Raw genomic sequence first — 144,179 nt, 5'->3', positions numbered from 1 at the left:
TGAAAAGGTGGAGGGACCCCTTTTTTTATGTTTATAACACCAAAAGAATGAGGACGCAATTTAACATCTCCCCTGGTAAGAATACTCTTTTCAAGGTGCGCCCTTATTTACCCTTCCTTCACTAATTTGTTCCTCATCTTATTAGCGGAACGTGGTATGCCGTCTCTTGATAACGAAGCCCTTGAGAGAGCACAACTCATCCTCCACTTGCCCTCTCAAAGGAAGAATATAACAAACTTGGTGACCACTTCTGCTTTAATCGAGGCCGGGTTCCTTTCTCCCATGATAGGTACCAAAGTGGGTCCGACCACCTTCAGGAATGGAAGACCTCTTAAGAATAAAGGAAGCAGGGTTCTCAAGGCAGAACCTGAGGAATACACGTCTGACGCAGCCTCCCCGAGGGGAGGATGTGGGCGCGCCCGGACGACGCAAAATGAAGGCGCGCCCCTTTTTCAATATGCGCATTATACATTATTTGCATGTGTGTACATCCCTTTTTATAGCCATCTCTGGTGTACCCAAGATAACACATTCTTTACTATGTGCAGGTATGGCCGAAGTTCCTTCATTCTTCTCAAGGAAGAAGCCAAATCTGGGGGAGGACGCGTCTCTCTCGCCCGGCTTTCCAAAGCGGGGCGCGTCTAACCGTGTTTTCCAGAAACCACCCTCCAAACTGGATACCGTTTCCACGGGGACACCGCGCTCTAAAAAGCCTCGAGTCAGCAAGAAACACAACCCTGCTCAACCTTCAAGCCTGGCTTCAAGGGTCCTAGGCGACATCGGCGACACCGTCCTATCTGATAACGAGGTGCAGGCGTGGCGCGCCAAGTTAGACTCCGAGAAAGATGATTGGATTCTTAAGGCAAGCTGTGAGATGCTGATCCACAATATGGATCGTGATGACGCTAAAGCTGCCCAGGAGGCGCGCCTTTCTAACCTTGAGAAGGAGAACTCCCAGCTCAAAAGGGAGGCTAAGCAGCATGACAAAGCTCTCAAGAAGGCCGAGGATGGCAAGTTAGCCGTCGAGAAGGAACTCAACATTGAAAAGGCGCGTTTTGAGAAAGAGGTGGCTGATCTCAAACTGGAGAATTCCTCTTTGGCTGATGACAACAAACAACTCTTGGAGGATAAGGAGAAGGCGGTCGAGACATCGTTCACAGAGGGACTATTCAGCTATGTTGCTACCTTCCTCTCCGGGGAACCAAACTACAATTGGCTTCCGAACTTTGGGAAGGCTGCGGCTGATTTCATGGCTGAATTTCCTTCTAAGAATCCAGAGTTGATGGCCGCCAAGAAGGCAGAGTTAGCTGAGACGCTGGCCAAAGAGGCCACAGCCGAGGGGGCGCGCCCAGGGGGCGGCACTCAAGCTGGGGACATGTCCAAGGACGCGCCCTGAGTCGCTTAACTTTAATCTTTTGACGGTGCAGGCCCGTTCTAAGCCTTGCAAGTTGTATTATAAACTAATTTTCTGGATTCGTGACTGCATGTTCTTTTGATTGCATGCTCAACTTTAATCTTTTGGCGGCGCGCCCATGCTCTTTCGCATTTCTTAATTTATGGGGAGGGCGCGCCCTTATGAATATTATGCTTTATATTTAGTATCACCGTCCCTTCTCGCATTGCTTACATGTAGCTTTCATGATGCCATCAGTTAATGTTATTATTTATCGGAGGGCGCGCCTTCAGAGGGTCATGCCTATCTCCCATTATATCTAGGGCGCGCCTTTTCATAACATGCAGAACGAAGCTGTGTTTTAGCTCTTTTAAGTCAAGGGACGTGTCCTGGGAAGACGCGTTCTTCCCTTATCTTGTCTTCAATTCTCCTTACTGGACAGGAGACCGCGTCTCCCGAGCCATGTCTGGAGAGGGCGCGTCCTTCCCTTATCTTGTCTTCAATCCTCCTTACTGGACAAGAGACCGCACCTCCCGGGCCATGTCTGGGGAGGGCGCGTCCTCCCCTCCACATGATATACAAAAACGGCTACAACACCTCGGAAGAGTCGTCGTATCCCCCGGAGGGGTCGTCATATCCCCCCGGAGGGGTAGGTCTTCCTATCCCCGGAGGGACGGTCTTCGTCTCCCTCAGAAGGGTTGTCTCAGCGAATGTACACTCTCCCATAAGAAGAGCCTTCTTACAACACATCAGACAGGTCCTTCTTTAACATGAGGTCGCGCCCCCGGGGAGGCGAGGACACCCCGTCAAAGGCACGCCCTTGGTCTTCATCTCATTGTCAACTTCTTACAAGGGACGCGCCCCTCGGTCACCTCCGAAGAGGGCGTGCCCTCCTCCACATATTACAGGACGTGGGTGGACGGAGGTCGGTCGCGTCTCTCCATCAACACTCTCAAGTAAGGCGTCCCTCCTTGTGACTCGGAGGACGCGTCCTTTTCAAGCAACACCAAGGGTCGGTCGCGTCCTCCCTTTATAAGCAGGAGGACGCCTCCTCTTCAAGCAACACCAAGGGTCGATCGCGTCCTCCCTTTATAAGCAGGAGGACGCCTCCTCTTCAAGCAACACCAAGGGTCGATCGCATCCTCCCCTTATAAGCAGGAGGACGCGTCCTCTTCATGGGACACGTGTGACCTGGAGGACACATCCCTCCTTCCGACACGGAGGACGCGTCCTCTTCATTAAGATACGCAACATCGGCGGATCAGTCGCGTCACGGAGGGCTGCGCCCTTCCGTTCAGACTAGTCTCTTCAGGGGTCGGTCGCGTCCTCACTTTATAAGCAGGAGGACGCGTCCTTCCTTTATATAGGACTCTTAGCCCAATTCATGTCTTACTTAGTTAAACTAAGTACATACTTGGCCCAACAAGGACCTAGCCAAATTTGGCTATAACAAGTACTCCCCAAATTTTCTTGATATTGGAGATATCAGGGAAATTTTTACTCCATACCACACATCCTCTTCCGAGAGCGCGTCCGCGCATAGAGGCGTGACGTAAGCCACTTCTATTCCTCGACATTCCAAGATGCAGGCTGTGCACAAGCCTTGCATGTATATAATGTCGGTGTCTTTGATCATTTAGCAAAGTTGCTAAGCATGAGGCTGTCGCGTCTTCTTGATGTGTTCATAAATAATAAGCAATCTTTATGTAGACAAAAGAAAACAGGGGGCACGGCCTATCTGTCGTTGACAGTGGCGCAGCTTCGCTTATTCCTTCCAAAGGACACATTCAACCATAACATTCGCGCCAATGAACTTCAACAAAAGAAGGGCGCGCCTTCGCTGTGCGAAGGTTTGTGGCTTTTTTTTTTTTTTTTTTTTTTTTTTTTTTTAGCCTTAGTGTGTCCATGGTACCTGGGAATAGTAAATATAAGGCGCGACTTACAGAGTGGCGCTGCCTTGTTATAACATGACCCCTTTTAATTCTTTTTGTTAAAGAATTGCCTAAGCAGAGGGCGCGGCTGATGGCGCTGCCTTGCAATATTTCTTTTCTTTCAAGGACTGTATAAGCAGAGGGCGCAGCCTTACTTGTAATGTGGGCTCTTTTGATCTTTTCCAAGGATTAAGTAGAGGGCGCGACCTTTGGCGCGGCCTTTGGCGCAGCTTTACTTTTTCACGCGTGAATCACTTGCTTAAGAAAATCAAGAGGACCACTCCCCAGTCCATACATCTTCCCATATGGGGCATCACGAATCTTATCGTGGTTTACATAACTCCGGTGCATCGCACAGGTCCCAGAGCTCATAGCTCAATGGGGAATGAATAGTATAAAATGTTATCCAGAGCATATCATGGATATGTAAGATCCAGAGCGTATCATGGATGCGCAAGTATAATGTCCAGAGCGTATCATAGATGCGCAAATATAGTATCCGGAGCGTATCATGGATATGTAAATAATCATAGCATCCAGAGTAGATCGTGGATGACATCCAGAGCGTATCATGGATGGTTAAAATTCATAGTACCCAGAGCTGGTCATGGATAATTTGGTAACCTTTGAAAGGGCTTAAGTGTACCTTGATCAAAGACCTTGCAGGTATCATGCTACGTTCCTGTAGAACGGAGGGCGCGCCCTCATCAAGATGGACAGCTCCTTTAGCATGTTGGACTTGACCTGCACTTTATCATGTATACGACTTAATACTGATGGTCAGTGTTACCTCACGACGCGCCCTGTTAGGGGAAGACGCGTCCTCCCAAATTATCAACCCTGGAAACATGACTTTGGAACTCGGGGTGCGTCCAACTAGGAGGAGGCGCGTCTTTGAAGCATCTCCCTTCTCAACCTTATTATCCTGAGGGCGCGCCCTCATGCGCTTCCTCAAGTGATGAGTACTTCCGAGAGGGCGCGCCCCAGGGAGGGACGTGATCTCTTTAAGACTAGTGAGCTCCTTCCTGAGTATATTTGTCTTCACAAAATATCATATGAAGCAATTAATGCATCAGACATACCAGAGGGCGCGCCCTGTCAGAGGGAGGCGCGCAATTCGTTCTCTGATAGAATACTGGTTGGATATGGCGTACCCCTTTAGGAGGGCGCGCCTTGTTGGAGGAAAGTGCGACTACTCCTCACGGAGAAGAGGTGTACTCCTCTTAAAGGTAACACCATATTACCTGTGAATTTACACATGTGGTAGTCTTAGGGAACCAAATACTGGGGGAGTTTAGTATTTACCTGAGGGCGCGCCCGGTCAGGGGAAGGCGCGCATCCTTACGACTTTTCGAGCTAGGTTCCATCTCAATAGCTCGCCCTTCGTAACTTTCCCGTTCATATCATCACATGTGGTCAGGCCTTCAACATGCGCCTCTCGCGAACCTCAAATTACTTGCTCTGGGGAGGGCGCGCCCCTTCAGAAAACCGTTGAGGCTTCCAGGGAGGCGATCTCCTTCTCGTAAAGACTCAAACCACAACAGACTTGTTAGCAATAACATGCGAAAGCATTGTGAGAATCTTACCCGGAGGTGCGCCTTCTTCGGAGGTGTTAGGGAATTCGTTCCTCACGGTGGTAGTCGAGCACCACATCACTTGGAGGCGTACCCTGTCAGGGGGAGGTGTACCCTGTCCAGGGGAGGTGTACTCTATCCGGGGGAGGTGTACCCTGTCCAGGGGAGGTGTACTCTATCCGGGGGAGGTGTACTCTATCCGGGGGAGGTGTCAGGTCTCCGAAAATCACATCCTTCGCTGACTCCCCGGTCCAGAAAACCCTGATCACAAATTAGGTTACCTCCTAGAATTTCGTTGATGATTGTCCTCCTTCAAACTCCCGATGGAGATATCGTCCTTTTTCTGAAAAAGTAGATGAAGGTCTCCTCCTCTTTTGTGCTCTAGCCATCGCCCTGCCGGAAAACGCTCCTCCTCTACGTGCGAATCTCCGTCGTGTGACATCTCTTCCTCCTAAGATGAAGATCTTGAATAGCCCCTCCTTCTAGCGCCAATTTGTTGATAGAGGAATTTGGTAATCAACAAAGATGAGGTTCACGGCCGGAATCAAGATCCGTGACGGTGGTTTTGGTGGTCGGAGAGTGGTGGTTGTTTGTTTTAGGGGTGGCTGAGATTAGGGTTTTGAGTTGGTCTCACGTGCTCTCAACTCATGATCCCCCAATGTGCCTACGTACCCCTATTTATAGGGGATCAAGCCATACGTAGTTCTATTGGACCAAGAGTCCTAGTTTGATCAGGACTAGGCCTCTTGGCGATAAGGTCGGAGATAGGCCGAAGGCCCATCTTGGAGAATCCTACTCCTGTTAGAATTAGTCTTGAGTATGACTACCCCAGACTCCTAATCCAAATAGATCACGGATTCAACGATATCTCCACTACGAGAGATAGCATCTACCACGACTCTTATGGAGAAGTTATCTGGGAGAGCCATGGCTAACCCCTCGAGGTGCAGGGACATGTCCTCACCTCTCGGTGAGGTCTTCATCTTCAAACAAGGTAGACAAGGAGCCAAATTACACGATCGTCTCAATCCCCCGATGAGGGCTAACTCACCAGAATACAGGATCCAGACATATGATCGGCCTTCATATTACCCCGGAGGGCCTTCAAGAATCATGATCACCTCAAGCCCCCACACAAGGGTTAACTAGGCAGATTACAGGATTGAGGATTATAGATCATGCCCGGATGAGCCCGGGAACTGTCAGATGAGCCTGACAACTACCAAATGAGCTTGGTAACTACCAAATGAGCTTGGTAACTAGTCTTCATATCCCCGAAAGGGTCGTCACGGAGACTCACTCATCCTCCCTCACACATCATTTATTCACATCGGTAGCTTTGCCAAGTCAGAGGACGCGCCCTAACAGAGAGGACACGCCCTCCCTCTCCTTGATCTTTCTCACCTTCATGCCAGCGTCTTGGGACAGGGGGCCGCGTCTCCCGGAATATCCCCGGGAAAGACGCGCCCTGCCCTTTATCTTCTCATCCAAAAACCAACACAACACTCACTTCTCTTGCAATCCAACAAGCCTTTTGTATCTTCCTTGAATTTTGTATCTGTCTCTAGTTTAGTTGCTGGTATTACAAGTCATATATTTAGCATGCAGATGCACTCCAGCAAACTCACTTAGACTGCTATACCTTGGCATATTTAGTTGGTTTGTTTTGCAGGTTGTGTATATTATGGATATGTTCCAACAACAATTCTTATCTTTGAGAGAGCTAGTAATTTGTTTTCAGATAAAAATTTGTTAACCGGAAACAGTATCAACCAGAAACTCTAATTAATGTGTCTTGGTACAAATCAAGTATCTGACTATGTCTTGCATATATAATGCATTTTAAAATCCTCTTTCTAAGTAAATATGTTTGGAGATGCTATGCTATTTAAGATTAGATAAACTTTTTAATTTCATTATAATTTTCTAGGCGCGAAGTGAGGTCAAGGAACGTGTCCTCTGTGCAGGGAATTTGGAAGCCAACTTCTGGATGATGGAATCCATATTCTTCCTCAGGTTGAATTGGTAAGTCTTGAAGGCAGGTTCATTCAGGTATGCTAACCAACCCTTTGGAATTGTTGGAGTATGATAAGTATTTATCAAGAAATATGACCAGTTAAGAATTTGTTTGAGATTAGTAGTACTAGGCAAACGAAAACCCGTGATGCTCAATATTGAGTTCAGGGAGACTGGAGAAACATAAGGACTGGTAAAGTTGTATGAATAAGGCTTTAGACAATTGAATTTGTGATGATCTGAACCACTGCTTAGCTATGTGCTTATATAAATAAAATGTATCAAATTATGAGAATAAGCGATATCGATATTATCAAATTATGAGCTCCCTACAAAGTTTGTATGAAAAGATCTCTGTTCTACAATGTACACTCAGAAGCTCATCAAATGAGATCGGAGGTGGTATCCTATCTAAAAGTATATATATAAAAAATTCTATTATAAGTTGTTCAGGTGTGACGTGAGATTGATGAATGTGTCCACTGAGCAAGGAATTGTAAGACCTCCTTCCGGATGATTGAATCCAAATTCTTCCTCGGCTTGACTTAACAAACCTTGAAAGGCAGGTTCATTGAGGATTGAAATGGGTACCACAAATCGGCTTCTTTGCCTCTCCCCAATATAAACTGCCAAGCACCCCTTTGGAATTGTTGACGTAAGATCAGGATTTAATAAGAACGACGACCTGTTAAGGATCTGTTTAAGATTAGCAATACGAGGCATACGGATACCCATGATGCTATAGATCTTTCAGATAAGAGTCCAGAGAAACTGAGAAAACACTAGGAACTGTATATTTTTTTGTAGTTCAGGCTTTGGACAAGTGAGTTTGTGATGAATTTTAGTAACGCGTAGTTAAGTGTTTATATAGAGCAAGTTGTATAAACATCTCATCATATTGCACATTGAGTGGTGAGGAGGCATTAGACACTAACACATGATTTTGTCTTTCAGTAGCTACATGTATTTATGACTTATAACATGATATATAAGTGTGGTGGGAAACATCAAGTCCAACTATGCCTGCATAAGAAATCTCGACCCAATGTTAGATCATGACCTGGTATATGATTGCTGAAGAACCGACGATTTCCTACAGTTGTCATACGTGTGAACAAAAAAATCAAACTAAAGGAAAGACATATGTGGGCTGCAGATATAACAACTCCATAGCTAAAGACTCCTACAAAGATCTCTCTGGCAGGCAGGATATGGATTTTATGTTATTAGTTTGTCTTTAATAGTGTGCATATGTGCCACTCAATCTGCATTCTAAGTGGTATATATAAATTCTGAAGAACATATGCTGCCCTACATTCTAAGTGTTACATACTAAGTTTATTTGGGAGGCAGGATATAAATTCTACGTTTTTAAATTGTCGTAAATAGTTTTGGCGCGGGTGACAAACTAAGTGTTCATTGACATTGTCTTTATCACCTACAAGATAGTATACCTCCCTTATTCCAGATATGATATTTTCACATAATGCAGCTACAACTTCACAAAGTTGCAGCCATTATTCTGATAGTTTGTTTCTTAGGGGAATTTTACCCTTTTATTTAGGATTTATAAATATGACAAGTTAAATCAGCTGGAGTTTTCTAGTACATGATCACATCAATTCAGCAAAAGAAGCAGCTGGGATTATGTATTAATAACACCATCACATGAGCACCTAACTTAAAACTATTGACCACAAGAACTAATAACATGACATTTGAGGTTTCTAGCTTTTAGATTCATGTGGTTCATCTCACTACATATTTATATGTGTAGATTCTCATATCATAAAGCATAAATACAGATAAGAAAAAATCAGGTTGAGATTGGTTCAAAACAAATAGTAGGACATGATGTCTCTCACAGACATTTAAGTCCTAACATTAGTCTTAAACATGTGTGGCCATTGAAAGAGAATAGCATGTGCTAATGCCTAATGCATCTGTGCCACTCAATCTACATTTTGATCAACCGCCAATACATTCTATCAGTTCTATATAAACACCATCAGAAACTTAACCAAAGTCATTATAAATTTGAGTGTAATCTAGTGTCAAAGTCATTTGATTAATCTGCAGAAGTCCTTGTATTTCATATCCCCAAAGTTTACCCTTGAAACTTCATTTCTTTTGTCATGGGTATCCGCGTGCCTCGTATTACTAATCTCAAGCAAATCCTCACCCGTCAATTTTCCTTGACAAATCTTGATCGTGGTACAAATGTCCCCAAGGGATGCATGACAGTTTATGTTGGGGAGAACCAAAGAAGAAGATGTGTAGTTCCGATCTCTTACTTAAATGAGCCTACGTTCCAAGACCTGTTAAGTCAAGCTGAGGAAGAATTTGGGTTTAGTCATCCAGAAGGTGGCCTCACAATTCCATGCAAGGAAGACACCTTCATTGATCTGTTGAACAGATTATGAGAGTTTATATATGTAGGCAGATACATATATTTATGTTGTTAGATAGTTGTATACCAATTTTGTGAACTAGTCGAGGAATTGTAAACATGTAAATCTTTTAGGCAGGGGATTGGCTGATACTTTGTAATTCAGGACATCAATATCTACATGGAGTTATTCTTGAAACTAGTCTTTCATGGAGGTGTTTTGTATGACTGGTTCTAATCTCATTTATATACATAAACTGAGATGAATGGTCAATACATTTAAAAAAATTGAGTATCAACTTATGCTCATCCTAATTATTCCTACATAACTTATATGAAAAACCTCTGTTCTAAAAATACACAAATTGTTTTCAATTATAAATTGTCAGGCGCGAAGTGAGATCAATGAATGTGTCCACTGAGCAAGGACTCGTAAGACCTCCTTCCGGATGATTGAATCCAAATTCTTCCTCGGCTTGACTTAATAAACCTTGAAAGGCAGGCTCATTCAGGATTGAAATGGGTACCACAAATCGGCTTCTTTGCCTCTCCGGCTCTCCCCAATATAAACTGCCAAGCACCCCTTTGGAATTGCTGACGCAAGATCAGGATTTAATAAGTACGATGACCTGTGAATTAAGGATTTGTTTGAGTTTAGCTAGGAAGCATGAGTGCGGGTGCGGGAGTGCGGGTGCGCGGTACGTGGATACGGGAATTCGTCAAATTCCAAAATATGGGGATACGGGTGCGGTGGATACGGCAAATATTAAAATATTAAATAATAATATATATATAAATAATTCATAAGATGCATTTAAGTAGAACAAAATAGTGGAATAACTAAATTAATCGTTCTTAAGTCTTGACAATTAAAATACATAAATAACTATTGCAATTTAGGTGAATCAATCGAGCATAATCATGGCTTCCATGATTTTGACCAACTAATTTTAAGTTTTTTTTTTTGAAAAAAAAGTTGTAAAAAATTACGATTTGTGCCACTCTCGCACCCCCATCCCCGCACCCCGCGTATCCCCATCACTGCCTCCACCGATACGCCACGTGGCGTATCCCGTGCGTATCCCGCTGCACCCCCGAGTATCCCCTACGCAGTTCTTCACCCAGATGAAGTATCCCTGCTTTCTACGAATTTAGTAATACGAGGCATACGGATACCCATGATGCTCTAGATCTTTCAGATGAGAGTTCAGGGAAACTGAGAAAACACTAGGACTTTGTATATAATTATGGATAATGCTTTTGGACAAGTGAGTTTGTGATGAATTTTTCCAAGGCCTGATTATATGTTTATACAGAGCAATAAGAAAGTTATAGAGATCAAATTAAAAGAGGAATTGTACCCTTACTGTGGATTCATAGATATGACAGCTTATATCAGCTCGTGTTTTCTACTACATAAATACACCAAGCAATTTTGAAGAAAAACTATCAGATGAGCACCAAACTAAAAACACGAAATTTCCTGCGTTGCCTGTCTAACTTAGGAGAATATAGCTGTACACTTCTAAATTAAGTTGACATAAATGCAGAGTGTAATGGAAGAATCGTGTTGTTATTAAATTACTATACAATTGACATCTTTAAGGCTCAAATCATACTTCACAATTGTGACATATGATTATACAAAGACTTTCTAGTTTTTACTGGTCTAGAAGTGTTCCTAGCTCATTTGTCAAGTTGGTTTTTAAGACTATGGTCATATCTAGAAGTTAGAGGTTTTAGGCAATTCTGGGGTGCAAATCGAAGCGCTTTTAATAATCAATTTGACGGAATATGATCAAAGGGGTGCAAATCGAAGCGCTTTTTAAACTTTAGGGGTTATATTGCTAAAAAAAATCGTTTGAGAGTGAGTATGAGGTCGGTTAAATTATTTTTAAAAATAAAAATTTATATTATAAATAAAGCTAAAATATATGATTTATTAAATACTTTAAGATTAATTAATCACCACCATTTCACCAAAAATAGATATTATTACATTTAAAAGTTAAATAATATAATTATAACTTTTACTATATATATAATATATATAATATAAATATAAATTAATATCATATAATGTTTGGGCTATTTGATCTATTCGGTCCGGACCGAAATATTTTTTTAAGAACCGGACCAAGCCGAATTTTATTTCGATTCATTCGAAACCGAACCGAATTTGCATGATTCGGTTTGGTTTTTCAATGTAGTTTCCGTATTTTGGTCACCCCTAACCGAGACTGGTCATAAGTCTTCATTCCTCGCTCATCCTCTTAAGGAGTGAGGAGATCCAAGAATATATGTAGTAGCCTTTAGGAGAGGTAAATTCTTGGTTTAAGGGCTTACATTTTTGTGCCTTCGGTCTAAGAGTTTATACAAAAATTACTGTATTCAACAGAATTGTAGATTACGAGTCGATAAATATGTATTCAATTTTAAGCTGAAAAATGTCTGTCTGTGTAATAATAAGTCAGAAGTCGGTTTAAAGTCAGAAATAAGACACAAGCTGACTTAAACCCAGAAGTTAGTTTGAGGTATTTTTTTTTCAGTAGTGACTTAAATTTTTTTGAATTTTTTTCATAAAAATTATCTCTAAGTCATAAGTCACCCATAAATCAATTTTATTTTTGTTTATATATTTTTATTAACTTTTAAATCATTAATAAGTCAAAATTACCCAAACAGACATTTTAAACTCTCAGCTTATCACATAAGTCATGTTAAGTCACAAGTCACGTAAAATCATAAATCATATATAAGCTCAGCAAAATGGGCTCTTGTGCAAGGGCTTCTCTTCATTTATCCACTTGTCCTTGTGCCTCGCTTTATTCTTTTCTAGTGTGAATCCATAATTTCCTAGCTTTATGTATAAGAGCCCGTTTGCCGGAGTTTATGACTTATTACTTAACGTGACTTATGACTTAAGATGACTTATGAGATAAGCTGGAGCTTAAAATATCTGTTTGAGTAATTTTGACTTATTAAGGACTTATTCGTTATTAAAAATATAATAATAGATATAAAAGTGATTTATAGGTAATTTATGACTTATGAGTACTTTTTTAACAAAAAAAGTTTAAAAAATCAACTCACCGAAAAAGTACCTCAAACTAACTTGTGGACATATTACACAGACCGACGTTTTTCAGCTAAAGGTTGGAAACAACTTTAAGTCCCGACTTTAAACCGGGACAAACATGCTCTAAAACATACTTCTCCAGCCAGGGTCATCTTGAAGTGAGGAAGCAAGGCCCTCCCAACGAGCCCACTATGGAATGCCGTCAACAAGGCCTAGGTTAGCAAGCCCAATGGTAGCGACCCCTAGAGGCCACATCATTCTAGCAGCCTGGCTCCTTGGGAAGGCTAGATAATTTCTTTTATTAGCAAGCCCTTCTATGCTATGTAGGGCGGTCTAACATAACTGTGAACCGAAGCGACTTGTGATATCCACTGAATGAGCCCATCCCGATGGTCCTTCAATTGTGGGTCTTCCCGGGCCCATGAGAAGTTTGGGCATAACATCTCTTTATAACAAAAATCTATCCTACATTCTTAGTTTGATACAATCATCCCTTCATCTCCTTGTTATCTCCGCTTGAAACTCTACCTTACCTTCCGCGTCAGCCTCTCCTTCCTAATTTACCTTTCACACCCGCTTCTCTTCTTTAACTTATCATCTTTTTCGTGTAAAAATTATATCACCACCATCCACATCAATCATTGTTATGATATTTTTCGATATATCATGTGTATGATGATTTGTGTCCAATTCATGCATAATCGGTAAGCCATTGTCATATATTTACGTCTTATTTTGGATTTATTACTGTTTGTACATATTTGGATTTAATTGAATGTTGGATTTAATTGATTTTTGATCGAGTTCCGATCTTTGAGATCTGATCTAAGATATAAAGTTTTCGATAAAGTGTAAATTGATCATGATGAATGTAATTACATGAAAGCCCAATGTGACACACTTTAATCATCTTTAATCTTTTAATATAATTCTTTTCTTAGAATCATATATGGTATCTTTGTATTTTAAAATTAGTTCTTAAAATTTTATATTGCAAAAATAATGTGATGTTCATCTTATTTCAGTATTTGTGGGAAGAATTATCCGAAATAATGAAGAAAATGCTCCGGTGCGCCTTGAAATCCGCGTCCTTGAGACATGTACGGTAATATCTTTTATGGTAGCTAATGTTTTGTACTAGTTATTCATTTCAAATTTAGTAAATTAACTTGTTACAAATTTTATCATAAAATTTAAATCAATGAATTTATATCGGAAATAATTATGTTTTTAATTGGTAAAGAAATATACTCCCTCCGTCCCATTGAGTAGTATACATACGAAGAGTGGCACGGAGGTTAAGAAAAAGTGAAATTCAGTGAAGAAAAGTAAGAAAATTGGGTGAAGTGGTGGGACCGAGTAATATTTAATGTGTAAAATTAGTGTAGTGTGAGTAAGGTGGTGGGACCTACTAATATTTAAGGTACAAAGTGGGTGTAGTTAAGTTCTTATATTATAAAACTTACTATTTTTGGTATGTATACAATTGATGGGACGTCCCAAAATAGAAACTGTATACAGGTCAACAGGGCAGAGGGAGTATATTTTATTTAAGCATTAATGTTTTATCAATTTTTTTTATTTCACCGATTCATTTTTAAGCCACATGTTTTCATTAAAATATATTATAATATAACTACAAATAAACATTACACTGGCAGACCCTAACTAACACATCAGTAAAAAAATGATGTGTAAGTTAGGTTTAAACATCGGTTATCGACTGATGTCTAGTATAAACATCACCGACATCAATATCGGTCGAAAAAAGGAAAGACGTCGGCCAAAATCTGATGTCTGTTAGCTTTTTTCTTGTAGCGTGTCCATCCTGCTAAAATTTGGACCAGGCGCCTCAGACGGATGAGGCTGAAGAAAACCCTCTCCAATATTAAGATCACCATAAAGTTCATCATACTCATCATCATCGCCAATCAATTCATCATGGCGTTGCATGATTTGTGGAAAGGGGCCAAATGAAAAGAGACACGGAAGGCTTTAACCAAAGTGATCTCTAAGTGTAACCAGCATGAGCGTATATGTAAGTTACCTAGAATATAAGAATGCTTTACTAGAATTGTATATATGTCATTTCCATGAACTTCTTCAACAACTTTAATATGTTAAACATTTCTGTTAATTGCAGCTCATACTCGTTGCCTAAAATTGAGAAGCCTAATGCCCAATGGAGTTTGGTTCTGCGATTAAACTTGTGTACAAGTAATTTAATATGTTAAACATTTCTCGAGGAATGGATGGACCGTAGGAACTGTTATGGGCAGCTGCTTGAGGATCAGTTGCTGCTTTGGTTAGTTTTAGGACCATAGCACGAAGTTTGCATGATGGGTCGCCATGGACAAAGGAGGTGTTTTGAAGCTATGGATTAGTGTCAAAACTACTAACATTAACTGTTTATATCTTTGCTCTTAATGTTCATAAAGATATGCAGATAATTTTTTCTCTGTATTATGACAATTCAGTGACCAATGAATTTATCTCTTCAAACACCTTGATATTCCACTTTTTTTTGTTCACAGTTAAGTATGTATCCGCGAGCTCAATTGAAAACACAATCCAAACTTGACTCGTTATGAACACGCTATATATCACGACTCACTCAATTTTATGCTCAAAATGACTTGACAATGTGCGGCTTTGTTATCCACATTTTCAAACACAAATATGGTATAACGAATAAATTGTGGTGCCATATGTTTGGTGAAAATTTATAATAAATGGATTCGAGTCAAGTAAGGAGACAGAACAGAAGTCTGGAATTACTAAAGGAGGGATAGGCAAAGCAGTGAAAAGATTGCAAGAGACAAGATCAAAAAGTTGATAGGGATGCCTGGAAATTATATGTTTCAAGAGAGGCACGAAATATTATTTGGGGACTAATAACATTGAATTAATAATACAATTCACTAGCAGTAAAGAACTTTCTTTTCAGGCATAAACATGATCTGCGGAGATTGATAATATTCTTAGTTTAGCTCATCTGCAGGAGGGATATTTCTATTGTTAGGAATTATCCTAGATCGGCAGTGAAGAGGCATAAAGCTAGAATATAAGCAGCGAGAACAACTCCGAATAAAATGATGCCTGTTTAGATGGTCCCAAAAACAAAGCTGTGCCGGCTCGGCCCAAAATAGATAATATTGTCACTATTGTCGTGTTAGGCTCGCCTAGCAAGCCCGACAAGTAGTATCAAAGGCAGAGTCAGAGTTAGGAAGTTAGGCTCGCCTAGCAAGCCCAACACCTACACCTGATGGAGCTATACAGCTTATGTCAGTAGTATCATAGCCGGAGTTAGGCTCGCCTAGCAAGTCCTAAAAGGACAAAAGCCTAACGACATACACAAAACTAAATAAGATGAAGAGTCAAAGAATGAGAGCTAGTTACATTTATATTAAAAGAAACATGGTAAAGAGCAGGAAAAGAAGTAGCACAACCACTAAGAGTATCTCCTATTGATCCACTGGTCCTGAATACTACTTTGAAATGTTAAACTCCTACTAAACATGTCATGAAGGTTTTCTATTGTTTTTGCAGAAACATAGAGATGATTCAGTACTGATATAAGCTTTTGCTTGTTCTCGAAATCATCTAAACCCTCCACCTCTTCTTCTCCGCACAAGTCCTTCCCATTCACAATCACCATAGGGAACCTTACCCTGTCATTACTCATTACCGACCAGCTCTTCTAGCTCTCTCATATACTCTGATTCTGTTGAACAATTTCTCTCCTCAAATATAACATTCCCACTCATCAGAAGTTTCTTAACCAACCCATTTGCACCTAGGCCATTATTAACACTAATTGTGTAAAGAATCACCTTGTAGTTGGATGGCTTAGGTCTCAACATTGACGATGAAGAACTGCCTTGTGAACCTGGACCTTCTAGTGTAGGAAGGCGGCATTCTGGGAACTTGGCAGCCAATTTCTCTCGAAACAATTTTACAATGTTTTGGATAAAGGTGCTCTGCAGCCTGAAAGTGATAAAAGAAACATATTATCATTCAAACTCAGGTGCATATTTGCGCTCCAAACCAAGAATTACAGTGAAGAAAAGGAAGAAAAATTACCCTTTTACATGCTGTCCAAGAATATTACCAACTTCTGCAAGAGCTTCTTTCCACTTTTCTACCTTGTCATTGTGCCTAGCCCTATGCTTTTCAAGCGCAAGGCCATAATTTCCGAGCTGGTGTTTAATATCTCGAATTTCGACCTCATAAAAAATTGGTATAATAAAGTACCTCGAGTTCTTTTTGCGTTCAAGGATAAGAACAAGTTCATCAAGACACCAAGTAGAATAGGCATAATTTTGGGATAATATAATTATGGCGCTCATAGAGTTTCTGATCCCTTCTTTGATTGTTGAATCTACTTCATCTCCAACACGTATGGCAGTTCTGTCCATGAAAGTTGTAAATCCTTCGGCTTTCAGTGCCTCGTACAAGAAGCATGTGAACTTGTTACGGGTTTCCCCTCTGAAACTCAAGAAGACCTGACAAAACGAGGCATTCTGAGCTACGGTGAATTAGCTGGTCAAAAATTAAATTAGTATGAGGGATAGAAACCTGCAACTAATCAAAACATTGTCAGTTAATCTATACTTTAGACATTATTGAGAAGATGTATTTCTAACACAAGATTGGCAGATTAATATAAAATGATAGGAACTTGGAAGTGAAATTAGGTACCTTCCAAGTAGTTGCTTAGCAAAAGATAAAGTTAGTTACCTTCCAAAGAAGTTGACGAGGGAAGTCAACTATATAGGCCTCGCACAAAGTCACAATACAAATCAATACAATTCTTTGGAATGATGTTGAATTTTGCGCACAATTACCAACTACAAGTGCTTATTTTTCAACGAAACAGAGGAAGAGGCAAGTAGCAAGAGCAGATGTTTTTCTTTATGTAAAATATAACAGTGTTCATATTTATGCAGGGACTGAGATCAGATGCATGCATTATGCATCCATGTTGGCCAAGTTGGCTCTCTAGTTCTAACGCGTTTCACAAAATTTGAAGATAATGTTCCATGGAATTTTTGGGCAAGCTGGACAGAACAGAACAAACTGCACTTCACCTTGCATCACTTCAGGGACACACTCAAGTGGTTGAGGTCCTCATTGGAGCAGCCAGACGTAATAATCCAGTCAGTGATTTTCACAATTTTATTAGGCAAGCTAATGTTCAAGAAAGAAACACCACATTACATCTAGCAGTTCTAAGTGGTTATGTGGCAATAGTGAAGCTCTTAGTAGAGGCCGATCCAAATGTTAGTCATGTTCCAAACAGTGAAGGCAAAACTCCAATTTTCATAGCTGTGGAAAATGGGTACAAAGATATAATAAAGGAGATTCGTACAAATTGTACAGCTATGTCTTTACCCATCTATTATTTATAGGTACAAATAAAAGTTGTCCTTGAAAATATGGAGGCCGATCAGTCTTATGAAAATTCTTTTGTTAAAAGCATGGAGAACAATGTTTTTGGAAGTCTTTTCAAGAAAAACCCAAACATAATGCTTAAAAGCATAAAGAAGAATATTTTTGGAATGCTTTTTAAGAAAAAGCAGAATGGTTCTGAAGGTTCTGTACTCCCGATCAGAAGTAATAGTTTAAGGCTCCCAATTAAAAGTGAAAGTTTAGTGCTCCCAAGCAGACGACAGAGAAAAGATGTTCTGTTCAATGAATGTAAAATCTCGCTGAATGATGCAAAGGAGAAACAGAAGAAAAAAGAACTACAAATATCGGCTGTTCTTTTAAAAAAAGGCAGCCTTTAATGCGTTTATGGTATTAGACAGGTGAATTCTGATCAAAGGTTGCCAGGCCCCAGAAAGGTTCAAAGCACACCAATGTTGTTCATGCTGAATTTTATGATTAAATGTAAAAAAAAAGTATATCAACAATAAAAAAAAAATCATATTTTCTTACTTCAAATACTTCATTCGAACTTTATAAGTGTGATGCACTCAAGAAAAGTTATTCAGTGTTTTACAAAACTAGTTGACACTTTCCATCATCATTCAGGTGAACTGCATTGTCTTCGACAAGACTGGGACTCTCACAATGGGCAAGCCACATGTAGTTGACACGAAACTTCTAGGAAATATGGTACTTACTGAATTTTACGAGTTGGTTGCTGCAGCTGAGGTAAATTCTTGGTTTAAGGGCTTACATTTTTGTGCCTTCAGTCTAAGAGTTTATACAAAAATTACTGTATTCAACAGAATTGTAGATTATGAGTCGATAAATCAAACTGCATTAGGTAATGTGATATGGATGTCATCTGTTAAAAAAACTTGTATCATAATTCATAAGTACTTCTTTGATGAACTTGTATCAGGTAAATACAGAGCATCCTTTGGCCAAGCAGCCAAGGCGATTGTAGAGTATGCTAAGAAATTCAGAGAGGATGTGGAAAATCCCGTCTAGCCCGAGGCTCGAGACTTGAATCTATTACTGGACATGGTTTGAAAGCTGTTGTTCATAATAAAGAGATAAATGTGGAAACAAGAGCCTGATGTTGGATCTCACCATTAGTATTCCAATTGATGCAGAGGAAATGCTTGCAGAAGCTGAAGGAATGGCTCAAAATGGGATTCTTGTGTCAATAGATGGGCAGTTGACTAGAGTTATTGTCATATCTGATCCATTAAAGCCCAGTGCTCACGAAGTCATATCGATTATCAAATCAATGAATGTCAAGAGTATTACTTTAACCCTGATGAACACTGGCAAGCTTTAGAGGTTGTACAGGGTTACATTTGGGTAGAAAGAAAGTCTTTTGGTTACCTTTTCTTTCAACTTACACTTCTGTTGAGCGATGTGATCTTGTTGATAAATGACAGGTATGAACATCTAACACGGGAGTGCGAAAAGGGAATTCGGAGCTACCTGCACCCAATGATGTTTGTAGCTTTGTATAAACTTCCTGCACTCTTTACATCTTGACACCCCATATGTTGGTTATTTGTTTAAGGAACAAAGTCCATCTTAAGGAAGTTGGTGGTCGTGCTAAATTAATTGAGTATCAAATTATAGGCTCCCTACAAAGTTTGTATGGGAAGATGATCTCTGTTCTACAATGTACACTCAGAAGCTCATCAAATGAGATCGGAGGTGGTATTATGCTATAGATCTTTCAGATAAGAGTTCAGAGAAACTGAGAAATTAAACACCAGGACCTGTTTAATTTTTTTGTAGTTCAGGCTTTAGACAAGAGAGTTTGTGATGAGTTTTGGTAACGCTTAGTTAAGTTCTTATATAGAGCAAGAAAAAAGTTGTATAAAACATCTCTTTATATTGCAGATTGGGTAGTGAGTAGGCATTAGACACTAACACAAGATTTTGTCTTTCAGTAGCTACCTGTATTTATGACTTATAACATGATGTATAAGTGTGGTGGGAAACATCATGTCCGACTATGCCTGCTTAACAAGTTCGAACCAATGTCAGATCTTGATGACCTGGTATACAATTGATGAAGAACAGACGATTTCCTACGGTTGTCATATGTGTGAACTAAAAAAATCAAACTAAAAGAAAGACATATGTGGGCTGCAGATATAACTACTCCATAACTAAAGATTCCACCAAAGATCTATAGGGCAGGCAGGATATGGATTTTATGTTATTAGTTTGTCCACAAGAACTAATAACATGACATTTGAAGTTTCCAGCTTTTAGATGCATGTGGTTCGTCTCACTGCATATTATATGTATGAACTCTCATATCATAAAGCATAAATATCAGGTTGAGATTTGTTCAAAACAAATTGTAGGACATGATGTCTCTTAACAGACATATAATTCCTAACATTAGTCTTAAACATATGTGGCCAGTGAAAGAGAATAGCATGTGCTGATGCCTAATGCATCTGTGCCACTCAATCTGCATTTTGATCAACGGCCAATACATTCAATCAGTTCTATATAAACACCATTGGAAACTTAACCAAAGTCATTATAAACTTGAGTGTAATCTAGTGTCAAAACCATTTGATCAATCTGCAGAAGTCCTTGTATTTTCATATCCCCAAAGTTTACCCGGAAAATTTCATTTTTTTTGTCAAATTCATGGGTATCCATGTTCCTCGTATCACTAGTCTCAAGCAAATGCTTAACCGCCAATTCTCCTCAACAAATCTTGATCGTAGTACAAATGTCCCTAAGGGATGCATGGCAGTTTATGTTGGGGAGAACCAAAGAAGAAGATTTGTAGTTCCGATCTCTTACTTAAATGAGCCTACGTTCCAAGACCTGTTAAGTCAAGCTGAGGAAGAATTTGGGTTTAGTCATCCAGAAGGAGGCCTCACGATTCCATGCAAAGAAGACACCTTCATTGATCTGTTGAATAGAATATGAGAGTTTATATATGTAGGCAGATACATATTTTTATGTTGTTAGATAGTTGTATACCAATTTTGTGAACTAGTCCAGGTAATATAAACATGTAAATCTTTAGGCAGGGAATTGGCTGATACTTTGTAATTCAAGACAACAATATCTACATGGATTTATTCTTGAAACTAGTCTTTCATGGAGATGTTTTGTATAACTGGTTCTAATCTCATATATATACACTAGCTCAGAGTACTTGTAATAACACTAGAGATAATACACATTGTTAGAAGCAAATGTTATAGTAATATAAAAAATGGCTGTGTTGATATATGTAGGGATGTATTTGGGGGGAAAGTATCGTAACTTCACAAGGAACTTAGTGATTTGATTTAGGAATAATAACAGGTTCAATATAAAAAGCATCTTTGAGAATAACTGATGGTCAATACATTCAAAAAACTGAGTATCAACTTATGCTTTTCCTACATAACTTATATGAAAAACCTCTGTTCTACAATTGACACTCAGATGCTCATCGTATGAGATCACAGTTGCTCTAACATCTAAAAATACACAAATTGTTTTCCATTTTAAATTTCTCAGGCGCGAAGTGAGATCAATGAATGTGTCCACTGAGCAAGGAATTGTAAGACCTCCTTCCGGATGATTAAATCCAAATTCTTCCTCGGCTTGACTTAACAAATATTGAAAGGCAGGCTCATTCAGGTATGAAATGGGTACTACAAATCGGCTTCTTTGCCTCTCCACAATATAAACTGCCAAGCACCCCTTTGGAATCGTTGAGGTAAGATTAGGATTTAAAAAGTACATCAAACTAACTTCTGGCTTTGAGTCAGTTTCTGGCTTAATTCTGACTTTAAGTCGGCTTCTAACTTATTACACAAACATACATTTTTCAGCTTAAAATTAGAAACAGTTTAAAGTCCCAGCTTGAAGCCTGGACAAACAGGCTCTTAGACTGCTATACCTTGGCATATTTAGTTGGTTTTTTTTGTAGGTTTTGTATATTACGGATATGTTCCAAGAACAATTCTTATCTTTGAGAGAGTTAGTAATTTGTTTTCAGATAAAAATTTGTTAGATAGAAACAGTATCAACAGAAACCGTAATCAATGTGTCTTGGTGCAAATCGAGTATCTGACTATTATATCTCGCTTATATAATGCAATTTAAAAATCTCTATGCTACTGTACACATTTTTAAGCTAAGTAAATATGTTTGGAGATGCTATGCTATTTAACGATTAAATAAACTGTTTTTCAATATAATTTTGTAGGCGCCAAGTGAGGTCAAGGAACGTGTCCTCTGTGCAGGGAATTTTGAGGCCACCTTCCGGATGATGGAATCCATATTCTTCCTCGGGTTAACTTGATAAGTCTTGAAAGGCAGGGTTCATTCAGGTATGCTAACCAACCCTTTTGGAATTGTTAGAGTATAATCAGGATTTATCAAGATTAGTAATACTAGGTAAAGTTGTATGTTGTATGAATAAGGCTTTAGACAATTAAAATTGTGATGATTTCAACCACTGCTTATCTATGTGCTTATATAAATAAAAAGTATCCAGTTATGAGAATAAGAGAAATCAATATGATCAAAATCAATTGAGTGTCAAATTATGGGCTCCCTACAAAGTTTGTATGAAGAGATCTCTGTTCTACAATGTACACTCAGAAGCTCATCAAATGAGATCGGAGGTGGTATACTATCTAAAAGTATATAAAAAAAACACTATTAGAAATTGTTCAGGCATGACGTGAGATTAATGAATGTGTCCACTGAGCAAGGAATTGTAAGACCACCTTCAGGATGATTGAATCCAAATTCTTCCTCGGCTTGACTTAACAAACCTTGAAAGGCAGGCTCATTCAGGATTGAAATGGGTACCACAAATCGGCTTCTTTGCCTCTCGCCAATATAAACTGCCAAGCACCCCTTTGGAATTGTTGACGCGAGATCAGGATTCAATAAGAATGACGACCTGTTAAGGATCTGCTTAAGATTAGTAATACGAGGCATACGGATACCCATGATGCTATAGATCTTTCAGATAAGAGTTCAGAGAAACTGAGAAAACACTAGGACCTGTATATATTTTTGTAGTTCAGGCTTTAGACTTAGACAAGTGAGTTTGTGATGAATTTTAGTAACGCTTAGTTAAGTGTTTATATAGAGCAAGAAGAAAGTTGTATAAAAGATCTCATCATATTGCACATTGAGTGGTGAGGCATTAGACACTAAACACATGATCTTGTCTTTCAGTAGCTACATGTATTTATGACTTATAACATGGTATATAAGTGTGGTGGGAAACATCAATTCCGACTATGCCTGCTTAAGAAATCTCGACCCAATGTCAGATCTTGACCTGGTATACGATTGCTGAAGAATAGACGGTTTCCTACAATTGTCATATGTGTGAACAAAAAAAATCAAACTAAAAGGAAGACATATGTGGGTTGCAGACATAACTACTCCATAGCTAAAGACTCCACCAAAGATCTATCTAGCAGGCAGGATATAGATTTTATGTTATGAGTTTGTCTTTAATAGTGTGCATCTGTGCCACTCAATCTGCATTCTAAGTGGTATATATAAATTCTGAAGAACATATGCTGCCCTACATTCTAAGTGTTTCATACTAAGTTTATTTGGGAGGCATGCAGGATATAATTTCTACGTTTTTAAATTGTCGTAAATTGTTTTGGTGGGGATGACATACTAAGTGTTCATTGGCGTTGTTTTTATCACCTACAGATAGTATACCTTCCTTATTCCAGATATGATATTTTCACATAATGCAGCTACAACTTGACAGAATCGCAACCATTTAATCTGATAGTTTGTTTCTTAGAGGAAATTTACCCTTTTATTCAGGATAATTAAATATGACAAGTTAAATCAGCTGGCGTTTTCTAGTACAAGGTACATCAATTCAGCAAAAGAAGCAGCTGGGATTATGTAATAAAAACACCATCACATGAGCACCTAACTTAAAACTATTGACCACAAGAACTAATAACATGACATTTGAAGTTTCCAGCTTTTAGATGCATGTGGTTCATCTTCACTACATATTATATGCATCTCCACCATAATCATAAAGCATAAATACAGATAAGAAAATTTCAGGTTGAGATTTGTTCAAAACAAATAGTAGGACATGATGTCTTTCACAGACATTTAAGTCCTAACATTAGTCTTAAACATGTGTGGCCATTGAAAGAGAATAGCATGTGCAGATGCCACTCAATCTGCATTTTGATCAACCACCAATACATTCTATCAGTTCTATATAAACACCATTGGAGACTTAAATAAATTTATTATAAAATTGAGTGTAATCTTGTGTCAAAATCATTTGATCAATCTGCAGAAGTCCTTGTATTTTCATATCCCCAAAGTTTACCCTGAAAGCTTCTTTTTTTGTCAGATTCATGGGTATCCGCGTGCCTCGTATCACTAATCTCAAGCAAATTCTCAACCGACAATTTTCCTCAACAAATCTTGATCGTAATACAAATATCCCCAAGGGATGCATGGCAGTTTATGTTGGGGAGAACCAAAGAAGAAGATTTGTAGTTCCAATCTCTTACTTAAATGAGCCTACATTTCAAGACCTGTTATGTCAAGCTGAGGAAGAATTTGGGTTTACTCATCCAGAAGGGGGCCTCACAATTCCATGCAAAGAAGACACCTTCATTGATCTGTTGAACAGATTATGAGAGTTTATATATGTAGGCAGATACATATATTTATGTTGTTAGATAGTTGTAGACCAATTTTGTGAACTAGTCCAGGAAATGTAAACATGTAAATCTTTTAGGCAGGGAATTGGCTGATACTTTGTAATTCAAGACATCAATATCTACATGGAATTATTCTTGAAACTAGTCTTTCATGGAGGTGTTTTGTATGACTGGTTCTAATCTCATTTATATACATACACTGAGATAAATGGTCAATACATTTAAAAAAATTGAGTATCAACTTATGCTTTTCCTACATAACTTATATGATGAGATCAAAGTTGCTCTAACATCTAAAAATACACAAATTGTTTTCAATTATAAACTGTCAGGCGCGAAGTGAGATCAATGAATGTGTCCACTGAGCAAGGAATCATAAGACCTCCTTCCGGATGATTGAATCCAAATTCTTTCTCGGCTTGACTTAACAAACCTTGAAAGGCAGGCTCATTCAGGATTGAAATGGGTACCACAAATCGGCTTCTTTGCTTCTCCCCAATATAAACTGCCAAGCACCCCTTTGGAATTGTTGAGGTAAGATCAGGATTTGATAAGTACGATGACCTGTGAATTAAGGATTTGTTTGAGTTTAGTAATACGAGGCATACGGATACCCATGATGCTCTAGATCTTTCAGTACCCATGATGCTCTAGATCTTTCAGATGTACTCCCTCCGTTTCAAATTAGATGTCTACTTTAAAAAAAATCACACAGTTTAAGAAAAGTGTATGTTCACAAATTAATTGTATTAAATGATCAAAATATGTGGAGTGAGATTGATCTGGGAAATATAAATAAGAGATATGTGAAGTAGAAATGACTTTGGAAATATGATTTTGCATTGAAAGTTGAAGTGGACAAGTAATTTAAAACAAAAAATTTTCTTAAAAGTGGACATGTAAATTGAAACGGAGGGAGTAGTACTTAGGTAAATTATGAGATACTATAACCTGTTCCTGGTCTGTCGCCTCGGCTGACTCTTCAAATCTTGGAAACTTGCTTCTTTGGGTTGGCTCAGGATCATGCATACCCTTTCTCTTTAATGTTTGACTTGGGTTGGCACTGAAAGAAAGATTGGCCCCCAGCATTTTGCATCCCAGTCAACATTCCCGTCAATGGACCCTTCACTGTCTACAGCTGATTTGATTCTCTTCTTGTCTTCTTCAGTGGCTGTCCTGAAGGAAATATCGCTCGAAATTTGTTCTGCTCCCAGTTCATCAGCCACTAGTTTTGTTTCTGCCAGAAACTTCGAATAATCTGCATAACAATCATTTCTAAATGTTATAAAAGGACAAGTAGATTAATTTTAACAATTTCGTTGCAGCATGCACCAAATTGTAAAGACAGTATGCAATTCATCAATAAATATAATGCATTTTACTCTTTGTATGCTAATTAAATTGCCAAAAATCTAGGAGGCGTTACAGAGAAAACGGAGGGCAAAGTTGTGAGCACATGATATCTCTCAACTGCAATTGACTACAAGTTTATAGCAAATGACAGGGTTATATACAATAATTGAGGTCTGGCGTGGCTTGGGTTCTCGCATTTCTAAATCTGAGAAATAGCAAATACTTCCATTTCTTGAATTTTTTACATATATTTGTCCGCAATCAGTTGCCTGGTCACAATTTAAAAATGCGTATTGGGGCCAAAGGATGGCACTTTATCTTTTGAATTTGCTTCGTTGTAGAAACTATAAAGAACCATAATCATACTCACAAGAATAATCTCATCAGACCTGACAACAGATTTACAAGCAATTACTTAAAATCACGTAATCAAGTATAAACTATTACAACTAATAATGTACCTGGATGACAAAGGAGTAACATATGCATGCCCCCAAGCACATCCAGTTTCTGTTTAACTTCAAAAGCATGCTGAATATAGAAGACATGTGATGGAAAGGACTCCTTAGCAAGGCCGGATACTGGGGGAACTTCGCTCGCTTCAGTTTCGGAGTCGGAAGCATCCTCATAATTCAAAGCTATAAGAGCAAGTGAGGATATATCCTTTGGTGGTCTACTACTACAGGAAGCTTCCATCGTCCCTGCATTTAGTCAAGTAAGATTATATTGATTGCTAAAGTGAAGTAAAGCACACCATCACACTACAAAATGTGGGTGTCTTTATACTGCCAATCGGATTACCTTCGTGATATGTATTTAACCTACTTTTCAGAAAGCTTAACCCATAAATACACTGCACGAGAAACAACTATACTATGGCATGCAAAAAATATAGTATGGGAGTCTTAGCATGTCTGTGATTGAGAAAGGGAGCAAATCTGTTTTCGTAAGCATTTACAAGTTTAGACATACAATAAAGCTACAGAAATGTTTACTACGGGTTTGACTAGAAATTTATACAGAGAAAAGCTCTAAACTAGTATGTATTCATTACCTAAACAAGACTCCAGCACAGCATTCTTGGCATATCCAGGGGAGCAAAACCACCTATTACTAGAAGCAATGTCAGAAGCAACACCACTACCTCCAATATTGCCACAATCAGCCGAAATCAGACTATGCACATCCACTTCACCAGGTTTTATGATTGCAGATTTGCAGCACAGGCAAACATAAAACCCCACAAGCTAAACATGGAAAAAGTCCTGCATATGGCAACCGCTCACATTAAACAGGTCCATTTTCTTGAGTGTAAATGTTCAAGTTAGGAGATATAGTATCAATATAAAAATATTACAGACAAAATCCAATGTAAACAGATGTCTAACCATGACTGAATCCTGAGTGGTAAGCCCTTGGAAAAGTGACTAAGAATTCTCCTGGATTTTGTACCAACCTGGTTTCACAAGGGAATAAAGGAGGGGGAAGAAATATGTAAATACATTGCCAGAAAACTGGGAAGCACGGACACGGCAATAAAGCTGCCGTATGCGTGTCGGACACGGCTGACACGGGGACACGGCACCGACACGGCTGAGTACGTATCCGATACGCCATGTGGCGTGTCGGAACACAAATGCAGCCGACATGCAACCAAAACCTCTGCCCAACTTTAAAAAAGGCCCAGTAATGTTTATAACCTAATACCAATTGTCTTTTATATGTATACAGATTCTATATGTATATAAATGTTTAATATGTATATAAATGTTTAGCTATCTCCCTCTGTTTTTCATCTCTCAGTCTGATATATATACAGAAAAGCCTATATATACATACATTTTATATATATATTTGCTAAAGATCACTTGATTATATAAATATACGAGTGGGACAATGAGTTCAAGTGCGAAGTTGTTTAATATTCAACATATATAAATTATATATTTTATATTACTTTTTTTTTGTCGTGTCCCGTATCCAGGACTCTTCGCTAATTGGCGAATCCCCGTATCCCGTGTCCTGTGTCCCGTGTCGCCGTACCCGAGTCGGTGCTTCCTAGCCAGAAAATAATACAGTCAGATAAATACAATTGATGCTCTGTGAAAAGGTCCTAATGATCAAGTCTACATGTGAACAGTGGGAAAAGGAACAAATCAGGCCTTTTGTTATAAACTTTTAACAGAAAAAGATAAGTGTCAACCATAGATATGAAACACTTACCTGCAACATGGTATGCCTGCATTTACAATTACTTCCGGAGACAGTACGGTAGTCTTTTGACCAAGAGTAGCATAACTCACTGCAGTTGTTCACACTAAAACTAGTGAGTAATGAACAAAAATATGCAGAACAATTCAATGGTTTTTATACTATGACATTCTGACACAATATGCAGAATTTATTAAGTACTTCCCCTCATAAAATGCATAAAGCTTCAACCCCACAGAACTAAACATTAAATTAGACATACAAATAAGAAAAATGGTTTGTTAAGCATGGCAATGACAATTTCGGCACCCAATAAAATCATATCAGTTGCAAACAGCACATGTTAAAAGCATACTATGACAAACATAAATTGAGACAAATGGAGCATAATTTCAATAATAACCAAACTCACAGAGAGGATTCATCTCTCCATTATATCCGTGATCACAGATCACATCCTCAAACGCGGCTGCTGCATTCTGAGGCACTCCATACCAGGTCTTCCTCTCACCAGTGTGCATATAGTTGAGGCTATGCAGGTCATGATCTTTCACATGCCATGCGAACCAGCTAAATAACATTCCTATATACACCATATTGGGGATGTAATACTGGGTATATCATCCTTCACAAATCTCAGCAGACACCTTCTGGACCTCGCTGCACCCCTCAAATTCCAATCCGTATCTCCCACATTCAAAATCATCACTCAATCCATCTCCTCAAGGGTCGGACGAAATTGGATCCTGAAATTCTTCAAGGGTCGGACGAAACTCAGGGGCTAAAGGGAGGGTTTTAAGCCATTGCAAAACCTCTGTTTTGTTACAAGATATGTGTAGCTTTCAGAAAGGCCAGATGGAGGGGCTTTGAGGAAGAGATACGAGAGAGACAGAGTAAAAAGAAAGAGAGAAGCTGTGCTGGTATATTGTATGTTTGGGTACTTGGTACCGGTAATACATAGAGTGGGTGCTCCTCTTTTTCGATTCAAATTTTTTTCTTTTCTATTTTCCTCGCAGAAAAGAAAGAGAATCGGAATGTGTGAATTTGTTTTAACCAAAACTTTACAAATAAAAACGGTTATTTAATGAATTTTGGATTTAAGTAGGATGAGAATGAAGATATTTTTTATTGTGTTTGTTGTTCAGCCACCTACTTGTGATTTTATCATTAATTTTCAATATCATATGTATGAATTATCGTCTTTTGTTCTTAAATTGGATCTCATCTTGTTGAATTTGGTTCACACTCTTATCTCAAATGCTTACAGCTGTGTACTCTGTTTTTTTAATATTATCACTTTAGTGGAGTGAAAGAGCTTCCAAGTTCATTTAAAAAAAAATTAAAATGGTATTCTTTGTCATGTGTCCTTTTGGTTTGTTGATTTTCGGTCTTCATGTGATGAATGAAATGTACATCTAATTTCTTTGTGTTTATTTGTGAAATTTTCAAGTTTTTATTGAAGTAATGTCGTAAAGTAAATGAAATATTGTTGATATGGAGGAAATAATTGAGATATTGGATTTTCATTGTAATGAGATTGTATAGTATCATATTTTATATATATATTCATAGTATGCAGGTCGTAGAGTGTCAAATTTTGTATATAATGTATGAATTACATAGTATCATATTTAACATATACAAACTGTACAGTATGATTTTATATATTTAATACAGAATGACAAGTTCAGATTTTACGTCAAATCAGCTATAATTTGTTAATATTTGTCAATACCTTGACTCCACGTTAATTACAATGATAAAGGAGCAAAATGAATATTATTATAGATTGATAATATATATATATATGATATCATCTCCAATGAAAAGTTGCAGAGTATATGATCTTGAAGTTTTCTCAAAACTGCATAATATATGACAGAAAATCAGATAGTGTTTAAGAAAAGAATGTGTGTATAGTAATATATGACAGAAAATCAGATAGTGTTTGTAAGACTTCAAAAATAAAATTTATCATAAAAGAATATTGGATGAATAATTGTAAATAGATGAAACAAATACTTCTACATAATTTACTTTAGGGACTTTAGGGTGTTAATATTGTTATATGCAAACAAAAGGAATTGAAAAAGATATATATGCATGAAAAGATTGATATAATAGATTTCCCTTGTAATAAAATTGCAACTTTCGTATTTATTGACGTCAAATTTTACATATACATATTAGGTTACAATCAATCAATTTGTAGTGCTTCAGATTTCAAATATGATACAGTTGCAAAGTGTCAGATTCAACATAATACAAATCATTGAATATGATTGGAAAAAATGATTTGTAGAGCGTGTTTGAAGAAAAATGTGCATGTTAATATTGAAGAGTATTAAATAATACATATTATTTTTTGGTGATGTGAGAAGCATAATTTATCATCTAACTAAAATCGAAGAATATTGAATAAATGTATGTATATAGATGAAATTTTTCATAATTTGATTTGGTAATAATTTCTTGACAAGTAGAAGGAATCTTTTGACATGTGTGGAGAAAAGATTTGAGATAACATACTTCCGGTACAATGAGATTAATTACATAATATCGAGTTGTGTTTTATACATAATGTGGATTACATACTATCAAATATTACATATACATGTGTTCGAACCAGTTTTCTGTCTGATTGGGTGATCGGATCGACCTGTAAAGAGAAGAATGTGATGAATGTTCCTCTCGATTCACTTCCGATGTGAGAATAAGCAACTAGGTTCAAAGTGAGTGAGATGGTAACTGCAAGTGCTCTGTGCTCTACCAGCTCTTTTATTCCCATCATTCCCGTCTCCTTTGGTCATGGCCGAGGGGATCACCGAGGGGATCAGAGGTGGGGAAACTCAGAACAAGGGGTGTGAGCGTTGAAGTCCAATGTCCGGTTCTACCTTAGGAAGACGTGGTCTTCGTGTGTTCAAAGAACAGGCTTTCATCCAGATGGGCTCAGTCTGATTGTGTTTGAGCCACTGTAGTCAGTATTTGGATCTGTCTACACGAACCTCCAACTGTAGAAAGCTCTCGTTTTTCTTTAATCCCCTCCATTCTCCCCAAACATTTCAGACCCCACTTTAATTTAGTTAAAAAAGCTCTCTCCAGAACAGACTGCTGCGTGGAGTTTGCTTTGGTAATAAAGCGGATTTTTAATGTGTGTATTTATCGTATTTTATGTATATATAAAGTACCAAGACAGGATAGGTAATAAATTTAATTTTTCCAAAAAAAATGTTTTGTTCTTAATTTTGTACTTTTACACGATATACATAAACATTTTCCTCCTGCAGTTCCTTGCATAATGTACAGTGATTGTGTACTTAAAACCTGCTTAACCATCTATCAAAATCCATGGCATATAAACAAGATAACAAAAATTGATATACAGAAGATATGAGCATTATAATTGCATAAATTTTTATCATGCAGTTTGGTTCATCTAAATGTAAGACAACATTATGTGCATTCGTTTTTGGCTGAAAATTCTATTCTGAAATTGAAAAGGCTTAATGAAGCTGCCTGAATCGACGGCAATGCATGTGAAGAAATTTCCAAGGACATGTTAAACTAGAAACGAGCTCGTCTTTTCACCGAGTAGCCTTCTTTGGAGGGTGTTTTGCAGTTCTTGACCTGAGTATAGTCCTCGGTCCACCTTCCGACTTTTCAGTGCCATGGTCCTAAGTCTGTTCAAGCAGATCGGAGTCTCCTCCTGGACTGCCTTTACCTTGTGCTTATTCTTGTAAGTCCTTTTGTATACAATGATACGTTGATCTTTCGGTGCCTTCACAGATTCTTCAACTACAGGAGACTTGCCCCTTGATGTAGGCTCAATATCAGCAAGTCCCTTCCTCTTCAACGTGGCTTTGTGTAAGTCTAAATGTAAAGACAACCCTATCTGTTACATAGGGATGATAACTCAACAATAGAACAGGACAAGTAAATAACACTACGCCTGCACCGAAATCGGAAGATACGAAGACAAAGGTTGAAGAAGCCATCTACAGTCTTGAAAGAATAAGTTCACTGGAAGAAGTTCATCAATATGTTCATGCCTCAGTGAAGAATAAAGATTGAAGTATTCAAGATTGTGGAAGCAATGAAGATGTTGTCCAAGTACTCGAAAGATTTCAGTGCAACCCCTGAAGCAAGATATTTCAGGATATCTTGGTTGGTTATTTATAATCAACAAATTGAAGCAATACTCAAGTCTGGTGTGACTGATTAAGTACGTTGTCAAGAAAAGAAGACGGAGAATCAATTCTGTATTAGTCGTTCGTGAACCAGACCAGTGCACAGGACGTCAGTACGTGTGAATTGGATTCGAAGGATTCAATCAAGAATAACTTAATCAAGTCAAGGCAAAGCGACCTCCAAATTAACTAGTAAACACTTATATGTATATATGTGTAACATATATGTATATATATATAAGTGTGCTAGATTGTTCTAAGTTAGAACAAGGAAGAAATGGAGCAAGCTAGAGAGGAACAAGGAAGAAATGGAGCAAGCTAGAAAAGAACAAGGAAGGAATGGAACAAGGAAGGAATTAATTATTAATTCTTCCTTGCGCCAAGATTGGAACAAGGAAGGAATTAATATTAATTCTTCCTTGCGCCAAGATTGGAACAAGGAAGGAATTAATATTAATTCTTCCTTGCGCCAAGAGTGGAACAAGGAAAGAATTATTTATTATAATTCTTCCTTGCTCCAAAGTCATCCGCCAGCCATTCCTCCTTGCGCCAAAATGGAACAAGGAAGGATTTAGTATTTAAATCTTCCTTGCGCCAAATCCTCAATCAGCCAATTCTTCCTTGCGCCAATTGGAACAAGGAAAGAATTGCTTTCCTTGCGCCAGTTGGAACAAGGAACGAATCAATTTCTTCCTTGCGCTAATTTATTTAATAAACAATTCGTTTGAATTGTTTTGAATGGAACGAGGAAGGAAATTGTTTCCAATTTCTTCCTTGCGCCATTTAAATCATTTAAACAATTCTTCTGAATTGTTTTGGCGCAAGAACGAGGAAGGATGGAACGAGGAAGCTTTAATTTGATTGGTTGAAAGCTTCCTTGCGCCAAGCGCAAGCACCAGCTGAGTTTGTCCCCCAAAGTCTATAAATAGAGGCTTTGTGTTTCATTTTGAACACACAACTACAACTACCCACATTACACACTTTGTAAAGGGCACACACTACACACATACGAGAGCTTAGATAAAAGATCTGTTTTGATAGGCGTTTGTGTGTAGAGTGTATTGTAGTCTCTGCAGCCAACCTTCGGGTTTGGATTTATAGCACCTTCGAGGTATTTATCAATATACAGATATACCTTGGAAAATATTGTGTGTTGGTTTAATATTTTCATATCCTCAGGAACCGACCCAATAAATATCCGGAACACGAAACCCATTACAGAACTGCAATTTGTTTATCCGCAAGATTCGAAAGAATTTTAAATTGTAGTGAGTATCGTATTCAACCCCCCCTTCTACGATACTTTGGACCTAACAATTGGTATCAGAGCCAGGTTGATTGATATACAAATCAGGATCCTTATCGTACGGAAAATCAAGAACCTAGCTTTTGATATTTGATTAGGGGAAATGTTCTTCCGGTTTGTGTTGCTGAATTTGTCTGTAGGCCTAAGCAAGGATTATCTCTCGGATACTGAACTTTGGACTGGGACTTATAAATTTATACTTTAAATTTTAATAAGTTTATTTTATAAATTTGACTTAATTTATTTTAAACTTGTTAATTGAGTTTATTATGAATTAAATAAATTTATTTTATAAACTTAATTAAATTTACTTTATAAACTTTACTAAATTCATTTAATAAATTTGCTTAAATTTATTTTAGACTTGTAAAGTTGACTCTTAGACTTTATTAAGTTTATCATAAATTTTATAAATTTATTATTTAAATTTTATAGTTTGTGATTTAAATTTAAGTTAAAATATAAAATATAAATTTAAGAGGATTTAACTGATTATGGATATAAGTTCAAGTTCAAGGGTTCAATTTAGTTTGTTCTGGAAGCTATGATTTAATTGGAGACGAGACACTTGAATATTTTCAAAAATTAAATTTATCTAATAAATTTTAATATATTTACCAAATGAATTTGAAATAAATTTATTCTAAACTTATTCAGTTTATTATGAATTTATTTGAATTTATTTTTTAAATATAATTAAATTTACTTTATAGATTTAACTAAGTTTATTTTATACTTTATTTTCTTTTATTTTTTAAAAACTTATTTTTAAATTTATCTTCTTTATAATTTAAACTTAGTTTAAATAACCAAGTGTCCCGTAACCTTTTTAATTATTCTACTCCAAGACAAATCAGATTGACATTTAGTTGAGACAGATCAGGCTGACAGATTACAAGACAAACATCGGGCTTTCAAATACCAGATTCTCAGAACCGGTAATGGAAGTACATTGATGACCCAATCCAATTGATTTCTCAAAGGATTATTAGAAGCAGTTTTCTATGTTCGACAAAGATAATTGTGATTCGAAGAAGATTCTATTGAAGACTAATTTGGTACTACTGACAGTGGATTTTGAAGAAGGTAGTTCAGGCCTTGATCTGAGTAATTACTCCTACTTGATTATCAGATCACCAGATCAGGATGGGAACTTGCTTTATGTGTTGAATGCATCTTTCCAGGGCTCGGAATGTCAACTTTGAACGGCCCCACTGGTAGTAGGAAAAGAGAAGTTTTTACGGACGAATCTTCAAGGGATTTCAATCTAACTCAGTGATTCATGGATATACAATTACACAGTGAATTGTATCAATGCTAAATCCATCCAGAATCAACTGAATCAAAGACAGAGAACTGTGGAGGTTTAAGGATATATTTATCGAGTTACTACCGCACCAAATCAGTTTCGTGCATTTATGTCAGAACCTTAGGATTGAACAGAAGAGTTTGTAACTACTGAATTTGAGGAAGCTCAAGTCGACGAAAGTTAACACTTTTGAAGAATGTGAGGACAGAACTTCAAGGATTAGCATAACACTGTCTGGGAGGTTTAGTCATGTCAGATTCAGATGGAATCTATTGGTTTTAAGTGGAGACTCTTCAGGGTTCAATTCAACAGGCTGTTTAAAAACTGAGTTGGTCAGCGCACACAATATTTCTGGTATCTTTAGCAAAAGAAGGTTGCTATACATATTGAAGCCTCGACAAACAAGGATGATAGGGCTTGTCTGAAATTCAAGTGGATGTTTTGAAAGAAGCATCACAACAAGTTCTTATGCTACATAAGGAAAGGTGTGAGATGGATCAATTACTAATGAGAAGGATGATTATGGTTATCTGGCTATCCTAGCATTCTCTGAAGATGACTCAACTCGCACATCTCAGGTACGAATTCTTTCTAACTTTGCAATACTTATTTCATTATATTTAAAGCATGTTATAAATCTCTGAGTAGAATTGTTTAACACACAAGCACAAGCATGATAGCAACACAATAGATAATGTTGAACTAGTATGCTAGATCACTGTTCTGGTAACTAGGATTGATGATAATCTTGTGCATGTGTCTTTAGCAGATTCTTAACATGTGTATGAATATTTAGTATTTGATTATTTGCAATGATGAGATTAGAAGCTTTCCTTTGGAACACGACTCTTAGTTTTAGGGGTTATGATCCTAGCATATATAACTTTGTTAAAACATTTACTTTCAGATTCCCTAGTACAATTAGATTTGCTTATCTAATCTGAATTGTTTGTTAAGGATTTTATTTTGTTCTATGATGGAATGTCTACCTTGTGTCAGTAGAACTTTTAAAACTTCATGTTAGATCTAAAACTGACTTAGGTAATAGAGATAGTATAATGCCATATAACAATAGAGTGGGATTAGTATGAATTGATAATGTGATTATTAATTTGTCTATGATCATTATGCTTTTAGGGGATTATTGAATATCTGTAATTCTGCTTTCTACCTGTTACACTTATGTTAATTGGTTTAAGTAGAGAGTACTGAATCTTCTGAATTGCATAACTGCCTGTCTTGCTATTGTCTTATCTTTGATTGTTTGCCATGTGTATTCAACATCATGTCTGCTTATTTTCATGTCATGAATGCATGTCTTTGTACTTGCATTGATTTTAGAAAAGCATGTTTGAGAATCACATTAGGGCAATGTCTAGATAAGAATTAGCATGTTAAGGTTGCTTCTGTTGTTACCATTGTTAAAGAAAAATCTCTAATCCATCCGGACCCAGTTATGATTGGGGACCATAGAACTCTTTCCATTTGTGATTGCAGGTTACATATGATCCATATGATTTTTGGCGCACTCTGTTTGCTGAGTAGCTGAAATCATATGATTCACAAAAAGTACCCTGTTAGCAAATGTGATTGTGTGAGCAGTTCCGTCAATAATCTTTGAAAGATGACAACAAAGATTCTCTTACGGGACATGCCTGTTTTCCTGGAATGTCATCATGGAAGAATATCTTTCTTGGAAGAGTCAAAGCACACAAATTCCTAGTATCAAACGGTTCTCTGACAAAGGACATTATGTCAGTTCATGGAATAGTGTTTTATCTTAAATCAAGAAGGATGTGAATATTGCTCGTAGCTAATATGGAACTTCAACTGAAGATGGAGTGAGCTGTTTTGATAGTGAAGCCTCATCAGATGAGTATTAGCTATGGCACTTGAAGCTCTCAAACTTGTATGTCAAAACAAGGAGCTCTTTTTATTAGTAAGAAGAGATTTGGTGAGAGGACTGCCTCATCTGGAATTCATTATGGATGAAGATTATGAGGTATGTCAATAGGGAAGTCAAAGGAGCATCGCACAGAAGCAAAGATATGATCAACATTACTGAGCCTCTTCAGATGATACGTATGGATTTCTACAGATCAGCTAATGTCATGTCTGCAAACAAAGCCAGATATCTTTTTGCGATGATCGTTGACTGCTCTAGACTCTTTTGTGTTGTTCATATGTGTTCGAAGGACAAGACGTCACAAATAGAGGTTGATCAAGATGAACCCTGATCATTGATAAATCCAAAAAGACACCATTCTTGTTAGTGGCCAATCAGAAGCAAACACTATCTCTTGGTATGTGTTTGGAGGAAAATGCTTCATCTCGAAATTAGTGTGAGCATCTTTGCAAGTCTTGCATTTGAATCTCAAAGAATACTTTCCTCGGCTACTCTATGGAGTCTACAGTCTACAGGGTGATTGTGATTAATCAACAGAAGGTGATTGTAAGTCTGGACAGGACATTGAACGACACTTTGCTCCAAGCTGTTAAAGGTGATATTATTGGTATAATGATGATTCAGATCCAAGCAGAATCTCTTTGCGAGGATAAGGATTATTAAAGAAATCTCAGCAACAGCTTAGGGGGAGCATTTGGTGGATCCACTAGTCAAACTCAACACCACATTGAAGATGAATAGGACATATGAAGAACGTATCTGCTTAGACAAAGGGTTTGGACTTTGGAGTCAATATCATTCCCGGGTTCTAGTTCTTAAATGTTCTGAATGGTGAAGTGAAGACTGGGAGAGCTATTGTGAAAGGATGTTGTTTCTTTGGGTTTCAATCTGAAGTGAAACTTGAGGAAGATTCAGAAGCTCTTAAAGGGATCCAGATTGAGTGATTGCACAGCAAGATGATCTCAATCAATTTAAAAAGCAGATTGTGCGGATTCTAATACCTGACCTAATGACAATTTAGTACTTAGTACTTGTCGGGTATTTAGATTCCAACTGGATGTTTTTGGCTCTGTTACGAGGAACAAGCCAAATTTGGTTGCTTAGAGTTATTTCAAAGGAGAAGGTTATGAAGATGATGGAAACAGAATCTTCAAGTTCAGGTCTCTACATTTTAGGGGACTTAACGACCTTCAAAATTGAACTAAAGCGCCATTGACGAGACTCGGGTTCAGGATATTACAAGGAGCTAGAAGATGAAGCTTCATGCAACATTTCATGGACTTTGCAGTTGCAGATCCAATGGAATTTGTATTCTCTTTCTTCACCAGCTCTCTATGAGTTGCTATCCAACACCTGATGATCGTCACGGACATGGTATGACTTCTGACTAGCATATTATTTTAATATCTGTTTGCTAGAGTCATATTTGGTATCCAAATTATTACCTCTCATGATATAAGGCACACACAATACAACTATCTGTGCTGTGATACCATGATTATATTATATGTGGACTAACGTCACTTGTGCAAGATAATTGCTAAGTGAATGCAGATTAGTGATATGATGAGTTTGTTGGAAAGTTGCAATTCTTTATGGTCTACTAGTTAGCCTAAAGAATGATGGCAATAAAAGGAATTCAAGGATCTTTTGAATATGCGCATTTCGGAAGATTCTAGACCTGCCAAGACTTATGCCAACAACCACTGGACTTGATCAGTACAAGAAAGGTACATCAACTGAAATGTCAAGTCTCAGAGGCATTCAACTCATCACTTTACTCAACTGCAAGTGGATCACATACTATATTTTCCATAAGGTATTACTTCTTTCATGAGCATGTCTATCATATTTCTTAAATGAATTCATGAGTATTAAATTGTCTATACATTGGACTTCTGAATTTATTTAAAATCCAGTACCTCGTGCTTTTTGCTATTCTATGTGATTGCCATGTTTATTGCTTTGCATGCTTAGATGGTGATTATATGTTTTAGCATGAGTGTTTGTTATTTCAATTATTTAAAGTGTGTTGCATGACAATTAAGTGACTTATTTGTTCATGATTTAAATGATTAGGATGACATGAAGCATGACTTAATTATGTTTTTTTTTTCTTGATCTATACCTCTTCAACAATTGGTATCTAGTAGAGAACTTTGTCATAATGTGGTCGTGATATATCTTTATTTGTGAACATACTTAGGATTATTTTCTAGGTTGAATTCACTTTTATAGGTATAAAATCTGAAGCATGACTTATTTGTTTCTAGACTTGTGACTTGTATCAGTAATTGGTATGTGGTTAGAATCTAGTTAGAATTTAGTCATGATATACTAGTATTCGTGGAGTTACTTAGATTCTCTCTAGGCTGAATCCATTTATATTAGTGTATATATGTGAAGCATAGCTATTTGTGTTAGATATTTGATGATTTATTAATTGGTATTTTATTTCATGTCTAACTGCACATAGGTGTGATACTTTTAGTGTTAGTGATATTTTGCATGCTTATATGTAGATCACTAATATTAATTGTTAATATTTTCTGCGAGGAGTTGTGTGAGTTTACTTGTACTTAATGCTTACATGTATAGGACTTGTGAACTTTTCTTCAACTTTCCCTCGGGCTTGCGAATATCTTTGTATGATTGTCATGATTTTAGTTGTTATATGCTGATCTGATAATTATATGATATCGCGTAAGTAATTATTATTTTATCTTAGTTAAATTGTGATCCATGACAATTATATGCTTATTTGTTTCATGATTGACTTTGATAGAATAATAGAAGCATGATTAATTCACGTTTTGAAATATTTAATTGGTATCTCTTTTTGATGCTTTATTGATGTTTTATTTGTGAATTGATTGTGATGTATTGGCACTGGTGAAATATTGTTGCATATTTCTTAAAACCACTAGTGCTAATATATTTTAGGTGTTTAATATTCTGAGTACAAGGGAGACAACAAAATATTTATTCTGTCTCATATTTATGTTCTGGAGTGGTGAGTTTCTGTAAAGAAATTTCCTTATCAATTGATTTCAAAAATTGGTATCCACTACTCTATTTTATAAATATTTCTTAGAATATTTTGCATCTATACATGTAGCGTCATAAGACGAGATATTGATTATCTTGTATTTGTGTACTTGGTGATCTTTGTCACTTGCAGCGTCTGTTTTGACGATGTGCTAGTATGAGGCCTTTTCACTAATTAGTGTGGCGAGTGCTTTATACACTGTAGTGCATAAATTTTCTTGTTTCCTTTTTAAATTGTAGTGAGAAACAGGAGTCTGTGTCTTTTTCAAAGACAAGTTCATTTAAACCTTTTATGCATAGATTCTGACTCTTGTACTCAAACCAGTTTTTAATGGAAAAACTTTGATTCTTTCATCGGTTGTGATTGTCATTCTTTATGAAAATCATTTTTACAATCACAACTGATTCATTTTTCCTCAAAAGATTAAATGCAATTGCTTTCATTCAAAATCATATATCTTCAAAAATGCATTTATATCTCCTTCTGTTCTTCGGAACTTAATCAGCCTCTTGGCTTTCCTAGATAGTCATAAGGTTGAAAACCAACAATCTTTATCCCCGACTATAAAACCAAATTCAGAACACATCCCAACTTTCCCCATGGAGTAATAAGGAACTTTTCAAACAAAAAGTCAATGAGGGAGAAACTGTACTTGTTGCAGCAAATAAGGATGTGAGGGATAGTGTACCCACAGCTCTACCTCTCAAGGAGAAAATGTGTTTTCAAAACTGAGGTAACTGTTGCTCATCTGTATTCTCTCAAAAGAATATAGAGCTGAAAAGGCAATAAAACAGTCTCTGGAATCATTCTCTCAACAGGGTGAGTCCATTGAAATTCGCTTGTCAGCCAGAGCATCTTGTATTGAGTCAAGCACATCATCAGTAATCACTCTGATGAAGAGCCTAAACAGAAAATCTTATGGACACAATACAAGAGAGTGCACAGTAAGGTTAAAGGTTTTGTTCCAGAAGCAACTTCTTCATTTACCATTTTACGGTAGATAAGATGGTTGATGCCTTTACAGGTGTAAGGAGGAAACGAGGATCTCTATTGCCAAATCTTCAGGATTCTCGTCTCCCTCCCCAGATAAGAATAGATCTGGATCCAATCGGAATGGATTTCCTATTTATAGGAGATCGGCAACTCTCTGACTATGAGTCAATTTATTGATGAGTCAGTTGAGGATCGAGGATTTACGAAACCTCATTGCACCGCCAGTGACCTCTCTTGAAGGGGCTATGGTGATTTTCTCATGCAGGTACAGAAGACCATACTTTGAGTGCTGAGAAAAACACTGTGAGCCAAACACTGAGAGTTAAACACTTGGTGAGATTCTGAGAAGAACCAGTGAGATATTAGAATGAGAAATATGTGAGCATCAGTGAGTGCAAACACATAGGATTTTGAGAAGAGTGAAACACTTGTGACGTACATATAATAATAATTGGTATTGAAAGCTCACAAGTTGTTGAAAGAATTGACGGAAGCAACTACGGTTCATTCCATTTCATGGTGTGAACTTATGGTTGATGATTCTCTTGAATCAAGTGTCTTCACAGACATTGAGGGGGACTTAGGCCTTTGCCATAATTAAGCCTTTGTCTAACCTCCCAGAGCAAACAACTCTGGATCCTTAATTGGATAAGCCACTTAGTGGTTGGCAACTTGTGGACCATGATTCGGATTTATCTGATGAGTCTGCAGGGACTGGGAATTACGAACTCCCATTGCACCACCGGTGACCCCCTTTAAGGGTGGCTAAGGTGATTTTCTTGCAGGTACTCAGCATTTTGGAAGCTCAGTATTTGTGTGGAGGGATACACTTACAGAACTCGTGAGTGACACCCTTACCCAAAAACCGAGAGAAATTTGAGTGTCGAGTGATACACCTGCAGAACGTTTAGTGAGATAACCACTGAATACCAAATTCATACCTAAACGCAAAGTGGATACTTTCACTGGAATGTTCGACTGACTGCCGTTGGAGCCATGTTAAAGATGTTATCGAAACCTTATCAGGGATCTAATAATTGGTATTGCAACCTAAAAATATCGGGAAGCTTTATCATTTGGTAACAACAAAGGGACACGGTTGTCAGATTTTACTCATTACTTTTCCGTTTGGAACCTATTCTTTCAGCATAGGGACCAACCCAACCAAAGTAAACCCTTCTTCTGAACTCTTTCTTCGACCCCAGCTTTAGCGTTGTTTAGTTCTCTATGGGGAGATTATCTTTTGGTACAGGAAGTATTGTACACGTTCCTTGACCTATTTGATACCACATATCCTCGGAGGATTCCACAACTAAGGGGGAGAATATATTTAGGGGAGAATATATGAAAGGGGGAAGAAAAAGTAAGTTAGCTTTCTTCTGCTGTCTACAACTAAGGGGGAGTAAACTACTCTTTAGCTGTGTAATACGGAGGAGGAGATTCATCTTTCAACTAAGGAGGAGGATTCATCTTTCATCTAAGGGGAGATTGCTACTTATCACCAAGGGGTACCTGATCAAGGTAATGGGAGGAGAAGTAATAAAAACTCATGTACACCTCACCACTGTATTGCATTCTTATTCAGGAGGTACGTGGTATGATTCCTAGGAAGTAGTGGTATTGGTTCACCACTATCTTTGTCAGAGGGAGAAGCATAAGCAAAGACTTGTTTCTTTACTTTTGAGGAATCATGGTGATACATTTATTCTTCAGAAAGTGGTACACAGGAACTTATTCATCACCACTGAAGAGCCAGAGAAATAAAGGTGATATGCACATCTGTTATTTCTATTCATGAAATCTGGAAATGTATTATATGATCCAGAAACTTTGTAGCATTATTTACTAGTCCAGGACTTTACTTTTTCTAGTGTTAGTTGAGTTATCCTCCAGAGGATTTGCTTGTTATGATTAACAAACAAATAGGGGGAGATTGTAAGTCTAAATGTAAAGACAACCCTATCTGTTACATAGGGATGATAACTCAACAATAGAACAGGACAAGTAAATAACACTACGCCTGCACCGAAATCGGAAGATACGAAGACAAAGGTTGAAGAAGCCATCTACAGTCTTGAAAGAATAAGTTCACTGGAAGAAGTTCATCAATATGTTCATGCCTCAGTGAAGAATAAAGATTGAAGTATTCAAGATTGTGGAAGCAATGAAGATGTTGTCCAAGTACTCGAAAGATTTCAGTGCAACCCCTGAAGCAAGATATTTCAGGATATCTTGGTTGGTTATTTATAATCAACAAATTGAAGCAATACTCAAGTCTGGTGTGACTGATTAAGTACGTTGTCAAGAAAAGAAGACGGAGAATCAATTCTGTATTAGTCGTTCGTGAACCAGACCAGTGCACAGGACGTCAGTACGTGTGAATTGGATTCGAAGGATTCAATCAAGAATAACTTAATCAAGTCAAGGCAAAGCGACCTCCAAATTAACTAGTAAACACTTATATGTATATATGTGTAACATATATGTATATATATATATAAGTGTGCTAGATTGTTCTAAGTTAGAACAAGGAAGAAATGGAGCAAGCTAGAGAGGAACAAGGAAGAAATGGAGCAAGCTAGAAAAGAACAAGGAAGGAATGGAACAAGGAAGGAATTAATTATTAATTCTTCCTTGCGCCAAGATTGGAACAAGGAAGGAATTAATATTAATTCTTCCTTGCGCCAAGAGTGGAACAAGGAAAGAATTATTTATTATAATTCTTCCTTGCTCCAAAGTCATCCGCCAGCCATTCCTCCTTGCGCCAAAATGGAACAAGGAAGGATTTAGTATTTAAATCTTCCTTGCGCCAAATCCTCAATCAGCCAATTCTTCCTTGCGCCAATTGGAACAAGGAAAGAATTGCTTTCCTTGCGCCAGTTGGAACAAGGAACGAATCAATTTCTTCCTTGCGCTAATTTATTTAATAAACAATTCGTTTGAATTGTTTTGAATGGAACGAGGAAGGAAATTGTTTCCAATTTCTTCCTTGCGCCATTTAAATCATTTAAACAATTCTTCTGAATTGTTTTGGCGCAAGAACGAGGAAGGATGGAACGAGGAAGCTTTAATTTGATTGGTTGAAAGCTTCCTTGCGCCAAGCGCAAGCACCAGCTGAGTTTGTCCCCCAAAGTCTATAAATAGAGGCTTTGTGTTTCATTTTGAACACACAACTACAACTACCCACATTACACACTTTGTAAAGGGCACACACTACACACATACGAGAGCTTAGATAAAAGATCTGTTTTGATAGGCGTTTGTGTGTAGAGTGTATTGTAGTCTCTGCAGCCAACCTTCGGGTTTGGATTTATAGCACCTTCGAGGTATTTATCAATATACAGATATACCTTGGAAAATATTGTGTGTTGGTTTAATATTTTCATATCCTCAGGAACCGACCCAATAAATATCCGGAACACGAAACCCATTACAGAACTGCAATTTGTTTATCCGCAAGATTCGAAAGAATTTTAAATTGTAGTGAGTATCGTATTCAACCCCCCCTTCTACGATACTTTGCACCTAACACTTTGGTTCTCTCAGAGGATAAACAAATTGTGTGACTTCTTGATGATTTTCTAGGCGTTACATCAGCTGAAGTATATTGACTTAGGTTGGCACTGCAAGAAAGATTTGCCCCCAGCTTTGCAGCCCAATCAGCGTTCCCAGGAAAGGACCCTTCACTATCTAGAGCTGACTTGATTCTCTACTTATCTTGTTCCGTGGCTTTCCTGAAGAATATTTCACTCCAAATATGATCTTCCCCCAGTTCATCAGCCACTAATTTTGTTTCAGCCAAAAACTTGGGATAATCTGCAAAATATGCATCGCTAAATATTATAATCTGCAAAATATGCATCGCTACATACATACATACATATAAAATAAAAAAACTTTTAGCGTCGGCATTTTGTAAAATATAACCGACACTAAAAGGTATAACTTTTATTTTAAAGCGGACTGTAGGCAAAGGCATTCTACAAACCCAATGCCATAAGTCAACCCTTTAGCGTCGTTGTTTTGCAACCTGCTGGTATAGGCCAATCCTTTAGCGTCGGTTAACAAGTCTTTTGCCTCGCAGTTTAGCCGTGATATAGTAGACTTTAAGCATCAGCTTTTTAATCGAAGCAAGAAGAACATACCTATAAAAATTTCACCTTCAAACTGCAAGGGCGGATCTTGATCGTTCTTGGAGCATTTTCTTCATTGTTTACGGTATCGAAGAACCACATACTCTCCATTTGAATAAAAAAATTCATCTGTAAAATAAAGATAATACCAATGAAATCAATGTTCTATATCTATTTTTGATTTTGGTTCAATTTTAAATATAATTTAAAATTTTGAAGATGATGAAATTTAAGAATTTATGTATAATCACTGCAAATTATATCAATATGAAATAGATATCCATGGTGTATGTGTGTATATAAGAATGCTTAAAAAACTTATTCAGGCCATCACTTACCAATTTAATATGTGGTTGAAAATTACGTATAGATCATTCATATCACGCAAACAATTTAAAAACTTGTGAAAATAAGACATATATGGAATGGGACCATAAAAATAAGAGAGATGATGGTATGAAATGAAGGTGAAGAATATAAGATTGGTTTTTTTTATAGAGTGGTATGGAAGGATGTAGAATTATCTAGAAATTTCCCGAGTATGTGAGTGTTGGATATAAAGAAATATATATATGACACACAATTGTTACAAAATAAAAGGCTGGCAATTAGAATGACCTCGAGTGTTTCCTAAATAAAAATTAAAATATGTTTTATTTCACTCAAACGCATTATGTTTCTCTTTAATGCACACTTAGCGAAGGCAAAGGAAACCGAATTACGAAAAAAGAATATGATAAAATTAAATTTAGTTTTGCATACATTCTAAAAAAGACCCTAAAGTCACATGTTCTCATCCACCAAAAAATCAGTAGAACATGACCTTGAACAAGGAATTAAGATAATAAATGTAAAATTATAAGATGCAATTGAAGAAACTGAGAATATAGACTTACATAAAACCGAGAAAAGAAGATGTGTTATGAAACCCCAAAATCCAATTCATCTATTCAAAACCCTAAAATCCAATCAAACCTATCGGGTTAAAAATTCAGCCGGGTCAAAGCTAGGTCCCAAAGTTGTGATTTTTCAATTCAGGTCTAAATTGGGACTCCAATAAAGGATAGTTCTTGAAACTACCAATTGAATTGAGCTATAAACAGGACGGACCCGAAGTAATGTAAGATTGTGAGGGAGGTTGGGTGGAAGAGAGAGGGTTATAGAGAGAGGGTGAAAGGGATATGCATGGTTATAGAGAGAGATGATGTCGGGATAGAATAGTCGCGAGAGAAATGAGAAAATAGAAAATGCAGAAATTAACTTATTATTTCGTTATGTATGTGGGATGTTTTGTGTAGGGGAGCCGGTACTTTATTTTTTAACAAAGCTGTAATAAGGTATAGATTATTTTAATAATTAATGTCGAAAAATATGATTTAACACGGCTATTATAATTATACAAAAAGCTAGGAAATTACTCACACTAAAAAAGAATAAAGCGAGGCACAAGGACAAGGTGGAGAAGTGAAGAGAATCCCTTGTAGAAGAACCTGTTCGGCTGAGCTTATGATTTATAATTTTACGTGACTTATGAATTAACGTGACTTATGTGATAAGCTGGGAGTTTAAAATGTCTGTTTGGGTAATTTTGACTTATTAATAATGATTTAAAAGTTAATAAAAATATATAAACAAAAATAAAATTGATTTATGGGTAACTTATGACTTAGAGAAATTTTTATACAAAACAATTTAACAAAATTTAAGTCACTACAGAAAAAAGTACCTCAAACTAACTTCTGGGTTTAGGCCAGCTTGTGGCTTATTTCTGACTTTAAGCAGACTTCTGACTTATTATTACACAGACGGACATTGTTCAGCTTAAAGTTGAATACAATTTTTAGTCCCAGTTTAAAGCGAGGACAAACAGGCTCGAAGTTTGTAGAGGGGTAAATTCTCCTATTTTTCTCAATTATTCAACATTTCATGCTTTTCTCAATTAGTTTCTTTCTATAATTAGTTCAGAAATGCTATACTTGTCAACATGTGTCAAGACATATTATTCGATTTATGATTGTTGGATGATAATGTGTTTGGTTTTTCGGTAGGCAACAGAGCACTTTTATGACTTATTACTTAACATGACTTATGACTTAACATGACTTATGAGAAAAGCATGGGAGCTTCAAATATCTGTTTGAGTAATTTTGACTTATTAAGGACATATTCGTTATCAAAAATAAATAATAGAAATAAAAGTGATTTATAGGTCCCGGCTTTAAACCGGGACAAACATGCTTTAAAGCATACTTCTCCGGCCAGGGTCATCTTGAAGTGAGGAAGCGAGGCCATCCCAACGAGCCCAAGTATGGAAAGCCCTCAACAAGGCCTAGGTTAGCAAGCCCAATGGCTAGCAACCCCTAGAGGCCACATCATTTCTAGCAGCCACCTCGCTAGGAAGGCTAGATAATTTCTCTTATTAGCAAGCCCTTTTATGCTATGTAGGGCGGTCCAACTTAACTGTGGACCGAAGTGACTTGTGATATCCACTAAATGAACCCATCTTGATGGTCCTTCAATTGTGGGTCTGCCCGGGCCCATGAGAATTTTGGGCATAACATCTCATTAGAATAAAAACCTATCCTACATTCTTAGTTTGATACAATCAGCCCTTACCTCTCCTTGTTATCTCCGCTTGAAATTCTACCTTACCTTTCCATTCCTCTCCTTGTTATCTCCGCTTGAAACTCTACCTTACCTTCCACATCAGCCTATCCTTCCTAATTTACCTTTTGCACCCGCTTCTCTTCTTTAACTTATTATCTTTTTAGTGTAAAAATTATATCACCACCATCCACAATAATCTATCATTGTTATGATATTTTTCGATATATCATATGTACAATGATTTGTGTCCATTTCATGCATAATCGGTAAGCCATTGTCATATATTTACGCCTTATTTTGGATTTATTATTGTTTGTACATATTTGGATTTAATTGAATGTTGGATTTAATTGATTTTTGATCGAGTTCCGATCATTGAGTTCTGATCTAAGATATGAAGTTTTCGATAAAGTATAAATTGATCATGATGAATGTAATTACATGAAAGCCCAGTGTGACACACTTTAATTATCTTTAATATGTTAATATAATTTGTTTCTTAGAATCATATATTTTATGTATCTTTGTATTTTTAAATTAGTTCATAAAATTTTATATTGCAAAAATAATGTGATGTTCATCTTATTTCAGTATTTGTGGGAAGAATTATCCGAAATAATGAAGAAAATGCTCCAGTGCGACTTGAAATCCACATCCTTGAGACATGTACGGTAATATGTTTTACGGTAGCTAATGTTTTGTACTATTTATTCATTTCAAATTTAGTAAATTATCTTTTTACAAATTTTATCATAAAAATTTAAATTAATAAATTTATATCGGCAATAATTATGTTATTAATTGGTAAAGAAATATATATATTTTTATTTAAGCATCAATGTTTTGTCAATTTTTTATTTCACCGTTTCACTTTTAAACTACATGTTTTCATCAAAATGTATTGTAATAAACTACAAATAAATATTACACTGACAGACCCTCACTTTGTAATACTGTCTTGTTTCACATAAAAGTGATCTGCGAATATCTTTTACATAGTCAACCAGGATGTGATTTTTTTTACAAAATTAGAAATGGTTAAAGAAGTTATGCATTACATAGTCAACCAGGATGTGATTTTTTTTACAAAACTAGAAATGGTTAAAGAAGTTATGCACCTAATTTAATGTAAGGGTTACGAAGTTCAGGTAAACATTTAACTGATTTATGTGTACACTTGTCTTATAATCCGAATATTAGAAGACTGAAAAATTGCAGCACTCTTTTTGTAATCAGGCCTGGTCCATTTTTCTTAATGATGTTGATCATGAGTTCAGAATGCGTTGGCCTTTGTAATCAGGCCTGGTGCATTTTTCTTAATGATGTTGATCATGAGTTCAGAATGCGTTGGCCAAGAAAAAGTAATATCAAAGTCAACGGTACGTAACGCTCAACCATGTATATGTATAAAGATAACACTAATTAGATCATTTAACTTCATTTGAACGTATAAGTGGATCACCTACAAATTTTTGGTCTCGTTTGCACCCCTCATTTCGAATTAAGTTACACTTTGATAAATCTCATTTTTGCACTCATTTCAAATTAAGTTAGATCTTGGTATATAACTGCGAAATTAGATCAAACAAACAATTTTATTTAAATAAAATTTAATTAGAATGTTTATTTAAATTTTTTGTTATATGGAGATATAGACATCAGTACAAGGTGATGTTTAAAACAAAATACAAATCACTTTCTTGTGTAAAACCTGATGTTTAAGCCTTTGATTAGTTAGTGTAATTACATGTTCTATGCCTTAAATTGCAAGTAATATTAGTATTAACTTAGTTATAAGTAATATATTTTGTAAGAAATGGTGGCATAGACATCTGAATATCAGTAAAAAATGAAGTGTAAGTTAGGTTTAAACATCGGTTACCGACTGATGTCTAGTATAGACATCACCGACATCAACATCGGTCGAAAAAAAGAAAGACGTTGGCTGGAATCTGATGTCTATTAGCTTTTTTCTTGTAGCGTGTCCATCCTGCTAACATTTGGACCAGGCGCCTCAGGGCCGAGGCTGAAGGAAACCCTCTTCAATATTAAGATCACCATAGAGTTCATCGTACTCATCTTCATTGTCAATCAATTCATCCTGGCGCTGCATGATTTGTGGAAGGGGCCAAATGAAAAGAGACATGGAACACTTTAACCAAAGTGATCTGTCAGTGTAACCAGCATGAGCGTATATGTAAGTTACCTAGAATATAAGAATGCTGTACTAGAACTGTATATATGTCATTGCCATGAACTTCTTCAACAACTTTAATATGTTAAACATTTCTGTTAATTGCAGCTCATACTCGTTGCCTAAAATTGAGAAGCCTAATGCCCAATGGAGTTTGGTTCTGCGATTAAACTTGTGTACAGGTAATTTAATATGTTAAACATTTCTCCAGGAATGAATGGACCGTAGGAACTGTTATGGGTAGCTGCTCGAGGATCTGTTGCTGCTTTGGTTAGTTTTAGGACCATAGCACGAAGTTTGCATGATGGGTCGGCATGGACAAAGGAGGTGTTATGAAGCTGTGGATTAGTGTCAAAACTACTAACATTAACTGTTTATATCTTTGCTCTTAATGTACATAAAGATATGTAGATAGTTTTTTTCTCTGTATTATGACAATTCAGTGACCAATGAATTTATCTCTTCAAACATCTTGATATTCCACTCTTTTTGTTCACAGTTAAGTATGTATCTGCGAGCTCAATTGAAAACACAATCCAAACCTGACTCGTTATGAACATGCTATCACGACTCACTCCATTTTATGCTCAAAATGACTTGACAATGTGCGGCTTTGTTACCCGCATTTTCAAACACAAATATGGTATAACGAATAAATTGTGGTGCCATATGTTTGGTGAATATTTATAATAAATGGATTCGAGCCTAGTAAGGAGACAAAACAGAAGTCTGAATTACTAAAGGAGGGATAGGCAGAGCAGTGAAAAGATTGCAAGAGACAAGATCAAAAGGTTGATAGGGATGCCTGGAAATTATATGTTTCAAGAGAGGCACGAAATATTATTTGGGGACTAATAACATTGAATTAATAATACAATTCACTAGCAGAACAGAATTTATAAGTTCTTTCTTTTCAGGCATAAACATGATCTGCGGAGATTGATAATATTCTTAGTTTAGCCCATCTGCAGGAGGGGATATTCTTATTGTTAGGAATTGTCTCGCATCGGCAGTAAAAAGGGCAGAAAGCGAGAATATAAGCAGCCTAAAACAGATACTATTGTCACTATTGTCGTGTTAGGGTCGCCTAGCAAGCCCTTCAGGTAGTATCAAAGGCAGAGCCAGAGTTAGGAAGTTAGGCTCGCCTAGCAAGCCCAACACCTACACCTGATGGAGCTATACAGCTTATGTCAGTAGTATCATAGCCGGAGTTAGGCTCGCCTAGCAAGTCCTAAAAGGACAGAAGCCAAACGACATACACAAAACTAAATAAGATGAAGAGTCAAAGAATGAGAGCTAGTTACATTTATATTAAAAGAAACATGGTAAAGAAACAGGAAAAGAAGTAGCACAACCACTAAGAGTATCTCCGATTGATCCACTGGTCCTGAATACTACTTTGAAATGTTAAACTCCTACTAAACACGTCATGAAGGTTTTCTATTGTTTTTGCAGAAACATAGAGATGATTCAGTACTGATATAAGCTTTTGCTTGTTCTCGAAATCATCTAAACCCTCCACCTCTTCTTCTCCGCACAAGTCCTTCCCATTCACAATCACCATAGGGAACCTTACCCTGTCATTACCGACCAGCTCTTCTAGCTCTCTCATATACTCTGATTCTGTTGAACAATTCCTCTCCTCAAATACAACATTCCCACTCATCAGAAGTTTCTTTACCAACCCATTTGCACCTAGGCCATTATTAACACTAATTGTGTAAAGAATCACCTTGTCGTTGGATGGCTTAGGTCTCAACATTGACGATGAAGAACTGCCTTGTGAACTTGGACCTTCTAGTGTAGGAAGGCGGCATTCTGGGAACTTGGCAGCCAATTTCTCTCGAAACAATTTTACAATGTTTTGGATAAAGGTGCTCTGCAGCCTGAAAGTGATAAAAGAAACATATTATCATCCAAACTCAGGTGCATATTTTGCGCTCTAAACCAAGAATTACAGTGAAGAATAGGAAGAAAAATTACCCTTCTACATGCTGTCCAAGAATATTACCAACTTCTGCAAGAGCTTCTTTCCACTTGTCTACCTTGTCATTGTGCCTAGCCCTATGCTTTTCAAGCGCAAGGCCATAATTTCCAAGCTGGTGTTTAATATCTCGAATTTTGACCTCATAAAAAATTGGTATAATAAAGTACCTCGAGTTCTTTTTGCGTTCAAGGATAAGAACAAGTTCATCAAGACACCAAGTAGAATAGGCATAATTTTGGGAGAATATAATTATGGCGCTCATAGAGTTTCTGATCCCTTCTTTGATTGTTGAATCTACTTCATCTCCAACACGTATGGCAGTTCTGTCCATGAAAGCTGTAAATCCTTCGGCTTTCAGTGCCTCGTACAAGAAGCATGTGAACTTGTTGCGGGTTTCCCCTCTGAAACTCAAGAAGACATGACAAAACGAGGCATTCTGATCCATGGTGAATTAGCTTGTCATGAATTAAATTAGTATGAGGGATAGAAACCTGCAACTAATCAAAACATTGTTAGTTAATCTATACTTTAGACATTATTGAGAAGATGTATTTCTAACACAAAATTAGCAGATTAATACAAAATGATAGGAACTTGGAAGTGAAATTAGGTACCTTCCAAGTAGTTGCTTAGTAAAAGAAAAAGTTAGTTACCTTCCAAAGAAGTTGACGAGGGAAGTCAACTGTATAGGCCTCGCACAAAGTCACAATACAAATCAATACAATTCTATGGAATGATGTTGAATTTTGCGCACAATTACCAACTACAAGTGCTTATTTTTCAACGAAATAGAGGAAAAGGCAAGTAGCAAGAGCAGATGTTTTTCTTTATGTAAAATATAACAGTGTTCATATTTATGCAGGGCCTGATATCAGATGCATGCATTATGCATCCATGTTGGCCAAGTTGGCTCTCTAGTTCTAACGCGTTTCACAAAATTTGAAGATAATGTTCAATGGAATAATGGTGACAGCTGAGCATTGACTAATGCAAGAGCCAACAAGGGGTATTGGGGCTCTTTAGCCCCATCCTGAAATGAGCGGATAATACTATTAGATCCATATAGATCTAATTTTTTTGCATCCTTCCAAAATTAAACAAGCAAAGTTTTTAGCAGAACACTTTGACGATGACGAAGCTAACATTGGTGCTAGCTAACATCAAATTATTGAAGGGATATTGAAGGGATATATAATATATTTTAAGTTTTATGATTCTGCATAGTACAGTAGTTGTGAGGTATATGATTTCTCTCACTCGACTATACATAAAATATCATAGTTTAAATTCCGAATTTCCTTTTACATATTTTTCCAACTTTTGCAAATATTTTGGATTTCGAGATACAACTGTAGCTTTCTTACTATCAATATACAGAGTTTTAGATCTCCATTACTGTTCTATACAATTCGGTTCAAGCTTTTCATCGTCTTAAACACACTTGTGACAGACTGGGACTCTCACAATGGGCAAGCGACATGCAGTTGACACAAAGCTTCTAAGAAATATGGTACTTACAGAATTTTACGAGTTGATCGCTGCAGCAGAGGTAAATTCTTGGTTTAAGGGCTTACATTTTTGTGCCTTCGGTCTAAGAGTTTATACAAAAATTACTGTATTCAACAGAATTGTAGATTATGAGTCGATAAATCAAACTGCATTAGGTAATGTGATATGGATGTCATCTGTTAAACAACTTGTATCATAATTAACTGCTTTGATGAACTTGTATCAGGTAAATAGTGAGCATCCTTTGGCCAAGGCGATTGTAGAGTATGCTAAGAAATTTAGAGAGGATGTGGAAAATCCTGTCTAGCCCGAGGCTCGAGACTTGAATCTGTTACTGGACATGGTTTGAAAGCTGTTGTTCATAATAAAGAGATAAATGTGGAACAAGAGCCTGACGTTGGATCACACCATTAGTTATCAAATTGATGCAGAGGAAATGCTTGCAGAAGCTGAAGGAATGGCTCAAAGTGGGATTCTTGTGTCAATATAAACTGCCAAGCACCCCTTTGGAATTGTTGACGTAAGATCAGGATTTAATAAGAACGACGACCTGTTAAGGATCTGCTTAAGATTAGTAATACGAGGCATACGGATACCCATGATGCTATAGATCTTTCAGATAAGAGTTCAGAGAAACTGAGAAAACACTAGGACCTGTATATTTTTTTGTAGTTCAGGCTTTAGACTTAGACAAGTGAGTTTGTGATGATTTTTAGTAACGCTTAGTTAAGTGTTTATATAGAGCAAGAAGAAAGTTGTATAAAAGATCTCGTCATATTGCACATTGAGTGGTGAGTAGGCATTAGACAACACATGATTTTGTCTTTCAGTAGCTACTTGTATTTATGACTTATAACATGATGTATACGTGTGGTGGGAAACATCTTAACTGACTATGCCTGCTTAACAAGTCTCGATCCAATGTCAGATTTTGACCTGGTATAAGATTGATGAAGAACAGACGATTTCCTACAGTGTCGTATGTGTGAACAAAAAAAATCAAACTAAAAGAAAGACATATGTGGGCTGCAGATGTAACTACTCCATAGCTAAAGACTCCTACAATGATCTATCTGGCAGGCAGGATATGGATTTTATGTTATTAGTTTGTCTTTAATAGTGTGAATCTGTGCCACTCAATCTGCATTCTAAGTGGTATATATAAATTCTGAAGAACATATGCTGCCCTACATTCTAAGTATTACATACTAAGTTCATTTGGGAGGCCGGAAATAAAATTCTACGTTTTTAAATTGTCGTAAATAGTTGGCTTAATGACCTTTTAGCCCTCGAAGTTTGGATGGATGTTCCGATGCGGCCTCGATGTTTAAAGTCATTTGATTCAAACCTTAAAGTTTCACTATTTTCAAGTTGACATTCAGATAGTATACCTACAACTTGACAGAGTTGCAACCATTTAATCTGATAGTTTGTTTCTTAGAGGAAATTTACCCTTTTATTTAGGATTCATAAATCTGACAATTTAAATCAGCTGGAGTTTTCTAGTACAAGGTACATCAATTCAGCACAAGAAGCAGCTGGGATTATGTATTAAAAACACCATCACATGAGCACCTAACTTAAAACTATTGACCACAAGAACTAATAACATGACATTTGAAGTTTCCAGCTTTTAGATCCGAGATGGTATACTATCTAAAAGTATATAGAAAATCCTATTATAAATTGTCAGGCGCGAAGTGAGATCAATGAATATGTCCACTGAGCAAGGAATCGTAAGACCTCCTTCTGGATGATTGAATCCAAATTCTTCCTCGGCTTGACTCAACAAACCTTGAAAGGCAGGCTCATTCAGGATTGAAATGGGTACCACAAATCGGCTTCTTTGCCTCTCCCCAATATAAACTGCCAAGCACCCCTTTGGAATTGTTGAGGTGAGATCAGCATTTAATAAGTACAATGACCTGTGAATTAAGGATTTGTTTGAGTTTAGTAATATGAGGCATACGTATACCCATGATGCTCTAGAGCTTTCAGATTAGAGTTCAGGGAAACTGAGAAAACACTAGGAAGCTGATACACTCTCCGAATATTATGAAGAAACTATCCTTCACCTGGAATCAGAGAAGGGAAATACAGAACGTGTGAGATTCATTTTGAGGGAATTTGCACAGAGAAATCTTCTGGCAAAGCTTAACAAGTATAAACAGACAGCACTTCACTTGGCTATATATGAAGGAGAAACTGAATTGGCCGAGGTCCTCATTGATGCAGCTCGCCATTTGCCTCCTCCAAATGCTGATGATGATAATTCAATTACTTCTTTTCAAGCTTTTCTCAGGCAAGCTGATAAAGATTTGGACACCACTTTACATGCAGCAGTCAAGTATGGTCACCTGGATATTGTTAAGCTATTAGTAGAGGCGGATCCAAGTGATACACATATTCAAAATGGTGAGGGTAGAACACCAATGTACATAGCTGTGGAAAAAGGGCTCGGCGATATAGCAGAGATTATCTCTGCAACATGCTCTGCTCCATCTTTGCTCGGACCTGATTGTAGTACTGTTGTGCGTATTAAAGATCTTGACCAAGATATGCTCTTTAAACACTCTTTTCTATAAACATAATATACTATCTATAGCTATATTTACTTCTTTTTGTTATCTAAGCTAAATCCAATTTAACACATCACTCTTTCCGTCATAAAATTATGATATCGGAAATGGAGTCCAGCTTTTTCTCTCTAGTCTGATTTGGATTTTATGAAGTGGAGGTGGAAGCCTGATGGGTGCGAGCTTCCGGGTTTTAATCCGTATCAGTTTCTTGAGCTTGTGAGAGATAAGTCTTTGGCGTTTGTTGGTGATTCTATTGGGAGGAATCAGATGCAATCCATGATCTGCATGTTGTCTCGGGTACGTTTTCGTTATACAAACACATTTTAGCGTCAGAAACAAGTCATAAAGCATTTTTTTGTTAAACAAACACGTTTTAACGTCCGAACACATCACAAAGCGTTTTTTGTTAAACAAACATATTTTAGCGTCAGAACACAGACTTTTTGTGGATAAAGTGCAGTGTTTATATGCGTGCGTATACATTTCTTTTGTTATATATGTTTGAATTATTGTTTGATTGAGATGCATTGTGTGGAATTGTTTGTTGTGTTGCGTTATTTCTCAGTACGAGTCGAATGTGTATTAGTTTTGATTGTTTCACATTGCTATTAGTATGAATGAATCAAAAGGATGTATGTGGCTTTTTAAAAGTTTATTATCCTTGTCCTTGAATTTTGTGGATCGGAGAATTGGAATTAGTTGCAAATCAATGCATATGATGTTCGGATGTTGGCATATTTTGAATAATATGAAAATTGCATATTATTTATTTATTTTTGAAAGATCAAGTTATTAATGATCATGAAATTTTTTACAATTTTCATAACATTGGGTTTTTTGGAAAGACTAAAAATTAGCATTATTTCTTTTATGCTAATAATGATATTTAAGGTAAGAAATTATATTGATTTATGTGTCTTAAATGTGTATTTACTGCTCGTTAAATGTGTTGAAAGTTGGTCAACTATTCTTGAGTGATTTATGTTGTAATCAGTTAGTTTCTTAATTTAGAAATTGATTCATTTTATTAAGTTTCCAAGATTCAAATTTTGAATACTTTTAATAAATGTTGGTTAATAGTATAAATGTCATATAATTTTCTTTATTGTTCATAAATGATTTTTAATATACGCGGTCAAGTCTTATGACTTGTTTCATGACTTTTATTAGTTTGGGGGGCCATAATTGATGGCATGATTGTGCCCTTGAGAGGTATATTGGGGTCATATTTGATGACTAGTGTATATTAGTATATTATTTTATTATTTTATTTATAATTATTTAGAATATTATTCATTGTATTAAATTGCACTTATCGCTTGTTAGCTCTATCTAAATTATTGTGTATATATAAATCTAAATATCAAATACGTTATATATATATTTGTGTGTGTGTGTGTGTGTGTGTGTGTGTGTGTGTGTGTGTGTGTGTGTGTATAGGCAATTGATCAAATACAAACCAATCTTAAATTAAAAACTAAAAACCACTATTGAAGCTCTTGTAATTACTAAATGCACCTAGCTAAAACATATCATATGTCTGCCCCACCCACTTGTAATTAGTAAAACTCAGAATAGAACTACTCCCACCCACCTACATCTCTCCCCGACCAACTTTCACAGCTCCCCCATCTTCCGTGATCGGAGCTTCTCCACCCAACACCCCCAGCCCAAATTTCCCGACCCGGCTGGTATGGTACATTCCCGACGTTCTCGCCAAGAAATAAAGGAAGAAGACGAGCTTGTTTTATGCTGCACATATACACACATTTACACACAATACATCATCTCATTAGATCTACCCTTCATCTCCCCCGTCATCACATCATCGTTTGTTCCCCGCCATCACTATCTCCGTCCATTCTCCATCATCACTACCTCCGACTTTTCCCTTCCCCTCCCCCAATCTTTTTTCGACGACCTCTCTCTTAATCTCTTGGATGACTAGAGCTCAGCCGTGGACTTTAGTGTTGTTAAAGCTTGATATAGTTGTTGATATAGTTATAAAAATCGATGATTTCTGCTATACAAATTAGTGATATTCGGTTTATAAATTAGTGATATTTGCTTTACAAATTAGTGATATTCGCTTTAGAAAATAGTGATTTGTGTTGCTGAAATTAGTGATTTCTATTTCTTCTCCATGACTATATCTCAAATTGTCTGCCACGTTAATTCTTAGACATAAAAATTACAGATCGAGGAAGATGAAGATTGGAGAGGGTGAGTTTGTGTTAATTGATTATTGTTTTGTATGTATATGTTGTTTATAGTTTTGTATGTATATACGGTGTATATCAGTTTTGTATAGAAGCGGCACGTTAGTTGAGCATCTGTAGCTAGGAAAGTGGGCTGGGCTGGTTAGAAAAGTGGGCCGGGTCATAGGTTTTTAGTTTTCAGATTTAGGTGGTTTGTAGTTGAATAGGACTGTATATATATATATATATATATATATATATATATATATATATATATATATATATTACTAGTGAGCTTATATTTATTACTTATGAAATATTTATTTTAATATATTTATAATTTAATGTCTGTTTTGCAATTTAGAGGTTAAATATTAATAATATATATTTATCTTATAATTTTTTTATTAAAACGAGAATGATTAATTTATTCTTGACAAAATATAAATTTTTTAATGTTGTTCTCATAAGAAAAGCTTAGTATGATTTATGAATATTTTTGTACTTTGTGTCTAACCAAAGTTCTCGTTTTGGTTAGACTTTTAATTATTTTTTTATAATTATCTCATATTATTATAAGTTAAAATTTATTTTGTTAAATAAGATGTTATGTTTTTTGTCAAGATTTATTTCTATAATTGGAGTTATTTTTTCCCTGTATATATTTTTTCTTCTTAATTAATTATTATTCTTATGTTTCTCTTTGCTTGTTTTGATTTTCAGGATCATGAAAGGAGACTTTATGGGTTTTCTTATTCAGACTTTAAAGTTTTATTATCTAAACGTCCGGAGATACTTACGTATCTTTCGGTTAGATGATAAACTTTGTTGGATGAAAGAAATCCTTGTTGCAGATATTGTATTTATGATACAACTCATCTACGAGTATGTAGATCCTGAAAAAAAAAGCTAGCTAAATCCAATTTTGTATTTGTTAAAATCTTCTTCACTTTTTTATTTTTATAGCTAAGAGCCCTGGTGGAAGCCTCTATAAAATTATGGATAAAGATGCTCTGTATGCGGCTATAAAATTATGGATAAAGATGCTCTGTATGCGGCTGCTGCCATTGCTAGAGATGTTGATGCCATAGCTGCATTAGAAATGCATGCTAATATCAAAAGGTTATTTTTGTTTTTGATATATAAAAATCAATTAATATGGTCTTTCAAAATATTAAAACATCCTTTTAATAAATTCGAAATTGAAAATGATACAACATAGACGATATCAAAAAGGTTTATTTTTTGATATTTTAAATCCAAAAATTACAAGAAAGTTTCTTACAAAAATATGTGAAATTGGAGAAGATAAATACAAATTTTCAATATAGTCTATCCTATCAAGTAATAAAAATACTAAAAAATTTGAACTAAGAAAAGTAGATTTGATATTGTAATAGTGTCTTTCATCAATAAATATTTTTCATATTGTATCTTTACTATGTACAACTTTTTTCTATTAAATTCAAAACTGAAAAAAGTAAATTTGATTTTTCAATATGATCTTTTTAACCCATAGAAAACTCTTTTACGGCATATTGGCAACCGGAAAAGGTAATTTTTATTTTTGATATTTTAAATTCTGAAGTTCAAGAAAATTAAAAATATAGATGTCAACTATTGAAGAGAAGCCTCCTGAACTGTCCTGACTTCTCCTTTATCTAATGGTATTCATTAAAACTAAGGTGGGGTTTGGCCGGTTTTAAAAGTCTGGATTCGGATTTATAATTTAGAAGCACTTATTCGTAACGTTTGTGTTAAAAGTCAATAAGTACTAGCTTTTGTTTCATAACTTTGACTTCTTTCCCAAACAACTTAATCATTTATAAGTCCTAACTTGCGTTTAACTTCCACTTCACTTTTTACTTTAAGAAAGAAACACTTATTTTAGAGTCAACCAAACGGCCCTTACCCCTAGTGTGAGTAATGGGGTTATAATAGTTCTTAGAGCATCTTTAATGGGGTTGACCTCGTTGGCTAAATTGAACCTAAAAGACATTATATAAAATTTGTTGAACCTGTAACATACTGTACTTTAATAGTATTAGTTATATTGGTTGGTTATTTCGAGGGGGATAGGAATCCTGGTCTTCACATCAGGGAATGAGCAAGTTTCTTCAAGTCCAAAATGCTACTATTTTGGCAAACTCAAAGAAATTTAACACGTGTCCACTCTCTACTTCTATCTCTTCCGTTTTTCCTGTTTTCGTGGTTCCAATCTCCTTCGTGGCCAGAATTTTGATCTGTATAAGGTACATATAAATAATAGAATCAGTTCTCGTATTTATTTGCCATTGATGACCATGTTTTTCGTCGTCGGAATCATCTGCCGTCACCGCCACCAAGATCTACTTCCAGTCTATCACCGCTCTACCGCTTGAACGAGTTAGGTCACTGATTTTTCAGTTGCCGTACTTTATTCTGATTTAGGGGTTTTCTATACTTCTTCTCGAACGACCATGATACACACGTCCTCTGATTGTACTGCTGTGACTCATTTACGTGTCAAGATTTCAACATTCAAAAAAAAGGTTTACCCTCCCCGATTCTTAACTTATATGTTTATGTGATTATTGTTTTTAGTATATTCAATATATTGTATTTTTTTAAAAGTGTTGATGTAAATACTCGGATTTTTTTGATTAGTTTTGTTTTTATGCTCGATAACCAATTATCGTAGGTGTTATTTTGTTGATTTATTTATAAGATGAGAAAGTTGGTAAGGTGTAGTCAAACTTATTTTGTATATTTTGTTCATAATATGTTCTGAGTCACAAGTTTTACTTGAAATCGTGTTTCTGAGTTTGTAGGGGTTAGAGATTGTTCATCGTTATTGCTAGTGACAATGACGAGATTAGGATGGTTCAATGTCGGTTAGGACGGTTCAATGTCAGTGATGATGAGATGTCGCTATCAATTAGTGTGATTTTGAATAGGAATATTCTTTAAAAAATTTCTTGCATGATTAAAGCTTTTCCTGTTTTATTGGTAAGTTTCCTGCCAACTTTATTTTATTGAATTGGCTTTAATAGTAGTCATGATGATTTAAATTTTATTTATTTTCAAATGGTAAGTTGACTCGCTTGATGGATGCTCATTTTGAATTTTATTTTGTTTCACGAGTAATTGCTTATATATGCTCTAACTGCTTTAATCATGTTTAATGCTGATTAATGACTTTTATTGTACCATTCATGGGTGTCCATGATTGATGACGTATATTTTTGGCCTAGTATACGACAATTTGGGGCCATTCTGTTGGCTTGATTATTATATTTAATCTGTTTCTTAAATTTTAGATATTATTTTGAAGATGTTTCATATTTTAACATTTATATTTTAATACTTATATTATTAATTATATTCTTAGTATTTATTTAGCTTGCTATATATCTCGCCAAAGGGTCTCCCTTAGGTTAGATATATATATATACATATATATATATATATTGAGAATCTATACTGATTTTAATAATTAAATTTATTATTATTATTATTTTATTGTTATTAATGGATTGTATTTGTTTCAGGTAGCGTGGTCTTACAAGTTGGGACGTTTTCTTTTCGGACATTAAGTTTTATTGTCTAAACTTCCGGAGATATTTTCATGTCTTTCGGTTAGAGAATAAGCTTTTTGAATGAATGAAACTCCTCGGAGTATTGGTGTATCTCGTTACGGGCAAGTGCATTTCTGTAAAAAAAAAAAGTTGTATTGGTTGGTTATAATTTAAAATAGTATTAGTTATATTGGTTGGTTATAATTTAAAATAGAGTAATTGACACTTTGCACCTCTCAAGTTTAAGCGTTTTTTCGATTTGGTCTCAAATAATCTTTTTTGGCAATATGCACCCAAAATTTTAAAAAGCGCTTTGATTTGCACCCTTTGACCATATTCTGTCAAATTGACTGTTAAAATTAACAAAGGCGGGGGTAAAATAGTAATCTAGGGGGCGGGAAGAGGGGTTCGATGATAGAGCGGTTGTATTTTCTGCTTTCACTTTCACTGAAATGTAATTTAACAGTCAATTTGACGGAATATGGTCAAAGGGGTGAAAATCAAAGTGCTTTTTAAACTTTAGGGGTCATATTGCTAAAAAAAAATCGTTGGAGAGTGAGTATGAGGTCGGTTAAATTATTTTCAAAAATAAAAATTTATATTATAAACAAAGCTTAATACTCCCTCTGTCCCATTTAATTCTATACACTTTCCTCTTTTGGATGTCCCACTCAATTCTATACATTTCAAAACTTTCCCAAAATAGCAAACTTTTATAATATAAAAAGCTCACCCACCCACTACTTTCAACTACTTTTTCAAATCTATCAATTATATATTGATGGGACCCACTAATTTACCCACTTTTCTTACTCCTCTCACTACTTTATACTTACTTTATACACTTTTCTTAGTCTCCGTGCCCAATCCATATGTATACTTATCAGAGGGACGGAGGGAGTATATGATTTATTAAATACTTTAATATTAATTAATCACCGCCATTTCACCAAAAATAGATATTATTACATTGTAATAGTTAAATAATATAATTATAACTTTTACTATATATATATATATATATATTAATATATCATATAATGTTTGGGCTATTCGATCTATTCGGTCCGGACCGGAATGTTTTTTTAAGAACCGGACCAAGCCGAATTTTATTTCGATTCATTCAGAATCGAACCGAATTTGCATGATTCAGTTTGGTTTTTCGATGTAGTTTCGGTATTTTGCTCACCCCTAACCGAGACTGGTCATAAGTCTTCATTCCTCGCTCATCCTCTTGAGGAGTGAGGAAATCTAGGAATATATGTAGTAGCCTTTAGGAGATCCAAGAAAGGTTTTAGTGTATAAAGCATACTCTTCCTCCAACCGGGATCATCTTAAAATGAGGAATCCAGACCGTCCCAAAGAGCCCAAATATGGAGTGCCCTCACCAAGACTAGGTTAGCGAGCCCAATAGCTAGCGACACCTAGAGCCACATCATTTCTAGCAACCACCCCTCTCTTTAGGAAGGCTAGATAATTTCTCATACTAGCGGCAACCACCCCTCCCTTTGGGAAGGCTAGATAATTTCTCATACTAGCGGCCCATCTATGTTGGGCAGTCCAACATAACTGTGAACATCCTTATGAAATCCACTAAATGAGCCCATCTTGGTGGTCCTTCAATTATGGGTCTGCCAAAGCCCACGATAGTTTCTGGCATAATATCTTATTAGAACAAAAACTTATCCTACATTCTTAGTTTAATACGATTATCCCTTCCTCTCCTCGTTATCTCCGCTTGAAACTTTACCTTCCGCATCTACCTCTCCTTCCTAATATACCTTCTACACCCGCTTCTCTTCTTTACTTATCATTTTTTTAGTGTAAAAATTATATCACCACCATCCATAACAATCATCATTATGATATTTTCGATATCTCATATATGTGTTGATTTGTGTCCAATTCATGCCTAATCGGTAAGCCATTATCATATTACTTCTTATTTTGGATTTATATTTGTTGAACATATTTGGATTTAATTGAATTTGGATTTAGTTGATTTTTGAGTCCTGATCTTTGAGTTCTGATCTCAGATATAAAGTTTCCAATAAAGCATAAATTGATCATGATGTAATGTAATTATAATTATTCACATCAAATCAGTAATATAGCCTGATTAAAACTTGGATTCCAGTGGGGGCCAAACGCAATAGCAAACGACACTCTGATCTGAGAGAATCACAGTTCTCACATGTAACGAAATCGATGGAGTCATGTTAAGAACAATACAGCACATTACGTGCATCTTATTTTAACACATATATGGAGGTTTAAATATAAGCAACATGAACCTAAGGTTGCTCGAAATTTGAAAGAACATGTACATTTACGTGAGCCTTCAGATGAAATTTCTGGAACATAGCAGAAGGGTAAATGAAGGTTAACCTGGCAAGACGAGTATACAACAGCTTTTTGGACAACTCATTGCATTTTTCCACAGTGGCTGGTTCCTGGATGAACTGCTTATTCTGCTCTAATAAATGTTTGTAGTAGGAAGTACCATGAGTGGCCACAAACTTTTTAGCTTGGCAGGCCTTGGACTTCAATTGAGCTAATTTTGATGCCATCGTATTCCCCAGATAGACCTGCCGAAACCTAAAACATCATGTACAGCAAGTGAACTGTTAATGGTTTCAGCAAACAGCTAACTAATAGATAGTAACCTTAACATCTCATGAATTTCCAACTACAGAACATGATAAATGGACTACTGGAGGCACAATTAATTGGAAAAAATCAACTAAAAACCTCTTACAATGTTACTAATTGCACTATACATAATGAAATTTTAATAGTTGGCATATAGAAATTTAGTGCTTGAACCATATTATATATGTTACCCACACTTACCTGCCTACAACCGATGAAATCATACCGACAATATTATTAAAAATTACCCAAAAGTCAAGACTTAATAAATGCCGTATACAATAAAGTTTCGGATTACATATCACTGAGACAGAACCCCAAAGAACATCATACAAAGTGAATCAAAATGTTTGAAAAGATCTATCATAAGCATACATATACAATAAGCAAGACAAAACCCCAAAGAATATGTGCTCCTAAATTAAGTAACAGAAATTTAACTTTAACTTAAACTAGAACAAGAAGCATAACACAATATACACATTTCCAACCAGGGGAAGCTCACTCTGAACAAACACAAAACCAACACAAAATTAAACATAATCGCCTCAATTAATTAAATAAATTACACAGAAATAGTATGACTTACAGCCTTGACACCTGAGCTGCGAGGAGAGCAAGAAGAGACGGAGAGAGTTTGAAATGATTTGCGAAGAGCGGCGGAATTGAAAAAAATTAGGATTAGCGGAGGCAGCTAAGCTAGGGTTTGTCTAGATTTAGAGGAAATGTTGAGGGCTACTTTAGGGTTGGGGCGAACAGAGATTGTAGAAGCTGCTGCTATGCACGAGGCCATGGTGGTCGAGAGTTTAGTAAAATCTCACCCACTCAGTCCCAACGCTCTCACTGGCTGATTAGGGTTCGAAGTAGTGCATCGAATTAGGGTTCGAAGGCGTCTGAGATATGAGAAAAAAAGAGGCGAGAGAAGTTAGAGAGAGAGAGAGAAGTGAGAGTGAATTTTAATTGGGGGTAATATTAGATTTTAAGTGAAGAGTGTTTGTATGAATTTGGAGTTAAAAGAAATTGGGGGGAATGAAAATTTGACTAAGGGGGAAATATTTTTGGTGTATATCTCAGAAATATTTTGGGGGGAGCAAATAGGGGTTGCCGCGCAGTTTTTGTTTTTAATTTAAAGAAGTTAGACATCGGTTCTTATATTAGCTGATGTCAAAAATAAGATAGACATCGGTTATTTTTTAGCCGATGTTAAAACGATATTTTACATCATGGCCAAAGTCGACCGATGTCTATACCCTGATGTCTATTAACTAAATTCTAGTAGTGTTATATGAAAGCCTCGATATGGCACACTTTAATCATCTTTAATCTTTTAGTATGATTCTTTTCTTAAAATCATAGATTGTATTTATCTTTCTATTTATTTTTAATTAGTCCATAAAATTTTATATTGCAAAAATAATTTGATGTTCATCTTATTTCAGTTTTGTGAAAGAATTATTAGAAATAATTAATGAAGAAAATGCTCCAGTATGATTTGAAATCCGCGTCCTTGGGACATGTGATACGCAGGTAATATCTTTTATGATAGCTAATATCTTGCATTAGTTATTCATTTTGAGTTTAGTAAATTGTCTTGTTACAAATTTTATTATAAAAATTTTGAACTAATGGATTTATTTCGACAAATGATTATGTTTTTAATTCATAAACAAATATATATTTGATATGATATAAAAACTCCATCAGTGAAAATCTTAATTTCAATTAACATCCCAATTGTTTTTGAGATAAATACATCAATAAACATAATGTTTTATAATATGTTTCATACTTTCCAATTACAATATTGATATAAGTTCTATCACTTATATTATTATATCTATATTATATTATACAAGTGTATTACATACTTTAAACTTTAAAGTAACATTGTGATGTGAAAAATGTGACCTTGTGCATGCAACCACCTCTTCTTTTCATATCTTATCAACCACGTCGTTTTCTTGTTTTCTTCTCGTGTTATTTTCTTCTCGCATTGTAATAGATTATTAGTTACAGTTTGTGTAGGTACAAAAAAATTATTACTTTTCCAAATATTATGTGCAGGGAGGATGTATCATGAGGTCATAACATTTATACTATTTTGACTATAATTATCTATGAAAACAAATTTTGGCTTATAAGATTTTAATATAACTAAAATTTAATATTACAATTAAGTAATGTTGGCAGATCCTCACTTTCGTAATACTTTGTTGCTTGGCACAGTGAAGTGATCTGCGAATTACTCAGGATTGGGATGCTATCAGTGACAATTTTAAGCTGTCTATAGGCAACATTAGTAGTTCAGTATTGTCGAGTGGCATCTCTGACGTCAGTCAAATCAAAGCCCAAGGAACCAAAAAACGTAGAACAAAAAGCAAGATTGCCTCTGTTGTTTCTGTTTCAAAGCTCAAAACAACAAACAAGAAAAGCAATGCTGTTTCCAGGCATGTCTAGCGATCACTCAGGAGAGTGCATCCTGAAATGGTACCATTTTTCTCCAAATCCCTCCGCCAATACATATTTGTTGGATGGTAGGTCCCTTTAAGTACCATATGCAGCTAAAGCTCAGAATAAAGTTCATCGTACTCATCATCATCGCCAATCAATTCATCCTGGCGCTGCATGATTTGTGGAAGGGGCCAAATGAAAAGAGACACGGAAGACTTTAACAAAAATGATCTGTAAGTGTAACCAGCGCGAGCGTATATGTAATTCACCTTGAATATAAGAATGTTGTACTAGAACTGTACTAGGATCAACTTCAACGGAGTTCTGTTCAGAAATGGATGGACGGTAGGAACTGTGATGGGCAGCTCCTCGTGGATCAGCTTGGTTAGTTTTTGGACCATAGCACGAAGTTTGATTGGTCGGCATGGACAAAGGAGGTGTTTTGGAGCTGTGGATTTGTGTCAAAACTATTAACGTTAACTTTTTATATCTTTGCTCTCAATAATGTACATAAAGCTATGTAGTAACTTAATTCTCTGTACAACACATTGATATTCCTCTTTTTTTGTTCACAGTGAAGAGGCAAAGAATGATAGCTAGTCACATTTATATTAATAAAAACATAGTAAAGAATCAGGAAAAGAAGTAGCCCAACCACTAAGGAATACATTTATAATTTTGAAGGCTTCCCTTTGCATTTTCTGAACATTCTTTTAAAACAAATATCAACAACCATTTACAAAATAGATAAGTTCACTTCCCCTGCAATCCACCAAACCTTCTGAATGCATATCTTTCAGCATTCAGAAATGTTTAGGGAAACTTTAGACCACAAAGTTCAATGGACAACGCTTGAGACAATTGAAGTTTTGATCAATTCTACAAATAAAAAGTTATGTGCATATATAAAACATGAAAAAAAAGTATTTAAGAGTTCATAAAAACGCGACATGAATCGCGTAAGACACTAGCAGATAGCAGATGATATACTCTTTCAGTATCTACGTGTGTGTGTGTGTGTGTATGACATTGCTCAAAAAGGAACACTCTTAAAAGAAGAACAACACACAACACTTTAGAATCAAATATAGAATCTCATCTAAAGCTTAAATCAATTTCAAATTTTAAGTTGATTGACTATTTATTATGAATCATAATAGAATCCGTCACGTTTAACAATAAACTTGGGTTAAAAATAACATGATTCTATGTAAAATTAATCGTGCAAAAAACATATACATATGATTCTATTCTGGATTCTATTTTGGATTCTATATTATTTTATAGCAATAATATGTATGAATTTGGATGTTAGATTTTATATATTAAGTTTATATTATTTACAGTGATATTTCTTTGTTCTCTGAGCTTTCAGGCCTTTCTCCAAATCCATCGAAAAGTTCTGCTTTCTTGGGCATACACCTGCTGCTGCTGTTATTTCATTTGCATCTCAGTTAACTGGTTTTCACCTAACACTTTTCATAACTAGTTTAATCAGGAAAACATAATACATGTTAGAAGACATGTATAGATATCGAGGTAAATAAATAATTTAAAGGAGTATATATATTAATGTTAAAAAGGAATCTAATTCGACAGAGGCATCTCATACCATTCAGCAGTAGTTAGCAATTGGTTGATAACACCAGAAACCATTGGACCTCGCATTATTGCACGCCCTTTTCCAGCAAACCCGAAAGAAACTAACTTGACTCCCATGTATTCTGTTGGAATAATTTTTTTCGTCTCTGGGTCCTAAGGAAAAAGTCGAGTGATCATGTGTTTTATTGCAACAATTGAGTAATTGCACAGAAACATTTGATTTAACTTCAAAGTTTACCATCTCAAGCAGCCGATTTTCGGGAGAGACCATTGTTGGTAGGCTTGGACCATAGACATCAGCATCAAATATACCAACTCTTGCACCCATACCAGCCAAAGTGTATGCTAGGTTCACAGCTACTGTTGATTTTCCCACGCCTCCCTACACACAAGTAAGATAAGTATCATATGGATTACAAAATTAGAAGTTTAAAAATACTTCTCTTAGAAGTCAATGTGATGGATAAGTATCTCATCAGTCATCAATTATATGGTTAAAAGTTTGATAAAAATTTCTTTAAGCAAGATAGTCCATTAACCTAAGATATCAATAAGACCGAATAAATATCTTCGCTACCCTTGTTGTGTAACTAGTTTTCCTACAAGATTCCGTTAATTTTAGGTGACTAGTGTGCACTCAATTCATCACTCACAAACAGCTGGGTTTCTCCTAAAAATATTTCAAAATACCCATGAAAAAAAATTTAAATTATGGGGTTCAAAGTGAAAAGGGTACATCTGTTAACATTAACAGTCAATTAAACGGAGAGTGGTCAAAGGGGTGCAAAGCGAAGCGCTTTTCAAACTTTAGGGTGTATATTGCCAAAAAAAATTGTTTGAGACCAAATCGAAAAAGCGCATAAACATAAGGGGTGCAAAGTGTCAATCACTCCTTACTTAAATGAGCCTACGTTCCAAAACCTGTTAAGTCAAGCTGAGGAAGAATTTGGGTTTAGTCATCCAGAAGGTGGCCTCACAATTCCATGCAAGGAAGACGCCTTCATTGATATCTTGAACCGATTATGAGAGTTTATATGTAGGCAGATACATATTTTTATGTTGTTAGATAGTTGTAGACCAATTTTGTGAACTAGTCCAGGAAATGTAAACATGTAAATCTTTTAGGCAGGGGATTGGCTGATACTTTATAATTCAAGACATCAATATCTACATGAAATTATTCTTGAAACTAGTCTTTCATGGAGGTGTTTTGTATGACTGGTTCTAATCTCATTTATATACATACACTGAGATAAATGGTCAATACATTTAAAAAAATTGAGTATCAACTTATGCTTTTCCTACATAAGTTATATGATGAGATCAAAGTTGCTCTAACATCTAAATATACACAAATTGTTTTCAATTATAAATTGTCAGGCGCGAAGTGAGATCAATGAATGTGTCCACTGAGCAAGGAATCGTAAGACCTCCTTCCGGATGATTGAATCCAAATTCTTCCTCGGCTTGACTCAACAAAACTTGAAAGGCAGGCTCATTCAGGATTGAAATGGGTACCACAAATCGGTTTCTTTGCCTCTCCCCAATATAAACTGCCAAGCAACCCTTTGGAATTGTTGAGGTAAGATCAGGATTTAATATGTACAATGACCTGTGAATTAAGGATTTGTTTGAGTTTAATAATATGAGGCATATGGATACCCATGATGCTCTAGATCTTTCAGATGTAGTACTTAGGTAAATTATGAGATACTCTAACCTGTTCCTGGTCTGTCGCCTCGGTTGACTCTTCGAATCTTGGAAACTTGCTTCTTTGGGTTGGCTCAGGATCATGCATACCCTTTCTCTTTAATGTTGGACTTGGGTTGGCACTGAAAGAAAGATTGGCCCCCAGCTTTTTGCATCCCAGTCAACATTCCCGTGAATGGACCCTTCACTATCTACAGCTGATTTGATTCTCTCCTTGTCTTCTTCAGTGGCTGTCCTGAAGGAAATATCGCTCGAAATTTGTTCTGCTCCGAGTTCATCAGCCACTAGTTTTGTTTCTGCCAGAAACTTCGAATAATCTGCATAACAATCATTTCTAAATGTCATAAAAGGACAAGTAGATTAATTTTAACAATTTCGTTGCAGCATGCACCAAATTGTAAAGACAGTATGCAATTCATCAATAAATATAATGCATTTTACTCTTTGTATGCTAATTAAATTGCCAAAAATCTAGAAGGAGGCGTTACAGAGAAAAAGGAGGGCCAAGTTGTGAGCACATGATATCTCTCAACTGCAATTGACTACAAGTTTATAGCGAATGACAGGGTTATATACAATAATTGAGGTCTGGCGTGGCTTGGGTTCTCGCATTTCTAAATCTGAGAAATAGCAAATAGTTCCATTTCTTGAATTTTTTACATATATTTGTCCGCAATCAGTTGCCTGGTCACAAGTTAAAAATGCATATTGGGGCCAAAGGATGGCACTTTATCTTTTGAATTTGCTTCGTTGTAGAAACTATAAAGAACCATAATCATACTCACAAGAATAATCTCATCAGACCTGACAACAGATTTACAAGCAATTACTTAAAATCACATAATCAAGTATAAACTATTACAACTAATAATGTACCTCGATGACAAAGGAGTAACATATGCATGCATGCCCCCAAGCACATCCAGTTTCTGTTTAACTTCAAAAGCATGCTGAATATAGAATTCTCCTGGATTTTGTACCAACCTGGTTTCACAAGGGAAATAAAGGAGGGGGAAGAAATATGTAAATACATTGCCAGAAAGGCAGAAAATAATACAGTCAGATAAATACAATTGATGCTCTGTGAAAAGGTCCTAATGATCAAGTCTACATGTGAACAGTGGGAAGAGGAACAAATCAGGCCTTTTGTTATAAACATTTAGCAGAAAAAGATAAGTGTCAACCATAGATATGAAACACTTACCTGCAACATGGTATGCCTGCATTTACAATTACTTCCGGAGACAGTACGGTAGTCTTTTGACCAAGAGTAGCATAACTCACTGCAGTTGTTCACACTAAAACTAGTGAGTAATGAACAAAAATATGCAGAACAATTCAATGGTTTTCATACTATGACATTCTGACACAATATGCAGAATTTTTTAAGTACTTCCCCTCATAAAATGCATAAAGCTTCAACCCCACAGAACTAAACATTAAATTAGACATACAAATAAGAAAAATGGTTTGTTAAGCATGGCAATGACAATTTCGGCACCCAATAAAATCATATCAATTGCAAACAGCACATGTTAAAAGCATACTATGACAAACATAAAATGAGACAAATGGAGCATAAGTTCAATAATAACCAAACTCACAGAGAGGATTCATCTCTCCATTATATCCATGATCACGGATCACATCCTCAAACGCGGCTGCTGCATTCTGAGGCACTCCATACCAGGTCTTCCTCTCACCAGTGTGCATATAGTTGAGGCTATGCAGGTCATGATCTTTCACGTGCCATGCGAACCAGCTAAATAACATTCCTATATACACCATTGGGGATGTAATACCGGGTATATCATCCTTCACAAATCTCAGCAGAGACACCTTCTGGACCTCGCTGCACCCCTCAAATTCCAATCCGTATCTCCCACATTCAAAATCATCACTCAATCCATCTCCTCCCCTCCGCTTCTCCAACTCCACAACTGCTGATATGTGCATGTCATTCGCATACTCAACCTCGAAGGGTTTATTAGCATCAGCCTCCCAATAAAGACTTTCAATCTCCAAAGGACTTAAAGCCCCCTTATCTATCGAACATTTCTTGAAATAATTCCTCTCAAAAGACTTGGCCTTTGCTTCAAATTCCTCAACAGTGTAACTCTTGTTGGAATTTTGTCATTTTGAGCACCAATTTGAGTGAGGCTCGGCTACGTGCTCGTGGCGGGTTATGCTTGGATTATGTTCTCCTCCGAGAGAGCTTTCCAATGCATGTTTATTCACTCAAAACGACTAAGGAATGGATCAGTTATGATGATCCAAAGTTGCTTCCTTGGTAGTGGAAAATTGGAGAGAAAACTTGATTCCCACATTGATTCAATAAAGAGCCTTTAAAGGCTTTATATAGTAGAACACTCTTGTAGTGTTTAACTTGTGTTAGTGTGTTATGCTCCACCAGCTACGTGCGCGCAGGGGGTGCAAATTGTGGGATTTCGAGGCAAATCTCGTGGCTTCGCAAGCCTCGGGCTTTTCCGCGTGTGCGACCTGCGGACATGAATGCAGCAAAATCCGGGCCCGAAGAATTACGGACTAGTTTTGCTGAATTTATACAAAGCGTAGCGCACAAGCCTTGCATTGCCTATATATATTCATTATAACTTAGGGTTTTAGATACACGAAAACACACAGCCTCTCGCTTCCAAAATCCTAGCCGCGTCGGTGATAGTTCTTAGTCTTGTTCTGGTTCGTCGAAGGTGCTTATTGCATCGTTCAATCCGTTTTACGTTTTATCCTGGGAGGCGATCGTTCATCACACACGATGAGGGCGAAATACGCTTTAAGGAGACAGTTACGCACTGGACTCGGATTTCCGTTCATATATCCTTCGTTCTGTTTTGTCTCCTTACGTTTACTGTTTTATCACGCACACACAAACGCACGTATTGAACTGTTGGTTTTTGCACAGATTGTATAACAACTCTTCCCACTCTCCCTCACACACTTAATCACAGGATGGCCTTTTCCTGGGCAAGAACCAACTTGCTGCACCCTGGTAGTGAACGTAGGCCTTAATTCGCCTTCCGGGGAGGCAGAACAGGCCGCCAAACACTTATTAAGTTGAACATATGTGGTTTTCATCAAGGCCAATGAGACAGAGGTATAATTTTACATATGCCATAAGTAGAAGCTTCTTTCTCAATTTTATGAATATAATCAATTGGATCCGGTCATGCATAAAGTGGGTGCTCCTGTTTTTCGATTCAAATTTTTTTCTTTTCTATTTTCCTCGCAGAAAAGAAAGAGAATCGGAATGTGTGAATTTGTTTTAACCAAAACTTTACAAATAAAAACGGTTATTTAATGAATTTCGGATTTAAGTAGGATGAGAATGAAGATATTTTTTACTGTGTTTGTTGTTCAGCCACCTGTGTTAGGAATCAATAATTTTTGATGATAACATAAACATTTTGTAACATGTCTTACTTAGAACCTTTATCAAATTTCAGTTGTAATTGTTATGTTTCTTGTCTTTGGGAATTATCAACGGATGGGTAGAATAGGATGGCTAATTGTAAATATCCAATGCCATGTAATTTTATCTAAGTGAAGGATATTCAACTGATGAGATGTAACTATTCAACTGATGAAGACTGGATGATGTTTCAACTGATGAAAATCAAGCATTCAACTGAAGACAAAGTGTTCAACTGATGATGCTGAGGAATTCAACTGATGAGACTGGAACAGCATTCAACTGATGAAGTTTGTAATTCATTCAACTGATGAGCCGGGCATTCAACTGATAAAGTCAATAGCAGTTGAAAGTAACCAGAACTTTCAACTGATGAAGCAAAGAGCAGTTGAAAGTGACTAGAGCTTAAGTCTGACAAATCACATGGATCGAATTACACTAAAATAGACATGGAAGCCTAATTAGGAAAATAAAGAAGAAGCAGAAACATACTTATCTCATGCAATGCAATCTGGATCAAATCAAGATGATGGTCAAAGATGAAGACATCTCAGAAAGCATGCATAAGACAAAGTTGTGCAGCATTGTTTTTAGATTAGAGTGCATTTTGTAATCTAGCTAAAAGCTTTGTAAAACTTGGAGTATATAACCAAGTTAGTAGCATCAGTTGAACTTGTTCAAATTACTTGAGAGAAAAATCTGAGAGTTAGAACTTGTTGAGTGATGAACCAGCAGCTGTGCGAATTGTAAAACAATCCACAGATTCTTCTATATAAAATCTCACGGGTGGATCATTCAATCCACCCGTATTTTTAATACTTGGTGTTTTTCTGTCTATTGTGTTCTTAGTGTATTATTCTTGAATCTTTTAAATTTGTAAAAGATTGTATTCAACCCCCCCCTTCTACAATCTTTCTCATAGTTGGTGTAAAATAACAATTGGTATCAGAGCGAGGTTCCCAACAAACAGGGAAAAAGATCAACACTGCTAGAGAAAGATGGGAAAGAAGGATGCTGGAGTGAAGATTCCTGTTCTTGACAAAGACAACTATTTTCACTGGAAAGTGAGAATGCATCTGCATCTGTTGTCCATTGATGAAAGCTATGTGAACTGCATTGAAAAAGGACCTCATGTCCCCATGAAGGTCTGCACAAGCATGGGAGCTGATGGTGAAGACATGGTAGGTAAGATGATTCCAAAACCTGTCCATGAATATTCTCAAGAAGATACTGAGGAGGTGCACAAGGACAAGAAAACCATGAACCTTCTGTTCAATGGTTTGGATCAAGAAATGATTGATAGTGTTATTAGCTGCACAAGTGCCAAAGAAGTTTGGGACACCATCAGGACTATCTGTGAAGGGAATGAGCAAGTGAGAGAAAACAAGATGCAGCTTCTGATTCAACAATATGAGTCATTCCATTTCAAGGCTGGTGAAAGTTTGAGTGATACATTTAACAGATTTCAAAAACTGTTAAATGGTCTAAAGCTCTTTGGAAGAGTATATCAAGTTAAGGATTCAAACCTGAAATTCTTAAGAGCTCTTCCTAAAGATTGGAAACCCATGACAGTCTCTCTCAGAAATACACAAGAATTTAAAGACTATACTCTAGAGAGACTGTATGGAACCTTAAAGACTTATGAGCTTGAAATGGAACAAGATGAAGAGATTGAGAAAAGCCAAAAGAAAGGGCATTCATCTGTGGCTCTAGTTGCATCTCTGGAGGATACTGTCAAGGACAAGGGAAAGTCTCAAGTTGAAGAAACTGAGAAGTTGGTCAAAGAGGAGAGCTCAGAGTCAAGCAAAGGAAGAAGAAAGGAGAAAGAAGTAGCTGATTCTGGTGAAGAAAGTGATGGAATTGATGAGCATCTAGCCTTCCTGTCAAGAAGATTCTCCAAACTGAAATTCAAAAAGAATTTTAATTCTGCAAAATCTTTTAAAGGCAATCCCAAGTCTGATAGAAGCATGGTAGACAGATCAAAATTCAAGTGCTTCAACTGTGGGAATGCAGGTCACTTTGCAAATGAGTGCAGAAAGCCTAAAGTTGAGAAGAAGTCAAGTGAAAACATTGACTACAAAAAGAAATATTATGAACTTCTCAAACAAAAGGAAAGAGCATTCATCACAAAGGATGATTGGGCAGCTGGAGATGATTCTGATGAAGAGGAGGAGTTTGTCAATCTAGCTCTAATGGCCAACTCCACAGATCAAGAAGAAAACACTGGAAGCAGTAGTCAGGTATTCACTACAAACCTAGTTGAGTTAACTAAAGATGAATGCAATGCTACCATTAATGAAATGTCTACTGAACTGTATCATTTGCATGTTTCTTTAAAATCTCTTACTAAGGAAAACAGTAGAATTAAGGAAGCTAACACCTTTCTTAGTGATAGAAACAGTGCCTTAGAAGCTCAATTTATTGAATTTGAGAAGCTGAAGATTGAGTGTCAGACAGCCAAGGATGATCTCTTGGTTGTTCTGAAGAGAGAAGAGGTCATAAGAAAGCAGCTTGATAAGGAACAAGAGATCATTGCCAAATGGAAATCTGGTAGAGATGTTTCCACCAATATCATTAACATGCAAGGCAGAGAAACCTTTGTGGAGAATGAATGGAAGAGGAATAAGAAAGTGCTTAAGATATCTGAGAACAGTTCAGGTGATGAGAATACTGATGATGATCATCAGTTGAAGAACAAAGTCTCAACTGATGAGAGTCATCAGTTGAACAAAAACTCATCAGTTGACAAGAATGTTCTCAAGAAGCTTAACAAGAAATATGGTCCTGTTAAAAAGAATTTTGTTAAAGGTGAGAATAGTTCTTCTGAGACCAGTGATAGTGTTAATAACACTCTTCATTCTAGTAACAAGAACAAGAAGAATTTGGATACTAATGAGCATAAATCTGAGGAGACTAAAAGGAAGAAAGGAAATAGAAATGGCAAAATAGGAGTTAACAAGCACACCAATTACACTCCCAATGCTAGTGCTCTTAGGAAAACCTGCAGTAAGTGTGGTAGTGTAAATCATTTATCTGCTAATTGTAAAACTGTGGTTGCTCCTAATTTATCCTTGCCTATTCCTATGACATCTGTTCCTCACATGAATTTATCTGCTATGAATATGATGCCTGGTTTATTGCCTCACAATCTCTATTCTCAGCCTAACATGCCATATATGTTCAATCCTTATTTCAATGCCTTTAACATGCCTCAATTTCATTCAAACTTGCATGGTATGAACAATTTATGCATGACTCAAAGGCCTGTGTTTGAAAACAAAGTTGATATTCCAGTTTCTCAACCAAAACCAAAGATTGAACCTATTCAATCCAAGGAAAAGGTTGAGAAGGTGGAAAAGGCTGCTAAGACTAACAAATCTGGACCCAAAGCAATTTGGGTACCAAAATCAACTTGATCTGTTTGTGAAATGTGTGCAGGGAAACCACAAGAAGAATTTGTGGTACTTGGATAGTGGATGCTCCAGGCACATGACTGGTGATTCCTCCCTGCTCACAAAGTTTGTGGAGAAAGCTGGCCCTAGCATTACCTTTGGAGATGACAGCAAAGGATATACTATGGGATATGGCTTGATTGCAAGAGAGAATGTCATCATTGATGAAGTTGCATTGGTGTCTGGTCTTAAGCACAACTTGCTTAGCATCAGTCAGCTCTGTGACAAAGGTTACAAAGTAAATTTCACTTCTGCAGCCTGTGTTGTCACCAAAGGAGATGACAACAATGTGGTTCTGATTGGACAAAGAAAAGGAAATGTGTATGTAGCTGACTTCAATTCTGTCAAGTCTGAATCTATCACTTGCCTTCTCAGCAAAGCAAGCTCAGATGACAGTTGGCTATGGCATAAGAGATTGTCTCATCTAAATTTCAAAACCTTGAATGAGTTAGTAAAGAAGGACTTGGTAAGAGGTCTACCAAAGCTGGAATTCTCAAAAGATGGACTTTGTGGAGCTTGTCAGCTAGGAAAGCAAAAGAGAAGCTCTTTCAAAAGCAAAACTCTTTCATCAATTGTGAAGCCCCTTCAGCTCTTGCATATGGATTTGTTTGGACCAGTTAACATCATGTCTATTTCAAAGAAGAAATATTGCCTAGTGATTGTTGATGATTTTTCAAAATTCACTTGGACTTTCTTTCTGCATTCTAAGGATGAAGCTGGGAAAATCATCATCAATCATATCAAGGCATTAAACAACAATCCAGATGTCAAAGTTGGAAGGATAAGAAGTGACAATGGGACAGAATTCAAGAACTCTGTGATGAAAGAATTTTGTGAAGAAGAGGGAATTACTCATGAGTTCTCTGCACCAAGAACTCCACAACAAAATGGTGTTGTTGAAAGGAAAAATAGAACTCTTATTGAGGCTGCAAGAACCATGATTAATGAAGCTCAACTTCCAACCTATTTTTGGGCTGAAGCTGTGAACACTGCTTGCTTCACTCAAAACATCTCACTAATTACCAAACCTCATAATCTAACTCCCTTTCAACTCTTCAAAGGAAAGAAGCCAACAATTAGCTTTCTTCATGTATTTGGATGCAAGTGTTATGTTCTAAGAAATCAAGGTGAAAATCTTGGAAAATTTGAGGCCAAGGCAGATGAAGCTATTTTTGTTGGATACTCTGATGGAAAATCATTTAGAGTATATAATCTGAGAACCAACATTGTTATGGAATCAATCCATGTGGTTTTTGATGATAAGAAGATTCAAGGATTCTCAGATGAAGGATTTCATGATAATCTCAGATTTGAAAATGAAGGTGAAGGTGATCTGTATGACAGTGATGATGATGATGACATTATTCAAAATGTTGGAATTAATCCTGGAATTAATATCCCAACTGATGACTCTCTAGTGCAAGGAACAACTGCAACTGGAAATTCAACTGAAGCATCAGTTGAAACTACATTGGAGGGATCAGTTGAAACACCTCAAGGATCATCAGTTGAAAGAATGTCTCAAAGTTTCAATCAGTCTAGAAATAATGAGATGTCAAATTTAGGGGGAGCTTTCCAACATGGAAACCTGAACTTCAACAATGAAGCCACATCATCAAGACAATCACTTCCACCACAAAGAAAGTGGACAAGGGATCATCCTTTTGAACTAATTATTGGAGATGCAAATGCATCTGTACAAACAAGAAGAGCAACTCAAGATGAGTGTTTGTACAGTGCATTCCTTTCACAGGATGAACCTAAAGTCATAGAAGATGCTCTCAAAGATGCTGATTGGGTTCTTGCTATGCAAGAAGAATTAAATCAATTTGAGAGAAACAATGTTTGGAAGCTGGTGCCTAAGCCTAAAAATAAAACAATTGTAGGAGTAAGGTGGGTATTCAGAAACAAGGTGGATGAGAATGGAGTTGTCACCAGGAACAAGGCCAGACTTGTTGCTAAAGGATACTCTCAATCTGAAGGAATTGATTTTGATGAGACCTTTGCACCAGTTGCAAGACTGGAAGCAATAAGAATGTTCCTAGCTTATGCTGCTCATGCCAACTTTAAAGTTTATCAAATGGATGTCAAGAGTGCTTTTCTAAATGGTGAACTGGAAGAGGAGGTATATGTCAGTCAGCCTCCTGGTTTTGAAGATCCAGAATTTCCAGGGTATGTTTACTTTTTATTAAAAGCACTCTATGGACTAAAGCAAGCACCAAGGGCATGGTATGACACTCTGTCTCAATTCTTATTAGATAATCATTTTTCCAGAGGAACTGTGGATAAAACACTATTTTACAGAAATGTAAATGGTGCCTTTATTCTGGTTCAAATTTATGTAGATGATATAATTTTTGGCTCTACAGATGAGAAACTTTGCAAGAAGTTTGCTAATCTTATGAAGAGTCAGTATGAAATGAGCATGATGGGAGAGCTCACCTACTTTCTTGGTTTACAAGTTAAACAAGTAAAGGAAGGTATATTCATAAATCAAACTAAGTACATCTATGATCTACTTAAAAAGTTTGATTTATTGGATTGCAAAGAAGCTAAGACTCCCATGCCAACAGCCACCAAATTAGAGTTAAGTCCTAATGAGAAATCTGTGGACATCTCTAATTATAGAGGCATGGTTGGTTCTCTTTTATATCTGACAGCTAGTAGACCAGATATTATGTTTTCTACATGCCTCTGTGCTAGATTTCAATCTGATCCTAAAGAATCACATCTTATTGCTATAAAAAGAATATTCAGATATCTTAAGGGAACACCAAATCTTGGCATTTGGTACCCTAAAGACTCTGGATTTGATCTAATTGGATATTCAGATGCTGATTTTGCAGGATGCAAAATTGATAGAAAAAGTACAACAGGCACCTGTCAATTTCTTGGTGACAGACTGATTTCTTGGTTTAGCAAAAAGCAAAATTCTGTATCAACCTCTACAGCTGAGGCTGAGTACATTGCAGCTGGAAGCTGTTGTGCACAATTATTGTGGATGAGAAATCAATTACTTGATTATGGATTAAATCTCTCAAAAATCCCAATATTTTGTGACAACACCAGTGCTATTGCTATAACTGAAAATCCAGTACAACACTCAAGAACCAAGCACATTGACATCAAATACCACTTCATAAGGGAACATGTGATGGCTGGTACTGTTGAAATGCATTTTGTTCCAAGTGAAGAACAAATTGCAGATATCTTCACAAAGCCTCTTGATGAATCCACATTCACAAGGTTGGTAAGTAAATTAGGTATGTTAAATTTCTCCTAATTTAGAGTGAATTTTTCTGTAATTTGGCAGCCAGAATTTGATTAATTTTGATTTATCAAAATTGAATTAATTATAATTCTGGATAAAATCTATAATATTTCAACTGATGAACTAGTGAAATTGTTTCAACTGATGTTTGAAACAATATCCTCCTGCGCTGTTTTTCATTCAACTGATGACATCAGTTGAAGACGCCTTCAACTGATCTTCATCAGTTGACTAGGAAGTTTAAAGAGGCGCTTATTTCATCCGTTGAAAGTATTATCAGATCTGAGCCGTTGAAATTTCTTTTGTCTCTCTCTTACTTTATATACACGATCGTGTGTGTAATTTTTGTAGAGATAAATAAGAGTAATTTCTTCTCAACGGTAATTTCTCAGCCAATCACAGCAATTTTCTGAGAAAGTATTTAAGTGTTTTAATCTATTTTCATTTCTTTTCATCTTACTCTTTCGAATTCTCAAAGCTCTCTTCTCTCTCTGTGCAAAACCAAGTTCTAATTTCTCTTCAAGCTTTCTCTGTAACTGCAATGGCACCAATGAAGAAGTACACTGCACCAAGTGGGTTTATCTATGAGAAGAACAACTTTGCGTCATTTGTGGATACTAAAGCTGTGGAGGAGAAAGAGTATCACAGGATGATGGAGTTCATCAAGTCAAGCCAGCTCTCTTATGCTATGACTGAAGCTCCCATCATCTACCATGAAATAGTTGAGGAAATGTGGACCTCTGCAGAGTTTAATAGTGAGCATGAAACTCTAACTTTCTCTGTCAATAATAAAACTTACTCTGTTAATGCTGATGTTATGAAAGCATGCTTTAAGATTCCTGAAAATACTGTTTTATCTTTGCCTAGTGATAATCAGTTGGTTAATTTACTTTATGCCATGAATTATGTTTTGCCAACTGATGCCTTAGGTAAAATAGAAAGAAGGGGTCTTAGGAGAGAATGGAGTTACTTATGTGATGCATTTATTAAAGCATTTTCTGGTAAAATTAGTAATTTTAATGCCCTTACTTCCCAGATCTTACAGATGCTTTACATGTACCTGACTAATGAATATTTCAACTTTGGTGGTTTGATGATCCAAGAAATTGGGGAGAAACTAGGTGATAAAACTGATAGACCTAGGAATATATATTATGTCAGATTTCTTATGATGCTAGCTAATCATCTCAATGATAAGCTAGTTATTACTAACAAGGAAGCCAAGCTTCCCAGTTTTGTGCAGGAAAAGAGAGTCTTTAAAGACCTCTTTAGGATGAATTTATACCCCTCCTTGGAGGTGGTGTACCTGCCAACAATGGAGGCTGGAAAGCACAAAGAGGTACATGGCTTTCCTACTACTCTCTCTCAACCCTCAACTTCTTTGCTTTCTGCTATCAGGGCTGTTGAAGAGGCCCATCAACAGCCTACACAAATAGCAAAACCCTCTAAAACCAAGTCTTCTAAACCAACCTCAGATGCCTCCCAAAAGGCATCTGTTGTAAAAACTAAGAAACACAAGCCTGAGGGGAGTGTGATTGGAGGAAGTGAGGGGGAGGGAAAGGGTGATCATCAAAGAAACCCTAAGGATAAGGATGGAGAGGTGAGTGCTAACCAGCCTAGCCACTCTGCAGTCTCCCAAAAGACTGTAGATGTTAATATGGATTTAAGCACATCCCTAGCAGCATCCTCCCAAAAGGATGTTGTTATTGAAAACAGTCCTCAGCCAAGGACACAGTCAAAAAGGGGGAGGGACACCACTTCTTCACCAATAAAAGCCTATGGGAGAAAGAAGCCAAGAAGTGACAAACTGAAGCACTCTGCACACACACAGGCATCCATTCTGGACTTCATGCCTTTAACTTCTCAAAGTCAGATTGATGTGACTCCAATAAATGTGGAGTCACAGCCCCCTTCTTCATCTCAACCAATCACCCATATTCATGATCTTACCATCTCTACTGCTCAAACACAATCCCCAACCTCCTCTGTGGATGTGGAATTAATTCACACCACACTTGTAAATTCTCCATCTTTGGATTTCATGGAGAAGCCCCCATCTGAGATTGATCATCATCATTTTGATGATTTGTTGGATCTTTCTCTTCCAATTCCTTCTTTTGTGAAAGTGTGCTCTGTGGATATACCATTAAAATCAATCACCACAGACTCAACTATCACAGCCTCTAAACCTATTTCTTCATTTTCTTCAACTGATCTCCCTCATCAGTTGACAAGTGTTTGTCCTTCAACTGATCTGCTTAACAGCTCTCATCAGTTGAAAGCATTCTCTACTCATGTTTCAACTGATGTCTCTCATCAGTTGACAACTGCTACTACTTCAATTACTTTACCTTCTTCTACAGCAGTTGATCACATGGTAGCACAAACACTTTTAGGATTGAGTGGAGTGAGCTATGGAGTGGAGAGGCAGCCTAGTGAGCTGGCAAAAGGAGAGGGTGTGGAGAGTCTGGCATTTTCTTCTAGCCAGGAAAAAGGAGAGGATATGAGTGACCCTTTAGTAAGGGTAAGTGAGGGAGAGGTGAGTTGTGTGGTGAGCCAAGGGGAGCCCTTGATGCAAGAAAAGAGAGAAATTGAGAGAAATGCAGGTGTCAGTGAAGGGTTTAGTGAACAAGAGTTTCAAGCTGAATACAGATCCATATTGGATGGTGTTTCACTAGACCCTGAGACTTTTACTCATGGAATGTCTTCCATTCAAGATTTTGCCAGATTGGACAATCAAGCAGCTGAGAGGCACCTTAATCTAATTCACACTACATCTTCTATGCTTAGAGCAAAGGAGGCATTTACAGCTCTGCCTGCCAATGCTGGAGATGATTTTCAATATGATGATAGTGATGAAGACCTCAATGATGCTCTTGAGGAATCCCTTGGTGAACAACCTACCACTTCTCTACCTTCATGGCTCTCCATGCAGTCTGCAAATGCAATGGTTGTCAGCATGGAGCTGGAAAGGCAAGCCTCCACCATTCTTCAATCACAACCTGGAAGCTCATCCTCCTCTCAAGCCATCTCTGCCACCATTGCCAGTCAAGCTTTGGAAAACCTCAAGCTTCACAAATATCAATCTCTCCACTTTCAGAAAGAGATAGAGCATCTCAATTGTCTCATTGCCTCTGTTAAGACTGATCTGACCAAACAAATTGATGAAAAGCTTCCAGCTCAGGTCAAATCAGCTATTTCTGGTTCTGAGCAAAAACAACTGCAATTGGAAAAGCAAGTAGAAGCTCTGGAAGGCAATGTCTATATCTTAAACTCTAGGATGGATGAGATGTTGCAGCATCAAAGAATTCAGACTGGACTCCTTCAACATCTTCTTCTTGCCTCTGGTGCTTCTCTTCCCAGTCCATCCCTTACACTTGCTGCTAACAAAAAGGGGGAGAAAGAATTACCAACTCCTGCAGAATTAATCAGTCAAATTCCTCCTCCTTTCCACACTGAAAGGGAAAAGCAAAAGATTGAAAGGATGAAAGAATTGGACTCCATTGCAAAGAGAGTGGCTCAATTGGGCAAGAAATCATCTACATCTTCTACAGCCACCACAGCTCAAATCTCTTTTCCAACCACAACCACAATTCTCAGGGTAATCACACCTGAGATTGTTATTCCCTCCAAGACAGAGAAGGGTGAGCCATCATTTCTGAATGAGTTCAAGCCAACTCTGTTTCCAAACAATTGTGGTTACTCCAGGCCTGGAAAAGACTCAAGCTCAATCTACTTTCCATTAGCCAGGCCTGACAAAAATGAATACAAGCTTTTGGGCCAAGAAATCAAAAGTTATAAAGATTGTGCAGATGTGGCCTTAAAGACTCATTTTGCCATCATCTACAGAGAAGGCCAGAAGTTGTTTATTGGAACTGGCCATCCTCATTACTCATATGCAAAAGCTGAAGAGGTGGCCAGAGAATGTGAAAAAGAGGAGTTTGAATCCCAACTCTCTTTAAACCAAATAGAGGTGGATGAAAGGTTTGCTATTGAGCTGGAAGAGGAGTTGGCAGCTGAGCTTTTAAATGAGGAAAGATTGCCTCTTGAATCATCTCCAAAGAAAAAGAGAGTCAAATCTAAGACTAAGATGCCTGAGGCAGCCAAGAGAAGAGAAGAAGTGCCAGAAAAGCCTATCTCAAAGCCTTCTTCTCCAATCAAGGACACCACAGTGGTACATCCAGATGTCAACTTCCATGATGAGCCAATAATGCCAAAAGAGGAGCCAGTTGACTTGGAAGATATCCCAATTCCAGCTTTTCTTGTTCAAGAACCTTCCAAGCCAAAGAAGAAAGTCAAGTCTGTTGCTAAGAGGATGGCTAACCCTCCTAAACCTCCAAAAGAACCTGAAAATCCTGATGACTATCTGATCATTGCTAACATTGAAGAAATTTCTGAGTTGGAGCTGGAGCTGGATGATCTTCAAGAAGTAAGAGGAATAGAAGCAACTTCAAAGTTACCTGAAAGATTGGTATTCTCTTACAAAAACAAGGGTGATGTCATCTGGCCTCTTCACAGAGTTCTGAATTCTGAGGGATTCAGTTCTCTAACAAAAATATATGGATCTATGAAGAGGACTGGAGGATTTACACCACCTGCAAAGCAAATGGTACTAAAGAGAATCCTTGAGATCAGGAAGGAATGGAACTCAGATGCTAGTCTACAAAGAAGGCTGAAAATTCCCTACACTGGAAAGAAAATTCATCATGAACCTACTCCAGTTATGGAATTTAGGGACAATCAAGGTGTTAGGAGATTTTTCAGACCTAAAGATCAACTCAAGGTTGCTAGCTTGAATACTCTGAAGACTCTCCAATCCAAGCTCAACAGACAAGATAGTGATGAAGAATGGTTCTACAGGATCTTTCAGAAGCAAATTAATATTCTTGAAGAAAAACTTAAGTCCAGAAGAAGAAGATCTTCTAGGAACAAGTAACTGCTCAGTCTAGAGGAGCATAATCATCTGTAATCTTTTCTAACTCTTGTATTTAAATTCTGCATTTTATTTTATTAATGTTTTTGTTATCATCAAGTGTAGAATTTATGTCTGCATCTTCTCCAGTCATAAATTGGGGGAGATTGTTAGGAATCAATAATTTTTGATGATAACATAAACATTTTGTAACATGTCTTACTTAGAACCTTTATCAAATTTCAGTTGTAATTGTTATGTTTCTTGTCTTTGGGAATTATCAACGGATGGGTAGAATAGGATGGCTAATTGTAAATATCCAATGCCATGTAATTTTATCTAAGTGAAGGATATTCAACTGATGAGATGTAACTATTCAACTGATGAAGACTGGATGATGTTTCAACTGATGAAAATCAAGCATTCAACTGAAGACAAAGTGTTCAACTGATGATGCTGAGGAATTCAACTGATGAGACTGGAACAGCATTCAACTGATGAAGTTTGTAATTCATTCAACTGATGAGCCGGGCATTCAACTGATAAAGTCAATAGCAGTTGAAAGTAACCAGAACTTTCAACTGATGAAGCAAAGAGCAGTTGAAAGTGACTAGAGCTTAAGTCTGACAAATCACATGGATCGAATTACACTAAAATAGACATGGAAGCCTAATTAGGAAAATAAAGAAGAAGCAGAAACATACTTATCTCATGCAATGCAATCTGGATCAAATCAAGATGATGGTCAAAGATGAAGACATCTCAGAAAGCATGCATAAGACAAAGTTGTGCAGCATTGTTTTTAGATTAGAGTGCATTTTGTAATCTAGCTAAAAGCTTTGTAAAACTTGGAGTATATAACCAAGTTAGTAGCATCAGTTGAACTTGTTCAAATTACTTGAGAGAAAAATCTGAGAGTTAGAACTTGTTGAGTGATGAACCAGCAGCTGTGCGAATTGTAAAACAATCCACAGATTCTTCTATATAAAATCTCACGGGTGGATCATTCAATCCACCCGTATTTTTAATACTTGGTGTTTTTCTGTCTATTGTGTTCTTAGTGTATTATTCTTGAATCTTTTAAATTTGTAAAAGATTGTATTCAACCCCCCCCTTCTACAATCTTTCTCATAGTTGGTGTAAAATAACAACCTGCTTGTGATTTTATCATTAATTTTCAATATCATATGTATGAATTATCGTCTTTTGTTCTTAAATTGGATCTCATCTTGTTGAATTTGGTTCACACTCTTATCTCAAATGCTTACAGCTGTGTACTCTGTTTTTTTAATATTATCACTTTAGTGGAGTGAAAGAGCTTCCAAGTTCATTTAAAAAAAAATTAAAATGGTATTCTTTGTCATGTGTCCTTTTGGTTTGTTGATTTTCGGTCTTCACGTGATGAATGAAATGTACATCTAATTTCTTTGTGTTTATTTGTGAAATTTTCAAGTTTTTATTGAAGTAATGTCGTAAAGTAAATGAAATATTGTTGATATGGAGGAAATAATTGAGATATTTGATTTTCATTGTAATGAGATTGTATAGTATCGTATTTTATATATATTCATAGTATGCAGGTCGTAGAGTGTCAAATTTTGTATATAATGTATGAATTACATAGTATCATATTTAACATATACAAACTGTACAATATGATTTTATATATTTAATACAGAATGACAAGTTCAGATTTTACGTCAAATCAGCTATAATTTGTTAATATTTGTAAATACCTTGACTCCACGTTAATTACAATGATAAAGGAGCAAAATGAATATTATTATAGATTGATAATATATATAGATATATATATATATATATATATATATATATATATATATATATATATGATATCATCTCCAATGAAAAGTTGCAGAGTATATGATCTTGAAGTTTTCTCAAAACTGCATAATATATGACAGAAAATCAGATAGTGTTTAAGAAAAGAATATGTGTATAGTAATATATGACAGAAAATCAGATAGTGTTTGAAACACTTCAAAAATAAAATTTATCATAAAAGAATATTGGATGAATAATTGTAAATAGATGAAACAAATACTTCTACATAATTTACTTTAGGGACTTTAGGGTGTTAATATTGTTATATGCAAACAGAAGGAATTGAAAAAGACATATATGCATGAAAAGATTAGTATAATAGATTTCTCTTGTAATAAGATTGCAACTTTCGTATTTATTGACGTCAAATTTTACATATACATATTAGGTTACAATCAATCAATTTGTAGTGCTTTAGATTTCAAATATAATACTGTTGCAAAGTGTCAGATTCAACATAATACAAATCATTGAATATGATTGGAAAAAATGATTTGTAGAGCGTGTTTGAAGAAAAATGTGCATGTTAATATTGAAGAGTATTAAATAATACATATTATTTTTTGGTGATGTGAGAAGCATAATTTATCATCTAACTAAAATCGAAGAATATTGAATAAATGTATGTATATAGATGAAATTTTTCATAATTTGATTTGGTAATAATTTCTTGACAAGTAGAAGGAATCTTTTGACATGTGTGGAGAAAAGATTTGAGATAACATACTTCCGGTACAATGAGATTAATTACATAATATCGAGTTGTGTTTTATACATAATGTGGATTACATACTATCAAATATTACATATACATGTGTTCGAACCAGTTTTCTGTCTGATTGGGTGATCGGATCGACCTGTAAAGAGAAGAATGTGATAAATGTTCCTCTCGATTCACTTCCGATGTGAGAATAAGCAACTAGGTTCAAAAGTGAGTGAGATGGTAACTGCAAGTGCTCTGTGCTCTACCAGCTCTTTTATTCCCATCATTCCCGTCTCCTTTGGTCATGGCCGAGGGGATCACCGAGGGGATCAGAGGTGGGGAAACTCAGAACAAGGGGTGTGAGCGTTGAAGTCCAATGTCCGGTTCTACCTTAGGAACACGTGGTCTTCGTTTGTTCAAAGAACAGGTTTTCATCCAGATGGGCTCAGTCTGATTGTGTTTGAGCCACTGTAGTCAGTATTTGGATCTGTCTGCACGAACCTCCAACTGTAGAAAGCTCTCGTTTTTCTCTAATCCCCTCCATTCTCCCCAAACATTTCAGACCCCACTTTAATTTAGTTAAAAAAGCTCTCTCCAGAACAGACTGCTGCCTGGAGTTTGCTTTGGTAATAAAGCGGATTTTTAATGTGTGTATTTATCGTATATTATGTATATATAAAGTACCAAGACAGGATAGGTAATAAATTTAATTTTTCCAAAAAAAATGTTTTGTTCTTAATTTTGTACTTTTACACGATATACATATACATTTTCCTCCTGCAGTTCCTTGCATGATGTACAGTGATTGTGTACTTAAAACCTGCTTAACCATCTATCAAAATCCATGGCATATAAACAAGATAACAAAAATTGATATACAGAAGATATGAGCACTATAATTGCATAAATTTTTATCATGTAGTTTGGTTCATCTAAATGTAAGACAACATTATGTGCATTTGTTTTTGGCTGAAAATTCTATTCTGAAATTGGAAAGGCTTAATGAAGCTGCCTGAATCGACGCCAATGCATGTGAAGAAATTTCCAAGGACATGTTAAACTAGAAACGAGCTCGTCTTTTCACCGAGTAGCCTTCTTTGGAGGGTGTTTTGCAGTTCTTGACCTGAGTATAGTCCTCGGTCCACCTTCCGACTTTTCAGTGCCATGGTCCTAAGTCTGTTCAGGCAGATCGGAGTCTCCTCCTGGACTGCCTTTACCTTGTGCTTATTCTTGTAAATCCTTTTGTATACAATGATACGTTGATCTTTCGGTGCCTTCACAGATTCTTCAGCTACAGGAGACTTGCCCCTTGATGTAGGCTCAATATCAGCAAGTCTCTTCCTCTTCAACGTGGCTTTGGTTCTCTCAGAGGATAAACAAATTGTGTGACTTCTTGATGATTTTCTAGGCGTTACATCAGCTGAAGTATATTGACTTAGGTTGGCACTGAAAGAAAGATTTGCCCCCAGCTTTGCAGCCCAGTCAGCGTTCCCAGGAAAGGACCCTTCACTATCTAGAGCTGACTTGATTCTCTCCTTATCTTGTTCCGTGGCTTCACTGAAGAATATTTCACTCCAAATATGATCTTCCCCCAGTTCATCAGCCACTAATTTTGTTTCAGCCAAAAACTTGGGATAATCTGCAAAATATGCATCGCTAAATATTATAATCTGCAAAATATGCATCGCTACATACATACATACATATAAAATAAAAAAAACTTTTAGCGTCGGCATTTTGTAAAATATAACCGACACTAAAAGGTATAACTTTTATTTTAAAGCGGACTGTAGGCAAAGGCATTCTACAAACCCAATGCCATAAGTCTACCCTTTAGCGTCGTTGTTTTGCAACCTGACGGTATAGGCCAATCCTTTAGCGTCGGTTAACAAGTCTTTTGCCTCGCAGTTTAGCCGTGATATAGTAGACTTTAAGCGTCAGCTTTTTAATCGAAGCAAGAAGAACATACCTATAAAAATTTCACCTTCAAACTGCAAGGGCGGATCTTGATTGTTCTTGGAGCATTTTCTTCATTGTTTACGGTATCGAAGAACCACATACTCTCCATTTGAATAAAAAAATTCATCTGTAAAATAAAGATAATACCAATGAAATCAATGTTCTATATCTATTTTTGATTTTGGTTCAATTTTAAATATAATTTAAAATTTTGAAGATGATGAAATTTAAGAATTTATGTATAATCACTTCAAATTATATCTATATGAAATAGATATCCATGGTGTATGTGTGTATATAAGAATGCTTAAAAAACTTATTTAGGCCATCACTTACCAATTTAATATGTGGTTGAAAATTACGTATAGATCATTCATATCACGCAAACAATTTAATCACTTGTGAAAATAAGACATATATGGAATGGGACCATAAAAATAAGAGAGATGATGGTATGAAATGAAGGTGAAGAATATAAGATTGGTTTTTTTTTATAGAGTGGTATGGAAGGATGTAGAATTATCTAGAAATTTCCCGAGTATGTGAGTGTTGGATATAAAGAAATATATATATGACACACAATTGTTACAAAATAAAAGGCTGGCAATTAGAATGACCTCGAGTGTTTCCTAAATAAAAATTAAAATATGTTTTATTTCACTCAAACGCATTATGTTTCTCTTTAATGAACACTTAGCAAAGGCAAAGGAAACCGAATTACGAAAAAAAAAATGACAAAATTAAATTTAGTTTTGCATACATTCTAAAAAAGACCCTAAAGTCACATGTTCTCATCCACCAAAAAATCAGTAGAACATGACCTTGGACAATGAATTAAGATAATAAATGTAAAATTATAAGATGCAATTGAAGAAACTGAGAATATAGACTTACATAAAACCGAGAAAAGAAGATGTGTTATGAAACCCCAAAATCCAATTCATCTATTCAAAACCCTAAAATCCAATCAAACCAATCGGGTTAAAAATTCAGCCGGGTCAAAGCTAGGTCCCAAAGTTGTGATTTTTCAATTCAGGTCTAAATTGGGACTCCAATAAAGGATAGTTCTTGAAACTACCAATTGAATTGAGCTATAAACAGGACGGACCCGAAGTAATGTAAGATTGTGAGGGAGGTTGGGTGGAAGAGAGAGGGTTGTAGAGGGAGGGTGAAAGGGATATGCATGGTTATAGAGAGAGATGATGTCGGGATAGAAATTAACTTATTATTTCGTTATGTATGTGGGATGTTTTGTGTAGGGGAGCCGGTATTTTATTTTTTAACAAAGCTGCAATAAGGTATAGATTGTTTTAATAATTAATGTCGAAAAATATGATTTAACACGGCTCTTATAATTATACAAAAAGCTAGGAAATTACTCACACTAGAAAAGAATAAAGCGACGCACAAGGACAAGGTGGAGAAGTGAAGAGAATCCCTTGTAGAAGAGCCCGTTTGGCTGAGCTTATGAGTTATAATTTTACGTGACTTATGAATTAACATGACTTATGTGATAAGCTGAGAGTTTAAAATGTCTGTTTGAGTAATTTTGACTTATTAATAATGATTTAAAAGTTAATAAAAATATATAAACAAAAAAAAATTTGATTTATGGGTAACTTATGACTTAGAGAAATTTTTATCCAAAACAATTTAAAAAAATTTAAGTCACTACAGAAAAAAGTACCTCAAACTAACTTATGGGTTTAGGCCAGCTTGTGGCTTATTTCTGACTTTAAGCACACTTCTGACTTATTATTACACAGACAGATATTGTTCAGCTTAAAGTTGAATACAATTTTTAGTCCCAGTTTAAAGCGAGGACAAACAGGCTCGAAGTTTGTAGAGGGGTAAATTCTCCTATTTTTCTCAATTATTCAAGATTTCATGCTTTTCTCAATTAGTTTCTTTCTATAATTAGTTCACAAATGCTATACTTGTCAACATGTGTCAAGACATATTATTCGATTTATGATTGTTGGATGATAATGTGTTTGGTTTTTCGGTAGGCAACAGAGCACTTTTATGACTTATTACTTAACATGACTTATGACTTAACATGACTTATGAGAAAATCATGGGAGCTTAAAATATCTGTTTGAGTAATTTTGACTTATTAAGGACTTATTCGTTATCAAAAATAAATGATAAAAATAAAAATGATTTATAGGTCCCGGCTTTAAACCGGGACAAACATGCTCTAAAGCATACTTCTCCGGCCAGGGTCATCTTGAAGTGAGGAAGCGAGGCCATCCCAACGAGCCCAAATATGGAATGCCCTCAACAAGGCCTAGGTTAGCAAGCCCAATGGCTAGCGACCCCTAGAGGCCACATCATTTCTAGCAGCCACCTCCTTGGGAAGGCTAGATAATTTCTCTTATTAGCAAGCCTTTTTATGCTATGTAGGGCGGTCCAACTTAACTGTGGACCGAAGTGACTTGTGATATCCACTAAATGATCCCATCTTGATGGTCCTTCAATTGTGGGTCTGCCCGGGCCCATGAGAATTTTGGGCATAACATCTCATTAGAATAAAAACCTATCCTACATTCTTAGTTTGATACAATCATCCCTTCTTCTCTTTGTTATCTCCGCTTGAAACTCTACCTTACCTTCCACATCAGCCTATCCTTCCTAATTTACCTTTTGCACCCGCTTCTCTTCTTTAACTTATCATCTTTTTAGTGTAAAAATTATATCACCACCATCCACAATAATCTATCATTGTTATGATATTTTTCGATATATCATATGTACAATGATTTGTGTCCATTTCATGCATAATCGGTAAGCCATTGTCATATATTTACGCCTTATTTTGGATTTATTATTGTTTGTACATATTTGGATTTAATTGAATGTTGGATTTAATTGATTTTTGATCGAGTTCCGATCATTGAGTTCTGATCTAAGATATGAAGTTTTCGATAAAGTATAAATTGATCATGATGAATGTAATTACATGAAAGCCCAGTGTGACACACTTTAATTATCTTTAATATGTTAATATAATTTGTTTCTTAGAATCATATATTTTATGTATCTTTGTATTTTTAAATTAGTTCATAAAATTTTATATTGCAAAAATAATGTGATGTTCATCTTATTTCAGTATTTGCGGGAAGAATTATCCTAAATAATGAAGAAAATGCTCCAGTGCGACTTGAAATCCGCATCCTTGAGACATGTACGGTAATATGTTTTACGGTAGCTAATGTTTTGTACTATTTATTCATTTCAAATTTAGTAAATTATCTTTTTACAAATTTTATCATAAAAATTTAAATTAATAAATTTATATCGGCAATAATTATGTTTTTAATTGGTAAAGAAAAATATATTTTTATTTATTTCACCGTTTCATTTTTAAACCACATGTTTTCATTAAAATATATTGTAATAAACTACAAATAAATATTACACTGGCAGACCCTCACTTTGTAATACTTTCTTGTTTCACATAAAAGTGATCAGCGAATATCTTTTACAGTCAACCAGGATGTGATTTTTTTTTACAAAACTAGAAATGGTTAAAGAAGTTATGCATTACATAGTCAACCAGGATGTGATTTTTTTTACAAAACTAGAAATGGTTAAAGAGGTTATGCATCTAATTTAATGTAAGGGTTACGAAGTTCAGGTAAACATTTAACTGATTTATGTGTACACTTGTCTTATAATCCGAATATTAGAAGACTGAAAAATTGCAGCATTCTTTTTGTAATCTGGTGCATTTTTCTTAATGATGTTGATCATGAGTTCAGAATGCGTTGGCCAAGAAAAAGTGCGTTGGCCAAGAAAAAGTAATATCAAAGTCAATGGTACGTAACGCTCAACCATGTATATGTATAAAGATAACACTAATTAGATCATTTAGCTTCATTTGAACGTATAAGTGGATCACCTACAAATTTTTGGTCTCGTCTGCACCCCTCATTTCGAATTAAGTTACACTTTGATAAATCTCATTTTTGCACTCATTTCAAATTAAGTTAGATCTTGGTATATAATTGCGAAGTTAGATCAAACAAACAATTTTATTTAAATAAAATTTAATTAGAATGTTTATTTAAATTCTTTGCTATATGGAGATATAGACATCAGTACAAGGTGATGTTTAAAACAAAATACAAATCACTTTCTTGTGTAAAACCTGATGTTTAAGCCTTTGATTAGTTAGTGTAATTACATGTTCTATGCCTTAAATTGCAAGTAATATTAGTATTAACTTAGTTATAAGTAATATATTTTGTAAGAAATGGTGGCATAGACATCTGAATATCAGTAAAAAATGATGTGTAAGTTAGGTTTAAACATCGGTTACCGACTGATGTCTAGTATAGACATCACCGACATCAACATCGGTCGAAAAAAAGAAAGACGTTGGCTGGAATCTGATGTCTATTAGCTTTTTTCTTGTAGCGTGTCCATCCTGCTAACATTTGGACCAGGCGCCTCAGACGGCCGAGGCTGAAGAAAACCCTCTCCAATATTAAGATCACCATAGAGTTCATCGTACTCATCTTCATTGTCAATCAATTCATCCTAGCGCTGCATGATTTGTGGAAGGGGCCAAATGAAAAGAGACATGGAACACTTTAACCAAAGTGATCTGTCAGTGTAACCAGCATGAGCGTATATGTAAGTTACCTAGAATATAAGAATGCTGTACTAGAACTGTATATATGTCATTGCCATGAACTTCTTCAACAACTTTAATATGTTAAACATTTATGTTAATTGCAGCTCATACTCGTTGCCTAAAATTGAGAAGCCTAATGCCCAATGGAGTTTGGTTCTGCGATTAAACTTGTGTACAGGTAATTTAATATGTTAAACATTGCTCCAGGAATGAATGGACCGTAGGATCAGTTGCTGCTTTGGTTAGTTTTAGGACCATAGCACGAAGTTTGCATGATGGGTCAGCATGGACAAAGGAGGTGTTATGAAGCTGTGGATTAGTGTCAAAACTACTAACATTAACTGTTTATATCTTTGCTCTTAATGTACATAAAGATATGTAGATAATTTTTTTCTCTGTATTATGACAATTCAGTGACCAATGAATTTATCTCTTCAAACATCTTGATATTCCTCTCTTTTTGTTCACAGTTAAGTATGTATCTGCGAGCTCAATTGAAAACACAATCCAAACCTGACTCGTTATGAACATGCTATCACGACTCACTCAATTTTATGCTCAAAATGACTTGTCAATGTGCGGCTTTGTTACCCTCATTTTCAAACACAAATATGGTATAACGAATAAATTGTGGTGCCATATGTTTGGTGAATATTTATAATAAATGGATTCGAGCCAAGTAAGGAGACAGAACAGAAGTCTGAATTACTAAAGGAGGGATAGGCAGAGCAGTGAAAAGATTGCAAGAGACAAGATCAGAAGGTTGATAGGGATGCCTGGAAATTATATGTTTCAAGAGAGGCACGAAATATTATGTGGGGACTAATAACATTGAATTAATAATACAATTCACTAGCAGAAAAGAATTTTTAAGTTCTTTCTTTTCAGGCATAAACATGATCTGAGGAGATTGATAATATTCTTAGTTTAGCCCATCTGCAGGAGGGGATATTCTTATTGTTAGGAATTGTCCCGCATCGGCAGTGAAAATGGCAGAAAGCGAGAATATAAGCAGCCCAAAACAGATAATATTGTCACTATTGTCGTGTTAGGGTCGCCTAGCAAGCCCTTCAGGTAGTATCAAAGGCAGAGCCAGAGTTAGGAAGTTAGGCTCGCCTAGGAAGCCCAACACCTACACCTGATGGAGCTATACAGCTTATGTCAGTAGTATCATAGCCGGAGTTAGGCTCGCCTAGCAAGTCCGAAAAGGACAGAAGCCTAACGACATACACAAAACTAAATAAGATGAAGAGTCAAAGAATGAGAGCTAGTTACATTTATATTAAAAGAAACATGGTAATTTAGCCAAAAAAAAAAACATGGTAAAGAAACAAGAAAGAAGTTTCTCTCCTCAAATACAACATTCCCATTCATCAGAAGTTTCTTTACCAACCCATTTGCACCTAGGCCATTATTAACACTAATTGTGTAAAGAATCACCTTGTCGTTGGATGGCTTAGGTCTCAACATTGACGATGAAGAACTGCCTAGTGAACTAGGACCTTCTAGTGTAGGAAGGTGGCATTCTGGGAACTTGGCAGCCAATTTCTCTCGAAACAATTTTACAATGTTTTGGATAAAGGTGCTCTGCAGCCTGAAAGTGATGAAACCAAACCAAGAATTACAGTGAGGAAAAGGTAGAAAAATTACCCTTCTACATGCTCTCCAAGAATATTACCAACTTCTGCAAGAGCTTCTTTCCACTTGTCTACCTTGTCATTGTACCTAGCCTTATGCTTTTCAAGCGCAAGGCCATAATTCCCGAGCTGGAGTTTATAATATCTCGAATTTCGACCTCATAAAAAATTGGTATAATAAAGTACCTCGAGTTCTTTTTGCGTTCAAGGATAAGAACAAGTTCATCAAGACACCAAGTAGAATAGGCATAATTTGGGGAGAATATAATTATGGCGCTCATAGAGTTTCTGATCCCTTTTTTGATTGTTGAATCTACTTCATCTCCAACACGTATGGCAGTTCTGTCCATGAAAGCTGTAAATCCTTCGGCTTTCAGTGCCTCGTACAAGAAGCATGTGAACTTGTTGCGGGTTTCCCCTCTGAAACTCAAGAAGACATGACAAAACGAGGCATTCTGAGCCATGGTGAATTAGCTTATTATGAATTAAATTAGTATGAGGGATAGAAACTTGCAACTAATCAAAACATTGTTGGTTAATCTATACTTTAGACATTATTGAGAAGATGTATTTCTAACACAAAATTGGCAGATTAATATAAAATGATAGGAACTTGGAAGTGAAATTAGGTACCTTCCAAGTAGTTGCTTAGCAAAAGAAAAAGTTAGTTACCTTCCAAAGAAGTTGACGAGGGAAGTCAACTATATAGGCCTCGCACAAAGTCATAATACAAATCAATACAATTCTTTGGAATAAAGTTGAATTTTGCGCACAATTTGTTTTGCATTATACATTGTTATAGAGATCAAATTAAAAGAGGAATTGTACCCTTACTGTGGATTCATAGATATGACAGCTTATATCAGCTGTTGCTTCTATTACATGATACTTAAATACACCAAGCAATTTTGAAGAAAAAACTATCAGATGAGCACCAAACTAAAACCAAAAACTATCAGATGAGCCGGAGTTAGGCTCGCCTAGCAAGTCCTAAAAGGACAGAAGCCTAATCGACATACACAAAACTAAATAAGATGAAGAGTCAAAGAATGAGAGCTAGTTACATTTATATTAAAAGAAACATGGTAAAGAAACAGGAAAAGAAGTAGCACAACCACTAAGAGTATCTCCGATTGATCCACTGGTCCTGAATACTACTTTGAAATGTTAAACTCCTACTAAACATGTCACGAAGGTTTTCTATTGTTTTTGCAGAAACATAGAGATGATTCAGTACTGATATAAGCTTTTGCTTGTTCTCGAAATCATCTAAACCCTCCACCTCTTCTTCTCCGCACAAGTCCTTCCCATTCACAATCACCATAGGGAACCTTACCCTGTCATTACCGACCAGCTCTTCTAGCTCTCTCATATACTCTGATTCTGTTGAACAATTCCTCTCCTCAAATACAACATTCCCACTCATCAGAAGTTTCTTTACCAACCCATTTGCACCTAGGCCATTATTAACACTAATTGTGTAAAGAATCACCTTGTCGTTGGATGGCTTAGGTCTCAACATTGACGATGAAGAACTGCCTTGTGAACTTGGACCTTCTAGTGTAGGAAGGCGGCATTCTGGGAACTTGGCAGCCAATTTCTCTCGAAACAATTTTACAATGTTTTGGATAAAGGTGCTCTGCAGCCTGAAAGTGATAAAAGAAACATATTATCATCCAAACTCAGGTGCATATTTGCGCTCCAAACCAAGAATTACAGTGAAGAATAGGAAGAAAAATTACCCTTCTACATGCTGTCCAAGAATATTACCAACTTCTGCAAGAGCTTCTTTCCACTTGTCTACCTTGTCATTGTGCCTAGCCCTATGCTTTTCAAGCGCAAGGCCATAATTTCCAAGGTGGTGTTTAATATCTCGAATTTCGACCTCATAAAAAATTGGTATAATAAAGTACCTCGAGTTCTTTTTGCGTTCAAGGATAAGAACAAGTTCATCAAGACACCAAGTAGAATAGGCATAATTTTGGGAGAATATAATTATGGCGCTCATAGAGTTTCTGATCCCTTCTTTGATTGTTGAATCTACTTCATCTCCAACACGTATGGCAGTTCTGTCCATGAAAGCTGTAAATCCTTCGGCTTTCAGTGCCTCGTACAAGAAGCATGTGAACTTGTTGCGGGTTTCCCCTCTGAAACTCAAGAAGACATGACAAAACGAGGCATTCTGATCCATGGTGAATTAGCTTGTCATGAATTAAATTAGTATGAGGGATAGAAACCTGCAACTAATCAAAACATTGTTAGTTAATTCATACTTTAGACATTATTGAGAAGATGTATTTCTAACACAAAATTGGCAGATTAATATAAAATGATAGGAACTTGGAAGTGAAATTAGGTACCTTCCAAGTAGTTGCTTAGCAAAAGAAAAAGTTAGTTACCTTCCAAAGAAGTTGACGAGGGAAGTCAACTATATAGGCCTCGCACAAAGTCACAATACAAATCAATACAATTCTTTGGAATGATGTTGAATTTTGCGCACAATTACCAACTACAAGTGCTTATTTTTCAACGAAACAGAGGAAGAGGCAAGTAGCAAGAGCAGATGTTTTTCTTTATGTAAAATATAACAGTGTTCATATTTATGCAGGGACTGATATCAGATGCATGCATTATGCATCCATGTTGGCCAAGTTGGCTCTCTAGTTCTAACGCGTTTCACAAAATTTGAAGATAATTGTTCAATGGAATAATGGTGACAGCTGAGCATTGACTAATGCAAGAGCCAACAAGGGGTATTGGGGCTCTTTAGCCCCATCCTGAAATGAGCGGATAATACTATTAGATCCATATAGATCTAATTTTTTTGCATCCTTCCAAAATTAAACAAGCAAAGTTTTTAGCAGAACACTTTGACGATGACGAAGCTAACATTGGTGCTAGCTAACATCAAATTATTGAAGGGATATATAATATATTTTAAGTTTTATGATTCTGCATAGTACAGTAGTTGTGAGGTATATGATTTCTCTCACTCGACTATACATAAAATATCATAGTTTAAATTCCGAATTTCCTTTTACATATTTTTCCAACTTTTGCAAATATTTTGGATGTCGAGATACAACTGCAGCTTTCTTACTATCAATATACAGAGTTTTAGATCTCCATTACTGTTCTATACAATTCGGTTCAAGCTTTTCATCATCTTAAACACACTTTGTGACAGACTGGGACTCTCACAATGGGCAAGCCACATGCAGTTGACCCAAAGCTTCTAAGAAATATGGTACTTACAGAATTTTACGAGTTGATCGCTGCAGCAGAGGTAAATTCTTGGTTTAAGGGCTTACATTTTTGTGCCTTCGGTCTAAGAGTTTATACAAAAATTACTGTATTCAACAGAATTGTAGACTATGAGTCGATAAATCAAACTGCATTAGGTAATGTGATATGGATGTCATCTGTTAAACAACTTGTATCATAATTAACTGCTTTGATGAACTTGTATCAGGTAAATAGGAAGCATCCTTTGGCCAAGGCGATTGTAGAGTATGCTAAGAAATTTAGAGAGGATGTGGAAAATCCTGTCTAGCCCGAGGCTCGAGACTTGAATCTATTACTGGACATGGTTTGAAAGCTGTTGTTCATAATAAAGAGATAAATGTGGAACAAGAGCCTGATGTTGGATCTCACCATTAGTATTCCAATTGATGCAGAGGAAATGCTTGCAGAAGCTGAAGGAATGGCTCAAAGTGGGATTCTTGTGTCAATATAAACTGCCAAGCACCCCTTTGGAATTGTTGACGTAAGATCAGGATTTATGTCTTTCAGATACGAGCAAAGTCCATTTGTCTGTATGGTTAAAAAATCAATTTTTTTTATCAGAAAAAAAATAATCAATTTTTATTTTCAATGTGTTCCAAGGTAGATGACGAAGAGATGTATTCAGAACGATGTCTGGTTACGGATTTGCTTAAATTTATTAATATATGGCATACAGATACCTTTCAGAATTCAGACAAGAGTTTAGCATAACTAGAGAGCATCAAGTTGAATGGATAATAATGGCTTTAGCTAATTGAAGTTTTGATGAAGTTTTGAGAGTTTACATAAAAGAAAGTATTTAACAGTTCGTTTATACGCTAGCTTCGTGTGTCTCTAGGGTGCTTCTCACAGGCAGGATAAGAAATATGTTAATTACACAAGCTTAGTGTTCTTTAACACTAGCTTGGAGTAGTAATATTTTGTCTTATGTATACGAAGGGACGGAGCGAGGCTGGCGCCACGTGCCCCCAGTAACTTTTTTAGTGTTTAATATTTTCTATTATACAGATTTTATCAAGTATAATCTTGTTCTAATGGTTGAAGCATGAGTTTGTTACCGGAGCTTTTTCATTACTTTGACATGTATTTCAATACTTCTATAAAATATTTTATAAAATGTTAAAAATTAATATTGTTTTTCAAAATTTTATGAATTTTATCAAAAAAAGAAAAATGTGTCCCCTTGTCATCGGGAACCTGGCTGTGGGTCCGTCCAAGTGTACACATGCACGTCATGTTAAATTCAAACCAAAATTAACAAAATATGCAGTAATAACATTAGAGATAATACACATTGTTACAAGCAAATGTTATAGTTATAGAAACCAATGCGATTAAGTAGAATGATGCGGGTTTTGGGACCGGGGATGGACCTCGAGATAGGCCTAGACGGGGTCTAAGTCGGGCCTAGTAGGGCCGGGTCGGGGCCTAGTGGGACCATGGTGGGGCCATGGTTTGGCTCTTTAAGACTGTCTGGAGCCCGTTCAGGGCCTGGGAGAAGCCTTGGCGATGCCCTAGCGGGCCCGGGATGGATTGAGTGGGGGTGAGGGTGGGCCCTAGATGGGTGATGACATATAGGGGGTGGATGATGACATATAGGGGGTGCGTGAGGTCATTTAGGTATAGTTTCTCTTGGTTTCCATTTTACTTTTTATTTTAGTGGTCTCTATTTGAGCAATTGCCTATATATATATATATATATATATATATATATATATATATATATATATATATATATATATATATATATAGGCTCATGATCAAATAGAAACCATTTTTAAAATAAAAACTAGAAACCAATATAAGTTAGTGATATCCTCAGTACAATTTAGTGATATTCTCTTTACGATTTAGTGATATGTGTTGCACGAATTAGTGAAAACTTGCGGAAACTGCCCAGAATTTCTGAATCTGTTCTAGTTGCCGATTCAGGTGGTGGTTGCGGTGGTGGAGATAATGGAGGTGAAGGTGGAGATGGAGGTGGTGGACATGGAAGGAGCCTTTAGCTTTGTTCGGCAGATTTTTGGCAAAGATCTGGAATTTAAATCGGCATTAAGCTAGATATACGGTACTGTAGGTGAGGAAGACCGAGGTGGAGGTGAGGACGAAGGTGCAGGTGGAGGTGGAGGTGGGGGTGGAATGGAAGGGGCGGTGGAGGCCGGAGGGGGGTTGGATTTGGTGGTGATATAAATAATGGAGGCCGACATGGAGGTGGTGGCTATGGAGGGTCGGGCGGCATGGAGGTGGAGAGAGTAGCAGAGACTTGGCGGGGGTGGTAGGGTGAAGCTGCCGGAAGTGGGGTGGAGGGTTGGTGGGTTGGAGAAGAAGAAGGAGAAAGTGGGGTTGTTTGAGAATTTAGTGATATTCTCTTAGAAATTTAGTGATAGTTTCTAGTTTCTAGAATAAGGAGGTTTCTATTGGAGTAAAACTCTATATATATATATATATAGGGATAGGATCAAATAAAAACTTTTTTAAGTTACAAACTTACAAACTTTTTTTTATTCTCCCATCGTGTTAATCCTTAGTTATATAAAGTATCCATGTTGAAAATTCTTCAAAAAACATCATAATTTTTAAAAATAACGCATAAATAAATCGTGTTTTCAACACATTTATAACTGGGGTTCAACATCGAGTGTTGAACACTAATTATCATTGTGTTGAATATCTCTAAAAAGATGTTTAAACTATACCTCTAGGGTTTGGGTAGGGTCTAGAAACATAAATATTAGTTATATAACGTGTTTACCTATTTCTTACATTTAAAAATTGGTTTATGTACTTCTCCGCCACTATTTTAATCGATGTTCAACAAAATATGTTAAAAAAAATGTTGAACTCAAGTTATATATGTGTTGAACAAAAAAAGTTTGTAATTTGTAAGTTTGTACCAGAACCCTCCCCTATATATATATATATATATATATATATATATATATATATATATATATATATATATATATATATAGAGTCATGCTCCAGTGAGAACCAATCTTATGGTGAGATATGAGATCTAATCTCAGCCACTCATTTAAATACATTATATTCATCTCTCACTATTCATTTAATATTTTAATATTTTATCATCTTCTAATACAACTACCTATCACCTTCAACCACCGTGGACCACCACTACCAGCTCCGGCGACCACCAGAAAATCACCCCCGGAAAACATAAAATCACCATCGTCAAACATAAAATCACCACCGGAAAATAAAAAATCACCATCAAAAAACTAAAAATCAACGTCAGAAAATTAAAATTACCTTCGTAAAAATAAAAATCACCACAAAAAAAATGAGAAATCAACACTAGAAAACAAAAATAACCCCCGTAAAAATAAAATTCATCACACCACCACCACCCCTGTATCGAAAAAACCCCAACTACAAAACAAAATCACTAGCGTAGAAATAAAAATCACCACCAAAAAATGAGAAGTCAACACCATCACCATGTACAAAGCTCCAAGTCTGAAAAATCACTAATTACAATCAATACACCTCAATCTGAAAAACCCCAACTACAAAACAAAATCACTAGCGTAGAAACAAAAATCACCACCAAAAAATGAGAAGTCAACACCATCACCATGTACAAAGCCCTAAATCTGAAAAATCACTAATTACTATCAATACACCTTAATCTGAAAAATCACCAGCGTCGTTTTGATGCTTCCGGCGACGGTGAAAATGTTGCGGCGTTGTGGCCAGATGAGTTGAAGAATCTGAGGATTAAAGAGCTCAAGGAGATTGTGCAAGGACGCGGCATATCGACTGGTGGAGGAGGGCGACGTGGCTTGGGGCTAGAGATGAGAGAGAGGGGGGGGGGGAGCAGATCTGGTGTTGCGGCAATGGTGGCCGGGGCTGCTGGTGCGTGGTGGTGGTGGCCACAACTGCGATGACGGGAGGAGATGAAGAGATTGGAGAAGAAAGGAGCGGGGAAGGAGGACAAGTGGAGCTGAGATGCGGGTGAGGAGTGCGGCCGGTGGTGGGAGGGCGGCCGGCGGTGGCAGTGTGGTGGCGATGGAAGACAATAGAGAGAGAGACGAGGCAGTGGGTGGGTGGGTGGATGGGTTATAATATGTGTGGATGTGATTTAATTTAGGGATAAAAATTTGGGGCTGAGATTAGATCTCATATCTCACATTAGTTGGGATTCTTATTTGAGCACTTGCCTATATATATATATATATATATATATATATATATGGATAGGATCAAATAAAAACTTATTTAAGTTACAAACTTCCAAACTTTTTTTTTGAATTTTTTTTATTCTCCCAACATGTTAATCCTTATTTATAGAAAGTAGCTATGTTGAAAATTATTGAAAAAACATCACAGTTTTAAAATTAACGCACATTTAAATCGTGCATTCTACACATTTGTAACTGGGGTTCAACATTGGTGTAGAATATTAATTATCATTGTGTTGAATATATTTATAGAGATGCTTAAAGTATACCTCTGGGGTTTGGGAAGGGTCTAGAAAGATAAATATTGGTTATATAATACGTTTAACTTGGTTCTTACATTGAAAAGTTAGTTTATGTACTTCTCCAACACAATTTTAATCGATGTTCAACAAAATATCTTAAAAAAATGTTGAACTCAAGTTATATGTGTTGAACAAAAAAAGTTTGTAAGTTTGTACCAGAACCCTCCTCTATACATATACACACACAAACACACACACAGATATATATATATATATATATATATATATATATATATATATATATATATATATATATATATATATAGTCATGCTCAACTACAAACCATTTTAAACTAAAAACTAAAAACCACTGGCTCAGCCCACATTTGGAACATCCCAGCCCACCCAATAAAACCTAGCCCACTACTTTACATTAAAACGGCTACCCGCTCGATTAAAACACAACTGATACATACGCCTATACATACAAATCGGTTAGCTCTAAACACAAACCCACTTTCTCTCCATTCTTCATCTTCGATTTCAAGATATTATTACAGCGTATTATTGGTGTTTTGAGCAAAAAATTTCTGTTTTGAAGTATGATATTCTCATTTACACGTGATTTTCGATTTGACACAGAACAAATGTGAGTTTCTGCTCTGGAGTTCGCGAATATCAGTAATTTATAAAGCAAATATTACTAATTTGTAAAGCGAATATCACTAATTTGTACAACATAAATCATCGATTTCTATAACTATATCAACAGTCGCCCCACCTCCACCTCTTCCACCACCTCCATCTCGACCTCTGTCACCACCACCTCCACCTCCACCTCGACTTCTACCACCACCACTACCTTCACCTCCGCGCGCTATCGTAGCCCCTACCTCTCTGTCATACCTCCACCTCCGCCATCTCAACCCCACCCCCGCATCCTCCATGCCCCCTCCCCCTCCATGTCCACCACCTCTATCTCCACCACCGTCACCACCACCAGAATCAACAAACAAGAATAGATCTGGAAGTTTTCATTCAAGTTCTGGAGACTATAACGAATATCACTAATTTGTACAGCGAATATCACTAATTTCTAAAGCGAATATCACTAAAATGTGTAGTAGACATCATTGAATTCTCTATAACTAATCAAAGCTTGAACAACACTAAAATCCACGACTGAGCTTTAGTCATTCAAGACATTAGGAAAGAGGTTGTCGAAAAACATTGGGCGAGGGGAAGGAAAAGATGCAGGTGATGTTGACGGAGAATGAACAAAGGTGGTGACGGCGGGGAAAAGAAGATGATGTGATGACGGGGAAGATGAAGGGTGGGGCTGGTGACGATGATGGCGAAATCAAGGTCAGAGATGGATCGCCAATGATGGCAGATCGCAGGTGGCAGCGGTAGTGAGTTTTAGCTCAAATCACAGGAGGTATCACAGTAGGTAGGGGCTGTAAGAGTTGGTCGGGGGAAACTGGGTTTTAGTAATTGTAGGTGTGTGTTTTACTAATTGCAAGTGTGTGGCGTTGGCTGATGATTTGTTTTAGCTGAGTGTCTTTAGTAATTACAAGAGTTTAAATAGTGGTTTTTAGTTTTTATATTAAGCTTGGTTTCTATTTGATCATGAGCCTATATATATATATATATAGATATATAGGCACCTTATATGGAGTTACATAGTACACCATTGTAAATCATCAATTTTATTATAAATTCTATTATAGAATACAAATAAGACGTGATTCTAATATAGAAAACTATAAAATATATCTATATTAAGTGATTTAACACTTAAAATTTGATGAGAAACGTATATTTTCGAAACTGATTCCTACAACAGAATAATTCTGGATTATTATTATTCTCTAACAGAATCATGTTGAGATATTGCATAATTCTAGATGATTTTTCAAATAAAAAATTGTATAACTTTGTTTTCAGTTTAATAATCAAAATTTTTAATTATATTCCATAAAAAAATATAATAGATATATATTTTATGTATATATTTATAATGGTGTGCTACGTAACTCCATATAAGAGGGTATGCTATGGAGTGCTACCCATATACATACATATATATATATATATATATATATATATATATATGTATGTATGTATGTATATATATATAGGCCGGGTATCGTTCAATGAGGAACTGTCCTATTTTAGTAACCTGGTAACTTTCGATCTTAGCCACACAATTCACTTCTGCATCTACCCCACCTTTATGTAACTGCCACAGGTGCCCAGTAACTTTGAGTAACTGCATGCCATATAACTGTAATCCTTACAAGTTGATTAATTATTCTGTTTTGTATTCCATATTTTTTATTACTTTTATTTTGCTATAAATTTTTTGATTTATATTTTAATTTTTTTAAGTGCTTTAAACCATAATATTAACAAACAATGAAATATGAAAAATAAAATACAGAACATGCGAGAAAATTAAAATAAAAAATACACAAATTAAAAAAATCATATTATATATAGCAAACAAAATACAGAACCGGTGAGTAAACTACTAAGTATAAATAAATACAGGACATTGTATTTTTTGTTCTTCAATTTTCAATGTTATGTATTCTATGTATTGTATTATTTATAAATATATTTTATTTACCCTAATATGTGGAGTAGATTTGAGTATGTTTTATTTGATCACTACACCATAGATGCACATCAGCAACACCAAGAAAATGTTGTTGTAAGTCAAAAAAATGATGCAGTAACCCTGAAAACGGAAACAACACCACTTTTTCAGTGTTGCCTTTAGCACCGCTGCCGTAGTACCCTGTAGCAACACTTTTACAACACTGCATTTGAGGTTGCAATATTCACACAAGGCATCATTTCGTTTTACCTATACTAACATTCAATATGTGTTGCAATAAAGTCTGAATTTCTGTGAAATATGACCCCGCCAATAGGAACCACCAATGGGATGTTCACAAAACCATTTATTTATATACATTTCTCAAATGTAAAAACATATTTTATTTATTTCACTACAAAATATTCATCCATTAATACACATGAAACAAATACATATGTAACCTAACTGAAAGCACAACAAAAACAAGCACACCGCAAAGTGTTGTACTACTTTAAAACATTTAAATAGTTTATTACAAAAATAACACATCAAACAGCTCTTGTAGTTCATAATTGCATTATACATGAAAGCTGCATCTACTATGTCTAAGGTTTCACTTGACAAAGTTGCACCATGAATATCATCTCCCAGCCAAGCAACATCATAAATTTCACCAATTCATGTATTGTGTAGCCAAACCTAAAAAGATATATTGAAGAGAGAAAGTATGAAGTTAGAAATATAAAAAAATATCATAAAACTGCATATTACAGAAAAAACTAATGTGTATACAAACGTTATTTTGTAAAAAGGTGAGAATACTAAAATCTTATTTTCTATAAATAGACAGAGTTCAATCTCAATGAAATGATACTTTGAATTATGCTTTCTAAAGATGAATTTATAACAAGATTTATATATTATACAACCTTTTTAAATGAGATATCTAGCCTTAAAATAGGTAACCTACTTATCACGAACAATGATAATTGACACATATGAGCAACAGTATTTAATATAAAATAAATTAATGGCTTACATGAGTTCTAGAACAATATAAGCTCCTTCTCCATTAAAAATGCCAAATGCCAGCGTCGACAATTTTGTATTTGTTTTATCTCAGTACCTGCATATCGAAATAAGAGATCATAGGAACACATATATATATTTTAAAACATGTTTTAGTAATAAGGATATCTTTGCTTATCTATGTTTATTATCTTGTTGAAGGCTGAGTTGAAGCAGAAGTTGGTTGAGTTGTACTCTGTCAAGGACACCCAAGCTATCTCTGTTTTCATGTTCCGTACTCACTCTGGTGGGGGGAAGTCAACTAGTTCTGGGTTGATGACTTTGTTGAGACTGCTAAGAAATATGAACCCAAATACATACTCATCAGGGTAAGCTCTTTACCATATACAAGTTATAGTCATCTCAATTGCATCTCTTATATCTCAAAATCTAACACCAAAAAACTGGTATTAGAATGTGCAGCTTAACAAAGTACATAAGATGCGATTTGGTCATATGAACTTCAACTATTCTCGTTTAATTGGAAATCTGGTGCCAAAGTACCACATATTGTTTACCTACTATAGGACGATTATAATTATACATAGAAGGGAGACAAAGCAAAGTGCTTAAAGTCCCCTAAACAATTATATCTGACACAGCTTGTATTATGGGAGAAAAAAAAATATACCTTACATGTTGCAACAATTGCTAAAATCTCCAAATTCTATGATTTATATTGTCTTCACCAGACTCTGCAGGAAAAGAAATCATCAAGAGATAATTCTGCATGTGGAGCTTGCAGTCAAGTGTGTTTTCCTGCACAAAACTTCAATATATTTCAGCACAAAATTATAATTTTATTATTAAATTTATTATCTTCTAGCTTGGTCACATGAGGACCAACAAGAATTGCCCTGAATATGGGGAGATCCGAAAAGCCAGCCTGAAACTAGAGATACATAAAAGGCATCAGGAAAACTTAATTTTCTAGATAAGACAGTTGTTTTGCAGCAAAAACCTCTACTGAAAAAGAAACACCCAAAATCGTGGCAAAATTCTTTTGGCAGAAACTCCTAAAGAAGACAAGTCTAGTTCGAAGGCAAAATGTTCCAAAACAAAAGCATCAGTTACATAGTAAAGCTATATACCAGCATCAATGTAGCAATATATGTTCAATACTAGAGTTTCTGCCTCTCTCTCAGACTCTCTCCTTCTCTTCTCTTTTTTTCTCCTTTTCTCAAAAACATTCATGCATCATATTCACAAAAACACAAGAATATAAATTGAAACTTCAAACATAGAATACATTCGACCAATTTATCATATATACGGGATTTACCTTGATTGAAAATCCCAATTAAAATCCCGTGTGAAATCCCCAATTTCAAGCCGCTAGAAACAATCCTAATCACCTGTGAAAAGAAGCTTGCGAGACCTAGTCAGTACAAAATCCATGAAATTGGAAATGTAGTACCAATTAAAAGAAATCCTTGAAAACCCGTTAAACCCTTGAATCCCTTAGCTATTTCAATTAGCTGTTCCCGACATACGGAGAGAGATGCACCTTCAATTAGATAGACAACTGAGCTGAGGATATGAGTCGAGAGTTGAGCTGAGGGTGAGAGTCAAGAGGGAGCGGTGAGAGTTAATATCTGAACTGAGGGTGAGAGTTGAGAGAGTGGGTTTAGAGTCCAGAGAGGTTTGGAGGAGTATACTCGGTGTACGGTTTGAAAAGCCCTAATTCAATTTGTTTCATGGATCCCTAATTGAAACAGACCCAATCAAAATCTTAATTGAAGAGCCTACCTCATCTACAAGCCCCAATCATTAAAAAATAAAATCCTGATAACTTTTGAGCAACCTTGAAGACGAAGATGAGAGTCGGTGAAACAGGGTAGGCTATGATTTGTATAATACACAGAGAATGTGTAAAAGCTTGGGTACATGACTGTTAATGTTTGTTTATTGGGCCTCCGTTAATTTTTGTCCAAGTACAGGACGGTAAAATCCTTGCTTCAAACATTCACATCCCGCCACAAATTTTTTCACAAGTGGCTCATTTTTTATTTTTTATTATTTTATAATATTAATTTTTTATTTAAAAAATCATTAAATATAAAGTTAATATAAAAAATATTAATTTTATAAAAATGTCATAATCTCTAGAGTTTTGCTTTAATAATAAACTTTTTAACTTTTGAAAATTAAAATCGAATATTTTTGAAAAATTGATTCATTTTGTAAAATAAATATTTTATTCAACTAATTACTTTTTTAAGAGTTTAGTTTGATTCAAATAACTAAAAAAATTATGTCGTGATTCAGGTAACCAATCTGTTACCTTCGAAAATTATATTATATTTTTTTGCAAATGAATGCTTTTTAAAACATACAACTATTTATTTTATTATTATCATCATCAATAATATAATGTTAACGGCAATACTTCACACGTGTTGCGATGTGCAACATTTTTAAAGCCTAACCCATCATCCTATTACGTATACAGCAACGTTAGAACGTAGGTGCATCTATGGCGTAGTGGATACAGGACTACAAAGTATAAATAAATACAGGACATTGTATTTTTCGTTCTTCAATTTTCAATGTTATGTATTCTATGTATTGTATTATTTATAAATATATTTTATTTACCCTTATGTGGAGTAGATTTGATTTGAGTATATTTTATTTGATAGAGGACTAATGATGTTGTTTACACCTCCTTTTTTTTTATGTTGTGTATCTTTTAACAGTTAGTTTTTAGAAGAGTTACTAGGTTACCATATTTGTGGGTTCCTGAAGGAGAAGGCACCTATATATATATATATATATATATGTATATATATATATATAATAGTAATAAAACATCTTAATCATTTTTAAACTTCACATCTTATTTTATATAGAGGCTTGCTAGCTTTTTCCACATAGCCTGATCATTTGCTAAGTCACTTAAATAACTGGGCACCCAAAAATTTGGAGGAGCGCTTGATCGAGGACTAGGGCTATTGCGATTTGCCACAGAGCAGAATATACTGATCAAATTTTATTATGAAACCTATTTTACTTCTTTTATTTATGTACTTTTTGAAGAATTTTTATTTGAATTTCATGATTAGTTGATTTTGGGTAATTTTATTGACTTGACATCATCTAATTTCTTGTTGAAATATGTATGTTTACTTTTTATTGTGTATCAAGTTTTTTTGGATGAAAGTATGTAATGTTTCCCATATCCTCACATATAAACAGTAGTAACCGAATATACTGTACACATTCATGAAAATTTTATATTTTTAAAAAAACTCATTGTGCACAGAAGTAGCAAATAATAGTAGAAAAATCGAAAAAAAAACTATAACCGACTAATGGGTAACCGCAACTGAAAAACTGTTTTAATTGGTGTGGTTACGGTTAATGATAATTAAATACTTTCTTTTAATATATTTGAAATTGAAAAAGGTTCTTTTTGTTTTTGATATATAAAATCAATTAATATGGTCTTTCAAAATATTAAAACATCCTTTTAATAAATTTGAAATTGAAAATGATACAACATATATGATATCAAAAAGGTTTATTTTTTGATATTTTAAATACAAAAATTACAAGAAAGTTTCTTACAAAAATTTGTGAAATTGGAGAAGATAATTATAATTTTTCAATATAGTCTATCCTATTAAGTAAAAAAAATTCTAAAAAATCTTAACTATGAAAAGTAGATTGGATAGTTTAATAGTGTCTTTCATCAATAAATATTTTTCATATTGGATCTTTACCATTTACAACTTTTTTCTATTAAATTCAAAACTGAAAAAAGTAAATTTGATTTTTTTAATATGATTTTTTTAACCCATAGAAAAGTCTTTTACGGCATATTGGCAACATGAAAATGTAATTTTTATTTTCGATATTTAAAATTCTTAAGTTCTAGAAAATTAAAAATATAGATGTTAGCTATTAAAGAGAAGCCTCCTGAACGCTCCTATGGCTTCTCCTTTATCTAATGGTATTCATTAAAACTAAGGTGGTGTTTGGCCGATTTTAAAAGTCCGGCTTCTGGGTTTATAAAATTGAAGCACTTATTCATAACGTTTGTGTTAGAAGTCAAAAAGTACTCATAAGAATTTGTGCACACTAGCTTTTGTTTCATAACTTTTACTTCTGTCCCAAACAATTTAATGACTTCTAAATCTTAACTTGCTTTTAACTTCTACATCATTTTTTTACTTTAAGCAAGAAACACTTATTTTAACGTCAACCAAAAAGCCCTTACCCCTAGTGTGATTAGTGGGGTTATAATAATTCTTAGAGCATCTTTAATGGGGTTGACCTCGTTGGCTACACTGAACCTAAAAGACATTATGTAAAATTTGTTGAACCTGTAACATATTGTACTTCAATAGTATTAGTTATATTTGTTGGCTATAATTTAAAATAGTATTAGTTATATTGGTTAATTTATAATAGTATTAGTTATATTGGATGGTTAGAATTTAAAATATTATTAGTTATATTGGTTGGTTATAATTTAAATTAGTATTAGTTATATTGGTTGGTTATAATTTAAAATAGAGTAATTGACACTTTGCACCTCTCAAGTTTAGGCGTTTTTTCGATTTGGTCTCACATAATTTTTTTGGCAATATGCACCCAAAAGTTTAAAAAGCGCTTCGATTTGCGCCCCTTTGAAGACCCATATTCCGTCAAATTGACTGTTAAAATTAACAAAGGCAGGGGTAAAATAGTAATCTAGGGGGCGGGAAGAGGGGTTTGATGATAGAGCGTTTGTATTTTCTGATTTCACTGAAATGTAATTTAATAGTCAATTTGACGGAATATGGTCAAAGGGTGCAAATCGAAGCGCTTTTTAAACTTTAGGGGTCATATTGCTAAAAAAAATCGTTTCAGAGTGAGTATGAGGTCGGTTAAATTATTTTTAAAAATATAAATTTATATTGTAAATAAAGCTAAAATATATGATTTATTAAATACTTTAATATTAATTAATCACTGCCATTTCACCAAAAATAAATATTATTACATTTAAAAGTTAAATAATATGAATATAACTTTTACTATATATATATATATATATATATATATAATTTATATAATATAAATATAAATTAATATCATATAATGTTTGGGCTATTTGATCTATTCGGTCCGGACCGAAATATTTTTTTAAGAACCGGACCTAGCGGAATTTTATTTCGATTCATTCAGAATCGGACCAAATTTGTATGATACGGTTTGGTTTTTTGATGTAGTTTCGGTATTTTGCTCACCCCTGACCGAGACAGGTCATAAGTCTTCATTTCTCGCTCATCCTCTTAAGGAGTGAGGAGATCCAAGAATATATGTAGTTGCCTTTAAGAGATCCAAGAAAGGACTTAGTGTATAAAACATACTTCCTCCAACCGGGATCATCTTAATAAATGAGGAAGCCAGACCGTCCCAAAGAGCTCAAATATGGAGTGCCCTCACCAAGGCTAGGTTAGCGACTTCAATAGCTAGGGACACCTAGAGCCACATCATTTCTAGCAACCACCCCTCTCTTTGGGAAGGCTAAATAATTTCTCATGCTGGCGGCCCATCTATGTTTGGCAGTCCAACATAGCTGTGAACATAAGGGGCTTGTGAAATCCACGAAATGAGCCCATTTTGATGGTCCTTTAATTATGGGTCTGCCAAGGCCCACGACAGTTTCTGGCATAACATCTTATTAATTAGAACAAACTCTTATCCTACCTTCATAGTTTCATACGATCATCCCTTCCTCTCCTCGTTATCTCCGCTTGAAACTCTAACTTCCGCATCTGCCTCTCCTTCCTAATTTCCCTTCTACACCCGCTCCTCTTCTTTACTTATCATCTTTTTAAAGGAAAAATTATATCACCACCATCCACAACAATCATCATAATGATATTTTTGGTATATCATATATGTGTTGATTTGTGTCCAATTCATGCCTAATCGGTAAGCCAATATCATATTACTTCTTATTTTGGATTTATTTTTGTTGTACATATTTCGATTTAATTGAATTTGGATTTAATTGATTTTTGAGTTATGATCTTTTGAGTTCTGATCTCAGATATAAAGTTTCCAATAAAGCATAAATTGATCATGATGTAATGTAATTACATGAAAGTCTCGATGTGGCACACTTTAATCATTTTTAATCTTTTAGTATGATTCTTTTCTTAAAATCATAGATTGTATTTATCTATCTATTTTTTTTGAATTAGTCCATAAAATTTTATATTGCAAAAATAATTTGATGTTCATCTTGTTTCAGTTTTGTGAAAGAATTATTTGAAATAATGAAGAAAATGCTCCAGTATGATTTGAAATCCGCGTCCTTGGGACATGTGCTGCGCAGGTAATCTCTTTTATGATAGCTAATATTTTGCACTAGTTATTCGTTTTAAGTTTAGTAAATTGTCTTGTTACAAATTTTATTATAAAATTTTTGAACAAACGGATTTATTTGGACAAATGATTATGTTTTTAATTGATAAACAAATACATATTTGATGTGATATAAAAACTCCATCAGTGAGAATCTTAATTTCAATTAACATGCCAACTGTTTATGAGATAAATACATCAATAAACATAATTTTTTATAATATGTTTCATACTTTCCAAATACAATATTGATATAAGTTCTATCATTTTATATTGTTATATTTATATTATATAGTACAAGTGTATTACATACTTTAAAGTAACATTGTGATGTGAAAAATGTGACATTGTGCATGCAACCACCTCTTCCTTTCATGTCTTATCAACCACATCATTTTCTTCTCGTCTTGTTTTCTTCTCGTGTTGTAAGAGATTTTTAGTTACTATATGTGTAGGTACCAAAAATTTATTACTTTTCCAAATATTATGTGCAGGGAGGATGTATCATGAGGTCATAACATTTATACTATTTTGACTATAATTATCTATGAAAACAAATTTTGGCTTATAAGATTTTAAATTACAAAATTTATATCTTTATATTGTGCTGACTAGATCATGTGATATAAATATTTAGTATACGTACAAATATTGTTATTATTTCATCAGTATTAAATGTTACTCTAAACTCACAGAGAGGATTCATCTCTCCATTATATCCGTGATCATGGATCACATCCTCAAATGCTGCTGCTGCATTCTGAGGCACTCCATACCAGGTCTTCCTCTCACCAGTGTGCATATAGTTGAGGCTATGCAGGTCATGATCTTTTACGTGCCATGCGAACCAGATTCCTATATACACCATTAGGCATGTAATACCGGGTATATCATCCTTCACAAATCTCAGCAGACACCTTCTGGACCTCGCTGCACCCCTCAAATTCCAGTCCGTATCTCCCACATTCAAATCATCACTCAATCCATCTTCTCCCCTCCGCTTCTCCAACTCCACAACTGCTGATATGTGCATGTCATTCGCATACTCAACCTCGAAGGGTTTATTAGCATCAGCCTCCCAATAAAGACTTTCAATCTCCAAAGGACTTAAAGCCCCCTTATCTATCGAACTTTTCTTGAAATAATTCCTCTCGAAAGACTTGGCCTTTGCTTCAAATTCCTCAACAGTGTAACTCTTCCCACTCTCCCTCACAGACTTAATCACAGGATGGCCTTTTCCTGGGCAAGAACCAACTTGCTGCACCCGGGTAGTGAACGTAGGCCTTAATTCGCCTTCCGGGGAGGCAGAACAGGCCGCCAAAGACTTATTAAGTTGAACATATGTGGTTTTCATCAAGGCCAATGAGACAGGGGGTATAATTTTACATATGCCATAAGCAGAAGCTTCTTTCTCAATTTTATGAATATAATCAATTGGATCCTGAAATTCTTCAAGGGTCGGACGAAACTCAGGGGCTAAAGGGAGGGTTTTAAGCCATTGCAAAACCTCTGTTTTGTTTCAAGATATGTGTAGCTTTCAGAAAGGCCAGATGGAGGGGCTTTGAGGAAGAGATACGAGAGAGACAGAGTAAAAATAAAGAGAGAAGTTGTGCTGGTATATTGTATGTTTGGGTACTTGGTACCGGTAATACATAAAGTGGGTGCTCCTGTTTTTCGATTCAAATTTTTTTCTTTTCTATTTTCCTCGCAGAAAAGAAAGAGAATCGGAATGTGTGAATTTGTTTTAACCAAAACTTTACAAATAAAAACGGTTATTTAATGAATTTCGGATTTAAGTAGGATGAGAATGAAGATATTTTTTTAATGTGTTTGTTGTTCAGCCACCTGCTTGTGATTTTATCATTAATTTTCAATATCATATGTATGAATTATCGTCTTTTGTTCTTAAATTGGATCTCATCTTATTGAATTTGGTTCACACTCTTATCTCAAATGCTTACAGCTGTGTACTCTGTTTTTTTAATATTATCACTTTAGTGGAGTGAAAGAGCTTCCAAGTTTAAAATGGTATTCTTTGTCATGTGTCCTTTTGGTTTGTTGATTTTCGGTCTTCATGTGATGAATGAAATGTACATCTAATTTCTTTGTGTTTATTTGTGAAATTTTAAGTTTTTATTGAAGTAATGTCGTAAAGTAAATGAAATATTGTTGATATGGAGGAAATAATTGAGATATTGGATTTTCATTGTAATGAGATTGTATAGTATCGTATTTTATATATATTCATAGTATGCATGTCGTAGAGTGTCAAATTTTGTATATAATGTATGAATTACATAGTATCATATTTAACATATACAAACTGTACAGTATGATTTTATATATTTAATACAGAATGACAAGTTCAGATTTTACGTCAAATCAGCTATAATTTGTTAATATTTGTAAATACCTTGACTCCACGTTAATTACAATGATAAATGAGCAAAATGAATATTATTATAGATTGATAATATATATATATATATATATATATATATATATATATATATATATATATATGATATCATCTCCAATGAAAAGTTGCAGAGTATATGATCTTGAAGTTTTCTCAAAACTGCATAATATATGACAGAAAATCAGATAGTGTTTGTAAGACTTCAAAAATAAAATTTATCATAAAAGAATATTGGATGAATAATTGCAAATAGATGAAACAAATACTTCTACATAATTTACTTTAGGGACTTTAGGGTGTTAATATTGTTATATGCAAACAGAAGGAATTGAAAAAGACATATATGCATGAAAAGATTGATATAATAGATTTCCCTTGTAATAAGATTGCAACTTTCGTATTTATTGACGTCAAATTTTACATATACATATTAGGTTTACAATCAATCAATTTGTAGTGCTTCAGATTTCAAATATAATCCTGTTGCAAAGTGTTAGATTCAACATAATACAAATCATTGAATATGATTGGAAAAAATGATTTGTAGAGCGTGTTTGAAGAAAAATGTGCATGTTAATATTGAAGAGTATTAAATAATACATATTATTTTTTGGTGATGTGAGAAGCATAATTTATCATCTAACTAAAATCGAAGAATATTGAATAAATGTATGTATATAGATGAAATTTTTCATAATTTGATTTGGTAATAATTTCTTGACAAGTAGAAGGAATCTTTTGACATGTGTGGAGAAAAGATTTGAGATAACATACTTCCGGTACAATGAGATTAATTACATAATATCGAGTTGTGTTTTATACATAATGTGGATTACATACTATAAAATATTACATATACATGTGTTCGAACCAGTTTTCTGCCTGATTGGGTGATCGGATCGACCTGTAAAGAGAAGAATGTGATGAATGTTCCTCTCGATTCACTTCCGATGTGAGAATAAGCAACTAGGTTCAAAAGTGAGTGAGATGGTAACTGCAAGTGCTCTGTGCTCTACCAGCTCTTTTATTCCCATAATTCCCGTCTCCTTTGGTCATGGCCGAGGGGATCAGAGGTGGGGAAACTCAGAACAAGGGGTGTGAGCGTTGAAGTCCAATGTCCGGTTCTACCTTAGGAAGACGTGGTCTTCGTGTGTTCAAAGAATAGGCTTTCATCTAGATAGGCTCAGTCTGATTGTGTTTGAGCCACTGTAGTCAGTATTTGGATCTGTCTACACGAACCTCCAACTGTAGAAAGCTCTCGTTTTTCTTTAATCCCCTCCATTCTCCCCAAACATTTCAGACCCCACTTTAATTTAGTTAAAAAAGCTCTCTCCAGAACAGACTGCTGCCTGGAGTTTGCTTTGGTAATAAAGCGGATTTTTAATGTGTGTATTTATCGTATTTTATGTATATATAAAGTACCAAGACAGGATAGGTAATAAATTTAATTTTTCCAAAAAAAATGTTTTGTTCTTAATTTTGTACTTTTACACGATATACATATACATTTTCCTCCTGCAGTTCCTTGCATAATTTACAGTGATTGTGTACTTCAAACCTGCTTAACCATCTATCAAAATCCATGGCATATAAACAAGATAACAAAAATTGATATACAGAAGATATGAGCACTATAATTGCATAAATTTTTATCATGTAGTTTGGTTCATCTAAATGTAAGACAACATTATGTGCATTCGTTTTTGGCTGAAAATTCTATTCTGAAATTGAAAAGGCTTAATGAAGCTGCCTGAATCGACGGCAATGCATGTGAAGAAATTTCCAAGGACATGTTAAACTAGAAACGAGCTCGTCTTTTCACCGAGTAGCCTTCTTTGGAGGGTGTTTTGCAGTTCTTGACCTGAGTATAGTCCTCGGTCCACCTTCCGACTTTTCAGTGCCATGGTCCCTAGTCTGTTCAGGCAGATCGGAGTCTCCTCCTGGACTGCCTTTACCTTGTGCTTATTCTTGTAAGTCCTTTTGTATACAATGATACGTTAATCTTTCGGTGCCTTCACAGATTCTTCAGCTACAGGAGACTTGCCCCTTGATGTAGGCTCAATATCAGCAAGTCTCTTCCTCTTCAACGTGGCTTTGGTTCTCTCAGAGGATAAACAAATTGTGTGACTTCTTGATGATTTTCTAGGCGTTACATCAGCTGAAGTATATTGACTTAGGTTGGCACTGCAAGAAAGATTTGCCCCCAGCTTTGCAGCCCAGTCAGCGTTCCCAGGAAAGGACCCTTCACTATCTAGAGCTGACTTGATTCTCTCCTTATCTTGTTCCGTGGCTTCCCTGAAGAATATTTCACTCCAAATATGATCTTCCCCCAGTTCATCAGCCACTAATTTTGTTTCAGCCAAAAACTTGGGATAATCTGCAAAATATGCATCGCTAAATTTTATAATCTGCAAAATATGCATCGCTACATACATACATACATATAAAATAAAAAAAACTTTTAGCGTCGGCATTTTGTAAAATATAACCGACACTAAAAGGTATAACTTTTATTTTAAAGTGGACTGTAGGCAAAGGCATTCTACAAACCTAATGCCATAAGTCAACCCTTTAGCGTCGTTCTTTTGCAACCTGACGGTATAGGCCAATCCTTTAGCGTCGGTTAACAAGTCTTTTGCCTCGCAGTTTAGCCGTGATATAGTAGACTTTAAGCGTCAGCTTTTTAATCGAAGCAAGAACATACCTATAAAAATTTCACCTTCAAACTGCAAGGGCTGATCTTGATTGTTCTTGGAGCATTTTCTTCATTGTTTACGGTATCGAAGAACCACATACTCTCCATTTGAATAAAAAAAAATCTTCTGTAAAATAAGATAATACCAATGAAATCAATGTTCTATATCTATTTTTGATTTTGGTTCAATTTTAAATATAATTTAAAATTTTGAAGATGATGAAATTTAAGAATTTATGTATAATCACTTCATGAAATAGATATCCATGGTGTATGTATGTATATAAGAATGCTTAAAAAACTTATTTAGGCCATCACTTACCAATTTAATATGTGGTTGAAAATTACGTATAGATCATTCATATCACACGATTGGTTAAAAATAAGACATATATGGAATGGGACCATAAAAATAAGAGAGATGATGGTATGAAATGAAGGTGAAGAATATAAGATTGGTTTTTTTTATAGAGTGGTATGGAAGGATGTAGAATTATCTAGAAATTTCCCGAGTATGTGAGTGTTGGATATAAAGAAATATATATATATGACACACGATTGTTACAAAATAAAAGGCTGGCAATTAGAATGACCTCGAGTGTTTCCTAAATAAAAATTAAAATATGTTTTATTTCACTCAAACGCATTATGTTTCTCTTTAATGCACGCTTAGCGGCAAAGGAAACCGAATTACGAAAAAAAAAATATGATAAAATTAAATTTAGTTTTGCATACATTCTAAAAAAGACCCTAAAGTCACATGTTCTCATCCACCAAAAAATGAGTAGAACATGACCTTGGACAATGAATTAAGATAATAAATGTAAAATTATAAGATGCAATTGAGGAAACTGAGAATATAGACTTACATAAAACCGAGAAAAGAAGATGTGTTATGAAACCCCAAAATCCAATTCATCTATTCAAACCCTAAAATCCAATCAAACCAATCGGGTTAAAAATTCAGCCGGGTCAAAGCTAGGTCACAAAGTTGTGATTTTTCAATTCAGGTCTAAATTGGGACTCCAATAAAGGATAGTTCTTGAAACTACCAATTGAATTGAGCTATAAACAGGACGGACCTGAAGTAATGTAAGATTGTGAGGGAGGTTGGGTGGAAGAGAGAGGGTTAAAGAGGGAGGGTGAAAGGGATATGCATGGTTATGGAGAGAGATGATGTCGGGATAGAAACAGTCGAGAGAGAAATGAGAAAATAGAAAATGCAGAAATTAACTTATTATTTCGTTATGTATGTGGGATGTTTTGTGTAGGGGAGCCGGTATTTTATTTTTTAACAAAGCTGCAATAAGGTATAGATTGTTTTAATAATTAATGTCGAAAAATATGATTTAACACGGCTCTTATAATTATACAAAAAGCTAGGAAATTACTCACACTAGAAAAGAATAAAGCGAGGCACAAGGACAAGATGGAGAAGTGAAGAGAATCCCTTGTAGAAGAGCCCGTTTGGCTGAGCTTATGATTTATAATTTTACGTGTCTTATGAATTAACGTGACTTATGTGATAAGCTGGGAGTTTAAAATGTCTGTTTGGGTAATTTTGACTTTTTAATAATGATTTAAAAGTTAATAAAAATATATAAACAAAAATAAAATTGATTTAAGGGTAACTTATGACTTAGAGAAATTTTTATCCAAAACAATTTAAAAAAATATAAGTCACTACAGAAAAAAGTACCTCAAACTAACTTCTGGGTTTAGGCCAGCTTGTGGCTTATTTCTGACTTTAAGCAGACTTCTGACTTATTATTACACTGACAGACATTGTTCAGCTTAAAGTTGAATACAATTTTTAGTCCCAGTTTAAAGCGAGGACAAACAGGCTCGAAGTTTGTAGAGGGGTAAATTCTCCTATTTTTCTCAATTATTCAACATTTCATGCTTTTCTCAATTAGTTTCTTTCTATAATTAGTTCAGAAATGCTATACTTGTCAACATGTGTCAAGACATATTATTCGATTTATGATTGTTGGATGATAATGTGTTTGGTTTTTCGGTAGGCAACAGAGCACTTTTATGACTTATTACTTAACATGACTTATGACTTAACATGACTTATGAGAAAAGCATGGGAGCTTAAAATATCTGTTTGAGTAATTTTGACTTATTAAGGACTTATTCGTTATCAAAAATAAATAATAGAAATAAAAGTGATTTATAGGTCCCGGCTTTAAACCGGGACAAACATGCTCTAAAGCATACTTCTCCGGCCAGGGTCATCTTGAAGTGAGGAAGCGAGGCCATCCAACGAGCCCAAGTATGGAATGCCCTCAACAAGGCCTAGGTTAGCAAGCCCAATGGCTAGCGACCCCTAGAGGCCACATCATTTCTAGCAGCCACCTCCTTGGGAAGACTAGGTAATTTCTCTTATTAGCAAGCCCTTTAATGCTATGTAGGGCGGTCCAACTTAACTGTGTGGACCGAAGTGACTTGTGATATCCACTAAATGAGCCCATCTTGATGGTCCTTCAATTGTGGGTCTGCCCGGGCCCATGAGAATTTTGGGTATAACATCTCATTAGAATAAAACCCTATCCTACATTCTTAGTTTGATACAATCATCCTTTCCTCTCCTTGTTATCTCCGCTTGAAACTCTACCTTACCTTCCACATCAGCCTATCCTTCCTAATTTACCTTTTGCACCCGCTTCTCTTCTTTAACTTATCATCTTTTTAGTGTAAAAATTATATCACCACCATCCACAAAAATCTATCATTGTTATGATATTTTTCGATATATCATATGTACAATGATTTGTGTCCATTTCATGCATAATCGGTAAGCCATTGTCATATATTTACGCCTTATTTTGGATTTATTATTGTTTGTACATATTTGGATTTAATTGAATGTTGGATTTAATTGATTTTTGATCGAGTTCCGATCATTGAGCTCTGATCTAAGATATGAAGTTTTCGATAAAGTATAAATTGATCATGATGAATGTAATTACATGAAAGCCCAGTGTGACACACTTTAATTATCTTTAATATGTTAATATAATTTGTTTCTTAGAATCATATATTTTATGTATCTTTGTATTTTTAAATTAGTTCATAAAATTTTATATTGCAAAAATAATGTGATGTTCATCTTATTTCTGTATTTGTGGGAAGAATTATCCGAAATAATGAAGAAAATGCTCGAGTGCGACTTGAAATCCGCATCCTTGAGACATGTACGGTAATATGTTTTACGGTAGCTAATGTTTTGTACTATTTATTCATTTCAAATTTAGTAAATTATCTTTTTACAAATTTTATCATAAAAATTTTAATTAATAAATTTATATCGGCAATAATTATGTTTTTAATTGGTAAAAAAATATATATTTTTATTTAAGCATTAATGTTTTGTCAATTTTTTTATTTCACCGTTTCATTTTTAAACCACATGTTTTCATTAAAATATATTGTAATAAACTACAAATAAATATTACACTGGCAGACCCTCACTTTGTAATACTTTCTTGTTTCACATAAAAGTGATCTGCAAATATCTTTTACATAGTCAACCAGGATGTGATTTTTTTTACAAAACTAGAAATGGTTAAAGAAGTTATGCATTACATAGTCAACCAGGATGTGATTTTTTTTTACAAAACTAGAAATGGTTAAAGAAGTTATGCATCTAATTTAATGTAAGGGTTACGAAGTTCAGGTAAACATTCAGAATGAGTTGGCCAAGAAAAAGTGCGTTGGCCAAGAAAAAGTAATATCAAAGTCAATGGTACGTAACGCTCAACCATGTATATGTATAAAGATAACACTAATTAGATCATTTAGCTTCATTTGAACGTATAAGTGGATCACCTACAAATTTTTGGTCTCGTCTGCACCCCTCATTTCGAATTAAGTTACACTTTGATAAATCTCATTTTTGCACTCATTTCAAATTAAGTTAGATCTTGGTATATAATTGCGAAGTTAGATCAAACAAACAATTTTATTTAAGTAAAATTTAATTAGAATGTTTATTTAAATTCTTTGCTATATGAAGATATAGACATCAGTACAAGGTGATGTTTAAAACAAAATACAAATCACTTTCTTGTGTAAAACCTGATGTTTAAGCCTTTGATTAGTTAGTGTAATTACATGTTCTATGCCTTAAATTGCAAGTAATATTAGTATTAACTTAGTTATAAGTAATATATTTTGTAAGAAATGGTGGCATAGACATCTGAATATCAGTAAAAAATGATGTGTAAGTTAGGTTTAAACATCGGTTACCGACTGATGTCTAGTATAGACATCACCGACATCAACATCGGCCGAAAAAAAAGAAAGACGTTGGCTGGAATCTGATGTCTATTAGCTGTTTTCTTGTAGCGTGTCCATCCTGCTAACATTTGGACCAGGCGCCTCAGACGGCCGAGGCTGAAGAAAACCCTCTCCAATATTAAGATCACCATAGAGTTCATCGTACTCATCTTCATTGTCAATCAATTCATCCTGGCGCTGCATGATTTGTGGAAGGGGCCAAATGAAAAGAGACATGGAACACTTTAACCAAAGTGATATGTCAGTGTAACCAGCATGAGCGTATATGGAAGTTACCTAGAATATAAGAATGCTGTACTAGAACTGTATATATGTCATTGCCATGAACTTCTTCAACAACTTTAATATGTTAAACATTTCTGTTAATTGCAGCTCATACTCGTTGCCTAAAATTGAGAAGCCTAATGCCCAATGGAGTTTGGTTCTGCGATTAAACTTGTGTACAGGTAATTTAATATGTTAAACATTTCTCCAGGAATGAATGGACCGTAGGAACTGTTATGGGTAGCTGCTCGAGGATCAGTTGCTGCTTTGGTTAGTTTTAGGACCATAGCACGAAGTTTGCATGATGGGTCGGCATGGACAAAGGAGGTGTTATGAAGCTGTGGATTAGTGTCAAAACTACTAACATTAACTGTTTATATCTTTGCTCTTAATGTACATAAAGATATGTAGATAATTTTTTTCTCTGTATTATGACAATTCAGTGACCAATGAATTTATCTCTTCAAACATCTTGATATTCCTCTCTTTTTGTTCACAGTTAAGTATGTATCTGCGAGCTCAATTGAAAACACAATCCAAACCTGACTCGTTATGAACATGCTATCACGACTCACTCAATTTTATGCTCAAAATGACTTGTCAATGTGCGGCTTTGTTACCCACATTTTCAAACACAAATATGGTATAACGAATAAATTGTGGTGCCATATGTTTGGTGAATATTTATAATAAATGGATTCGAGCCAAGTAAGGAGACAGAACAGAAGTCTGAATTACTAAAGGAGGGATAGGCAGAGCAGTGAAAAGATTGCAAGAGACAAGATCAGAAGGTTGATAGGGATGCCTGGAAATTATATGTTTCAAGAGAGGCACGAAATATTATGTGGGGACTAATAACATTGAATTAATAATACAATTCACTAGCAGAAAAGAATTTTTAAGTTCTTTCTTTTCAGGCATAAACATGATCTGAGGAGATTGATAATATTCTTAGTTTAGCCCATCTGCAGGAGGGGATATTCTTATTGTTAGGAATTGTCCCGCATCGGCAGTGAAAATGGCAGAAAGCGAGAATATAAGCAGCCCAAAACAGATAATATTGTCACTATTGTCGTGTTAGGGTCGCCTAGCAAGCCCTTCAGGTAGTATCAAAGGCAGAGCCAGAGTTAGGAAGTTAGGCTCGCCTAGGAAGCCCAACACCTACACCTGATGGAGCTATACAGCTTATGTGAGTAGTATCATAGCCGGAGTTAGGCTCGCCTAGCAAGTCCGAAAAGGACAGAAGCCTAACGACATACACAAAACTAAATAAGATGAAGAGTCAAAGAATGAGAGCTAGTTACATTTATATTAAAAGAAACATGGTAATTTAGCCAAAAAAAAAAAAAACATGGTAAAGAAACAAGAAAGAAGTTTCTCTCCTCAAATACAACATTCCCATTCATCAGAAGTTTCTTTACCAACCCATTTGCACCTAGGCCATTATTAACACTAATTGTGTAAAGAATCACCTTGTCGTTGGATGGCTTAGGTCTCAACATTGACGATGAAGAACTGCCTAGTGAACTAGGACCTTCTAGTGTAGGAAGGTGGCATTCTGGGAACTTGGCAGCCAATTTCTCTCGAAACAATTTTACAATGTTTTGGATAAAGGTGCTCTGCAGCCTGAAAGTGATGAAACCAAACCAAGAATTACAGTGAGGAAAAGGTAGAAAAATTACCCTTCTACATGCTCTCCAAGAATATTACCAACTTCTGCAAGAGCTTCTTTCCACTTGTCTACCTTGTCATTGTACCTAGCCTTATGCTTTTCAAGCGCAAGGCCATAATTCCCGAGCTGGAGTTTATAATATCTCGAATTTCGACCTCATAAAAAATTGGTATAATAAAGTACCTCGAGTTCTTTTTGCGTTCAAGGATAAGAACAAGTTCATCAAGACACCAAGTAGAATAGGCATAATTTGGGGAGAATATAATTATGGCGCTCATAGAGTTTCTGATCCCTTTTTTGATTGTTGAATCTACTTCATCTCCAACACGTATGGCAGTTCTGTCCATGAAAGCTGTAAATCCTTCGGCTTTCAGTGCCTCGTACAAGAAGCATGTGAACTTGTTGCGGGTTTCCCCTCTGAAACTCAAGAAGACATGACAAAACGAGGCATTCTGAGCCATGGTGAATTAGCTTATTATGAATTAAATTAGTATGAGGGATAGAAACTTGCAACTAATCAAAACATTGTTGGTTAATCTATACTTTAGACATTATTGAGAAGATGTATTTCTAACACAAAATTGGCAGATTAATATAAAATGATAGGAACTTGGAAGTGAAATTAGGTACCTTCCAAGTAGTTGCTTAGCAAAAGAAAAAGTTAGTTACCTTCCAAAGAAGTTGACGAGGGAAGTCAACTATATAGGCCTCGCACAAAGTCATAATACAAATCAATACAATTCTTTGGAATAAAGTTGAATTTTGCGCACAATTTGTTTTGCATTATACATTGTTATAGAGATCAAATTAAAAGAGGAATTGTACCCTTACTGTGGATTCATAGATATGACAGCTTATATCAGCTGTTGCTTCTATTACATGATACTTAAATACACCAAGCAATTTTGAAGAAAAAACTATCAGATGAGCACCAAACTAAAACCAAAAACTATCAGATGAGCCGGAGTTAGGCTCGCCTAGCAAGTCCTAAAAGGACAGAAGCCTAATCGACATACACAAAACTAAATAAGATGAAGAGTCAAAGAATGAGAGCTAGTTACATTTATATTAAAAGAAACATGGTAAAGAAACAGGAAAAGAAGTAGCACAACCACTAAGAGTATCTCCGATTGATCCACTGGTCCTGAATACTACTTTGAAATGTTAAACTCCTACTAAACATGTCACGAAGGTTTTCTATTGTTTTTGCAGAAACATAGAGATGATTCAGTACTGATATAAGCTTTTGCTTGTTCTCGAAATCATCTAAACCCTCCACCTCTTCTTCTCCGCACAAGTCCTTCCCATTCACAATCACCATAGGGAACCTTACCCTGTCATTACCGACCAGCTCTTCTAGCTCTCTCATATACTCTGATTCTGTTGAACAATTCCTCTCCTCAAACACAACATTCCCACTCATCAGAAGTTTCTTTACCAACCCATTTGCACCTAGGCCATTATTAACACTAATTGTGTAAAGAATCACCTTGTCGTTGGATGGCTTAGGTCTCAACATTGACGATGAAGAACTGCCTTGTGAACTTGGACCTTCTAGTGTAGGAAGGCGGCATTCTGGGAACTTGGCAGCCAATTTCTCTCGAAACAATTTTACAATGTTTTGGATAAAGGTGCTCTGCAGCCTGAAAGTGATAAAAGAAACATATTATCATCCAAACTCAGGTGCATATTTGCGCTCCAAACCAAGAATTACAGTGAAGAATAGGAAGAAAAATTACCCTTCTACATGCTGTCCAAGAATATTACCAACTTCTGCAAGAGCTTCTTTCCACTTGTCTACCTTGTCATTGTGCCTAGCCCTATGCTTTTCAAGCGCAAGGCCATAATTTCCGAGCTGGTGTTTAATATCTCGAATTTCGACCTCATAAAAAATTGGTATAATAAAGTACCTCGAGTTCTTTTTGCGTTCAAGGATAAGAACAAGTTCATCAAGACACCAAGTAGAATAGGCATAATTTTGGGAGAATATAATTATGGCGCTCATAGAGTTTCTGATCCCTTCTTTGATTGTTGAATCTACTTCATCTCCAACACGTATGGCAGTTCTGTCCATGAAAGCTGTAAATCCTTCGGCTTTCAGTGCCTCGTACAAGAAGCATGTGAACTTGTTGCGGGTTTCCCCTCTGAAACTCAAGAAGACATGACAAAACGAGGCATTCTGATCCATGGTGAATTAGCTTGTCATGAATTAAATTAGTTTGAGGGATAGAAACCTGCAACTAATCAAAACATTGTTAGTTAATTCATACTTTAGACATTATTGAGAAGATGTATTTCTAACACAAAATTGGCAGATTTATATAAATTGATAGGAACTTGGAAGTGAAATTAGGTACCTTCCAAGTAGTTGCTTAGCAAAAGAAAAAGTTAGTTACCTTCCAAAGAAGTTGACGAGGGAAGTCAACTATATAGGCCTCGCACAAAGTCACAATACAAATCAATACAATTCTTTGGAATGATGTTGAATTTTGCGCACAATTACCAACTACAAGTGCTTATTTTTCAACGAAACAGAGGAAGAGGCAAGTAGCAAGAGCAGATGTTTTTCTTTATGTAAAATATAACAGTGTTCATATTTATGCAGGGACTGATATCAGATGCATGCATTATGCATCCATGTTGGCCAAGTTGGCTCTCTAGTTCTAACGCGTTTCACAAAATTTGAAGATAATTGTTCAATGGAATAATGGTGACAGCTGAGCATTGACTAATGCAAGAGCCAACAAGGGGTATTGGGGCTCTTTAGCCCCATCCTGAAATGAGCGGATAATACTATTAGATCCATATAGATCTAATTTTTTTGCATCCTTCCAAAATTAAACAAGCAAAGTTTTTAGCAGAACACTTTGACGATGACGAAGCTAAAATTGGTGCTAGCTAACATCAAATTATTGAAGGGATATTGAAGGGATATATTTTAAGTTTTATGATTCTGCATAGTACAGTAGTTGTGAGGTATATGATTTCTCTCACTCGACTATACATAAAATATCATGGTTTAAATTCCGAATTTCCTTTTACATTTTTTTCCAACTTTTGCAAATATTTTGGATGTCGAGATACAACTGTAGCTTTCTTACTATCAATATACAGAGTTTTAGATCTCTGTATTAGGTAATGTGATATGGATGTCATCTGTTAAACAACTTGTATCATAATTAACTGCTTTGATGAACTTGTATCAGGTAAATAGTGAGCATCCTTTGGCCAAGGCGATTGTAGAGTATGCTAAGAAATTTAGAGAGGATGTGGAAAATCCTGTCTAGCCCGAGGCTCGAGACTTGAATCTATTACTGGACATGGTTTGAAAGCTGTTGTTCATAATAAAGAGATAAATGTGGGAAACAAGAGCTCAAAGTGTGATTCTTGTGTCAATAGATGGGCAGTTGACTAGAGTTATTGTCATATCTGATCCATTAAAGCCCAGTGCTCACGAAGTCATATCGATTCTCAAATCAATGATTGTCAAGAGTATTACTTTAACCCTGATGAACACTGACAAGCTTTAGAGGTTGCACAGGGTTACATTTGGGTACAAACAAAGTCTTTTGGTTACCTTTTCTTTCAACTTACACTTCTGTTTAGCAGATCAGGATTTAATAAGTACGATGACCTGTGAATTAAGGATTTGTTTGAGTTTAGTAATATGAGGCATACGTATACCCATGATTGTCTAGATCTTTCAGATGAGAGTTCAGGGAAACTGAGAAAACACTAGGAAGCTGATACACTCTCCGAATATTATGAAGAAACTATCCTTCACCTGGAATCAGAGAAGGGAAATACAGAACGTGTAAGATTCATTTTGAGGGAATTTGCACACAAAATTCTTCTGGCAAAGCTTAACTTCACTTCACTTCACTTGGCTATATACGAAGGAGAAACTGAATTGGCCGAGGTCCTCATTGATGCAGCTCGCCATTTGCCTCCTCCAAATTATGATGATGATGATTCAATTACTTCTTTTCAAGCTTTTCTCAGGCAAGCTGATAAAGATTTGGACACCGCTTTACATGCAGCAGTCATGTATGGTCACCTGGATATTGTTAAGCTATTAGTAGAGGCGGATCCAAGTGATACACATATTCAAAATGGTGAGGGTAAAACACCAATGTACATAGCTGTGGAAAAAGGGCTCGGAAAATATAGCAGAGATTATCTCTGCAACCTGCTCTGCTCCATCTTTGCTCGGACCTGATTGTAGTACTGTTGCGCGTATTAAAGATCTGGACCAAGGTATGCTCTTTAAACACTCTTTTCTATAAACATAATATACTATCTATAGCTATATTTACTTCTTTTTGTTATCTAAGCTAAATCCAATTTTGTATTTGTTAAAATCTTCTTTACTTTTTCATTTTTATAGCTAAGAGCCCTGGTGGAAGCCTTTACAAAATTATGGATAAAGATGCTCTGTATGCAGCTGCCATTGCTAGAGATGCTGATGCCATAGCTGCATTAGAAATGCATGCTGATATCAAAAGGTTATTTTTGTTTTTGATATATAAAAATCAATTAATATGGTCTTTCAAAATATTAAACATCCTTTTAATAAATTCGAAATTGAAAGTGATACAACATATACAATATCAAAAAGGTTTATTTTTTGATATTTTAAATCCAAAAATTACAAGAAAGTTTCTTACAAAAATATGTAAAATTGGAGAAGATAAATATAAATTTTCAATATAGTCTATCCTATCAAGTAAAAAAAATTCTAAAAAATTTGAACTAAGAAAAGTAGATTTGATATTTTAATAGTGTCTTTCTTCAATAAATATTTTTCATATTATATCTTTACTATTTACAACTTTTTTCTATTAAATTCAAAACTGAAAAAAGTAAATTTGATTTTTCAATATGATATTTTTAACCCATAGAAAACTCTTTTACGGCATATTGGCAACATGAAAATGTAATTTTTATTTTTGATATTTAAAATTCTGAAGTTCAAGAAAATTAAAAATATAGATGTCACACGCTCGTGGCTTCTTCTTTATCTAATGGTATTCATTAAAACTAAGGCGGTGTTTGGCCGGTTTTAAAAGTCCGGCTTGTGGGTTTATAAGTTAGAGGCACTTATTCGTAACGTTTGTGTTAAAAGTCAATAAGTACTCATAAGAATTTGTGCATACTAACTTTTGTTTCATAATTTCTACTTCTTTCCCAAACAATTTAATCACTTATAAGTCCTAACTTGCTTTTAACTTCTACTTCAATTTTTACTGTAAGCAGGAAACACTTATTTTAAGGTCAACCAAACGGCCCTTACCCCTAGTGTGATTAGTGGGGTTATAATAGTTCTTAGAGCATCTTCAATGAGGCTGACCTCATTGGCTAAACTGAACCTAAAAGACATTATGTAAAATTTGTTGAACCTATAACATATTGTACTTCAATAGTATTAGTAATATTGGTTGGTTATAATTTAAAATAGTATTAGTTATATTGGTTGCTTGTAATTTAAAATAGAGTAATTGACACTTTGCACCTCTCAAGTTTAAGCGTTTTCTCGATTTGGTCTCAAATAATCTTTTTTGGCAATATGCACCCAAAAGTTTAAAAAAACGCTTCGATTTGCACCCCTTTGACCATAATCCGTAAATCGAATGTTAAAATTAATAAAGGCAGGGGTAAAATAGTAATCTGGGGGCGGGGAGAGGGGTTCGATAATAGAGCGGTTGTATTTTCTGATTTCACTGAAATGTAATTTAACAGTCAATTTGACGGAATATGGTCAAAGTGGTGCAAATCGAAGCGCTTTTTAAACTTTAGTGGTCATATTGCTAAAATATATGATTTATTAAATTTAATATTAATTAATCACCACCATTTCACCAAAAATAGATATTATTACATTTAAAAGTTAAATAATATAATTATAACTTTTACTATATATATATATATATATATATATATATATATATATAATGTTTGGGCTATTCGATCTATTCGGTCCGGATCAAATATTTTTTTAAGAACAAGACCAAGCCGAATTTTATTTTGATTCATTCATAACCGAACCGAATTTGCATGATTCGGTTTGGTTTTTCAATGTAGTTTTGGCATTTGCTCACCCCTAACCGAGACTAGTCATATAAGTCTTCATTCCTCGCTCATCCTCTTAAGGAGTGAGGAGATCCAAGAATATAAGTAGTAGCCTTTAGGAGATCCAAGAAAGGACTTAGTGTATAAAGTATACTTCCTCCAACCGGGACCATCTTAAAATGAGGAAGCCAGATCGTCCCAAAGAGCCCAAATATGGAGTGCCCTCACCGTTAGCGAGCGCAATAGCTAGCGACACCTAGAGCCACATCATTTCTAGCAACCACCCCTCTTTTTGGGAAGGCTAGATAATTTGTCGTACTAGCGGCCCATCTATGTTGGGCAGTCCAACATAACTATGAACATAAGGGACTTGTGAAATCCACTAAATGAGCCCATCTTGGTGGTCCTTCAATTATGAGTCTGCCAAGGCCCACAACAGTTTCTGGCATAACATCTTATTAGAACAAAAACTTATCCTACATTCTTAGTTTCATACGATCATCCCTTCTGCTCCTCGTTATCTCCGCTTTAAACTCTACCTTCCGCATGTGCCTCTCCTTCCTAATTTACCTTCTACACCCGCTTCTCTTTTTTACTCATCATCTTTTTAGTGTAAAAAATATATCACCACCATCCACAACAATCATCATTATGATATTTTCGATATATCATATATGTGTTGATTTGTCTCCAATTCATGCCTAATCGGTAAGCCATTAATATATTTCTTCTTATTTTGGATTTATTTTTGTTGTACATATTTGGATTTAATTGATTTTTGAGTTCTGATCTTTGAGTTCTAATCTCAGATATAAAGTTTCCAATAAAGCATAAATTGATCATGATGTAATGATATAAAAACTCCATTAGTGAAAATCTTAATTTCAATTAACATGCCAACTGTTTTTGAGATAAATACATCAATAAACATAATTTTTTTATAATATATTTCATACTTTGCAATTACAATATTGATATAATTTCTATCATTTTATATTTTTATATTTATATTATATTGTACAAGTGTATTACATACTTTAAAGTGACATTGTGATGTGAAAAATGTGACATTGTGCATGCAACCACCTCTTCTTTTCATATCTTATCAAGCACATCGTTTTCTTCTCGTGTTGTTTTCTTCTCGTATTGTAAGAGATTTTTAGTTACCATGTGTGTAGGTACAAAAAATTTATTACTTTTTCAAATATTATGTGCAGGGAGGATGTATCATGAGGTCATAATATTTATACTATTTTGACTATAATTATCTATGAAAACAAATCTTGGTTATAAGATTTTTTATTACAAAATTTATATCTTTATATTGTGCTGACTAGATTATGTGATATAAAAAATAGAACATATGTGACATGATAAATTTACTCCTTTTTTACAAGTGGACGTCTTCATTTAAGTATTAATTTTTTTGAAGTTTTATTTTTCAATTTCACCATTTCATCTTTAAACCAAATGTTTTCATTAAAATATATTTTAATATAACTAAAATTAAATATTACAATTAAGTATTGTTGACAGATCCTCACTTTGGTAATATTTTGTTTCTTGGCACAGCGAAGTGATCTGCGAATTACTCAGGAATGAGATGCTATCAGTGACAATTTTAAGCTGTCTGTAGGCAACATTAGTAGTTCAGCATTGTCGAGTGGCATCTCTTACGTCAGTCAAATCGAATCCCAAGGAACAGTGGCGGAAATAGAAATTCATGAGGGGGGGGGGGGGGCGCCATATAAATAACATAATATTATAATGGTCTAACTTTCGTTACATAAAAATTTATACTACTAATTAAATCCTAACGATTGGTTCTATTAGAAGATGGCAATTAAATCCTAACGATTGTTTCTTTCTTTTTGTTTGTTTATGTTTTTCACTTTTCCCCTTGTTTTATTTGGCCTAGTGGGCCTGGCCCAATATACTACTATATACAGGTTTTATTTTTGTTTTTAAGTGGGGGCAAGAACCAAAGACACACAAAACTAAACTTATAAAAAAAAAATTATATGCCAAGCAGGTCAATGGACCCCCCCCCCCCCCCCCCCAGCTTCCTTCCGCCACTGCCAAGGAACCAAAAAACTTAGATGTTTCTTTGCATGTCTAGCGATCACTCAAAAGAGTGCATCCTAAAATGGTACCACTTTTCTCCAAATCCCTCAGCCAATACATATTTGTTGGATGGTAGGTCCCTTTAAGTGTCAGATGCAGCTAAAGCTCAGAATAAAGTTCATCGTACTCATCATCATCGCCAATCAATTCATCCTGGCGCTGCATGATTTGTGGAAGGGGCCAAATGAAAAGAGACACGGAAGACTTTAACAAAAGTGATCTGTAAGTGTAACCAGCGCGAGCGTTTATGTAATTCACCTTGAATATAAGAATGCTGTACTAGAACTGTACTAGGATCAACTTCAACGGAGTTTTGTTCAGAAATGGATGGACGGTAGGAACTGTGATGGGCAGCTCCTCGTGGATCAGCTTGTTTAGTTTTTGGACCATAGCACGAAGTTTGATGGGTCGGCATGGACAAATGAGGTGTTTTGGAGCTGTGGATTTGTGTCAAAACTACTAACGTTCACTTTTTATATCTTTGCTCTCGATAATGTACATAAAGCTTCTATATATGTAGTAACTTAATTCTCTGTATAACACATTGATATTCCACTTTTTTTGTTCATATTGAAGAGGCAAAGAATGATAGCTAGTCACATTTATATTAAAAAAAAGGGCAAATTAATTTATAGGTCCTTGAACTATTGACGTTTTATTGTCTAGGTCCCTGAACTAAAGATTCCGTATTTCAGGTCACTTAACTTTTCTATTTTCTGATCTAAGTCCTTCCGTCAAAAAGATTCTAACGGTGTTAACTAGGGTTCTTGAGTTTCATACAGATCAAAGCAATTTTGAAGGTGTTAGTGATATCCAAACTCAAAGTTCAAATAGTCAAATTGAAGCTTGAATCACTAGCAACACTCATATGACAACAATTTTCACAAATTAGATTTAATTTTAAAAAACCCCAAATTTGACCATAAATTTAGGGTTCTTTATCGAATTTAGTGACCTAAATTTATAAAATTTTAAATTGAACATAATTTTTGAAAATTGGTGTCATATGAGTGTCGCCAGCGACTCAAGTTTCAATTTGACTACTTGAACTTTGAATTTGGATATCACTAACACCTTCAAAATTGCTTTGATCTGTATGAAACTCAAGAACCCTAGTTAACACTGTTAGAATCTTTTTGACGGAAGGACTTAGATCAGAAAATAAAAAAGTTAAGTGACCTGAAATACGGAATCTTTAGTTCAGGGACCTAGACAATAAAACGTCAATAGTTCAGGGACCTGCAATTTAATTTTCCCTAAAAAAAATCATAGTAAAGTGCACAACCAGTAAGAGTATCTCCCATTGATCCACTGGTCCTGAATACTACTTTGATGTGATAAAGTCCTACTAAACATGTCATGAAGGTTTTCTATTGTTTTTGCAGAAAGATAGAGATGATTCAGTGCTGATATATAAGCTTTTGCTTGTGCTCAAAATCATATAAACCCTCCAGCTCTTCTGCTCCACACAATCACCATTCACAATCATCATAGGGAACCTTACCCTGTCATTACCGACCAGCTCTGACTCTTTTGAACAATTCTTCTCCTCAAATACAACATACCCACTCATCAGAATTTTCTTTACCAACCCATTTGCACCTAGGCCATTATTAACACTATGTGTAAAGAATCACCTTGTCGTTAGATATTTAACCCCTAACTAAATATACTAACTACAAGTGCTTTTTTTTTTCCAAAGAAACAGAGGAAGAGGCAAGTAGAAGGAGCAGATGTTTTTCTTTATGTAAGAAACAATAGTGTTCATATTTTTGCAGGGACTGAGATCAGATGCATGCATTATGCATCCATGTCGGCCATGTTAGGTCTTTTTTTTTTGGCAGTGCAGGCTTATATGCCTTACAAATTAGTAACTATTCTAATAATTCTCGGGATGAGCTAGTGTCGAACCCGGGTGTCCAGGACCAACAGAGGATAAGCCCACCACTTGGGCTATCTCTAGTTCTAATGCGTTTAACAAAATTTGAAGATAATGTTTAATGTAATAATGGAGACATCTGAGCATTGACTAATGCAAGAGCCAACAAGGGGTATGGGGGCTCTTTAGCACCATCCTGAAATGAGCCGATAATATTATAAGATCCTGGTGTTCTCCACTCGCTTACAACAAGATTACCTAATTTACTGTAAAGGTTTAGGCAACTATTAGATCCTAAGAATCGACAGAGTCCATATAGATTGTTCGCATCCTTCCAAAATTGAACAAGCAAAGTGTATAGCAGAACACTTTGACGATGACGAAGCTAACATCAAATTCTCCAAGGCATATATTTTAATTTCTAGGATTTTGCATAGTACAGTAGTGTTGTGAGGTATATGATATCTCTCACTTGACTATACGTAATATAACATAGTTTAAATCCTTCCCATTCACAATTACCATGGGAAACCTCACCTTTTCTTTACCCACCAGCTCTTCTAGCTCTTTCAAATATATAGGCTCCTTTGAACAGTTTCTCTCCTCAAATACAAGTTTTCCACTCAACAGAACCTTCTTTGCCCACCCATTTGCGTCTAGGCCATTGTTAGCACTCGTTGTGTAAAGAATTACCTTGACGTTGGATGAAGAACTGTCTCGTAAAACTGATCTTTCAGGCTCTGGGAGCCGGCATTCTGGGAACTTGGCAGCCAGTGTTTCCCTAAACAATTTCACAGTATTCTGGATGAAAGTGCTCTGTTGCCTACCGAAAAACCTCACAAATTATTATCCAACAATCATAAATCCAATAATATGTCTTGACACATGTTGACAAGTATGACATTCCTGAACTAAATATAGAAAGAAACTAACTGAGAAAAGCATGAAATGTTGAATAATTGAGAAAAATCGGAAGATTTACCCCTCTACAAACTTCGAGCCTGTTTGTCCTCGCTTTAAACCGGGACTTAAAACTGTATTCAACTTTAAGCTGAAAAATGTCTGTCTGTGTAATAATAAGTCAGAAGTCGGTCTAAAGTCAGAAATAAGCCACAAGCTGACTTAAACCCAGAAGTTAGTTTGAGGTACTTTTTTCAGTAGTGACTTAATTTTTTTAATAAAAATTATCTCTAAGTGATAAGTTACCCATAAATAAGTTTTATTTTGTTTATATATTTTTATTAACTTTTAAATCATTAATAAGTCAAAATTACCCAAACAGACATTTTCAACTCCCAGCTTATCACATAAGTCAGGTTAACTCACAAGTCACGTAAAATCATAAATCATAAGCTTAGCACACGGGCTCTTCTACAAGGGCTTCTCTTCATTTCTCCACCTTGTCCTTGTGCCTCACTTTATTCTATTCTAGTGTGAATCCATAATTTCCTAGCTTTATGTATAAGAGCCCGTTTGCCGGAGTTTATGACTTATTACTTAACGTGACTTATGACTTAACATGACTTATGAGATAAGCTGGAGCTTAAAATATTTGTTTGAGTAATTTTGACTTATTAAGGACTTATTCGTTATTAAAAATATAATAATAGAAATAAAAGTGATGTATAGGTAATTTATGTCTTATGAGTATTTTTTTTAACAAAAAAAGTTTAAAAAATCGACTCACCGAAAAAGTACCTCAAACTAACTTGTGGCTTTAAGTCAGTTTCTGACTTGAAGTCGGCTTCCGACATAATACACAGACCGACATTTTTCAGCTTAAAGTTGGAAACAACTTTAGGTCCCGACTTTAAACCGGGACAAACATGCTCTAGAGCATACTTCTCAAGCCAGGGTCATCTTGAAGTGAGGAAGGGAGGCCATCCCAACGAGCCCAAGTATGGAATGCCCTCAACAAGGCCTAGGTTAGCAAGCCCAATGGTAGCGACCCGTAGAGGCCACATCATTTCTAGCAGCCACCGGTCTCCTTCGGAAGGCTAGATAATTTCTCTTATTAGCAAGCCCTTCTATGCTATGTAGGGCGGTCCAACATAACTGTGCTGAAGTGACTTCTAATATCCACTAAATGAGCCCATCTTGATGGTCCTTCAGTTGTGGGTCTGTCCGGGCCCATGAGAATTTAGGGCACAACATCTCATTGGAACAAAAATCTATCCTACATTCTTAGTGATACAATCATCTCTTCATCTCTTCATCTCCTTGTTATCTCCCCTTGAAACTCTACCTTACTTTCCGCGTCAGCCTCTCCTTCCTAATTTACCTTTTGCACCCGCTTCTCTTCTGTAACTTATCATCTTTTTAGTATAAAAATTATATCACCACCATCCACAACAATCATTGTTATGTTATTTTTCGATATATCAGGTGTATGATGATGATGATTTGTGTCCAATTCATGCATAATCGGTAAGCCATTGTCATATATTTACGTCTTATTTTGGATTTATTGTTGTTTGTACATATTTGGATTTAATTGAATGTTGGATTTAATTGATTTTTGATCGAGTTCCGATCTTTGAGTTCTGATCTAAGATATAAAGTTTTCGATAAAGTATAAATTGATCATGATGAATGTAATTACATGAAAGCCCAGGTGATGCACTTTAATCATCTTTAATCTTTTAATATAATTCTTTTCTTAGAATCATATATTTTATGTATCTTTGTATTTTTAAATTAATTCATAAAATTTTAAATTGCAAAAATAATGTGATGTTCATCTTATTTCAGTATTTGTGGGAAGAATTATCTGAAATAATGAAGAAAATGCTCCAGTGCGACTTGAAATCCCCGTCCTTGAGACATGTACGGTAATATCTTTTATGGTAGCTAATGTTTTGTACTAGTTATTCATTTCAAATTTAGTAAATTATCTTGTTACAATCATAAAAATTTAAATCAATGAATTTATATCGGCAATAATTATGTTTTTAATTGGAAAGACGTCGGCCAGAATCTGATGTCTATTTTCTTGTAGCATGTCCATCCTGCTAACATTTGGACCAGGCGCCTCAGACGGATGAGGCTGAAGAAAACCCTCTCCAATATTAAGATCACCATAAAGTTCATCATACTCATCATCATCGCCAATCAATTTGTGGAAAGGGGCCAAATGAAAAGAGACACGGAAGACTTTAACCAAAGTGATCTGTAAGTGTAACCAGCATGAGCGTATATGTAAGTTACCTAGAATATAAGAATGTTGTACTAGAACTGTATATATGTCATTGCCATGAACTTCTTCAACAACTTTAATATGTTAAACATTTCTGATAATTGCAGCTCATACTCGTTGCCTCAAATTGAGAAGCCTAATGCCCAATGGAGTTTGGTTCTGCGATTAAACTTGTGTACATGTAATTTAATTAATATGTTAAACATTTCTCGAGGAATGGATGGACCGTAGGAACTGTTATGGGCATCTGATCGAGGATAACTGGATAAGTTGCTGCTTTGGTTAGTTTTAGGACCATAGCACAAAGTTTGCATGATGGGTCAGCATGGACAAAGGAGGTGTTTTGAAGATGTAGATCAGTGTCAAAACTACTAACATTAACTGTTTATATCTTTGCTCTTAATGTGCATAAAGATATGTAGATAATTTTTTCTCTGTATTATTACAATTCAGTGACCAATGAATTTATTTCTTCAACCACCTTGATATTCCACTTTTTTTGTTCATTGTTAAGTATGTATCCGCTAGCTCAACTGAAAACACAATCCAAACTTGACTCGTTATGAACACGCTATCACGACTCACTCAATTTTATGCTCAAAATGACTTGACAATGTGCGGCTTTGTTACCCACATTTTCAAACACAAATATGGTATAACGAATAAATTGTGGTGCCATATGTTTGGTGAAAATTTATAATAAATGGATTCGAGCCAAGTAAGGAGACAGAACAGAAGTCTGGAATTACTAAAGGAGGGATAGGCAGAGCAATGAAAAGATTGCAAGAGAAAAGATCAAAAAGTTGATAGGGATGCTTGGAAATTATATGTTTCAAGAGAGGCACGAAATATTATTTGGGGACTAATAACATTGAATTAATAATACAATTTACTAGCAGTAAAGCAGAACTTTCTTTTCAGGCATAAACATGATCTGCGGAGATTGATAATATTCTTAGTTTAGCCCATCTGCAGGAGGGATATTCCTACTGTTAGGAATTGTCCTACATCGGAAGTGAAATGATGCCTTTTGGGAGGTGCCCAAAAACAAAGCCGTGCGTGCTCGGCCCAAAACAGATAATATTGTCACTATTGTCGTGTTAGGCTAGCCTAGCAAGCCCGACAAGTAGTATCGAAGGCAGAGTCAGAGTTAGGAAGTTAGGCTCGCCTAGCAAGCCCAACACCTACACCAGATGGTGCCATACAGCTTATGTCAGTAGTATCGTGGCCGGAGTTAGACTCGCCTAGCAAGTCCTAAACGGACAAAAGCCTAACGACATACACAAAACTAAATAAGATGAAGAGTCAAAGAATGAGAGCTAGATACATTTATATTAAAAGAAACATGGTAAAGAAATAGGAAAAGAAGTAGCACAACCACTAAGAGTATCTCCGATTGATCCACTGGTCCTGAATACTACTTTCAAATATTAAACTCCTACTAAACATGCCATGAAGATTTTCTATTGTTTTTGCAGAAACATAGAGATGATTCAGTACTGATATAAGCTTTTGCTTGTTCTCGAAATCATCTAAACCCTCCACCTCTTCTGCTCCGCACAAGTCCTTCCCATTCACAATCACCATAGGGAACCTTACCCTGTCATTACCGACCAGCTCTTCTAGCTCTCTCATATACTCTGATTCTGTTGAACAATTCCTCTCCTCAAATACAGCATTCCCACTCATCAGAAGTTTCTTTACCAACCCATTTGAACCTAGGCCATTATTAACACTAATCATGTAAAGAATCACCTTGTTGTTGGATGGCTTAGGTCTCAACATTGACGATGAAGAACTGCCTTGTGAACTTGGACCTTCTAGTGTAGGAAGGTGACTTTAATCTGGGAACTTGGCAGCCAATTCCACACAAAACAATTTTACAATGTTTTGGATAAAGGTGCTCTGCAGCCTGAAAGTGATAAAAGAAACATATTATCATCCAAACTCAGGTGCATATTTGCGCTCCAAACCAAGAATTATAGTGAAGAAAAGGAAGAAAAATTACCCTTCTACATGCTGTCCAAAAATATTACCAACTTCTGCAAGAGCTTCTTTCCACTTGTCTACCTTGTCATTGTGCCTAGCCCTATGCTTTTCAAGCGCAAGGCCATAATTTCCAAGCTGGTGTTTAATATCTCGAATTTCGACCTCATAAAAAATTGGTATAATTAAATACCTTGAGTTCGTTTTGCGTTCAAGGATAAGAACAAGTTCATCAAGACACCAAGTAGAATAGGCATAATTTTGGGAGAATATAATTATGGCGCTCATAGAGTTTCTGATCCCTTCTTTGATTGTTGAATTATGGCGCTCATAGAGTTTCTGATCCCTTCTTTGATTGTTGAATCTACTTCATCTCCAACACGTATGGCAGTTCTGTCCATGAAAGCTGTAAATCCTACGGTTTTCAGTCCCTCGTACAAGAGGCATGTGAACTTGTTGCGGGTTTCCCCTCTGAAACTCAAGAAGGCATGACAAAACGAGGCATTCTATACTTTAGACTAGGTGAATTAAATTAGTATGAGGGATAGAAACCTGCAACTAATTAAAACATTGTTAGTTAATCTATACTTTAGACATTATTGAGAAGATGTATTTCTAACACAAAATTGGCAGATTAATATAAAATGATAGGAACTTGGAAGTGAAATTAGGTGCCTTCCAAGTAGTTTCTTAGCAAAAGAAAAATTTAATTACCTTCCAAAGAAGTTGACGAGGGAAGTCAACTATATAGGCATCGCACAAAGTCACAATACAAATCAATACAATTCTTTGGAATAAAGTTGAATTTTGCACCCAAGTACCAACTACAAGTGCTTATTTTTCAACGAAACAGAGGAAGAGGCAAGTAGCAGGAGAATATGTTTTTTCTTTATGTAAAAAATAAAAGTGTTCATATTTATGCAGGGACTGATATCAGATGCATGCATTATGCATCCATGTTGGCCAAGTTGGCTCCCTAGTTCTAACGCGTTTCACAAAATTTGAAGATAATGTTCAATGGAATAATGGTGACAACTGAGCATTGATTAATGCAAGAGCCAACAAGGGGCATGGGGGCTCTTTAGCCTCATCCTGAAATGAGCGGATAATACTATTAGATCCTGAGAATAGACACAGTCCATATAGATCCAATTTGTTTGCATCCTTCCAAAATTAAACAAGCAAAGTTTTTAGAAGAACACTTTGATGATGACGAAGCTAACATTGGTGCTAGCTAACATCAAATTATTGAAGGGATATTGAAGGGATATATTTTAAGTTTAATGATTCTGCATAGTACAGTAGTTGTGAGGTATATGATTTCTCTCACTCAACTATACATAAATATCATAGTTTAAATTTCCAAATTTCCTTTTTCATTTTTTTCCAACTTTTGCAAATATTTTGGATGTCGAGATACAACAAGTTCATAACATAACACCTGTCAAAACTATGAGCTATGAACATACAAGTTCAACAAGAAATTATTAGACTTCCACATTCTGCAATGAGTATGCTGAATTGTAAAGAAAAATCTAATGTACACATTCAACAACCATTAAACTAATGCAATAGTTTCTCGAAGTGAATAGCTCTACAAATGCAGAAAATATGACGAAAATAAATGAATAAACCTAAGACAATAGCTTTACAAAACCTTGCGAGGGAAGTCTTAGAAACCTCCCCCATTAGTTGAACTCCTCCTGCCAAATACTACATGATACATGAATTCAACAAAAGAAACCGTTTTGAAGGAAAAAACATCAGATGAGCACTAAACTAAAAGCACGAAATTTCCTGCGTTGCCTGTCTAACTTGAGAGTTTCTAGCCATTATCTGTATGCTGTTCATCTCAATATGTATTATGTTACTAACTCTCTTATATCCAAAGAACCAAAGAAGAAGATTTGTAAATAAGCCTACATTTCAAGACCTGCGAAGTCAAGCTGAGGAAGAATTTGGATTTAGTCATCCAGAAGGTGGACACATAATTCCATGCAAGGAAGACACCTTCGTTGACCTCTTGAACAGATTATGAGAGTTTACATATGTAGGCAGATACATATTTGTATGTTGTATACCAAATCTGTAAACTAGTCCAGGAATAGTATACTTGTACAAGGGATTAGCTGATACTTTGTTTAACAATGAAATCTATCTACAGGGATCTATTCTTGAAATTACTCCTTAAAAATATATGTATAGTAAAAGGTAACAATCCTGAGGTCACCAAATATCTGAAATTAGGCAACAAACTGCTAGATTGGAAAACCATTTTTTAGTGTAAGATATTGGTTGTGGTTTGTACATATCAAGTCCAAAGAAAATTAACTTGGAAATAGGTTGTTGTCAAAGTTACAAATTTCTGTTATACCTAGCTAGAGATACTAGTGAGACTCCACTCTATGCTGAACATGGCTGTGTAAACATTTAATCTGCTATCCTCTGTGGTTTGTGCACTAATATTGACCATGAACCCGCAAAGAATTTTTCTATGTACTTCTGTCTTCTTATTTATCTGCATGACCTCTGGGATCCAGCTCATGCTGATCGTTACATGCCACACATAATATCTCTGATCTCTCTGTAAAAGTAACTGAGCATATCAACCCAAAATTTTATAGCTTAATACGATTATGCCATGTTCTGGAGTTAATATTTTAGAAAAAATTGCACTGTGAAAATAACTTAATAGAGTCAGAGGATGCCTTTTACAGCGTCAATAGGTCTGTAGAAAACAATTATTGTCAGCTGAATAGCTCATAATGCTTGTAATAATTTCACTTGTTTTGCATCTCTGGAGAAATCTGCTGCTCATGGAGATTTTTCTGTGTTTTCTCCTAATGAAGTGCTCTTAATTTCCTTTGATTCTACAGAATTTTATACTTTGCAGGCTGCAATATCATTTTTTTTTTATTGTATGGCATCTTAACTTCCTGTGAGGGTGTACATTTTTATTTTTATTTTTGTGTTCAAAGTTTATGATGAGAACCATTCTGCTATTATCTTCTTAATCATACCTAGACATTAATACTATAAACTTTTGGCATTGCAGCTTCAGGTTTAGATTTGGAATGTGTAATATTTGTACAGAATATGTCAGCTTATTAATATAAATTAATTATATCAGTTTGTGTAACAAGATATGTGTGTAGCTTTTTCTGTCAAAAAAAATAGAGAAAAATGCTTGTCATTGGCTTCAATATGTTAAACTCTAAATATAGGTTCATTTTATTCAATGTCTTCTCAAGTTAAGACATGAAGGTTCCAAAATCGTTACTAGCAAATAGGAGGCCTGGCAATGCAAAATCCCTCAAGCTTTAGAGGATCAGTAAGAGCGGAATAAACACAAAAATAATATTTGGTGTTAGAACAAAATAAATAAATTACTCTATATCTTTCATTATATAAAATTAAATCATCTCTATTTTCAATTTATCTCCCTTTCTTTCTTTTTTTATTCTTTTTAAAAATAGACTTTTATTAACTTTGAAATTCAGAAGGTCATCTTAACTCCAATATACATTATCGTTGATCATGTTCTGTCCCGTAAATCATATATAAACTCTCCAACACGGAAGTCCAAATTATATATTAATCCCACTTTCTTATAGTGTACTTCTGTAAAAGATAATTTATATAAAAACTAAATTATTATTTATTAAATTAAAATCATATGCTAATATTGAATAAATTAATTGTACATTAATATTATAAAAAAGGTTATACATATTCTTTTAAAAAGTTGCAGTGGGCTTGTAAAAAATGTATTACAAAATTTTATGTTATGCAACCAAATATTTTGGAATTAGCCCAGGACTAGTCCAGCACAATCCATGTTTGTTTTTATGACGTTCAGGAAAATAAACATAAAAATAAACTCTTATTAGGTTTTGAAACGGAAAAAGGACAAGACGTAAAGAGGGATTTAAAGGTTGCAACTCAAATAATAATAATTAC

General features: G+C 35.6%; 8 protein-coding genes and 8 long non-coding RNA genes across 26 annotated transcripts; 6 read left to right on the top strand and 10 right to left on the bottom strand.

The window, feature by feature from the left end:
- Positions 1–15,543: 15,543 nt before the first annotated feature.
- Positions 15,544–17,320, bottom strand: LOC108206198 (disease resistance protein RPV1-like). The gene is made up of 3 exons (XM_064087092.1): positions 17,123–17,320; positions 16,466–16,966; positions 15,544–16,369 (listed from the first exon to the last, which is right to left on the bottom strand). Exons 2-3 carry the CDS (start codon positions 16,798–16,800, stop codon positions 16,060–16,062), a joined length of 645 nt encoding a protein of 214 aa, XP_063943162.1. The 5' UTR covers positions 16,801–16,966; positions 17,123–17,320; the 3' UTR covers positions 15,544–16,059.
- A 3,705-nt stretch (positions 17,321–21,025) lies between these two features.
- LOC108206728 (auxin-responsive protein SAUR21-like) lies at positions 21,026–24,743 on the top strand. Of its 2 annotated transcripts, none has more exons than XM_064087091.1 (3): positions 21,026–21,460; positions 22,032–22,155; positions 24,189–24,743. In XM_064087091.1, the coding sequence occupies exon 3, from the start codon at positions 24,193–24,195 to the stop codon at positions 24,478–24,480; it is 288 nt and encodes a 95-aa protein (XP_063943161.1). In that variant the 5' UTR covers positions 21,026–21,460; positions 22,032–22,155; positions 24,189–24,192; the 3' UTR covers positions 24,481–24,743. The 2 variants fall into 2 exon arrangements, with proteins under 2 accessions (XP_063943161.1, XP_017232605.1); XM_017377116.2 differs by having other exon boundaries at positions 21,026–21,539.
- A 795-nt stretch (positions 24,744–25,538) lies between these two features.
- Positions 25,539–28,664, bottom strand: LOC135150489 (uncharacterized). Its single transcript, XM_064086815.1, has 6 exons — positions 28,481–28,664; positions 28,081–28,159; positions 27,365–27,527; positions 26,912–27,104; positions 26,319–26,558; positions 25,539–25,762 (listed from the first exon to the last, which is right to left on the bottom strand). The coding sequence occupies exons 1-6, from the start codon at positions 28,662–28,664 to the stop codon at positions 25,545–25,547; spliced, it is 1,077 nt and encodes a 358-aa protein (XP_063942885.1). The 3' UTR covers positions 25,539–25,544.
- A 19,483-nt stretch (positions 28,665–48,147) lies between these two features.
- LOC135150597 (uncharacterized) lies at positions 48,148–50,099 on the top strand. The gene is made up of 4 exons (XR_010288749.1): positions 48,148–48,224; positions 48,795–48,937; positions 49,539–49,755; positions 49,861–50,099. It is a non-coding gene; the product is annotated as an uncharacterized LOC135150597 (long non-coding RNA).
- A 934-nt stretch (positions 50,100–51,033) lies between these two features.
- LOC108208920 (disease resistance protein RPV1-like) lies at positions 51,034–52,553 on the bottom strand. 3 transcript variants are annotated; one of them, XM_017379544.2, is made up of 3 exons: positions 52,393–52,553; positions 51,736–52,236; positions 51,034–51,638 (listed from the first exon to the last, which is right to left on the bottom strand). In XM_017379544.2, exons 2-3 carry the CDS (start codon positions 52,182–52,184, stop codon positions 51,110–51,112), a joined length of 978 nt encoding a protein of 325 aa, XP_017235033.2. In that variant the 5' UTR covers positions 52,185–52,236; positions 52,393–52,553; the 3' UTR covers positions 51,034–51,109. The 3 variants fall into 3 exon arrangements, with proteins under 3 accessions (XP_017235033.2, XP_017235032.2, XP_063943160.1); XM_017379543.2 differs by having other exon boundaries at positions 51,736–52,230; positions 52,393–52,547; XM_064087090.1 differs by lacking the exon at positions 52,393–52,553 and having other exon boundaries at positions 51,736–52,334.
- Positions 52,554–52,618: 65 nt separating this feature from the next.
- LOC135150596 (uncharacterized) lies at positions 52,619–54,115 on the top strand. Its single transcript, XR_010288748.1, has 3 exons — positions 52,619–52,978; positions 53,190–53,288; positions 53,475–54,115. It is a non-coding gene; the product is annotated as an uncharacterized LOC135150596 (long non-coding RNA).
- Positions 54,116–54,642: 527 nt separating this feature from the next.
- LOC135150595 (uncharacterized) lies at positions 54,643–65,233 on the bottom strand. 3 transcript variants are annotated; one of them, XR_010288747.1, is made up of 4 exons: positions 64,824–65,233; positions 63,971–64,180; positions 55,324–55,605; positions 54,644–55,173 (listed from the first exon to the last, which is right to left on the bottom strand). It is a non-coding gene; the product is annotated as an uncharacterized LOC135150595 (long non-coding RNA). The 3 variants fall into 3 exon arrangements; XR_010288746.1 differs by having other exon boundaries at positions 54,644–55,323; positions 55,432–55,605; positions 64,824–65,230; XR_010288745.1 differs by having other exon boundaries at positions 54,643–55,605; positions 64,824–65,227.
- Positions 65,234–67,943: 2,710 nt separating this feature from the next.
- LOC135150598 (uncharacterized) lies at positions 67,944–68,678 on the bottom strand. Its single transcript, XR_010288750.1, has 3 exons — positions 68,526–68,678; positions 68,298–68,440; positions 67,944–68,170 (listed from the first exon to the last, which is right to left on the bottom strand). It is a non-coding gene; the product is annotated as an uncharacterized LOC135150598 (long non-coding RNA).
- Positions 68,679–96,655: 27,977 nt separating this feature from the next.
- Positions 96,656–98,415, bottom strand: LOC108208922 (disease resistance protein RPV1-like). 3 transcript variants are annotated; one of them, XM_017379549.2, is made up of 3 exons: positions 98,245–98,415; positions 97,588–98,082; positions 96,656–97,491 (listed from the first exon to the last, which is right to left on the bottom strand). In XM_017379549.2, the coding sequence occupies exons 2-3, from the start codon at positions 98,034–98,036 to the stop codon at positions 96,963–96,965; spliced, it is 978 nt and encodes a 325-aa protein (XP_017235038.2). In that variant the 5' UTR covers positions 98,037–98,082; positions 98,245–98,415; the 3' UTR covers positions 96,656–96,962. The 3 variants fall into 3 exon arrangements, with proteins under 3 accessions (XP_017235038.2, XP_063943158.1, XP_017235036.2); XM_064087088.1 differs by having other exon boundaries at positions 97,588–98,088; positions 98,245–98,411; XM_017379547.2 differs by having other exon boundaries at positions 98,206–98,329.
- A 66-nt stretch (positions 98,416–98,481) lies between these two features.
- Positions 98,482–99,882, top strand: LOC135150594 (uncharacterized). Its single transcript, XR_010288744.1, has 3 exons — positions 98,482–98,820; positions 99,033–99,131; positions 99,318–99,882. It is a non-coding gene; the product is annotated as an uncharacterized LOC135150594 (long non-coding RNA).
- A 687-nt stretch (positions 99,883–100,569) lies between these two features.
- LOC135150487 (glycine-rich protein 5-like) lies at positions 100,570–103,038 on the top strand. Its single transcript, XM_064086814.1, has 4 exons — positions 100,570–100,673; positions 101,007–101,110; positions 101,208–101,311; positions 102,796–103,038. The coding sequence occupies exons 1-4, from the start codon at positions 100,570–100,572 to the stop codon at positions 103,036–103,038; spliced, it is 555 nt and encodes a 184-aa protein (XP_063942884.1).
- Positions 103,039–104,299: 1,261 nt separating this feature from the next.
- Positions 104,300–105,852, bottom strand: LOC108207306 (uncharacterized). The gene is made up of 2 exons (XM_017377764.1): positions 105,765–105,852; positions 104,300–104,598 (listed from the first exon to the last, which is right to left on the bottom strand). The coding sequence occupies exons 1-2, from the start codon at positions 105,850–105,852 to the stop codon at positions 104,300–104,302; spliced, it is 387 nt and encodes a 128-aa protein (XP_017233253.1).
- A 767-nt stretch (positions 105,853–106,619) lies between these two features.
- Positions 106,620–109,131, bottom strand: LOC108208925 (uncharacterized). Of its 2 annotated transcripts, none has more exons than XR_001804456.2 (5): positions 108,755–109,131; positions 108,530–108,602; positions 107,879–108,139; positions 107,219–107,538; positions 106,620–106,878 (listed from the first exon to the last, which is right to left on the bottom strand). It is a non-coding gene; the product is annotated as an uncharacterized LOC108208925 (long non-coding RNA). The 2 variants fall into 2 exon arrangements; XR_001804455.2 differs by having other exon boundaries at positions 107,879–108,006.
- Positions 109,132–125,772: 16,641 nt separating this feature from the next.
- On the bottom strand, positions 125,773–127,532 carry LOC108208924 (disease resistance protein RPV1-like). Of its 2 annotated transcripts, XM_017379550.2 has the most exons (3): positions 127,362–127,532; positions 126,705–127,199; positions 125,773–126,608 (listed from the first exon to the last, which is right to left on the bottom strand). In XM_017379550.2, exons 2-3 carry the CDS (start codon positions 127,151–127,153, stop codon positions 126,080–126,082), a joined length of 978 nt encoding a protein of 325 aa, XP_017235039.2. In that variant the 5' UTR covers positions 127,154–127,199; positions 127,362–127,532; the 3' UTR covers positions 125,773–126,079. The 2 variants fall into 2 exon arrangements, with proteins under 2 accessions (XP_017235039.2, XP_063943159.1); XM_064087089.1 differs by lacking the exon at positions 127,362–127,532 and having other exon boundaries at positions 126,705–127,315.
- A 9,694-nt stretch (positions 127,533–137,226) lies between these two features.
- On the top strand, positions 137,227–138,148 carry LOC135150229 (uncharacterized). The gene is made up of 3 exons (XR_010288510.1): positions 137,227–137,464; positions 137,789–137,863; positions 138,036–138,148. It is a non-coding gene; the product is annotated as an uncharacterized LOC135150229 (long non-coding RNA).
- A 1,390-nt stretch (positions 138,149–139,538) lies between these two features.
- LOC108210099 (uncharacterized) lies at positions 139,539–142,352 on the bottom strand. 2 transcript variants are annotated; one of them, XR_010288743.1, is made up of 3 exons: positions 140,934–141,200; positions 140,242–140,771; positions 139,539–140,145 (listed from the first exon to the last, which is right to left on the bottom strand). It is a non-coding gene; the product is annotated as an uncharacterized LOC108210099 (long non-coding RNA). The 2 variants fall into 2 exon arrangements; XR_010288742.1 differs by having other exon boundaries at positions 140,242–142,352.
- Between the last annotated feature and the right edge of the window lie 1,827 nt (positions 142,353–144,179).

This window comes from Daucus carota, chromosome 2 (genome assembly GCF_001625215.2).
Source record: "Daucus carota subsp. sativus chromosome 2, DH1 v3.0, whole genome shotgun sequence".
NCBI classification, from domain to species: domain Eukaryota; kingdom Viridiplantae; phylum Streptophyta; class Magnoliopsida; order Apiales; family Apiaceae; genus Daucus; species Daucus carota.
This window is presented reverse-complemented; position numbering and strand designations above follow the sequence as displayed.

Excerpts from the sequence above, each read along its gene's own strand:
- LOC108208922 (XM_017379549.2), bottom strand. The coding sequence starts at position 98,036 with ATGGATCAGAATGCCTCGTTTTGTCATGTCTTCTTGAGTTTCAGAGGG. Across the intron at positions 97,492-97,587 it reads CTTGGACAGCATGTAGAAGG|GCTGCAGAGCACCTTTATCC; the intron begins GTAATTTTTCTT and ends TATCACTTTCAG.
- LOC108208920 (XM_017379544.2), bottom strand. The coding sequence starts at position 52,184 with ATGGATCAGAATGCCTCGTTTTGTCATGTCTTCTTGAGTTTCAGAGGG. Across the intron at positions 51,639-51,735 it reads CTTGGACAGCATGTAGAAGG|GCTGCAGAGCACCTTTATCC; the intron begins GTAATTTTTCTT and ends TATCACTTTCAG.
- LOC108206728 (XM_064087091.1), top strand. The coding sequence starts at position 24,193 with ATGGGTATCCGCGTGCCTCGTATCACTAATCTCAAGCAAATTCTCAAC.
- LOC108207306 (XM_017377764.1), bottom strand. The coding sequence starts at position 105,852 with ATGCAGTTACTCAAAGTTACTGGGCACCTGTGGCAGTTACATAAAGGT. Across the intron at positions 104,599-105,764 it reads TTGTGTGGCTAAGATCGAAA|ATCTATTCTTGTTTGTTGAT; the intron begins GTTACCAGGTTA and ends GAAAACTTCCAG.
- LOC135150489 (XM_064086815.1), bottom strand. The coding sequence starts at position 28,664 with ATGGTGTATATAGGAATGTTATTTAGCTGGTTCGCATGGCATGTGAAA. Across the intron at positions 27,105-27,364 it reads CCGTGCTTCCCAGTTTTCTG|CTTGTGGGGTTTTATGTTTG; the intron begins GCAATGTATTTA and ends TTCCATGTTTAG. Across the intron at positions 25,763-26,318 it reads GTTACTCCTTTGTCATCCAG|ATTATTCGAAGTTTCTGGCA; the intron begins GTACATTATTAG and ends ATTGTTATGCAG.
- LOC108206198 (XM_064087092.1), bottom strand. The coding sequence starts at position 16,800 with ATGGACAGAACTGCCATACGTGTTGGAGATGAAGTAGATTCAACAATC. Across the intron at positions 16,370-16,465 it reads CTTGGACAGCATGTAAAAGG|GCTGCAGAGCACCTTTATCC; the intron begins GTAATTTTTCTT and ends TATCACTTTCAG.
- LOC108208924 (XM_017379550.2), bottom strand. The coding sequence starts at position 127,153 with ATGGATCAGAATGCCTCGTTTTGTCATGTCTTCTTGAGTTTCAGAGGG. Across the intron at positions 126,609-126,704 it reads CTTGGACAGCATGTAGAAGG|GCTGCAGAGCACCTTTATCC; the intron begins GTAATTTTTCTT and ends TATCACTTTCAG.
- LOC135150487 (XM_064086814.1), top strand. The coding sequence starts at position 100,570 with ATGGTGGGGCCATGGTTTGGCTCTTTAAGACTGTCTGGAGCCCGTTCA. Across the intron at positions 100,674-101,006 it reads CCGGGATGGATTGAGTGGGG|TGAAAACTTGCGGAAACTGC; the intron begins GTGAGGGTGGGC and ends TGCACGAATTAG. Across the intron at positions 101,111-101,207 it reads AGGTGAAGGTGGAGATGGAG|GTGAGGAAGACCGAGGTGGA; the intron begins GTGGTGGACATG and ends ACGGTACTGTAG.